We start from the raw sequence: 129631 nt of genomic DNA on the forward strand, positions 1-129631 counted from the left end.
GTATGATCTTGGAAAAACATATTTCACCTGTTGGAGCCTCATTTTCTTCTTCTGTTAGGAAAAAAGAGGCTCAAAAAAGGTCATCTCTAGGAGTTCCCACTGTGGCACGAGGGGATTCGTGGCAACTCTGCAACACCAGGACACAGATTCAATCCCTGGGCTGGCACAGTGGGTTAAATGATCTAATGTTGCTGCAGCCATGGTGTAGCTTGCACTGCAGCTCAGATCTGATCCCTGGCCTAGGAACTCCACATGCCATGGGGCAGCAAAAAATAAATAAATAAATAAATAAAATAAAAGGTTATCACTAAAGATCACTCCAGGTCAATAACTCTAAGATAAACATGCTGCATTTAAGGCTTTTAAAAAAATTATTTTATTGAAATAAAGCTGATTTTCAGTGTAGTGGTCATTTCTACTGTACATCAAAGTGATTCAGATTTACATAAATGTGTATATATATTCTTTTTTTACTTTTACTTTTAATTTAAGTATAATTGATAGTGTTGTGTCAATTTCTGCTGTACAGCAGAGTGACACAGTCATACATATGTGTGTGTGAACAGATACACATACATTCTTTTTCTCTTATTATCTTCTATCATCTTCCTTAAAGATTTCATTATATGCATCTAGACCGCGTTTCAGGTGGAAAGGAACCTGGGAGGTCTTCTAAGCTGACCCTGCTGGACAGTCTTGCTGGTGCTCTCCTTGTCCGTAGCATAAAAATTACTCAAATGCTTGCCGCTATTGATCCATCTTTCCTCAGATGCGTTAACCGTCTCGGATGTTATCTCTGGCACGTTTTTGCCGAGGCCTAATTACATAACTCCAAGCCAAGAAGCTCACACTTCTGGAGGCAGCTCATTTGTTTTTCAGGCTCCTGTAACTGCTACTGGCTTGCCCTTACACTGAGCCAATATCCATTCCTTGTCATTGTACACACCAGGAGACAACACTTTAGGCCACAGGAGAGGTGGTAGGCAAAAACCAGTGTGGGATTTCACAAGCCCTAGAGTGACAAGGGTGCTTAAAAGTCTTCTGTGAGCTTCTGTCAGATATGTAAAAATACGCTATGTGAGGAGGGAAGACAAAAATACTGACCTTGTGAACAAAAGGAAAGAGGGTGCCAGGGAAGCAGGCTTCCCTGTGAACAGGGAGAGTGTTCGTGCTTCTTTACAAATAAAGACGAAAGGGGCCAAGGTCCAAACCCTAAATGACCCAAGGGTTCTTTCAGTAATAAACCTCAAATGAATCACGGCCTCCATCCAGGCTCCAAGGCAGACATGACAGTGAAACATGGGCCCCAGGAGGAAGGGTCGTACCTCCACAGACAAGTGTGGAGTCATCCAAACACAGCGCCCCTGTGCTCTGATGAAAAGCCTTGCTGGTCACTCTCTACGGGGGGCAGCCCATTCACTGCCCAGGTGCCCTGGGAGAAGGCACCAAGGCCTCATCTGAAAAAAGAGGTTGTAAGGAGAGGGCCAGGTAGTGCGGCCGCCTGCCAGGGGTGGAGGGGTGGGCTCAACGGTTTTTATCTTTTTGGCCCCTTTTTGTCCTGTGAAGGCATGAGATATTTCTGGTTGTACATAAGGAAAGTCTCTGATTGGCTACAAGCTTGAGCACTTCTCTTCACCTCCACAGTTTAGTGGGCACAATGTCTCCCACCAAAAGTGGGCAGGGCGATGCCACACAGGTCCTCCGGGGGCTTATATCTACTCATTATTTTCTCTTTCATGGATGCTCTGCTCCTAAAAGTCTGAGAAGGCAATATGTAACCTTCCCTTCCCAAATCATGTCCCCGAGCACATGGTCTTGGGAAAGGCAACACTGCTGAGGAGTGGGAACCCCACGCTTTTGCAGCACCCCTCTAGGGTCTTTTATGGTTCTGAGCCAATACCTGGTCCAGACCTAGTGACAGAGCAAGAAGGTTCCAGAGATTATAAGTCACCCAGGAGACCCATTACCTATTTCCGATTACCCCAGGATTCTTGGGGCTTCTTAAACAGTCCACCTCCACGGCATATTTCTCTGTGTTTAAGGGTGAACTTTCCCAGAGTCTACACTGGACCTGACACGACCCCCTAAAAAGAGTTCCCAGGGGCCTCGGAACCAGAGAACAGGTCAGGGGAGCACGGCCTGTAAAAGTGGCCCCTTAGCTTGTTGGTGTCAGAGGATGGGAGGATACGTTATAGCTAACCCTCATAAATCTCCAGTCTCCCATGTTTACACCCCTTACATAGATTTTTGTCTTTATTTTTGAAATATATTTGGACTTGTTGATTTTTTTAAAAAGGCACGTCAATGTAAACATTTGTAGCAACACACTGATCTTTGCCTTTTGCTTTGTTTGGTTTGATTTGATTTGATTGTGGTAAAAACACTTAAGATCTGGCTCCTTAACACTTTTTTTTCCCTGAGCGCGTAGAAGTTCCCGGGCCAGTGATCCCACCCGCAGCACAGTTGTAACCAGAGCCACAGCAGCAACAACTCTGGATCCTTAACCTGCTGAGCCATAAGGGAACTCCTCCTTAACAAATTTTTAAGTGTACTGTACGGTATTGTTGACTACAGGTACAACGGTTTACTTCAGATCTCGAGAACTTACTCATTTTGTTTAACTGAAACCTTACTTCCATTGATTAGCAGCTCCCCACTTTCCCCTCCCCTTGGCCCCTGGAAACCACCATTTTATTTGCGTCTAACCTGCCTGTGCCACGGGTGTGGCCCTACAAAAGACAAAAAAAAAAGAATTTGACTACTTTGCAACCACATATAAGTGGATCATACAGTATTTGTCTTTGTGTGACTAACACAGTCCTCTTAGTATAATGTCCTCAAAGTTTGTCCATTTCATCACATATTACAGAATTTCCTTCTTCTTAAGGCTGAAGAGTATTTCATTGTGTACATGCCACATCTTCTGTATCCTTCCGTCAATAGACATTTAGGTTGTTTTCACATCTTGGCTCTTGTGAATCGTGCCACAATGAACAAGGGACTGCTAACATCTCTGCAAGATCTTGATTTCAACTTCTTTGGATAAATACCTAGACGTGGGATTGCTGGATCACAAGGTAGTTCTATTTTTTATTTTTTGAGGAACTTCTATACTGTTTTGCATTCCTACCTACAGTGAACAAGAATCCTAATTTCTCCTTATCTTCACCAACACTTGTCTTTTGGGTTTTGTTGTGTTTTTGGGTTTTTTTGTTTCTTTTTTTTATAATTGTCCAGAGAAGAGTGAGGTGACGTCTCATTGTGGTTTTGATTTCCCTGATGATTGGTGATGCTGAACACTTTTTCATATGCCTCTGGGCTACTTTTACGTCTTCTTTAGAGAAATGTCTGTTCAAGGGTTTAACCCATTTTTTAATTGAGTCATTTCAGATTTAATATTTTGGATATCTTTCTTAATTTGATTTGTGCCAACAAGAACCAAAAGTAATACTTGATTGAAACAAAACAACTAATTGGCTTGTGCCCAATATTCCTATCTTTTCCCCACCCTCCTTGATGGCAACACCCAGAAAGCCACAGAGACTGGCACTTGCACTGGTCCATATGGGTCAGGGCAGACCCTATCTGGACAGTCCATGCAATCCTGATGCCTTCTGGATCGATGACTTCAGGTAGAATTGATACACAAGTGTTCATCCGTCACTAAAAACTGGCGGAGGTGCTTAGTAATTGCAGTAAAGACTTTAGCTTTTATAGATCCATTTTGACTCTTGTCAAATCTTCCCAGCTATTTTAGGTCTTAGGATTTGCATTTAGAACCACAGGGAATGGACAAACTGTGCTCATAGGATAATGTCCAACTTTACATCCTATAATTTTGCGTATGTGACTGTGGTAAGTAACAATACCAGTCTTTCTACAATGCAGACAGCCTAGGGGGAAAAAAGCCACTCCTTTATTTCCTGTACATTTTTATTCACTTTAGTTAGTTTTGGAATACCGCAGAACCCAGAGTTTGGTCTCAGTACTAGTAGAAATATCACTGAAAACCCACAGATTACCCTAAGTGCATGCACATTAGTAAGTTGGTATTATTTCTGGTAAAGGAAGAAAACCATTTCTTCCTTGTGACTTTCATGAATTATACAATTTATGTACTGTATCATTTTTCTGACTTTCCAAATAAATTCAACCACGTGCTCTACCACCAAAGTTCATTAATAGTGTATGACGTTAACTCCATTAAAGGCATTGTAATTCATCATTCTCAGCCAGGTATTCCAAATGATTCCAAATATAAAAAGAGTAAGGGAGCTCCCGTTGTGGCTCAGGAGTAACAAACCAGACTAGATCCATGAAGATGCAGGTTCGACCCCTGGCCTCGCTCAGTGGATTAAGGATCTGGCATTGCTGTGAGCTGTGGTGTAGGCTGCATGTGGCTGGATCTGTCATTGCTGTGGCTGTGGCTGTGGCCAGCAGCTACAGCTCTGATGCGACCCCTAGCCTGGGAACTTCCATATACCACAGGTGTGGCCCTAAAAGGCAAAAATAAATAAGTAAATAGTTATTATTTTTCCAATTTAGTATATAAATTTCCCTCTAATCACACATCACCGATTTTTTCTATTTTTACACTCATTCTCTCTTCTCTGATCCATGTTCCATATGCTGCTTTTCTGTTTCTTTTCCAATAACCTTTTGTTTCTGACAGTTTCAACTCCCTTCCATTCATCCGCATTGCCTTATTCTTCCTGACTGAGCTCTGCTGCCCTGTTCTCCTTTGTGCTCCCTGGGTTCAGTGCATCACTTCCTCCACCTTCCTCCCCACCCCCCTCCCTCCCGTCCTCCCTTCCGCAGAGCTCCTTTGTCTTCTATGCCCTAGGGGCTTCAAGAAGGCGGTGAGGAGCTGCCTTCTGGTCACGGCCAATGATCCAACAGCTCTTCAAGCTGCAGGCGACTTGTAACACTCAAGCAAGAAAGAGAAGCCCAGAGAAAATGCCCCGCCACTCTCCTTCCTGCAGTGTCAGTGTTCTGGAAATGCGAGAGGGATTAATTGTACCTCGCGTTTGAATGGACTTGACGCATTCGCCAAATTTGTCCTCCGTCCCCCAGAGTGGATGTGGAAGGACTTTTCCCTTCTGATGGGGTTTGGGATTTATTAATGTTGTGTTGTTTTGTTTCTGTTTGTTTGTTTGCTTGCTTACCAAGAAAGCAGTGTCCTTTCTTTGTGCCTTGCTTGGCCCATCTGCCTTGCTGGGAGATTTTGTCATGTTTGTTTAATCTTCCATAGTGGAGCCAGGGTTCGTCCCTGCCTGGAGGCACCACCCTGGAGGGAGGGTGTCAGGAGACACGTGGGTCACAGTCACAGACACAGCCCTGCCAGTAGGCCTGACAGGGCATTTCCCAGGCACTGTATCTCACCAGTCAGCATGCACTTCTGAGCATTTAATAGCTCTCAGAGATGGGGGAGGGGGATTTTGAAGAGGATACAGGGATTTTTTTTTTTTTTTTTTAATCTTTTTAGGGCTTCACCTGCAGCATGCAGAGGTTCCCAGGCTAGGGGCTGAATCAGAGCTGCAGATGCCAGCCTACGCCACAGCCACAGGAATGCCAGATCTGAGCCATGTCTGCAACCCAGATCTGATTGAGGGTCAAACCTGTGTCCTCATGGATACCAGTCAGGGTCTTAACCTGCTGAGCCCTGATAGAAACTCCAATACAGGGATTTACTAGATGTTTTCACTGCCCTCCAGGAGGCAGCAGCATAGGTGAGGTAACAAGACTAAAGCAAACCAAAGATCTTAAGTAACTAAGCAAGACCAGGTGTGATTTAGTGAGGAGACATTGTAAGAGCAACTGGGATTGAGCTAAAGGCCAAAGCAGCATTGCCTGAGATAAACAGATCCTCTGGCCGGGAAGGGGGTAGCATTAGATAAGGAGCTCATAGGGTCTGGAGGATTCTAGGCCATGATTTCACAACCTGCTTGGGTGCCCTGGGTGTCTCTCCTCGGACTTTTTTTCTCCGCCATCTGCATTCTTCTCCATGGCTGTAATTTCTAGCCATTGAATATAGGTATCAATAGTATGCACAGCTTCTCAATGATTCCAGTGGGCCACAGACTTTGAGAACCACTGATTGAATGGTTTTAACCTCATGATCCTTCCCTGAACTTTGCCTCAATTTTTTCACTGGAGGTTAAAGATTGGTGACTCTAAATCTATAATCCCCTCCCCCTGTATTTAAAAAAAAAAGCAAAAAAGAGTTCCTGTCATATCTCAGTGGTAATGAACCAAATTAGTATCCATGAGATGCAGATTTGATCTCTGGCCTTGCTCAGCGGTGAAGGATCTAGCGTTGCCCTGAGCTGTGGTGTAGGTCATGGATGTGGCTTGGATCCCATGCTAATGTGGCAATAGGCCAGCGGCTGCAGCTCTGATTCGATCCCTACCCTGGGAACACAGAGAGAAATATTGATGTTAAATAGAGCCATTTGAGAATTCACACAAAGGCAAAGCGGGTGGAACCCATTGAGATCTGATGAACTGGCCAAGTTCCAAAAAGGCGAGGTTTAAACGGTCCCATGGAAAGCAGCACAAGTCTAGAATGAAGTTCGAAGTTATCTGATGCGAAGCACCTACTTAACTTCCGTGAAGTCTAGCATGGCCTGCCTTAATCAAGGAGTGCCACCACCTATGAAGGAGACAAATTCTGCACCGCGGTGGGAACTCCTTGGATATCTTTCTTTTTCAAGCACAGCTTTAATGAGATAGAATTTATGTACCATAAAATTCACCTTCTTAAAATGTACAACTCAGAGGGTTTTTTCAGTCTGTTGGAAAAATAGCCCAACCATCAACATTTATTCCATAACACTGACATCACCCAAAAGAAACCCCACACCCATTAACTGTCACTCCCTGCTCCTTGAACTGCACCCCCAGCCCCAGCCCCTGGCAACCACAAATCTACCTTCTGTCTCTATAGATTTGCCTCTTCTGGACACTTCACATAGATAAAAATCATACAATAAGTGGCCTTTTCTGACCAGATTCTTTCACTTAGCATAACATGTTCAAAGTGTGTCTATAGGGTAGCATATAGTAAAAAAGCATTATCTTCCTTATTTAAAACAAAACAAAATGTCTAGTAAGCTCCTGACAGAAAGATGTCCCCTGTCCCCTGCTCTCCTTTTCTTTCCTCCCTCCTTTCCCTCTCTCTTATGAAAAATAACCGTTTACCTGCTCTGGGTTCTTCTGGTCTTAGCTCATCTTAACTAACAGTTGGATATCTTTTGATGGACCATTTTTTTTTAACCTACTGCAGTCTCAGGAGAAGACAGGACATCTGGGGAGTCAGAGTGTGGTTATCCTCGTCTTCATTCTTTTTCTCTCCTCTCCTAAATCTTATTAATATTAGCTCTTCTTCTATACCCTATTGGAGATAGATCTCTCTCTCTCTCTGTTTCTCTCTCTCTCTATGTATATATATAAAATGCATACACACATGTACATACATATATGTATATATATTCCCAGGTTCCAAGGATTAGGGATATATATATATATATGTATGTATATGTGTGTATATTATATATGTGTGTATACACAGAGGTGATCTTTGTTCTCACTGATTCTTCCTGTCCACAAACTTCTGTCTCTCCTTGACTATATATACTATATTCTCTTTCTCACCTTTATGAGAGGTAAGACTTTTCCTTTCCTCCTGGGAAGTATTTTCTCCAGAGTTAATCTCAGAATTTGTCTTCTTCATAGCTGGCATCACTCCTTGATTAAGGCAGGCCATGCTAGACTTCACAGAAGTTAAGTAGGTGCTTCCCACCAGATAACGTCCCACTTCATTCTAGACCTGTGCTGTTTTCTGTGGGACAGGTTAACCTTGCCTTTCTGGAACTTGGCCGGTTCCTCAGATCTCAGTGGGTTCCACCCTCTTTTCCTCTACTTGAGTTCTCAAATGGCTCTATTTAACATCAATATTTCTCTCGGTGTTCATGGCAGGTGGTAATTCATCTGTAAACCTTCATTTGGCCTTGAACGTCTTTCACAGGACTCTAGCTGCTCTCTGAGGAAAGTGAAGAGCAGCACAGAGGCACCTACCAGCATGCCAAAACACAATTATATCCTTATGCTGGGCTTCCTTTCCAAGAAACCTCACACCAGGTTTTTAAAAAAATCCTTCATTTTCCAATTTCCCAAGGAAGTAAGGTGTGTCCTCACATTTTACAGGGAAATAAGATGGGACTTGAGATGCACTGTAGTAATCAAGGCACTAAATTACAGGAACTTTTTTTTCCCCTTATATTATTTATAATAGCTAAACCTCTTTCTGTCACGTCAATTGAATTTTTTTTTTTTTTGTCTTTTTAGGGCCATACCTGCGGCATATGGAGGTTTCCAGGCTTGGGGTCTAATTGGAGCTGCAGCTGCCGGCCTACACCACAGCCACAGCAACGCCAGATCCTTAACCCACTGAGCAAGGCCATGGATGGAGCCCATGTCCTCATGGATACTAGTTAGGTTCGTTAACCACTGAGCCACGATGGGGACTCCCTGAACCTTATTTTTATGAACTCACTATCAAGCCAATATCACTGCTGTGTGATTCTCTGCTGCTGACCTCAGTTATTTAGAAAACTTGAACAATGGGATATGTAGAAAATCCAATTCTCTGGCCAAACAAAAGAAAATCGCTTTTATTTCCAATACTTATTATTAAGTATCGCTCTAAAATATGAGTCCACTTTTCAGTCTAAGTATGTGTGGAATAGTGGTCATGATTTACTTTAATTCTGCATGACTAAGGACCTGACAATAGTGCGGGGTAAATATTCTGAAGAGTAATTAGAACTATAGCAAAGATTCTTAAAATGGGTTTCATAATTGAACATCACAGTTTATGAACTGTCAGAAATTCTATGCAAAACATTGCACAACTTTTCCATGAGAAAATTGGCCATGATTTTCATTAATTTTTAAAGGAGCTGTGATGAACATTGATCAGTTCTTTAGAATATGCAATATATGTGGAGCATGGTACTATTTATACAAAGTTTTTAAAACTGAAAAAAAAAAAACCACCCTTTAGTTCTTGTTCACAAGTCCACGTAAATGTAGTAAAAAGTATAAATCCTGCTCGGAGTTAATAAACCCCAATTTCAGAATAGTGTTTACCTCTGTGTCTTCATCTGCTCAGCCACTATAACAAAATACCATAAACTTGGTGCCTTAAACAACAGAAATTTCTTGCTTACACTTCTGGATGCCAGGAAGTCCAAGATCAAGGTTCCGGTTGGTGAGAAACTGGTTTATAGATAACATCTCCTCACTGTGTCCTCCTTAAAGGGCAGGGGGTGGGGTGTGGGGCAAGAGAGGGAGAGGGAGGAAGCTCTGTGTCTCTTCCTCTCTCTTTTTTTAAAATTTTAAAAATTTTTGTCTTTTGGGGACTGCACCCCTAGCATATGGAAGTTCCCAGGCTAGGGTCAAATCAGAGCTACAGCTGCCAGCCTACACCATAGCCACTGCAACTCCGGATCCTTAACGCACTAATCAAGGCCAGGGATCGAACCTGTGTCCTCATGGATACTCGTCGGGTTAGTTACTGCTGAGCCGCACCAGGAACTCCCCTTCCTCTTTCTTTAAGGAACCGGCAGTATGGAATCAGGGCCTCATCCTTATGACTTTAATCTTAATACCTCCTTATAGGTCCTTTCTTCAAATACAGTCACATTGGGAGTTAGGGCTTCAATATATGAATTCTGAGGAGACACAATCCAGTCGATAGCAGTCTGGGAAGGGGAGGCTACATGGAGAGTTTCAACTCTATGTGTAAGTTGTTCCCTAAGAAAATAAAACAAAAAAGCTAAGCAAATGCAGCAAAATGTTAACATCTGTCAGACTAGAGGATATATGAGTTTTTATTAATAATTATTTATGCTTAAAGATTTTCTTTGAAAAGAAGAAACAAGCAAACCAAACCTTATTTAGATTTCTCTAGAAGGTGAGCTCTGTGTGGGAAAGGATTTTGTTCACTTTGTCCTTTACTGCATCTCCATTACTTAGAAGAGCGTCTGGTCCAGAATTGGCGTTCAATATAAATCTGTTGAATCGAATGAAAGGAAATGGATAGGGAACCAACTCATATCTTTACTGAGCCTAAAACATTCAACAACCTTAAAAACTGTTAGTAATGTTGTGTGCATTTTCTAGAATTCCTTTGCTTAGATGAATGTAATAAACCACATTAACATAGAGTAAATAAGGTCATACGTGTCAAAGCAATCATAAGTATTAAACCTAAGTATGAGACACGATGTCTTACTGAGAGAATTGATTAGAGTCAAGAGAGATTTGAGGTTAAATCTGACTTTTTAATCTAATTCCTGCCAATTACATTCAGTTCTAAGGGATTATGACTTTCCTAAGTTTCTGCTAAGGGACAGCAGCCATTTTTCTAATACAGACCCTTATCACATACTGTCTCTGATTGTATAAGGATGGGAGTTGATCTTAGGGTAGACACTTCATCTATGGGCTGGCAGACAATCCATAAACTGGGTGAATTGTTTCAAAAAGATGACCTGAGCCAATCAGATCCCCCCCCCCACCCCTTTTTTTCTTTTTACGGCTGAACCTGCAGCACATGGGAGTTGCCAGACTAGGAGTCGAATCGGAGCTTCAGCTGAAGGCCTACACCACAGCCACAGCAATGCTGTATCCAAGCCACATCTGTGACCTACACTGCAGCTTGTGGCAATGACAGATCCTTAACCCACCAAGTGAGGCCAGTGATCAAACTCACATCCTCATGGACAGACACTATGCAGAGTTCCTGACCCGCTGAGCCACAAAGGGAATTCCCAATCTGATTCTTTTTGGATACAAAGAATTAAGTGGAAGCTAACAGATTTTAACAACTGGCCGGAGAGGCAGAAACTGAAAATTAAGAATGTGGAGACAGGTGAACTTCATGAAGGACCAGGTAAAAGTCGAAGTTCTAAGAAAATACGACTTCAGAGGGCACAGTAGAAGGTAAATGTTAGAGAGAGACTAGAACAAACCTACAGAAATGTTTAGAAAGAGAGAGGAACCCTGAGGGCATTTCTAGAGCCCAAAGCAGCCCAACTAAAAAGCCTCTAGTCAACTTCCGTATTTTACTTTAGAAGTGAGGAAACGTATTTTCACACACACACACACACACACACACACACACACACACAAAGTTTATAAAAATACTTACGGAGACTTTACTTAAAAGTAGCCAAATACTGGAAACAACTTCAAATGTCCATCTACAGAAGAATGGTAAACAAATTGTTGTGTCTTTAGGCAATAGACTATTAGTCAGAAATCAAAGGGCGCAACCACTGTTATAAGCAGCGACATGTGTGAATCTCACAGACATTATGTTGAGGGAAATAAACCAGATACAACAGAATCATACTGGGTGTTCCCACTTAAACGAAGCCCAAGTAACAGGTACAACTAATCAGTGGTGACAAATTCAGAAAGCAGTTCCCTCTGGGAAAGAGAGGAATTGAGTGAAAATGGGTGTGAGGGAATTTTCTGAGGTCACAGTTCCTCCTATCTTGTTTTGGGTGGTAAATGCAATTGTTAAAATTCAATGGACTGAACAATTTAAGATTTGTGTGTGTTAGTGTGTGTACATCATAAGCAATTTTTAAAATGTGACTTTCTAAAAACAAAAAAACAAACAGACAAACTAGGAAACTGGGATAAAAGTGGAAGGAAACTTCCTAGACTTGGCAGAGTTATCTTCCTGAAACTCCTGAATTTCCATTAAATTCAGAGATGAAACAAGCGTTCTTAATGCCACTGCTATACAACATTATCCTGGAAGTGCTTATCAAATAGTATTACCCAAAAAATAAATGAGGTATAAATACTGGAAAAGAAAAATTTCCCTTGTCTTTTTGTCTCATTTTGGATCTAAAATTGATCTAAACATCTTTTTAAATTCTAAAATCTGTATTAAATTCTATTTTAAATTCTTAAATTTTAAAATATATTTTAAATTCTAAAATTGATCTAAAAAAGTTAGAAAAGAGTCAACTGAAAACATATTAGTTCTAACAGGAATTTTAGGTAGATGATTGGACACTGGATCAATATACAAAACTGAATTTCATTTCTATTACCTTAAAATTTCAAAGCACAATGAAAAACTATTTCTTCCACAATAGAATCAAAACTGTAAAATAGCTGTGAGTAAATCTGTCAAGAGATTGAAAGAAAACAATGGGAGTTCCTGTTGTGGTGCAACACAGAAGAATCCGACTAGGAACCATGAGGTTGCAGGTTCGATCCCTGGCCTTGCTCAGTGGGTTAAGGATCGGAGGTAGCCGTGAACTGTGGTGTAGGTCGAAGACGCGGCTTGGATCTGACGTTGCTGTGGCTGGGGTGTAGGTCTGCAGCTACAGCTCCAATTCGACCCCTAGCCTGGGAACCTCCATATGCCACAGGGTGCGGCCCTAAAAAGCAAAAAAAAAGAAAAAGAAAAAGAAAAGAAAACAATGAAGAAAGCAATAATAAGAAATAAGAATTTTTTTAAAGACCAAATAAAATATAAAAACTGTTGTTTCTGGATGGAAAAATTCAAAATTGTAAAAATATCCATCTTAATCCATAAATTTAATGTAATACTAGATAAAGCTTCAATAAGAATATTATGTATCATTAGCTTATGCTGTTTCATATGGTAAAAAAAAAGTTAATAGCCAAATTTTTTGAAAGAATTATAAGAGGAAAGAGCTCTCCCAGATATTCTTCAAAATACTTTGAAGTTATGGTAATTACATTAATGTGATATGGATATAGAAATATATAGATAAATAAACAGAATATGATATCCAGAAATAGACTCATATAAATAGGACTTTAATATATTCCATAAATATGTCTTTATAATCAGTTAGGAAAGAATATACTCATTGAATAAATAGTATTAGAATAAATACCTATTTGGAAAAAAATAAAATTAAACCAATCTTTAGTTCAAGTTGCATAAGTACAAAAAATAATGGCAAAAGTAATAGAGAGCTAAAGGTGGAAAACTAATTTAAAAAGTAGAATTAAAAAACAAAAAAATCAGTTCTGAAATCTTGAAATTGAAAAGGCTTTCTTAAATTATAAAACTCCAGAATGCACAATGGAAAAAATTGATTTAATTAAATAAACCCAAAACCCTTTTTTTGTGGTCACACCCCCTGCATATGGAAGTTCCTGGGCCAGGGATTGAACCTAGGCACAGCTTTGACCCACACCGATGCATGTGCCTCCACAGAGACCTGAGCCATGGCAGTCAGATACTTAACCCACTGTGCCATAGTGAGAACGCCCCAAAAACTTTCTAATGATTAGATTTATCATAAATAAAGCTTAAAGGCAGTACTATAAAAAAAATAATAGAACATAAAACAGATAATTAATATTCAATCTATATATAAAAATTGAGTTGTAAAAAGGTAATTGGCAGAAGGAATATAAATGGCCAATAAAAACCTTTCAAAACTTGTCTAACCTCACTAGTAATCAAGGAGATACATGTTAACATAACATTATATCTCTTCCATCAGACTAATAAGATTTTAAAGGTTTATAGGAGTTTCCGTCATGGCTCAGTGGTTAACGAATCCAACTAGGAACCATGAGGTTGAGGGTTCGATCCCTGGTCTTGCTCGGTGAGTTAAGGATCTGGCGTTGCTGTGAGCTATGGTGTAAGTCGCAGGTGCAGCTCAGATTTGGCATTGCTGTAGCTCTGGCATAGACCAGCAGCTATAACTCCGATTAGAACCCTAACCTGGGAACCTCCATATGCTGCGGGTGCAGCCCTAGAAAAAGACAAAAAAAATAAAAAAAATAAATTAAAAAAATAAAAGATCTATAATAACTTGCATAAGCAAGGATATGGGAAAATAGGCACTGCTAGTGAATAAATTGGTAAACTCTCTTTGGACTGGAGTTTGGCACTACCTAATGAAATTTTAAATGCATTTACTTCTGGTCCAACTATTTCATTTCTAGGAATTTAATTTACAGAAATTTTGACCATGTGTACAAATAAATATGCATTAGGATCTACATTTAGTACTGTCCAGAACATGAAAAAAATATAGCTACATATTAAAAACAGAATTAATAAGCAAATAGATAAATAAACCATGAAACAATAGTATGGAATGTATGACTACTACTGGAATGAGGCAGATTAAATTTTCTTGCATTCGAAAATTTCATATGCATAGTGCCGTTTGTAAAACAATGCATACAGAGTGAGCCCACATACATATTTTAAATATATATGTCCATATTGTGTGAATGTTCAGAAAAAGATTGAAACAATACACTTCCCAAAGTGAATAGAGGTTACTTCTGGGAAGGGAAGTGTGATAAGTAAGGACAGACAGGTTTCAACATTTTCTTCTGTATAGTTTCTAGTGTTTGAATCTTTTATTAGGTCATACCTCTTTTATTAGACTGGGCTACTTGAAATTGCTGCCATTTCGCCCTTTTGACCTACAAAAAAATATATAAACTTTAAAGATTCAGTTTAATAGGATAGGAATTTTTTGTGCATCGCCTTTGTAATTTCAACAAATGGATAAGAGAAGAAAAGAGAAAATCAGAATGTGTACACACTCCCTCCAGACTGAGTTAAAGGAGCAGCATTAGCCAGGACGCTAAGGATTTATGAGAAACCACGAAAGAGGAAGACCGGCCCACCATCAGTCATTTTTCATTTAAAATGGCCACCCACTCCTCATGTCGTCCTTCCCGCTGTTTGTCCAGGAGTTTTATAACATTTTCAGCTTTGGAGAGACAGACGCTCTCACCTTCTCCCCCACCCTGGGACCCTGGCGATTGAGTGTGACTGTGATTGCAGAACAATGTGCCATTTTCGTGTGCTAGAAATACACATTCCACATTTTACAAGAAGCATTCAGAAATGTGATAGTCCCTATTTCTACACCCTTATTAGTAATTTTCTAAAATAATCCTGAGCTCAGTGGCAAATTACTGTAAAAACAATGACCTAGGAATCTTTTTTTTTCTTTTTTCTTTTTTTTTTTTTTTTGGCCATCACCGAAAACCCCATTAGCAATCTTACTTGAATAGACTGAGTCTTTTCCTGTAATCACTGCAAACAATTTCAGATCAATCCACCTTTCTTCTTAATTGAATATAGAGTTGTTAAAAGCTTCATTTATTTTTTCAACTACTTTTTTGTATGAACTTTGCACTGATTTACCGAGAATACATCATCTTAGTTAAAAAAAGAATCTCTCCCAGTCTATTAAAACATGACAGGTATAATAATCCACTTTTAAAAATTTTACCAAAGTAAATTTGAATAAAGTCTGTAGGTTAGGTAATAGTTAGATTGATGCTAATTTCCTGATTTCAATAATTTCTCTGTGGTTATATAAAGAGCATGTTCTTATCTTTAGGAAATCTACACTGAAGTATTTGGAAGTCAAGGAGTCAATACAGCTCAGCTTACTCTAAAATATATTAGAAAAAAAATGATACACATACATAGAGAGAGAACCATGAAAAAATAATTAAATACATGGTGTGATGTTAACACCTGGGTAAATATGGGTGAAAGGTAAAGAGGAATTTTTATACCATTTTGCAATTTTTTCAAGTCTGAAATTATTTTTTTACTCATTTCTTTATTTATGACATATACATCTGCAAATGATTTGGAGGAATTAGAATAAAAGTCCCATAAAAATGCTGAGTCTAATGAATTGCACTGTCCAGAAAATACTGCTTTCTTTTTTCAGCTTAACAGAGGAAATATGATCATTCATGGGTGTTTTCTTTCATCTATCGTCTTCTTTAAAAATTTTTTTTTCCTTTAAAGTATTTACAACGTTTTGTCCATTCCTGCTGTAGAGCACAATGACCCAGTCTTTTCCTCAATTATCTTCCATCACGATCTAGCCCAAGAGATTGGATAGAGCTCCCTGTGCTGTACAGTAGGACCTCATTGTCTATCCATTCTAAATGTAACAGTTTGCATCTACTTAACCCTAAGCTCCCCATCCATCCCACGCCCTCTCTCTTGACAACGGCAGAGCTGTTCTCTGTGTCTGAGTCTGTTTCTGTTATGCAGATTGGTTCACTTGTGCCATATTTTATATTCCATATATAAGTGATATCATATGGTATTTGTCTTTCTCTTTCTGTAAGTCTGAAAGCATTTTACAAAAAAAGAATTTTTTAATCTATGTTTTCTTCCAAAGTGATCCATGGATTCAATAATAATAACAGTTTCCATGGCGCCGTAACTGCTCACTGTCTCTGTCTGCCAGGCATCGCCCGAGGCATTCCTTTACAGTTCACTGGGAAGTGATATTGTCATCCCAGGCTCCTGAGCTTTTCGAGACCTCAGCCAAGAGTCCAGCAATGCCCTCCCTGATCTATGGCTTTAGGAGCTGTTCTAAGCCTTCACCGGTCTCTTCAAGCCCCCTTCCTCCCTTCCTCCCCTAACACCCTACAACCTTCAGCACATTATTTTTTGTTCATTACGCAATTATCATGTTCTGAATCTCTTCCTCTCAACTGACCAGCCCACCTCAGGCCCTAAATGCATGATGAAGTTACTACAGTCCTATTTCAAAAGTCCACTCCAGGGAGCTCTTTCGTGGCCTAGCAGTTAAGGATCCATTGTTGTCACTGCTGTGCCTCAGGTCTGATCCCCAGATCTAGAACTTCTGCATGCCATGGGTGTGGGCCCAAAGATAAAAATAAATAAAATAAGAGTCCACCCCTAATTCAATGTGCTTCTCTGGTTTCTGCCCTCTTATCTTCCTCTCTCAACCAGGTTTTGAAAAGAATAACCCATATCTCCAACCCTCACTTCATTCATAACAGTGAACAGATAATCTATATCCTATTCTGTGATTGATTGTTGCCAAGATTGTTGCCTCTAATAAACAGGGGAAAACTGAATTAAGAAAAAGATAGGGAAGATGCCTACAGGAAGGAAAAGACAGATTTCTCCCTGGCAGGCAACACACACACAGAAGGGAATAAATAGCTACTGGATAACTATGTACAAAGCGCTCTGTGAGATTTTAGCTATAAATGTTTAAAAGAAGATTCTTGTTCATAATCGACTTCCGGCTGTAAATATAAATCTCATCACCAGAAACAGAATAAATGCTAAAGACAAAAATTCTAAAGTAGTAGGATAATACCAAATAATCTTCCAGGTTTTTAGGGCAAATAAAATACTGGCAGCCACAGATCCAGAACCAGAACTTCTGTCAGGTGAATCTGAGCTGATTCTTTTCTCATCAAAGGAATGTTAAGTAACATCCCAACTTAAAGAAGGCTTAAAACCCATGGCAGGAGTTCTGGTCGTGGCTCAGAGGAAACAAATCTGACTAGTATCTATGAGAACGTAGGTTTGATCTCTGCCCTTGCTTAACGGGTTAAGGATCTGGCCTTGCTATGAGCTGTGGTATAGGTCACAGACATGGCTCCGATCCAGTGTTGCTGTGGCTATTGTGTAGGCCAGCAGCTGCAGCTCCAATTCTACCCCTAGCCTGGGAGCTTCCATATGCCATGGATGCAGTCCTAAAAAGACAAAAACAACAACAAAAACCATGATAGTTTGGAGCTTGGCTTGTTTCTTTGGGTCAAAATATCCAGTAGACCCCAATCTCGAAGCCCTTCACAGGAGGGAGTTGTAGTCAGTTTCCTCACATTCCCCAAGGTCAAGGCTCCATTCTCTGCATCACTAAGCAAAAACGTGGAGCTGCAGGAACAGGAGGCAACATTCAACATTGTTAACCGAAGGATGAATGAATGAATTGTATCTCAACTATCCAGCGCATAGATGAAATTTGAGGAATATTTCTTGAATGAATAAGTAAAACTAACCCAAGAGATAAAAGTCAGAGCAGAATTGCTAGCCTTGCTGTAACAATCTCAACCTTTCCCCACTGCCCTCCCCTGTCCCCAAGCTTACCCAATCACTTGGAAATATTTGAGGAATCAGCTAAAGCTGAAGGAAGACCCTCAATTCATCACGTTTCATCTAGAATCCCTTCTCAGCCAAATGCAAGTAAAAGCAAAGCTCCTGCTTTGCCAACTCAGAGGGGTGGGGTGGATAGATACTCAGTGCCAGGAGACAGTACTGCCAGTTTTTCTTAGTTTTTAGTTTCATTTATCCCTTCATTCAACAAGCAGTTATTGAAAACTTATTGTGAGCCAGAAAGTCTCCTTGTCACTGGGAGCAGAGCAATGGACAAGCCAACAAGGCCTTTCTCTTATGGAGCTGACCTCTTCATCCATTCAACTGACAGATACTAAGTGAGGGTCTGCAGTGTCAGGCCCCTTACAGAGCAATGGATTCCTGCCTCCATGAACTTTACATACCAATGGATGAAAATCAGAAAATAACAAAATAAATAAATCAGTTACATGGTATATTGGAAAGTCCTAAATCCTGGGTGGGGGTTAGGGGGCGGGTACTGAAACAGGAAAGGGGATGGGAAGAAGTAGGGATAGAGCATGCAATTTTAAACATGGTGGTCAAGGTAGAACCCACTGAGAAAATGATACAGGAGCAAAGCCCTGCAGGAGGTGAGGGAGCAGGAAGGGTCCAGGAAGAGCATTCTAGGGAGAAGAAAGCAAATGTAAAGGCCCTGAGCTGGGAACACTCTTGGTTTGTTCAAGAAACAGCGAGGAGCCTAATATGACTGAAGGGGAACAAGGAGGAGAAATGAGAGGGTGGGGGGAAGGGAACTATGTTGGCCTTGGTTGGCCATTTTAAAGCTCTTTCCCTTTCGTCTGACTGAGATAAGAAGCCGTCAGATGATTTCTAACAGAGGAATAACACGACGTGACTCAGGTTTTAGCAGGAACACTCTGGCCCCTGAGCTGAGAACAGGCTGTGGTATGGCAGGGAAATGCTGTGGTATCTGCGGGGTTTTGTCAGCTGATAATGGGTAAGCTATAGTGAAAGACAGAAAAATGATGATCCCAGGAAAAGAAGGGATAATTGCTACAGAAGGTCCTTGAGCAGCCAAGAGAGGAGGGGCTATGGGACCCAAGCAGAAGAGCTTGCAACACAGAGGTTTCTCCAATAGTCATGGCAGGAGGAGGAATTTACAGGCGTAGATGAACACACATATGTGGGCAAATGTGATGCTGGGAGCTTGCGTTACTGTCTCAGATTTTTCTCAATTTTTCAGTGAAGTAGGAAGCAAGACCATCAACTGAGAATGAAGTTGGAGCAGGAGGTAGTGCAAATTTGAGGAGAAAAGAGTCATCCTACATGAATACACTTTAAAATAATCCCTTAAAAAATGCTAAGACAATACACATAATACTAAAATGTTGGCACTAGATGTGGTTCCAAGAAAAAAAAAAAAAAGACCAGAAAATATTTTTATACACACAGCATATGTAAAGCCATCTGAGTACAACATGTACAAACGAAGTGACATGATTTGGCACATTTCCATGAAGCGATGAAAACTGTAAGTCAGTTCCCTAAATTCGACTGAGATTTGAACCAGGCAAACATCCCTTTATTACTGGAAGCCATTTAAATTTAGGTCATCACTTTAGGAGTGAAATACTGGCGTCTAAAACACATGCCTAGAATGGAGCAAGTGAGAAACACTGGTTAAGGAGCATGACGGTAAGATCTGCCTCACACCCCACACTGACTTCCAACCGCCAACTGCCTTTCAAACCCACATGTTGACCCTTGAGGTGGGGAGCTGGAACTCCCGGGATTTTTTTCACCCCTCTCCTCTCAGCCTTCAGTCTCACCACAGGAAAACATGCTCAGAATGCAGCCAGTGCCACTGTTGGGTTTTACCAACTGGATAAGACAACCTCGTGGCACACCATGCAAACAATTAAGGTGAAGTAAAAACCCAAATGCATCTGCCTATTACATATTTTTAAACCTGGAACATGTTAAAGCCTGAGGCACTTTCTTGGTCTCTTAGGAGACTGTTCCCCAGCTGAAGTTTTGACAGCATTGTCCAGCATCCGAGGCTGCTTGTTGGTACACCAAGCTGGGCTGTGTACAGCTATTGTCTAGGGTAGGCATACAGCTGTCCCTCGGCACAGAGAGCATTAAACCAAGAGGACACTTGGGCAGGTGGAAACCGGCAGTGCAAGAGGCAGGCAGAAGCCACAGACTCCCGCTCTGGTCCTTCAGCCATCTGGGGACTTACCTTAGAAGTAAGTGGCCTCATCTTGGAAGCTTTGGGGGTCTGTCACCATACAGAGATCTTAGTCCTAGAATTTTTTCTGTTTTACATTTTTACTTTCATTTTTAACTCGTTGGATTTTAACTTTTTAAGCCTCTCAATCTCTTGGCTTAAGTGCATTATTCTAACATATATGATTACATTTATTTTTTAAATATCTTCTTTGTATATGATGGTTTTCTGTTCCTTTAATCATATTTAGTTTGTCTTCCTTATGCTTTAATTTTTACCTTTTAATATTTTACAACATTAAGAAACCTGTCTTGTTTCTAGTTTTCTAGTCATTTTTAATTCTCTTGCTTTTATAATAGCTGTATTTGTGTTTGTCTTTTTAAATTAACTAGCAGCAGGAATGTTTCTGATTCTTAACGTCACCTGGGAGCTTCCTTATTTCTCCACTCTCCACCCACCCTCCACATGCCCAAACTCCCAGATAAAAATCTTTAACCCAGACAATTCAGGAGATCCAACAACCACGATTCCTTCCTTGGACAATAAATTTCCTGTTCTAGCTGCACATACTTGCATATTTGGAATATTTGCTTCTCCTACTGTGCTCTGTGATGGCATAATGTCCTTCTAGCATCCATGGTCTCTACTGTACAAATCAATGGGTGGGGGGCCAGACCTGAGGGGGAGGAAGGTGCCAGATTTCTTCCAGAAATGGACACAACATAACACCCCTGAACTTATTTTAACAAGGGGGAATCTTGATCCTTACAAAAACTCGCCTAAGAAGAAGTCGCATTAAAGATCAACAGAACCTTTCAAATAGAAACTCCCTCCTACACTGATAGCAGTGGGAAAGTAAGTTGGTGCAGCCACTGTGGAAAATAGTATGGAGGTTCCTCAAAAAATTAAAAATAGGAGTTCCCTTGGGTGTGGCAGGTTAAGGATCTGGCATTGTTGTTGCAGTGACTTGGTCTGCTGCTGTGGCATGGGTTAAATCCCTGGCCCAGGAACTTCTGCACGCGTGGGTATGGCCAAAAAATTAAAAATAGAATTACCATATGACCCAGCAAGCGCACTCCTGAGCATTTATCCAGACAAAACTATAATTCGAAAAGTACATGCACTCCTATGTTCATAGCAGCGCTATTCACAATAGCCAAGGCATGGAAGCAACCTAAATATCCATCAAAAAATAATGGATAAAGAAGATGTGGTACATGAATACAATGGAATATTACTCAGCTATAAAAACAAATGAAATAATGCTATTTGTAGCAAAATGGATAGCTCTAGAGATTACCATAATCAAGTCAGAAAGAGAAAGACAAATACCATATGATATCACTTATATGTGGAATCTAAAACATGACACTAAGAACTTATCTACGAAATAGAAACATGCTCACAGGCAAGAGAATAGACTTGTGGTTGCCAAGAGGGAGGGAAGGATTGAGAGTTTGGGGTTAGTAGATGCAGACATTGCACATGGAAGGGATAAACAACAAGGTTCTACTATATACTACAGGGAATTATATTCAATATCCTGAGATAAATCACAATGGAAAAGAATATTTTAAAAGAATATGTATATTGGAGTTCCCATTGTGGGTCAGCAGGTTAAGAACCTGACACAATCTCTCTGAGGATGCAGGTTCAATCCCTGGCCTCGCTCAGTGGGTTAAAGATCTAGCATTGCCACAAGCTGTGGTGTAGGTCTCAAATGCGGCTCAGATCCCACGTTGCTGTGGCTGTGGCATAGGCTGGCAGCTGCAGCTCTGATTTGACCCCTATTCTGGGAACTTCCATATGCTGCAGGTACAATCGTAATATATATATATGTATGTGTGTATATATATATATGTATATATATACCTGAATCATTTTATGTAGCAGAAATTAAAACATTGTAAATCAACTATACTTCAATTTAAAAAAACATTATTACTATTAACGCACACACAAATATAAACTCCCTCAGCTTGCTATAAGTAATATAATTGACCTAGACAGGATGGGATGATAAATGCCCATGATAAAAAAAGAATATATAATATGATGCTGTTCATATATATATATACATATATATTTATATTTTTATATACATTCCTAAAAAATATATATGAAAACAATGATCACCAAAAGTTAATGATGATCATGTCAGGGCAGTGGAGTTTTAGATGAACTGATTTCCTTTGTTTGTATATGCTGCATCTTCCTACTAATTTGACAACCGCATCGCCCTTGCTACCCTTGTTTGTTGAGGACCATGAGACAGAAAGCATGAACCTGTCTTGGTTAGGAAGGTAAAGGGGCAAGCGATGTGCTGAACTGGCTTGAAAGCACCGTGGTCAGTGATCAACCATCCCAGTCACTGGCCGCAAGTCCTCTCATTGAGGAAGTTAAACACCCAGGATGGGGGGAGGTTGGGGGAAAAGGAGTTAACAAACAAGTGAGCCAAACACGACAGCAGAGTTGGGCTGGCTCCTTAAATAATCTCAGAGTCACTGGAACATGAATTTTTTTTTTTTTTTTTTTTTTTGCAATCCGGAAAGAGTCAAGGTAACTCAGGATCACTTAACAAATTATATTTACAGTTTTTGAAAATATTTCATAAAATAAATGTAAAATATCAAGATAGGAGGCCTTATGTTTGGTATAGTTATAAAGATATATTTATTGACAGTTTTCCACTGTACGTCTTTCAGTAAAAGATGTTTAAAGCATAGATAAAAATTAACATCTGAAAGGTCTGGGTCACTTTGCTGTACAGCAGAAATTGGCACAACATTGTGAATCATCTATGTTTTAATCAAAATATTAAAAATACAAACTAATATCTCTCTATCTTCTATCTACCTATACATATATGTCTCTCTGAAAGGGTAATTTCTTCCAGTTTTAAATTCTAAAGTGATTTTGTATGTCTAGGTCTCCTCCAGTTACATATACTTTAAGCTGCTCTCAAAACCTGGTCACTGGTTTTGCAGTTCATCTGAATATACCACTTAAATTGAAGTTTAGGGTGACTATGTTTTGTCACAGAACCATGTAGTTCCTACTCCACCACTATGTAGCCCTCTCATCTCATAGAGAAACCGGAAAAGAAAAATTTAAGGCTGTGGAGTGAATGCCTGCTTGAGAGTAAGTTTGCACTTTTCCTTCTGTTCTTCCTGAAGACATGCTTTAAGAAGGGGTGGGTACAGATTTAGTGCAGTCACTCTTGGGCCAGCGTCGGAGGGTAGGGATTAAAGCTACGAAGCCTGGAAAGGATAATGTTGGGATGTAGGGTAGCAAGCTTTCCAAGGGGTACTTGCATAGTTAGGGAGCCACCTTTAGAAGGAGGGCAGAGCTCCATTATTTGGGAGAGGGTGAAAGGGACGAGTGCGGAGGTTAGAGGGGACTAGGAGGAGAACAGGACAAACAAGCTGTGCCATAGAGAAGAGCAGGCACCTCCATCACTACTGGCTACAACTTTCAGTGCCCTGCCATTGCCCTTTCCTCGGGAGGCAGGAAGTGCCTCAGGACCACCCCACATGAGCTCAATATAGGCTCTGTTTATCTATGTTCACACAAAGCCAGGGTAGGCACAAGAGGTCTCCTGACAAGTTAGATGATAACCTCCAGTGGTATGTGTTCTGGCCCCACTTCTTTTTAATTTATACATTCATAGCTTGAAATGACTTCAGATGATCTGGAGGATGTCCCCTCCCATAGATCATAAGAAGACAAATATCCTCCTCCATGCTATTAATAAGGTTTTATTATGAACAGGGGATGGAGTTATAAACTCCTAGAGTCTATTGCCAGAAAGAGAGGCTTGGTATTAGTTGCACAAAAGCTAAAAGCATTGTCTTTGATCGTCCCCAAAATTAAATTCTGAAGTTTAACATAAAATAACCACTTACCATACATTAGGTTCATTGTCTAGAGATACATTTTGCTGTTAATTCATCTTAGAAGATATCTCAGGAAAGCAACTGAAAAACTCTAAAATCCATCTCTTCCTCTTTATCAGCTCTACCACTCTCTTGTTCTTCAGTGTTTCTTGACTGAAGGACCTCAACCAAGTTCTAACACGTGCCCTTGCTTCTGGTTAGCCTCATCCGGGTTATTTTCTTTTTTTAACTGAAGTGTAGTTGATTTACAATGTTGTGTTAGTTTCAAGTGTACAGCAAAGTGAGTCAGTTATGTATACATGTGTGTATATATTATACACACAACACACACACATATTCTTTTTCAGATTCTCTTCCCTTATAAGCTATTCCAAAATATTGAGTATAATTCCCAGTGCTATACAGCAGGTCCTTGCCTGTTATCTATTTGACATATAGTAGTGTGTATATGTTAATCTCAAGCTCCTAATTTATCCCTTCCCCCCAACGCCACCTTTCCCTGTTGGTAACCCTAAGTTTGTTTTCTACGTCTGTGGGTCTATATTGCAGAAGTTCCCGGGCCAGGGATCAAACCTGAGCCACAACACCAAATCCTTAACTGCTAAGCCACCAGGGAACTCCCATATTTCTGTTTTGTATACAAGTTCATTTCCATCGTTTATTGGGTTGGTTTTTTTTTAAGATTCCACCTATAAGTGATATCATATGATATTTGTCTTCCTCTGTCTGGCTCACTTCACATAGTATCCTGGCTATTTTCAACAAACCTATTCTACCCACACAGATGTATGAAAATATGTATCTGGGCTACACAAATGCATGAAATTATACAAGTCCCACCACCTAACAGTCCCAGTGCAAATACTGGCTTCCATCCTTAGAATTTACTCAGGCCACCTCCTGCTCCATGGATTCCAATCTGGTAGTAGTGTGTATATGCTAATCCCAAGCTCCTAATTTATCCCTTCCCCCCAATGCCATCTTTCCCCTTTCCTGATGTTCACCGCCTACCATTCACCACCTAGCAGGGTAAGAAATACTTCCAACCCTCCCCACACAGTCTTCTAGCACAGTCTTCAAGGGAAATTGGAAGGTTTCTAGTCTTAATCTCTTTATAACATATCCTCTAAACCAAAGCCGGATTCATCTCTCTAATATTAAACATTATAATGTTTCTTCCCTGCTTGAGATTCTTCAAAGGCTCCCTATGAAGAAAGTTGAAATTCCCCAGAGCAAACATGGGGAACAAAGTCCTTTGGGATGTTGCTCCAGCCACCCTTTCCAGCCTCCTCACTACAGCTCCTCCATACCCACTTCTTATCTTTTTTTTTTTTTTTTTAAGGGCCCGCACCCACGGCATATGGAAGTTCCCAGGCCAGGGGTAGACTCTAAGCGACAGTTGCTGGTCTACGCCACAGCCACAGCAATGCAGGATCCGAGCTATGTCTCCAACCTACAGCACAGCTCACGGTAACACCGGATCCTTAACCCACTGAGTGAGGCCAAGGATCAAAACCGCATCCTCGTGGTTCCTAGTTGGGTTCATTTCCACTGAGCCACAACGGAAACTCCTACCCACTTCTCATCTTAACCATTGTGAGAGATTTGCATTTCTTCCAATGTACCATGATTTCCTACCTCTGATAACCCTTCTTTCTAGAATTCTCCTTCCTGCATTATTTACCAAGTTAATTCTAATTCAGTTTTTAAATATATACTCAGCAAGCATTCCTTAGCTTCTCTGAGCAGAGCTTATCATATCACTATTGGAGGTCCTACAATGCTTATTACTAACCGTATTATATATCATTGTAACCATTTTTGTATTTGTAAAATTTGTCTTCTCACCAGTTATCTTTGAATCCTTGGTTCCTTGCATAATATCTGACTCCTAATTATTGTTGAGTGAAGGAACTAATAAATGAATTAATGAATGTTAGAGTAGATCTAAAGCACATTCTTAGAAAAAATTTAGCATTACTTTTAGATGTATGGCTCTACAAGAGTTGGGTAACATCACTGACTTTTTTATGATGAAAGAGAAGAAAAAAAAGCATATGTTCTAATGTTTGAACCCAATATTCTGAGAGTTTCTCTGGGCCCCTGGTGATTCCTGCTCATTCTCCAGGAATTCTGTGATGGGAAAGAAGAGGAAGAAAAATGAAAGAAATCCGAAAAGAGAGCAGCTGATGGTTTTTCAAGATTAAAAAAAAAATGTTTTTAACTTTTTCCTTGATAACATTTTCAAATATACGCGTTGCCAGGGGGAAAACCTTAACCAACCATTATTGTATAAGTTAGGGGAGAAGGAAAATTTGCATTCAGTGATGTAAGTCTGTAAGCGATGCTGAGAAAAGATCAGCTAGGAAAAGATGACACCGTATTATTATTATTATTATTATTATTATTATTATTAGTTGAGTTATAAGGTGTTCATAACTTTGTTGTTATTGTTTTCTGTCTTAATGAAGGGGAAAAAAAGATATTTTTTAAAATCTTTTGCCACTACACCTGAGGCATATGGAAGTTCCCAGGCCAAGGGTCGAATTGGAGCTTCAGCTGCCAGCCTACACCACAGCCACACTTATGCCAGATCCAAGCCACATTTGCGACCTACACCACAGCTCACAGCAGCACTGGATCCTTAACACACTGAGTGAGGCCAGGGATCGAACCACATCCTCATGGACACTATGTCAAGTTCTTAATCTGCTGAGCCACAACGGGAACTCCAAAAAAAGGATATTACTGTGTGGCATCAGAGAATAAAGACAACACTGAGATCTGTTTTACAACGTACGTAGCAGATTACATGTGCTTTGGACGGTTCTATTGAATTTTTATTTTTATTTTTTGATTCTGAAAGTTTGGGTGGGGAGAAAGAAGTTTCCTCCCCCACCCGCCACGTCTCCGATGCTTCGGATTCTCTGATCCATTTCCTTGTAAAGGTAGAAAGGATCATCCAAGAAGGTCCTGAAAGAGCTCATATATTAATAATAGGATGACAGCATGACCTCCGTGGTTTTTATTTTCAAAGCACATATCGATCTCAACCAGCCACAGAAACTCCAGAAACATCAAGCCCTGGAGAGAGAGACAACCTCACCATTATCTACCTCCTACTCAGCTCCTATCAAGAGCCTCTCTGAGAGCCGTATTATTTAGAAATTATCTTGTATGCTAGGCAATCCCCCTGTTCTTCTAGGTACGATATTACTGCATTGAATCAAATCAAACTGTCAGATGAGATGTTTATCAAAAAACCTGCAAGACATAATCATATTAAGCCTGCGATTTGATTTCCTATTTTTGATCATCATCAAGGTAATTAATGACCATCCCTAACAGAAAGTTTCAAGTGTAACATTTCTTAAAAGAAAAAGAAAAAAGTAACAAGACTAGGGAAGTCTGAGCTATTCTGAGAGAAAATGCGTGTGATTCCTCCTTTCTAGTAGAGGAAGACAAAGTTTCAGCCCCAAAATTGACCTCTTCAGAGCCTCTGAACCCAGTTCACAGGAGAATCTCTGTGGCGCTGTGATCAGGTAACACAGCCACTCAAGCCCTTGCTTGCTCCCTCCTGAGTTTACAAGCCACCTTCTCCAATTATTCGTGTTTTCTTCTATTTTCTTTAAGCTTAAGCCTTTTGTAGTGGTAAATTATCAGTCTGTTCTTTCACTCATTCATTCAGCTAAATCTACTGAGATGGATTGAGAGCCCTCTATGTGCCAAGTCTTGGAGATTGTGATGAAGACAGAAACAGTCATGGAGTTTACAATCTAAGCTAGGAATCAACTCATGCTGTTACCTTTGGCTCTATTACAAACCCATGATTTCTCTGGCAAAAATGCCAGGCTCTGCCATTCTCCCAGCCCCCATATTGGTCTCTCTGAACCAGAGGACTCTCCAGACACTACTAGACACATGCCCATCAAGGACTGAGCAGCAGGTAATGCTACCCATGAGCATCCCAAGGTCATAATGGCCTTTGAGGTAGATGCAGTGTAACACAGGTGCTGATTCTGCCAGATGCTATTAACTTTTGCTGATATTCTAATTCCATGATAGATCCCTGTCTAACTTTTTCATCTTTTCTGTCCCTAGCACACTAAGTCTATTCAACACCAAACAACCCCAGTTCCCTGAACACACTAAGTCCTTCAATTCTGCTTATCTTTGCAAATGTTCCCCCTCCCCCTTCCTTTGCCAACTTGTCCAGCTGACATACTCCTAATCTATCATTCAATTCATTGTTTAAGAACACATCCTCCTTTTCTTTTCTTCTCCTTTCCCAAAGTATCCTCTCCCTCCTCTGTGCTGGAGAGGTTCCGTGCAATGCACTGGTTTATAGCTTGATCTCTGAAGTTCAGATTAATCTGAGTTCATCTCCTGGCTCTACCACGTAGCAACTATGTGATCTTCGACAATTTATTTAACCTTACTAGGTCTCGATTTGATCTGCAAAAAGGAACAATCATACTATCAATCTCTAGGGTATTTAAACAACATAAAGAATCAAAAGTACTTAGGTTCTAGTACGAGCTTTTACCATTGGTCATATCACACTGGGTTATAGGTGTTTATTTCAGTTCCACTCTACCCCATTTGACTGGCGGCTTCTTACGAGCAAGAATCATGCCTTATTCATCATAGGGCCCAGCATACAATAAATGCACACAATAAGTGTGTTTTTAACTTAACCTAAAAGTGGCATGAAATATGTATGTCATAATTCATTGCAATTTAATGCAACTCAATGAAGGATTTTGGAATACCTCAGACTGATCTAACTGCAATTAGAGAACATCTTTCTCCCATGCCCTCCTTAAAATTTCCTGTTCCTTTACGGCTTAACATCAGTCATTCAGTAGTTACCTGTCTAGTGCCTACCTTGTGCCAAGCAATGTGCTAGGCAGTGGAGCTTTCTCGGTGAACACGAGGCAGTCCTAAGCCTCTAGAAAAGAGACAGACAAGTAAACCAGCTTACACAATAAAGTCCTGTGGGCATCACAGTGAGATACCATACAAAATGTCAAGGAAAACTTAAAGAGAGGCAGCTAGGCAAATTTTGGAGTCAGGGAAATAAACCAATGAATGCAGAGTATTTGGAAGATGTATTCTTTACCCACTCAGTTAATAGTTGACTAACCAGCTGAGCAGAGGCACCCCTGGTCCAGAGGCACCCTTCTCTTACTATTAATGGCAGGTTCTAGAATATTCTGGAGGGGAGTACCTTGGAGTTTTGGGCAACCCTAGCATCCTTGCAACATTACTCCTTAAAAGGCATTCAGCCCTGAGATGATGATACAGTTAAATGCAAATATGTCCTGAAAAACATAAGACACCTGGGCCAATACCATGTGGAGCCTCCTAGGCCTCCTAGAATTCACTGCAATAAGTTTTCTTGTTTAAAGAACCACAGGTCTCTTCTTGGAAGGAGACAAGTTTTTTCAAAACACCCGTTAAAATTATATTTGCATAAATTATTTGACTATGGGCAAATAATTTGCACATACGTGTTCTCTACATACAAAACATTCTGAGACATCTCTAAGTTCTTGCACTAAATAAAACTCTTATTGGGGTAATATCATTATTGTCATTACACCATGGGTTAGTCTGTCTTGACTTTTTAATTCTTTCTTCTTGTCTCAATGATCACACACTCAGTTTCCCCACACCTGTGGGTTTATTTACATAGTGAAGTAATTTGGGTGAAGTGTAAATACACTGAAGAACAGGAAAGCCAACAGAATCCCTCGTTGGGAATTCAAGTGGATTCTGGCCATAGCTTGAGGAACTCCATTCTGGGACCTCCGATCTGTTTAGCAAGGGTCCCTTCCTTTGTCTCAGCAACACATGAGGGCAGTTTTCTCTAATTTGGCTTTTCCTTTCCACGTGAAGTACAGCACTTTCTCCCTCCTATTACCATCAGAATATAATTCTAGATGTTGAATTTGAGTCCTGGTCAAGATTAAGAGTTTGGATGTCAGACAGAACTGGATTTGAATTCTGGCTCCACGTCATTAACTAGCTGTGTGACTTTGGATAAGTTACTTGATATCTCTGGATCTGGTTTTCTCATCTGAATAGAGTCATGGTAAAGATGAAATAACACATATAAAAAGTTTAACTACACATTGTTCTAAGCACTTTATATGTATTAACTCATTTACCCCTTCCAACATGCCCCATTCTATAGGGGACCTAGGGATAAATATCATGTCGCAGAGTTCCTGTCGTGGCTCAGTGGTTAACGAACCTGATTAGGATCCATGAGGATGCGGGTTCCATCTCTGGCCTCACTCATTGGGTTAAGGATCTGGCGTTGCGGTGAGCTGTGGTGTAGGATACAGATGCAGCTTGGATGCAGTGTTGCTGCGGCTGTGGTGTAAACTATCGGCTACGGCTCTGATTTGACCCCTAGCCTGGAAACCTCCGTATGCTAGGGGTGTGGCCCTAAAAATGAAAAAAAAAAAATTATGTCGCCACTTTACAGCACGTTCTACCAGCCCACATCTCCCCTACAGGCCATATTCTGTACCTCCCAGTCACAAAATAAAGGCAGTTCTCTTGCCATGGCCAGCCTTGACATGTTACTAACCCTAGGCATCCAGCCCCTAACCTCTTCTGAACAGGGCTCTCAACGTGCTCAACGTGTCGACTTGGCTCAAACAGGCAGCCTGCAGCATTTTGCACTGGCTGCTAATGCATCTCTGCATGTGAATCCAGCAGAGCTGGGTTTGCTGACATCAAGGACGTGATGCAAAGCACAGCTCTTTAGTTTCCAAATGAATGAAAAGGGCACAGTGAAAGAGGCTGGCCACTGCCTCTAGCTAAAAAACAGTAATGACTCACAGGAAAGACAAAGACTGAGTAAGCACCCACCACAGGCCACTCATCCCTTCAATGCCACTTGGGGAAATGTGGTCTCACTATGGAACAACCAAAACATATGGACAAAAATCTCCCAGGCTTCTGAGGATAGTCTAGTTCCCATCTGACCTACACATTTCATAACTTCTAAATTAGCTCTACTAGGAGTTGGGGGAAGATGCACAGGGACCGTGGACATTAGACATGTTTACATGCGGCATGCACCTGTGTCATGACTGGCATTGCTAGTCAATTGTGAAATGACTATTAGATAGCCCTGATAAGACGTCTGGAAGTTGGACCACAAAAGTATACTGGCGACGATTAAAAGAGATTAAAGCTTCTTTCTGTGTATACACACTGTCAGAGGTCCAGGCAGAAATCTAAAACAAACAAATGAACTAAGAATATATAAAATATTTCCTGTGTTTCTCCTTCCCTAATGATGATGACATTGATAATTATACCCATAATGCTGCCTAATCATGGTATATCTTTTTTTTTTTTAATTTTATGGCCATACTTCAGCATATGGAGTTCCCTGGCCAGGGACTGAATCCAAGCCATAGCTGCAACATATGCCAGATCCTTTAACCCACTGAGCCAGGCCAGGAATGGAATCCACACCTTGGCAGAGACCCGAGCCACTGCAATCAGATTCTTAACCCATTGTACCAGAGTGGGAACTCAATCATGGCATACCTTAAGTAGGAAAGTATTTTACTAATACATAAGATTTCCTGTTAACGTATTCATTATTTTTATGGATAATTGTTTATTCAATAGATAAACGATTATCTCTGTGTAATTAAAAAAAAAACTACATCTTGATTTTAATGTTAATAAATGTTCAAAATTTTGATCCAAACAAATATTTGCAGAATATCCCACAGGGGAAAAAAATTACTTTGCTAAAAGTGTCTAATGAATCAGTATCGCCTTCATTTTTGTTCGGATTTTTCAGGAATTGCCAATAAAAACTGCTAGCCAAAAGGAAACATCTAGAAGATTGGCAGTGATATGCTACAATATCTTGTATTAACTAAATCAAGGGTTTGTTCACCAAAAACAAGCATTCTTAGAGTATACACTTCTCATGTTTTTGGCTCCCTAGCATCTAAACCTCTTTACTATGCATGAGAAGACTTATGAGACAGAACCCACCTCCCACTATAGAAGCTCAACACTCCAGGCATTGGCTTGCCCAGCATCCCTGGCAACTAGAGTGTTGGTGCAAAGTCTAGACTCTTCTGACTAGATGCACCCACCTCTAATTTTGAACCAGAAGGAGGAAGCTCATAGAGTCTATTCTGACGAGAGTAATAATAGCAAGGACAGAAGTTACATTCATTTCCCAAAGCACAGTGATTCTAGGCCACCTCCAGAGCCAGCATCAGGCTGGAGGTAAGATCAGCTGTGGCGTCTGAACCTGTCAACAGGGACATGGGTATCTTCCTGGGATATTTCTGAGGTGTGATGTTAGACATGGTATCTGGTTCTCTCACTTGCAAATCTGGTTTTCAAGCCCTTCTAGAGATTATATCAAATACCAAACACTTTAAAGTAAATTCTATTGTGTAAGACCAGAGTCCTGAATATTTCATTGTATTGATTTTTTAAATGTTTTTAAATATTGAAAACATTACTCCAGCTATATATTGTAGCTTGAGAAGGGGGGCAGTTTTCTCCTAAGTTTGGAAAGAAAAAAAGAAAACATAAAAACATAAGTATCACAAGGCCGCTGGCAGCCATTGCAAAAACACGTGCTGTTAGTTTGGGGCATTCTCACTTTCAGTTCCAGAATGAACTTTCCAGGTGGCAATGATAGTGTATTGACATATGATGGGAATCAGCTTTTTTTTTTTTTCTTTTTGGGGCTGCACCTGCAACATATGGAAATTCCCAGGTTAGGGGTAGAATTGGAGCTGCAGCTGCCAGCCTACAACACAGCCACTGCAATGCCAGATCCAAGCTCCATCTGCAACCTATACTGCAGCTCCAGGCAACTCCAGATCCTTAACCCACTGAGTGAGGCCAGGGATTGAACCTCACAGACACAATATGGGGTTCTCAATCTGCTAAGCCACATTGGGAACTCCAGGAATCAGCATTTAACTCTTCTTTCTATATGTCCTAGAGTCCTCACACCACACTATGGCTCCCGCACTGCTCTCTCTGCACCCTGAGGGCCCACTCCGGGTGCTTGCCTGGGCGTAATTCACACTCACCAAGAATATCTTTGAAATCCTAGAATACCCTTTCAGCTGGACTTTCCCTCATTTTATTCATTCTCTTTCCATTTTCTTGTCAGAGTTCCTTAGTATGTTTTGCTTCTTTGAAGAGGAGCCTTGACTAGTTCTTCTACCTTATTTCATCCTACTTCTTAGGCGATAAATACGCAGCAGTAAGTTGAGCACGTATTGACTGCCCTTGCTGGCATTTGCTATATTAGCTCTCGTTAACAGTAAGGAATATCTTCTCCCTATTCCTCTGAAAGGCGAGAAAATCTTTTCTGAGAATTATATCTTTGTCCTATTCCCAAAGAAGAATGCCCCTTTAAATAGTCTCTTAACAGAATTTTCAGCAAAGAACTTAACCATTCAGGTAAACCCATCTCTCCTTCTAAGCAAAAAGGTTATTTGGATCATGGATAACTCAAAGTGCCTACAGTTCCACTTTCCAAAGAAAAAAACATATGAAAGTATGAGCATATCCACTTGATGAAGGAAAACGTAGGCATTAGAGAAATGTACTAACTTGATCAAAGTACAGAGTTGGTTTAAGGTGGAATTGAATGTCTGGGACTCAAAAACCAGGCTTCAAGCCTCCTACTTATCTTCTATACCACTGTACCTCTCATCTATAAGTGTCACTCATGGTTCAGGCCACACCAGAACCCAGAGCCACTTCTAGGGGAAACTGCTCCATCTTGAGTCCCTGCTGACAGGGGACCCCTGGCCAGCCGTGGTGGTTTGGTCACACCCCTCTCTGGCCTCCATTGATTAAACAGGGATGGGCAGCTGATCCCAAAGGAAGCCAAGTCACTGACCAGTCAGCAGGGTATGAGGTGGAACAGAGTCAACCAGATTCTAGATGAGTTTTACTCTTTCTAAGCAAAAGACTTAGAAACCTTTCTGTAAATAAATAATTGCTGTATACATTATTCTGAGTGGAATAATCTTGTTCAACTTTCTCTTTTTTTTTTTTGGCTGTATCCATGGAATGTGGAAGTTCCCAGGCCAGGGATCAAACCCATGCTATAGCAGTAACCCGAGCCACAGCAGTGACAATGCCAGATGCTCAACCCACTGCACTGCCAGGAAACTCAAACACTATTAGTATTTACATTTGACAGATGAAGGAAGTGAGGCACTGAGAAATGGTGGTGTTTTAGAGCAGGGTGGTTGCAGAGGAAAAAGAGGGCAGATTAAGAGATATATTTTTAAAGTAGAACCGACAAGGCCTGGCTACTGGATTAGCTGTGGACGTGAACAGAGGGGAGAATCAAGGATGATAATTAAGCAACAGGGTAAATTATGCAGCCATTTGTTCAGCCTCTTTGTTATCTTTAACTGCATGTTCCTGACGCCCTTCTAGAAGCCAAGGTCAACGTGCCTAAAACAATTTTATCAATAATTGTTCTATAAGATCTGCTCCTCCTTTTAATATTTGTTAATATTTTTTTTTCAAAGAGTTAAGTGTCAAGTACTTTACAAAAAGAGATGCAAATGAGAAGAAGAGAAATGAGAGAAGCAAAGATCCTTCTATTGTTCAAATTGTTTTCTCCAACTTAATTAATATATTTGTTAGACTTTTAGCTCCTTTATTTGATGATAAACTTCTCAAGGGCAGATATTATGTCTGTAATCAGAGCTAACATTTGCTGAGCATTTTCCCAAGGTCAGATCGGTGTTAAGCACTTTGCTTGCATCAGCCTGGACAACTGTTCCAGCAGCCTTGGGTGGCAGAGACTAGAATGCAGTGGTTAAGAGCAGGGCCTAGACTGCCTGGTTCAAATCCCGTCACATGATTTGAGGGAAGGCACTCGATTTTTCCATGCCTTGATTATCACATGGGACTCTGGGGGAACAGAGGAGGGACACCTAACCCATGAGATCGAAGAAGGCTCTAGAATGAAATGAATTGCTGAGCTGAATCCTTGCTCACAATGGGCAGGGTGTTGCCAGCAGTGAGAACAGCCTATGTGGAGCCCCAGCAGTAAAGAAAAGCGTGGAACTTTGCTTTTAAACTGTGATTGCAAGTGCCCAAGAGCAAGGTAGGGCCACAAACTCAAATACCTACAAGAACCAGGCAAGTAAAGTAAGTAGGAGAGGCTGGCCAGGGTTAAGATAATGGTAAGATGTGAGATGGGACAAACGGGAGAGTACAGGTCTCATGTATAGGGGCCAACCTCTGCTCCCACAATATCCTTAGCCCTCACCAAGCTCCATTATACTGCCCACCATCCTCTTCCTTGAACCATGAGCTTATACTGCTTTGAGGCCTCTTCACTTTCCATTTCCTCTGTCTGAATGTCCTTGGAGTGGCTGGATCCTTTGCATCATTTCAGTTCAAATGTGATTTAAAAGAGGCATTCCCTTGGAGTTCCTGTCATGGCGCAGCGGAATCCAACTAGGAACCATGAGGTTGCGGGTTCGATCCCTGGCCTCGCTCAGTGGGTTGAGGATCCGGCCCTGCCATGAGCTGTGGTGTAGGTCAAAGACGGGCTCGGATCCTGCCTTGCTGTGGCTCTGGCGTAGGCTGGCAGCTATAGCTCAGATTGGACCCCTAGCCTGGGAACCTCCATATGCTGTGGGTGTAGCCCTTAAAAAAAAAAAAAAAAAAAAAAAGAGGCATGCCCTTGCAACCTAAATGTCCATCAACAGAGGAATGGATAAAGAAGATGTGCTATGTCTATGTGAAGGAATATTACTCAGCCATAAAAAAAGAATAAAACAATGCCATTTGCAACAATATGGATGGACCTAGAGATTATCATACTAAGTGAAGTAAGGCAGACAGAGAAAGACGAATATGAAATGAGATCACTAACATGTGGAATCTAAGGTTTTTAAATTATTTTTTACTGATTTTTATTTTTTCCATTATAGTTGGTTTACAGTGGAAATCTAATTTTTTAAATGATACAAAAGAACTTGTTCACAAAACAGAAGCAAATACAAAGATTCCAAAACCAAACTTATGGTTACCAAAGTAGAAGCATTGGGGGGGTTGTAAATTAGAAGTTTGGGATTAACATATATACACTGCTATACATAAAATAGATAAGTAACAAGGACCTACTATATAACACAGAGAATTCTACTTAATATCCTATAATAACCTATATGGGAAGAGAATTTCAAAAAGAATGGATATATATATATAACTGATGAACTTTGCTGAAACTAACACAACATTGTAAATCAACTACACTCCAATAAACTTTTTTAAATTAAAAATTAAAAAATTAAAGAGGCCTTCCCTAATCACCACCCACAAGCCAAGCCCAGACCTTCTAGTAATTCACTTTAATTTATTTCTTCAGAATATTGCTGTTGCTGTGACTCTGCCGCGCGAATTGTTTTCATCAGGCGGTGGGTTTATGCTGCAGGAGCCCAAGTCGGCGAGACGACTGTGCACACTGCAAGTGCTCAGATGAGAACACGGAGGACGCTTCTCAGTGCAAGAAGTTAAGAAGCTCATTTGAATCAAGTTGTCTCCAGCAGCGGATAAAATATTTGATAAAAGAAGGGACTACTTAAAATTCAAAGAAAAATTTGAAGCAGGAGAGTTCCAGCCTTCAAGAACAACTGAAAAGTCTTAAGCTATTCCTGAACATTTCAGAAAGGTTGAATTAATTTTTTTGGACATTCAGAAATGCTCTATGGGACAACAGTAATTTGAATGATGGTAAACACCAGTGCTTGTTCCATCTATACAGCTCTTAATTAAAGTGATCAAGTAACAAGATTCCATTATTCAAAGTATGAAGAATTGAAATAAAATGATATAAAATATGCTAAGTATAGTAAAACATAAAAATTTTAAGAGAAAAAAAAGAATACTTGCTGTTATGTGAAATTATTGTATTCCTTTGCTTATTTGTAGGTTTCATGCATTTGTTTCATTATACAGTGGGTAAGTAATATAAGCTCTCCTGGAAAAGGAAAACTTTCCAGCACCTACAATAATAGCTAATACACTGTAAGAACTTTATTTTAAAAGGCCATTTATTCACTTTGAATAAATAAAAAGTGATTTTATTGTGCACCTACTAAATGCCAGGTACTATAAGCTACAGAGATTGAACAAATATCAGAATATAGGCAGTACTTAATGCCAGAGGAATGGGTGAGAAAACCAAGGAGGCAGGTCAGACAGGAGTCCTTGCAGGAGTAGACAGAAGAAGAAATATCTGGAAGATATGATCAGGGTAGGTAAAGGGGAATTGGGAGAGAAATTGTACTACAGAAGCTGAAGGACAACAATCCATGATATAAATCACAACTTGATTAGATTATTTACTTCTGGCTAATTATAATGAGTAACAGATATCTGGATAGCTAAGAGTCCTCTAATTATTTGTCTCATTATTGTGCCCATTTGAGGACTTCTGAAGCCTCACCTACCTAGCTACTGTCTGTCTAGGTTCCCTGTGCAGTATCTCAATAGTGATACCTGTCTGTTCTCCTTTTATCTTATATTAAAAAAAAAAACAAAACAAAACCTTTCCTACATTCTTGTCTTCAGATAAATAAAGTTCCATTTATATATGCATCCTGTCCGGAGATGCATAAATGTGTGTGTGTGTGTGTGTGTGTGTGTGTGTGTGTGTGTGTGTGTGTGTGTGATATACTATGAGCAATTTAAAAATTGGCCAGGTCAGGGTATGGATAGTGACCAGACTCTCCATGACGGGAGGAAGCATATGATATTCTAGATAGAGTGTTAAGGAATGGCTTCTCTAATAAGATGACCTTTGAGGAGAAATCTGAAGGACATCAAAGAGTGAGCCTGTGGCTATTTGAAGAGTGTTCCAGAGAGAGAGAAGAGCAGAAGAAGCAAGAAAGCCAGTGTGGCTGGTGGAGAGTGTGCAGGAACTAGAAGACAAGGGATTGGCAGGGAACAGGACAGACCTAAGGCAGCAGCAACTGCCTTCAGCTTAGAGACTCTCCAAGTCTGCCTTGGGAAGTAGGTACATCCCCACAGTGCCCAGCCCAGCACACAGTAAGCGCCCGATAAACATCTGTTGAATGAATGAATCTCTAAGGGGGACAAAGAATTATTGTGAGATCTGCATCCTGGTGATCACAGCCGACTAAATGAGCCCCTGACTCAGGCAAATTTGGCACTTTATATTTAATTTAGTGTTTTCTCTAGATTTTCTTTCAAATATATGTCTTACCTTTCTGAGAAAATATTTGTTTTTGTTTTTTTTTTAAGTTAGGCACTGTATCTTTCATGATTCTACTTCAGTGCTGGAATTTAAAAACAATTCAGGAAAGGTAGCAGAATATAAATATATAATGGAAGAAAAAGAAAAATCATAAAGAATGGTTGGTTATCTCCGGGTGATGGGATGAGAGATGATTTATATCTTTGAAACCTCATGTTTTTATGTGTCTTAAAAACTTTCTACCATAAGCATGTATTTTTGTTATAATTTAAAACAATACATTAAAATGCTACAAGGTACTAAATATTAAAGCCAGTGAAATCCACCTCCATTAATCCTTGTTCAAGATCCATACAGCTAAAGTATTTGAGTCTCAATTTCACTATTGGTCAGGGACACATATTTAAAAAAAAAAAAAAATGCCAGATCCTACTTTTGTACATGAAGAATTGACCGCAAAGACAATATAAGCAATTGCCTAGACCCAATCCTGTCAACACTAAGTGTTCTTGCAAACTCATATTTTAGTAAAGTAAACACAGAAAGTAGCAATAATACGTTTCATCAGGATAGTGTCTTCTAGTAAACAAGTTGTCCTTGCCAAAGCTTACCGAACGTTTAGCTTCCTCTTGTAGTTATCCGTAATAAAGTGCCAATTAACTGATTTCTCTAGCAAGATCTCCAATAAAAAGCAGGCACTGCCAAAGATAAGTAACGCTCACATTTTAAAATAAATGCTTGGGGAGTTCCCACTGTGGCTCAGTGGTAACAAACCTGACTAGTATCCATGAGGACACGGGTTTGATCCCTGGATTTGCTCAGTGGGTTACGGACCCGGCGTTGCCATGAGCTGTGGTGCAGGTTGCAGATGCAGCTCAGATCCTGCATTGCTGTGGCTGTGGTATAGTACGGTGGCTACAACTCTGATTTGACCTCTAGCCTGAGAATTTCCTTATGCCACTGGTGTAGCCCTAAAAAGACTAAATAAATAAATAGATAGATAGATAAATAAATTGCTTGTAAAAACGACCCAGAAGACCTAGCATAAAACAAATAAAAACCAGAGGAAGTCACATGATAACTAAGAGCTAGAGAAACACTTCAGGGGAATACTGATGTTATTTTAGATTTGGTAAATATTTTGACCAAAATGAAGGATTATGAGACACAGAAACAGATAAAAGTCTGTTCTATATCCATAAGTGTTAAAAGCCATCACATAGCTCCAGTCTATTCATCTCTTCAGCCTAGATCATCTTCTGCCTTGGACTCCTCATTTCTGATTCCCGAAATATCCTGAAATACTTTTGGCTGAATATCCCCTGGAATGTCCATGTTCAAACAAAAATAGCCGACAGTGTAAATGTGCCATTGATTTCTATCTAAGGTTGGAAGTGAGTACCCGGAAGCACCTAGGTCATCAATTTCCCCTGTAGCCCTTAGATCTCAGCATCTAGGCTCACTCACCGGTCCCCAATCCTAGACTCTGAAGCCAGTGCAGATTCTAAATCAAGGTGACTTTCCCACTCCAGCCACCCAAGTCTTTAGCAGTACAGGGATTCTGCAGCAAACCTGCTGTTTATAGCCCTGCTCTTCCTGTGAACTGCAGCCCTAATCATGAAGCTGTCTCTTCTATTTTATGCTTGTGCTGTCTGAGGAAATTGCTTTGTTTTAATTTATTTGCTGATTGGATAAGTTTCTTTTTTTTCCTTTCTTTTTAATTTTTTTATTTTTATTTTATTTTATTTTTCTTTTTATAGCAGCACCCGCAGCATATGGAGGTTCCCATGCTAGGGGTCAAATTGGAGCTACAGCCACCGGCCTACACAACAGGCATAGCAATGCCAGATTCAAGCCCTGCGTCTGCAACCTACACCACAGCTCAGGCAATGCCGGATCCTTAACCCACTGAGCAAAGCCAGGGATTGAGCCCTAGTCAGATTTGTTTCCACTGAGCCACGATGGGAACTCCATCTTTCTTTCTTTCTTCTTCTTTTTTTTTTTTTGTCTTTTGTTGTTGTTGTTATTGTTGTTGCTATTTCTTGGGCCGCTCCCACGGCATATGGAGTTTCCCAGGCTAGGGGTTGAATTGGAGCTGTAGCCACCGGCCTACACCAGAGCCACAACAACGCGGGATCCGAGCCGCGTCTGCAACCTACACCACAGCTCACGGCAACGCCGGATCGTTAACCCACTGAGCAAGGGCAGGGACCGAACCCGCAACCTCATGGTTCCTAGTCGGATTCGTTAACCACTGCACTACGATGGGAACTCCCATCTTTCTTTATTTTTTTAAGCCAAGTTCCTACTTTGTTCTGCTACTTCAATAGTTGTCTCCTTAGATTTTTCTTCCATGCTTAACTATTTTCCTAATTCCCCAGCTGCTTTAAGACTTGAAATGCGTTTCGCCCACTCTTTCAGACCCTGAAGCCCTAAAACTTGGTTCCCCTGGCCATGTCTTTACTACCTTCTGACAAAAGTAGCCACAAGCTGAAGAGTCACTGGGTGTTATGGTCCCCAGTTCCAGTAGTCTGAAACCAACCCAAGTGCCCTCCATACGCCAGGCCCAGGAGAACTGAGGATGCTACAGAGAACAAGATAGACAGAGTTCCTGCTTTTGTGAAGCTTACGTTCTGATGTGGGGATACAGTAAAATAAATAAGCAAATACAATTCTAGATGATGAGTATCATGAATGAAGGCATGCTCCATCTTCCCCAGGCCTCCTGCTGACTTGTGATGCCTTCAGTTTCTATGAATTTCTTCTGCATTTGCTGATGAGAATGTCCCTGAATGTTTCCCTTAGTTAAAGCAGTTCCCATCAAACATCTTTATAGAATCTGAGCTTGGGCCTTTTGAAAATTACATTGTTTAAAAAAGAAAAAAAAGATAGTGGACGGTCCTACCAATGCTGGCTGGGAGTCCTTTAGCAATTATGGGATCTCCCCTTCCACATGATCACAGGAATCTTCCCCTTGCCTGGGAAGCCCCAGACTCCACACATACAACTCATAGGACACCCTCAACTTCCTCTTCTCTTTCTCTTCCTTGTCAACTATTTGGAAAAAAAAAATCTCTGCTTATATATAGACTCAGATAGAAAAGCATGGACAAGTGTACAGGTCACCAATAAATACAGACTTTAAAAATGTTTTTGAAGAGGTAATGCAAGTACCTGATTTAAAATTCAAAAGCCATTATTGGCTATAGAGTAAAAAGTGAATCTCTTTCCACATTTTCTTCCAAATCATCCAGTTTCCCTGCCCAAGACAACACTGTTCCCAGTTTCTTGTGTGTAACCCAGAGAGGTTATTTGTCTATATAAGCAAACACAGAGACATTCTTTGTTTTTCACACAATGGTAGAATACTATATACACTGGTTTCCATCTTACTTTTTCAATAAACAATGGGTCTTGAAATTTATTCCATACATATAAAGCCACTTCGCTCTATTAGGTGAATGGCATTCTAACATAGGGCAATACTAAAACTGATGTGCATAGTCTCCTACTAATGGATTCTGATTTTTTGAATCCATTCAAATGGATTTGAATCCATTTAAGTTGATTCTAATTTTTTGAATAGTCTTATGACAGAGCCTTTTAACATAAGGTGCCTCTAAGCTGAAAATTTCATAATTCTCTTTCCATCTACCTCATTTTGTACATGTGTAATTCTATTTACCAATTTCCTTTTAAAACAAGAGATGCTTGCAGAGGTGATGAGGATGTTTGGGGTATACTTGAAATTCCATGATGAAACAAAAATTTTGAAACTTCTGGGTGGGGTGAATGGCAATGACAGGTGTGCTCCTTGTCAAGAGGGAAAAATGCCACCTTGGGAGCATTTTTTATTTGACACATAGTGTGTGTTGTTCTCAGAATTCCCATGTTGATCAAATATGGTGAAATTAGGACAGCCACACTGTCTGGTTCAAGTAGAACCAGCACATGACTGTATGACACAAGCATATTGAAAACCTTGCTGTCTGGCTTCCCACAGGGTTGAAAACAAGAGTCACGCTGCTGGTATGGAATCGGTGGTAACTCATCAAAAGAAAGAAGCCCTAGGATTGGCCAATAGCATGTACCTCGTGCCTTCTAGTTTCCTTTCCCTAAAAACTCACAATTAAAAAGCAACTCTAACCAATCACTGAACTACATGGGCAACAGTGTGTTTTAGTATCCGCGTGCTTAGGAAGTGGTCACTTAGGGTAATACTCTTAAGGAAACTTTACATTTCATGGTTTTTTGGAATTAACCAGAGCTTCTCTGAAGACATAAAAGAAACTGAGTGAAAAATCGCAGTAGTCCTGGCTACGTGTGTGAAGCTCTTCAACTAGAGGGAAATCTGGTGCTGGACAAAGAGCTGGAGATGAAGGTACATCCAAGGGACTATTGATCATTTCAACTAAGGTAAGTGTTTTGGCATAAATGGTAAAGGCGAGAGATACAGAACAAGAGAAATAATAACCAGTGGGTCTACACATTTTTCAATCAGAAAACTCCTAAGGACACCACTAGTAAAGCTCCAGACAGAACTAGAAGCAGCTTCTAGGGGTGTGTGCCAGCTGTGAACTTGATGTGACCTATGGGCCATCACTTTTAAAGCTCCTAGAAGTCTGAGATAAGGTGGCTGGGCAATAGGAAGATCTAGGCTGAGGCAGCCAAGTAGGATGTGGTAGGCATCTGAAACACTTTCTTTTAAGGTTCAAAGGTGAATCTAGGTGTGAGGTAGTCTGGTTGGAAGCCACAATTTACAAAGAAAGGCTGGCCTGGCAACCATTTTCTGTCCTCCACACCCCCCCACCCCCTCCACCCCCCCCCCCCGCCGCCACCCCCTTCCCCTAACCTGTTCTTTCCAGAGCATTTGCTTTTAACTAGTGAGCCTGTCCCAAGGCTTTGCCTATTATGGAATCACAGTCCCTCAAATTCTTTATGTGTAATTCAAAGTCACAAGTCAGACCTGACTTCATAACTATAGTACAAATGGGCTATCCAGAACTGATCACAGCCAACGGGCCATATTTGCCTAATGCCTGTTTTGAAGCTTTGATAGCAGACACTCAGAATTTGATGCTCAGTTTCACCATTTGCAAACTGAAAAATGGGGTCAGATTCAGTATCACCAAGTTTTCTTTCATCAATCTGACATTCTCTGAACCCATGATATTTCTTTCCTCTATGTTCTCTTTTCCTTTTAAGTATACTTGGAGTAAAGAAAAGAGGAATTCCCTAATGGTCATCTATCTCAGAGCCATAGAAACTTATTTTTGTTAGAAATTTTGTCAACTCTGGTTGTATTTTAGAAGAAAACCATGCTTGGTTATTGTTATCACATGTGACCATTTTAAACGTTCATACCTTCTTTCTCAACAGCAGATAAAAACCTCATTTACCCACCTCTTTGCCTTTTCTAGATAATACTATGAAATATATCCACAGGCATATCTCCACTGTTACCACAAATACATGCCTAAAACCAAACCATTCTAAACGTTTGCTCAAAAAAAGTAGTTCCTCTACCCCGAGACTTCCCTTTTTTTCCAGTCAGTGATATTACAGGTTTCGCATTCATGCCCCCTAAGTCATCTGGAACTTCTCCTTTTTCTTAAGTTCTTCTCCATCCAGTACATCCAGTACATCCAATCATTGACAAAGCCTCAGAGATTTTTAAGTCACAATGTCTCACTAACTGGTCCCTTCTTTTCCTTCCTCACGATTTCTTCCTTATGCCACGTCCATTCACCCATATTGGCCTACACACTGTTTCTCTACTTCAGTCCTTTCCCTTCCCAAACCAGCCAATAACCAATACAATAGCGATGTTGGTAAATCAGGAGTGTTCTCCGTGTTACCTTCTCGTCAAAACCCTTCACGCGTTCCCCACTGTAGACAGGCTACAGCGAACTCAAACCCTCTCTGTCTAGGTCTGTCTGTCTGTCTCTGTTTCTGGCTCTCTTTCTCCCGCTCTCATTTGCAAATCTCCGTGCAATTTGACCCCCCTTTTCCTCTCCCGCTGTTTTTATCTCTACTTCCAAATGTCCCTGGCATTCTATTTTTCTAGGCTTCTTGTTCTACTCACATGCCCTTCTTTATCCTCTCTGCTGGTCAGAATACGATCCATCTTCATTATCCAGCTTAAATCTACCCCTATGGAGCCCAGAATCATCTGTATGAATTCTTTCCGACTCCAACCTAAAGTGATTCCTCATCCTCCGAGCCCTTCATTGAATGTATTACCCAGAACACATATCTGACACAAAAATTCTCTTGTCTTTTTAGTCATCTTTCAACTTTCATATGTCTTTATCTCCCAACTACATAATAAGATAATTAGGGCAGTTGCTGAATCATTCACATAATGAATCCTGATTCTACAGTTAGACTGTACGTTTTAATCCTCGCACTGTTATTTACCGACCTTAGACTTGGTCTCAGTTTTCTCATCTGTGAAATGGAAACAGTGATAGTTATTCCCTCACAGGGTTTGTGGGTGTTATATGAGAGCATTTAGGCAAAGCGGTCTAGAATAGTGCCTGGAACATGGTAAGCATTTACTAAGCCTTAGCAATTATACTTACTCATGTCTCTTAACCTCCAAGTACATAGTATAGTGCCTTGGTCCATAACCATGCTTAATCGATATTGAATGGAATTTAGTTGAGTCAATGGAGGGAAATAAGATAGACTGTGTGGGTGGCATATCGTGGAGTAGGGGAACTTCCTGGCATCAGTAAAATCATGCCACAGATGCCGTCACTTATTGTTGTCAGCCAGCCAGCCTCTTTCTAAGTTCCTGCCACTCCCCAATACTGCTCAAGAGACTTCTGAGGGTTTGGCTCAGTGAACAGGGAGTGCTTTCCCAAGCATCCCTCCCTTCCTGCCAAGTCAAACCAACCTGGCTGCAGGGAACAAGGTGCCAAGTTCCTAAGGTGATACTAAAAATATAGACCAGAGAGTTCTCATATGCCCCCAAAGAAGCCTACCCACCTGCTATTTCATTTGCTGGGCCGGAAGACTGGCTGCTGAAGTGGAAAAGCAGGCTCAGGCATTGTTCTCCTATCATCTCGCAGTGTCCGAGGGCCAAGGGTACCAGCCAGAAGGATGCTCTCTGCTGGTACCACATCATCCATAGCTAAAAAGCAACAGATGCTGGTCAAAGAAATGGGGACATCTGTACTGCTCAATCGAGCCATTAAATCAGGGTTTGGTTGTTTGTTTTTTAATAGAGAAACTATAAAGTTTGAGCCTCAGTAAGCATCATAAAGTATCACTACCATTATGCAGCCCAATCAGATTCAACAGATCCAGTCTTACACCAAGTATGCCCCATTGAAAACCATTTAGAGAAGTAAGAAATAATTTTATTAAAGGTGGAAAGTGTGATCAAAGGTGTGAACTTTGGTCCAGTGAAACAAATATGTGCTTTGGATGCAGGCAGACCTAGATCCTTCATATTCAAGGTGTGTACTTTTGAGAAAATTTTCTAATCTCAATTTTCTATAGGATAGAGAGAATTATAACACCTAGCTCACTGGCCCTGGTGACACTTACATGAGATAATGCACTTCTAGCAGCTGGTCTGTGGCACATGGTAGGGGCACAATCCAGGGATGTTCCTTTCTTTCTCACTCCAAAAGCACATGCATCCTGCCCGAAGCTAGAAGTAAGGCGCCTGCTGACAATTCCACAGGCTGGTGAATGAGATGATTTGAATCTTTCTGAAACGTTGACCTAGATTGTGCTGGGTGTTGGACAATTCACAGAAGTAGAAAGGTCCGCTGCTCCCAGTGCTGTTCGAACATGCAACTATGGAGCCCACTTCTGTGCAGAGAGCTGTCTCCTCCCAACCACCCAAATGGGATCTGGATTCATTCTGGCTTTCACCTCGATTTTGACATGTTGCCATTTCCAACAAGGCTAATTTCCTTGCTGAAAGAAGGCCTTCCCCTGGGTGAATTCGCAACAGCTTCATTTGTTTAAAATCCCTTATTGGTCTTGCCAATGCCGGGTGTGGTTTTTCCTCATTACGGAATATTGATAATAAGCAAACAACCACGGGAAAGGAAGGCAGCCGCTCGATTCCCTTGGCTGCACGGGGATGATCCGTGTTATAGCTGGGTGGAGAAGGCGTAGACGAGCCGAGAGCGCCCGCGCGGCCTGGGCTGGGGGAACGGGGCGGGGAGGTCGGGACCCCCTGGCTGGGCGCAAGGGGAACCTCGCGCGGCTCCAGCGGCCTCTTGGAGCCCGACAGGTTCCAGCAGCTCCCCTCACCCCTCTCCACGCCTCCCGGGTTTTCCCCTGGGCTCGGGGTTTCCTGTTTCAGTTCTCGGTGATCTCCAGCAGCAGGTGCTGGTTTGCCAACCGCGGCTCCGGACGGAGGAGGAGAAGGAAAAGAGGGAAGGGGAGGAGGAAGCAGCGCAGCGGCTGCGGCTGCGGCTGCGGCTGCCGGCGGGCGGGCGGGCGGGAGGGCGAGGGGCGAGGCGGCAGCTGGAGAGCCGGGCTCGCTGTCCCCGCGGAGCAGCGGCGCGGGCGGCGGGCCGGGCCGGGGCCCCGGCGTGTGGCCGGCGGCCGGGCGGGCGGCATGGGGGAGCCTCCCGCTCGCCCCGCGCCCTAGCGGCGGCCGCGGCGGCCGGGGGCTGAGGGCGAGAGCCGAAGGGTCCCCGGGCGGCCCCGCTTCCAGGGCATGTGGTGATGGCTGCTGAGAAGAGACTGCAAGTAGGTTGAGCAACAGACCGGTGTGCGCGCTCGTGGGGGGTGCGAGTGGTGCCAGCCGGGGAGGGGGCGCAGGGCTGCGGCCGGCGGGGGGGCGCCGGGAGGGGAGGGCCGAGGTGGCCACTGTAGCTGCGGGCCCCGCCGCCGGCTCGCCGCTCGCTCGCTGGGTCGGCCATGCTGGGTAGCGGCCCCCAGGTTTGTCCCTCGGGAAGTGGGTGGAGGGACGGACCGCGGCCGCAGTGGCCCTGAGGGAACCGGGCGGGGGAAGGGCCGCGGGCAGGGAGGCCGTGCCAGAGCGCCTGGCGGAGGGGCCGGGGCCCGGGCGGCCGCGCCGGGTGATCTCCAGGCCCAGGCGGGTCGGGCCCCCGGAGGTCGAGTCGCTGAGTCCCCGAGGCTCCGGCGGGGCCGAGCGGAAAGCCCAGCGCATCCTCCCCGGAGGCAGAGCCGGCCGCACCGGGGTCTCGGGCGAAGTGAGGCCGGTCCCCCCGACCCCGCGGCCTAGGCTCCGGTCCAGTCCCCGCCGCCCCGGGGCGGAACATGGAGGCGGCCCGGGCGCCCCGGATGGAAACGGACCCACAGCCCGGCTCCTGCGGCTCAGACCTCGCGCGCTTGTGGGTGAGGCAGCATCCGACATCTCGGATCCAGCCCCAGCCATTAGCTCTGATGATCCCTCCCTCTAGCCCAAACCGTCGCGGCCCCTGGCCGGCGCGGTCGGAAAACCCTCTGCCCTCCGCGCCCCTCCTGCACCCACTCCGTTTCCAGCCGAATTCCCATTTACACCCTGCGTTCTTCTTAGCGTCACTGGTTCCCATGTTTAACTCCCCACAAAGAGATATTACAGATATAACTTGGAGAAATGAATTCCGCTTTTCTTCCCTAAACTGTCTAATCCTTCGCCCGTTCAAGTCCTTAAAAACCCGCTTAAGCTTCCAAGTACTGACTACCCTAACCAGGTTTCTTGCCGTTTGGGTAACCGTTAACTATCACGGTTTGTGCTCTGTGTTTTGTGATAAAGAGGTGAAATACTAATCCAGGTTTAGGGAAAGTTTTCCTATTGGTTGCAAGACTGTGTTGGAATAGCCCCAGGTCTGTGAGGTGCTTATTGATTTTTTTTTTTTTTAACCATCTTAGAATAGTTGCAGAGATACCTGGGGCTCAGTATATTTAGAAATTTGGGGAAGTTCATCATTTCTTAGCTTATTTCCTCATTTAGTTTTTTAAATGCATATTATAAACGGAGAGCGGTGGCTATGCCTCTTAAGTTTTAGGACTTTACGAGACCACAAGAAGTTAGGAATAAAGTGTGTTATATGTTTAAATGTCTTAATATATTTAGGGTATGCGGGTATGACTTCCATTGATTTAATCACTTACATATACAATTAACTTTAGTAGCAATTTCTCAATTTTGGCATTATCTGGTGTTTGAATATAAGGATAGTCTCACCAAAATTTGCAGAATCGGCTTCTGTAATAACCTCAGGGAGATGCCTGTTTCAGACTAGCCTCTCTTATTCACAGGTGAATGTCCTATTTGACATTTTGATTTTAAGTTACCTTAGCCTGTCTGCTTGAAGGTACTTTAAAAATCATAGTGGTCTAATAATTGTGTATATATATTTTTTTTTTTTTAATTTTTAGGGCCCCACTTGACATATGGAATTTCCCAGGCTAAGGGTCCAATTGGAGCTACAGCTGCCAGCCTAAGCCACAGCCACAGTAACACCAGATCCTAGCTGGGTCTGGAACCTACACCATAGCTCACAGCAGCAGAGGGGTCCTTAACACACTGAGGCAAGCCAGAAAGTCAAACCTGCATCCTCATGGATCCTAGTCTGCTTGTTACGGCTGAGCCAGACAGGTATTCCTGACTGTGTATCTGTAATTTGAAATGTTTGAGTATTTGTACTTGGTTTAAGAATGGGTTTTGCTTTCAAAGTAAGTTACAGTTCTACCTCTAGCATCTGGTCATCACACAAGCACTTAAACACTGTAAGAAAAGTAAACCGAACAAGCAAAACAACAAGAAAAAAAGAGGCCACTGATTTTTTTAACCTGCATTTAATAATGAAAGTCTAATGAAATTAGTTTATTATATTGGAAAATATTAAAGGATAGGAAAAAGAAACTTAGAATGTTTGCATGCTCATGGAAGTTTTTATTAGTCACTTCCTTTTTACATTTTTATTCTAATTACTAGACTAATAAAAATATCCTATTTTATATTACTAGCTTCTCTAGAGCTATATTTTCATGGATTACGTCTGTCAAGTTGGACCCCACACATTCAATGGAAATAACGGGTTTTTTTTTAATATTTTTCTCACTATGCAACTGAGTTAATTTGTCTTCATTCTAGCAGACCAAAATGGTTTCCACATCAATTACTATAACACATGTAAAAGTGTTGCCATCATAGCTTTTTAATATCATTTTATACCCTTTTAGTGCTTTCCATTGTTTTTGTACATACATTCAAAAAAAATCTAGTCTCATTCTTATTTGATAGCCATTTCAAAGAAGCAAACATAAGATATTAAGTAGGAGGGTTTTTTTTTAAAAAAAAAAAAAAATCCTTTCAGTGTTAGAATTAGAATTAGGGTCGTAAATCATTCTGAAGTTATTACTCACATGAGACTGGTAAGTTTCTATTCCCCCAGCAGATAATTAATTAATATCAGTCTAGGTGCAGTGTAAGGAACCTGACCTCTACAAGAAGAGAGATTATGAACAGAGAAAACACACAAAGCTAGATTCAATGTAATGAGTGCCATAAGTAAGGAAGTAGGAAATTCAGGTGTTCCCATTGTGGCTCAGCCGAAAGGAATCTGACTAGTATCCATGAGTCCAAGGGTTCGATCCCTGGCCTTGCTCAGTAGGTGAAGGATCCGACTTTGCTGTGAGCTGTGGTGTAGGTCACAGATGCGGCTCAGATCCAGCATTGCTGTGGCTGTGGCATAGGCCAGCGGTGACAGCTCCGATTAGATCCCTAGCCTGGGAACCTCCATATGCCTCAGGTGAAGCCCTAAAAAGACAAAAAAAAAAAAAAAAGTAGGAAATTCAGGCACTGGGGGATGTGGCATACCAGGCCTTAAGGGCGAGGGTCATGGTTCACCGTGTCTGGAACATTCCTGTATGATGGGAATGATGAAGGTGGCAAAGATTTCAGGGTCCAGTGTTTATTGGAAAGAGAAATATTAAGTAAGATGGTCAGTGAGTAACGAAAACAAATGAAATCAAGATTTCAATAAGATTCTGAGGTTCAAATACACCACATGTTCTAAAAACTCTTGTATTTTAAGTGCTAGATGTCTCATGCACCTACAAGAGTCACCAAAAAAAACGCAATCATTGCTGCTGTTTCACTATTCATAGTTCAGGGAAATGATGAACAAGTGAGAGTGTGCTTTAAAAAAAAAAAAAATTCATCCCAGAATGTATTTCCAATGCCTTGGAAAAAATAACTTTATAGAATTTTTAAGCTGATTAAATGAGATAGCATATGAAAAGTGCACACTGGCAGGCACACTGCATTTTGGATCTGATGGCATAAAGATAACTTTCAGGTCTGTGATGTGGAAATATCAACTCTTTGCTTTGGTTTGTATAGCTGATATTAAATAATAGCCATTGTGTATTGTGCACTGATGTGCCAGCATCATGCTAATGTTTTGCCTTTATTCTCTTCATTCTGTAGATGAGGAAACTGAGACGAAGAAACTTAAAATAGCTTGGCCAAAGTCACACATTTAATAAGTTGCGGGAGGGCATTTGAACCCTTGAGTTTGATTTTAAAACTCATGCCCTGGGAGTTCTGCCTCCCTGTGATACTATTTTTAGTTTGTTCTCTAAAAAGTGTTTCGTTGTGTGTGTATTCCTATGTTGATACACACAGTTTGAAAATAAAGAGATGCAGAAATATGGGTATGGAAGACAAGAGAAGTATATTAGCCTTTTCTCTAAAGTGATGGGGCGCTGGAGTACTGACCAGCCAGCCAGATTGAAGGCAAGGACCATGTCTTTTCAGCAGGTCGCTTAGGTCCATAAGAAAACAAATCCAAAGACAGTTTCAGTCTGACATGGCAGTTGTTTAAACAGCAGCAAAGTGCCCCCAAAGGATCATTTTTTGGCAGAAATCTCAAAGGTTTTTATGAGTAGGTTGGTTGGTTTGTTTGTTTTTGCAGCTCTTTAACTATAGAAATGTAATGTACTGTACTGATTGTGGAAAACTTAGAAAATACAGAGAAAGATAAAGAATTTTCAAAGCAGTTACAACCCAGAGATAGCTAACTTAACATTATGGTGGATTTCTCTCTTTCATTTTTTCCATACAGTGACAGAGAATTGTTTTACTTTTTAAAAATGAAAGTAGAAAATAGTCACACTTAAAGTGTAGTATACATGGTTTTATATCACAACACTGACAGGAATTCTTATGCCCAGTGAACTCGCCTAAAGTAAAGCCCATAAGCAGATATGTGAACCTTCAAAGCATTCTGCCTTTAAGGTCAATTTTCAGATCTCTAAAAGGAATAAGTAGAAAATCCCAAGATCTTCCTGCTTGCCTGGAACATTTTTCCCCTGTCCTCCTCACCTTTTGCCTGGCTCAGACCTCATTGTTCAGGCCTCAGCTTAGATCTCACTTGGTTTACTCCATTGTAGTTGAAGACTGAATATGTAACACTTACCATGGCAAGCACTGTTCTAAATGCTCTACATATATTAAGGCATCTAATATTTACTGCACTCCCATGAAGAAGTATTTCAATACTTCTTTTTTTTGAGGAAGAAACCAAACTACAGTATGGTTAAATAACTTGCTGGAGGTCTCACAGTTAACAATGGGAGAGTAAGTGTCCCAGCGTAGGCTAGGTGCCAAATATTAAGGTCTCTGTAGCCTCATACATGTTAAGAAATAGATCTGTTATTGTCAGTTTGAAACAATATAATGGAATCATCTTTCTTGGGAGTTTGGTTCTAAAAGGGTACATCTTTTTCTTGTATAACTGGAATTACACTGTTTATGGAGCTTGGTACCCCACCTTCTTACCCCCATGTAACATACACTAAGGATTTTTCTCATAACATTAAAAATATTTCAAATGTTTTCTTTCTTCCTAAGAACATATCATTTTACTTAATCATTCTCCTATTTCAGTTAGAAATTTCCCCTCATGTTTTAATATTAATCATGTTTTAGGTAAACATCCAGTAAAAAATTTTTCCTCTATCTGTGTTCTTAGGATGGATTCCTAGAACTAAGGATCAAAGAGAATAAGCTTTAAGATCTTTGATGACCAAAAAGCTTTCCCAAAAAACTGTCTTGATATGTACACTCATCAGCAAAGAGTGAAAAAGCTGATTCCGTTCCATGTTTGAATGCACTATTAAAATTTTTTGAGTTTGTTAGATGAGCATTAATATCTGATTTTAATTCTGACTCTTTTCTACTTATATTTTAAGATATTAAAGTAGTGCAAGTTGATTAAGAAAAAACAAAGAGGCACAGCGGAAACGAATCCGACTAGGAACCATAAGGTTTCAGGTTCGATCCCTGGCCTCACTCAGTGGGTTAAGGATCTGGCGTTGCCGTGAACTGTGGTGCAGGTCACAGAGGTGGCTCGGATCTGGCATTGCTGTGCCTGTGGCATAGGCCCGCAGCTCTAACTCCGATTACACCCCTAGCCCAGGAACCTCCTTTTGCCTTGGGTGCAGCCCTAAAAAGCAAAAAGTGAAAAAAGGAAAAGCAAAGAGAAAAATAAAGCCACCGGGATCTCCTTACCACATAAATAACTCCTTTAAATATTTTGATAAATACACTGCTAGTTTTTATTCCTATAGTTATACTTTACAGAATTTTTACTTGGGTTCCAAATTAAAAAAACAACCATTTTCTAATCCCCCATCTTTGGACACAATTATTTGTTTATTCTTCAGTGCTTTCAAAATACTGTATCTCCCTCTTGCATATTCGGCAGGAGTTAACTCTTTCTTCTTTATTTCTTTTTTGCTTTCTGTGTCTCTGCTCTTTATAAAACAGAAAAAAAAATGCTAGTGAGAGCATAGAATGTCTTAAGGATTAATTGATAATACAAAATATTTGTAAGAGTACCCTACACTGTGCCTAGGATCTTTTTTATCTTGTTTTTAGTCTCCAGGCTCCCTGAGGGCAAAGACTGGCCTACATTGTTTTATCCCAAGTCTTTTTTTTTTCTTTTTTTGTCTTTTGTCTTTTGTCTTTTTAGGGCCGCATCCACAGGATATGGAGGTTCCCAGGCTAGGGGTCGAATTGGAGCTGTAGCTGCAGACCTACACCACAGCCACAGCAACACCAGATCCGAGCCGCATCTGTGACCTATACCACAGCTCACGGCAACACCGGGTCCTTAACCCACTGAACAAGGCCAGGGATCGAACCCACAACCTCATGGCTCCTAGTCGGATTCATTTCCTCTGCGCCAAGACAGGAATTCCTATCCCAAGTCTTTGACAGTGTTTGGCATTTAGTAGATACTACTTCATGAATGTGTTTTTATTGTTAAAGGCCATATTGTATGTTCTTTAAAGGCATCTGCTGATGTAGTAGGATGAATAAAAGCCAGTAGTTGGTTAAGAGATGATCGTAAGAGTTCCCTGGTGGCCTGGTGGTTAGGGATTTGGTGTTGTCACTGCTGTGGCAAGGGTTCAATCCCTGGCCCAGGAACTTCTGCATGCCAATAAGTAAAGTACACAATATGAATTTTGTTTTTGTTTTTGTCTTTTTAAAAAAGAGGGAGTTCCTGCTGTGGTGCAGTGGGTTAAGAATCTGACTACAGTGGCTCAGGTTGCTGCAGAGGCATGGGTTCGATCCCTGGCCTGGGAATTTACGTAAGCTGCTATTGTGACCACTTAAAAAAGAGAGACGGTCACAGTAATCAATACAGAGCAGGTAACACAACTGGTGTACCCAAACAGCTAAAACTAACTGAGAATGTATGATTTGATTGCTTGAGGAGCCATATACATTTGCTCTGTAAGACTGTAATTTACCTTATCTATCCCACTTGGCTGGGAATGGATATTATAAAAGTGAATTTCTAAAAGACAGTCTTAAAGTCTTTCAAGAGAAAAACATTTTAATTGTTATAAATGGAAGAATTGGTATACATGCTTTATATTTTTCTACCTTCAAGTAATATGTAGCCTATAATTTCACTTATTGTGAGACATAATAATAGCTAACTAAAACAAACAAACAAACAAACAACAAAACAAGCGTTGCTATTTAGTTTAGGATAAGTCAGAAATCTTGATAAGCTAGCTCTGTCCCATCACCGTCACCGGGAAGACAGGGAAAACAACAGTCCAAACTGTATACAACTGTTGTAAAGCTAAATTAGATAATGTAAGTGCTTAATACTATCTATACCTGGCATAAAGTTAGTGCCTGGTAAGTGTTAGCTATTATTATGACTTATCCTAAACTAAATAGCAACGCTTGTTTTGTTGTTTGTTTGTTTGTTTGTTTAGACAGTGAGGGCAGGAGAACTCAGTGATTTATATTGACTTATGTCAATGATGTTTGGTCTTTTTTCCTTGCTGTTAGCTCTTCTTGGCTGATGTTGTTACTTCCTCCTCCTAACTTGAAGTAGGTAACTGCTGTAGACTCTAAATGACAACAGCTAATATGTCTAAAACAGAAGTATTTGTTTTAGGCCTATAGAATGCTCAGATGGTCTAGGTTGAAGAACTGAAAGTCTGCACTTTGACAGAGAGCAGTTGTGGCCTCTGACATCAGCGAGACCTGGGTTTGAATCCCAGTTCTGTCCTTTACTGGCTGTGACCCTAGACTAGACTCCATTTCTCTTTGATATCTTGTACTTTGCAAGGTGTTTTTACTGATTCAAGCTAATGAGCATAAAAGTGCCTGGCACGGAGTTCCTGTTGTGGCTCAGTAGGTTAAAAACCCAATGGTATCCATGAGAACTCGAGTTTGATTCCTGGCCTCACTCAGTGGGATAAGGATCTGGCATTGCCAACAAGCAGCAGCATAGGCTGTGGCTCTGGCTCTGGCTCTGGCTCAGATTCCTGTTACTGTGGCTGTGGCATAAGCCTCAACTGCAGCTCCCATTTGACTCCTAGCGTGGGAACTTCCATATGCTGCAGGTGTGGCCCTAAAAAAACAAAAACAAAAGCAAAAATGTACCTGGCACATGGAAGGCACTTAATGTTGTTATAAAATGATTTAGCACTATTCATTGAATTCATTAGACAGATTTTGTTTGTGTTTTGTTTTTCTGTCTACTTATTACTGCCTCTTAATTGTATTCTGAGTAGTTTGGGTTACCAGATAAAAAATGTCTATAAAATCAAGTTTGCTGTTACTGCTTTCAATATGTCAGTTTATTCTTTATATTTTCAAAGGGCTTTCAAATCTATTACTTCATGTCTTTTAGGGTGAAGCTAAAATTAGTTTCTGTTCTTTGTTCTTAGTCATCTGTACTCATTTCCTATTCAAAATTATGTGGGCTTAATTTTATCCTTATTTTGTGACTTAGTCTGTTTCAATCTTGGCTTTTACTTTGTAATTTATTTTTATTATTTTGTACACTTACAGGAAATAGATTTCCCATATAATTGAAGCTGCCCCCTCATTGTTGATTGGGATGTTTTTTAAGTCATCATTTTCTTTGAATCACCCCACTGAGTTGGTGATTTCATGTATTAGACACTTCTTGGAATTTTGCTATAATTTTAAATGATTAGTTAAGATCTAAAAGGCTGAAAATATGCAGTAACTTATCTATTTTGATAAAATAGATGTTCTGTTTTTGCTCAGATAGAAAAGTACCTTAAGTAACATAAAAAGTGTGGCCATAAAGTATGTTAAAATTAGCAATATCATGTATAGGAAAAAATAGTTTTAAGTAGGAGAGATGTTTTCCAAATTACATTTCTGTTATTTTGACCACTTCATTTTATCTTTTAAAATTAAACTTTGAGTTAAATATTTAACGTATTTATTTTACCACATTTTTTAAATAGAGTAAAAGTAAAAATGATAGTGAAAAACCATCTGTAATTCTCCACTAGAGATAACTTAAAATTTTGGTAATATTTTCATTTTTTTTGATCTCTTCATCAGTATAAACACATCTCTTAAAAATTTTTTTTTTTTTTTTTGGTCTTTTTGCCATTTCTTGGGCCACTCCCGAGGCATATGGAGGTTCCCAGGCTAGGGGTCGAATCGGAGCTGTAGCTGCCAGCTTACGCCAGAGCCACAGCAACGCAGGATCCAAGCCTCGTCTGCAACCTACACCACAGCTCACGGCAATGCCAGATCGTTAACCCACTGAGCAAGGGCAGGGACCAAACCTGCAACCTCATGAACCTCATGGTTCCTAGTCGGATTCGTTAACCACTGCGCCACGACGGGAACTCCTTAAAAATTTTTTGTACTTACATAGTTTTGTTTCTTACTGTTCATTCAGTATATCGTGTTTTCCTGTATCATTAAATATCCTTTTTTAAAATAAATTTTATTGGAGAGTGATTTATAATGTTGTGTTAGTTTCAAATGCACAGCAAAGTGAATCAGCCATACATATACATATTTATCCATTTTTTTAGATTCTTTCCCCTATGGGCTAACACAGTCTTGAATAGATTTCCCTGAGCTCCATAGCAAGTCCTTGTTATATATAGTAGTGTGTATATGGCAATCCGAACCTGCCAATCCACCGTCCCCCCACATTTCCCCTTTGGTAGCCATAAGTTTGATTTTGAAATTGTCTGTTTTGTGAATAAGTTCTTTTGTATCATTTTTATTGGATTCTACATATTAGTCATCTCATGTGTTTGTCTTTCTCTGTCTTACTTCACTTAGTATGATAATTTCTAGGTCCATCCATGTTGCTGCAAATGGGGTTTCATTCTTTTTTTTGGTGACTGAGTAATAGTCCATTGTATATATGTACCACATCATCTTTATCCAGTCCTCTATTGATGGACATCTAGGTTGCTTCCATGTCTTGGCTATTGTAAATAGTGCTGCAGTGAACATTGGGGTGCATGTTTCTTTTTGAATTAGTTTTTTCTCTGGGTGGATGCCCAGAAGTGGAACTGCTGGGTCGTATGGTAGTTCTATATTTAGTTTTTTAAGGTAGCACCACACTGCTCTCCATAGTGGTTGCATCAACTAACCAACATTCCCACCAGCAGTATAGGAGGGTTCCCTTTTCTCCACACCCTCTCCAGCATTGATTGTTTATAGACTTTTTTGATGATAGCCATTCTGACTGATATGAGGTGATATCTCATTGCAGTTCTGATTAGCATTTCTCAAATAATTAGTAATGCTGAGAATCTTTTCATGTGTTTTCTGGCCATCTGTTTGTCTTCAGATCTTCTGACCATTTTTATTTGGTTATTTATTTATTTATTTATTTTGGTGGGTATAAAGCTGTATGATGGGTTAGTATATTTTGTTTTTTTTGTTTTGTTGTTGTTGTTGTTGTTTTGTCTTTTGTCTTTTTTGTTGTTGTTGTTGTTGCTATTTCTTGGGCCGCTCCCGCGGCATATGGAGGTTCCCAGGCTAGGGATTGAATCAGAGCTGTAGCCACCGGCCTACGCCGGAGCCACAGCAACGCGGGATCCGAGCCGCGTCTGCAACCTACACCACAGCTCACGGCAACGCCGGATCGTTAACCCACTGAGCAAGGACAGGGACCGAACCCGCAACCTCATGGTTCCTAGTCGGATTCGTTAACCACTGCGCCACGACGGGAACTCTGGGTTAGTATATTTTGGACATTAATCCCTTGTCAGTCACTTTGTTTGCAAAGATTTTATCCCATCTTTGGGTTGCTTTTTCCATTTTATCGATGGTTTCCTTTGCTGTGCAAAAGCTTTTAAATTTACATCCTAATTGTTTATTTTTGTTTTTATTTTCATTATTCAGGGCAGTGGATTAAAAAAGATATCACTGCAAAGGGTATTCTGTCCATATTTTCCTCTAAGAGTTGTATAGTATCCAGCCTTACACTTAGGTCTTTAATCCACTTGGAGTTTATTTTTGTACATGGTGTGAGAGAATGTTTGAATTTCTTCCCAGCACCACTTATTAAAAAGGCTGTCTTTTTCATCATTGTATATTCTTGCCTCCTTGATCAGAGATTAATTAACCATATGTGTATGGGTTTATTTCTGGGCTTTCTGTCCTGTTCACTGATGCGTATTTTTTTTTTTTTTGCCAGTACCATACTGTTTTAACGACTGTAACTTAGTAGTAAAGTCTGAAATCAGGAGGCCTGATTCCTTCAGCTTCATTTTTCTTTTTCAAGATTTCTTTGGCTCTTTGGGATCTTTTTTGAGTCTATATAAATTTAAAAATACTTTTGTTTTAGTTCTGTGAAAAATGCATTGGTAGTTTGATAGGGATTGCATTGAATCTGTGGATTGCATTGAATGTGTAGATTGCCTTGGGTAGTAAAGTCATTTTGGCAATGTTAATTTTTCCAATTCAAGAGTATGGTATATCTTTACATTGGTCTGTGTCGTCTTCAGTTTCCTTCATCAGTGTCTTACAGTTTTCAGAGTACAGGTCTTTTGCCTCTAGGTAGGTTTGTTCCTAGGTATTTTATTCTCTTTGATGTGATGGTAAATGGGATTGTTTCCTTAAATTCTCTTTTTGATCATTTGTTGCTAGTGTATAGGAATGAGAAGATTCTGTGTATTAATTTTGTATCCTGCAATTCATTGATGAGCTCTAGTAGTTTTCTGCTACTATCTTTAGGATTTTCTATGATATAGTATTAGGTCTGCAAACAATGAAAGTTTTGCTTTTCTTTTCCATTTTGGGTAAATATCCTTTTTGTTGGCTGAATGGCTTTCACGTATTCAAGTACCGCCATTTAATCAAGCCATATTGTTGATTATTTAGTGTATGGCCAGTTTTTTTTTATTGTTATAATGAACAGTGTGGTAAATGGCCATGTAAATGAATCTTTGTACACATTGATGACTGTATTTTAAACAAATTCATAGGTGTGATCATGCAAAATGCCCTTTAGAAAAGGTACACCAATTTATATTCTTACTAGAAATACATGAGTGTCTCTCTCTGCACCTATCACTGTTTCCCTGCACTGTCTTTGTTAATGTGATAGACACAAATTACCTAATAGTGCCAAGGAGCTCTTTCTGTAGAATCAGAGTGACTGAGTTTGGGTTCCTTTTCTGACATTTGTGTGATCTTGGGCAAATTTCCTATATTTTCCTAAGCCTCAGTTTCTTTGTGAAATTGTGATGATAGTACTTATTATCATGGTAATATCATATAGTATCATGGTTGTGGAGATTAACCAAGGTGTATATCAAAATATAAATCCTTGAAAAATGTTAGCTATAATTATTTATTATGAATGAGATTTCCCCTCATTATATTTTATACTGTATATGCTTATATTTTATACCTTGTGGTGGGAGTTATAAAGTTATTTAATTTTAATTAACCATCTAGTGACCCTCCTGAACTCTTTTATGTCCTGTTAATTATGTGGCAGAACTTAGTTCCAACATGTTTTAGTTGAGTCTCTTGATTTTTCAGGATATATTTTGGTGACCCCCCCTCCAAAGTAATAACAATTTTTTAAAATTTCAACCTTTTTTCTTGTCTTGTTGCATGGGTTAAAATCATAAAACAGTGTTGACCAATAATAGGTATCTGGGCTTATTTCTGATTTTAATGGATCTTTCTCTCTGGCATTACACTTTTTAAATGCCAGTGGCTGTTGGTCCTGGCATAGGCGTCCCCTGCTTACATATACATGTTCCTGCAAATATCTGTAAAAGTTAAATGTGAGAAACTTGAAAAAAGATTTAAATATTAAATTCCTAAGTATCTTTTAGGCACATCTTCAAAAATATATTTTCAGCATTTGACTCATGTTCTCTTCTTTTTAAATTAAACATACAGTCAGTTTAAGTAAGGTTTAAATCTCAGTAGGGCTGAAATTTTACTGCTTTCAACACACTTAATGATTCCATCCTTGTCTCAGTGATACAGACTATGAGACCCACTCTACTTTTCACCATCGTCCACAATTATGTCATATTTATAATGAAACAAATTTGCCCCATGGAATAAACCCTTTATTCAAATAAAGTCTTAGAGTCAAGGTCCCATTGCCCTCCTTCCCTCTGAAGCATCTTTCAGAACACTGTTTAGAAAATAACTGCTGCCCCCCAAAATTCACATAATTTACAAATCGCAAAAATGACAGTGCTACTAAAAATGAAGTTTTCAGAGGCTAGCAGGAAAACCACCTTGTGATATCATAAGGTTTTTATTAAATAGCTTCTGTACCAAAATCCTTAGTATATTTCAAATGATTCAGTATAGCGATATATAGTACATGAAAATATGGTATTCACAAATCTAGGTAATATCTTTCTATTGTTAGATTACTGAAATTTGAATCCTTTCTAGTTTTCCATCCACCCAATACTATATTTTCATCTACATACAAATTTTATCTCCAGTCCTGACCTCTCTCTTTTACCCAGCTGTCTTATAACAGCTCTACTTGGATATCTATGAGTATCTGAAACAAAATGATCTAAAACAGAATTTTTGTCCTTCCAAATCTGTCCCTCTTCAAGTCTTCCCCACTTCAGTAAGTGTTACTTCCATCTTCTAAGCAGCTCAAACCAAAAATCTAGAAGTTCTTGAATCTTCATGTCTCTCTTACTTCCCACATCCATCCAATGCCAGAGCCTTTAATCAGCACTTATGATTAAATGAATTGAATTAAACAGTTGTTCAATATTAGAAAAATCTATTATACAATAAAATCTACTGGTTAATATGTATTGTTATAATTTGAATATACTATATACCTTATATTTAGAATTTTTATATATGGTGTAAGGTTATACATATATTTGATTAATTTTGGTGCCATCTTTGTTATGTTTTGTCAACATAATTATGCTAGCCTCATAAATCAGTTGGGGTGTTTTCCGTGTTCTTAGATGCCCTAGAATCATCTCAGTAACATAGAAGTTTGCTGGAACACACCCATAGAACCTATAGGTATAGCATCCTTTGTCAGGAATAAAATAGAGGGTATAGATAAATCTTCAACGAAGTTCCTATTTCTTCCATGATTATTCATAGTTACAACCTTTTCATAAGTCAGTTTCAATTATGGATTCTTACTTATTGGCATGAAGATTTATGCAAACAATCTCTTCCATTTCATTGAACATTACATTTGTAATGTTACATATTTGTGGAGTTCCCCAGCCTCTTGGTCACAAGAGAGAATTATTCATTCATTCATTCATTCATATTTAGAAACAGCTTTCCAATTGTATTAACCATTTCTACATTTTTTTTTGCTTCGTAATTGACTTATTTATGCTTTTAATTTTATTCCTTTCTCCACCTTTATGTTGGTTTGTTTGCTCATTCTAACCTTTCTAATTTGAATGTTTTATTTCTTTTTTTCTATTAAATACAGTTACACCATTAATTTTTTCATTGAGCATCAGTTTGGCCACATCGCATAGGTTATCTTACTATCATCCATTTTTAATGTCTAAAATTTTACTTTTTCTATTTCTTTAACTGCAGAGTTATTTAGAAAAGAGTTTTCATGTATAGATATTGGTTTTTTTAGGGTTTAAAATTTTTTTTGCCCATCTGATGCCGACTTCTCGTTTTTGTGTATCATAGCGTATACGTCCATTCTCTGTGTTTGAGTTTTCCCTAAATGCCTTGAAAAAAGTTGATCTAGCATAAATCTGTATCTTATCATTGAAGTCAAGAAGGCCGTAGCAAATTATGATGTGAGTACTTGAGATAAGGGTCATTTTTATTGTTGTTGTTTCAATACCTGTCTACCCTGGAGTTTAATACCGTCATCATCATTTAAGGCCTGTGGATAAGAGAAGTGAATCTAATGCTTTGGATTGTTAGGGCTTTTTGTCATATTTGTGTAAGGACAGGATGGTGTGACTTTCAAAATAAGCCAATTTCCTGGTTTGTTTTTAAAGTATTTGAGTTCCTTAAATGGGGCTTCTCTGCTTGCAAATCACTACACCCTTTGCCCCCACCCCCATATTCCCTTCTATGTGTTCTCAGATTTCCTGGGCTTGGAAGTTAAACCAGCAGCTGTGTTTTTCCAAGTGTTCCCCCCCCCCATGCTCTTTACCACTTTATATTATCTCAGGGAGCATCTTCCAAATATTGCACACTCTCACCTCCAAATTGTAAAGCTTTGGAGATAAAAACTAGCTCTTCCTTCCTGACCTGTTTATGTATGGGCAGGATGAATTGGCCTAGAGAAGAGCGAAACAAGGTTCAGAGAATAGGTGGTATAAGTTTAAAATATGATTTTTGAAAAACAAATCAGAAGTTGGCCTATAAGAAAAAATTTGACAAAATTAATTTTTCAAGTTTAGTTGGTATAGATAATTTTACTGCCGACCTGGGTGGCTGGAGGCACATTCCAGATTGGCAGCTTCAGCTTAGCTTCTAAACTGTTCATGCTGGGACAGCACCTGAGCGAAGATGTGGCAGGCTGAGAAAGTACTTTGGAATTCCAGAGTGACAGCCAGAAGCCAGAATGCCAATTTGGCAAGAGCACAACCAGGCGCTGAGTCTTGGGCCGGAGCATTCCTCAAAGGAACAGGTAGATCATAAATGTTTATTTCCCACTTTGATCATAAATGAGTACTTAAGACTTATGTGCATTTTAATAGATTGAGTATTTGTCTGATAATAAACACCTCATATAAGCAAGACAGTTCAACATTTACATTTGATCAAAATCCTGAGATCATTTTCTTGTCAGTGTGTGCCAGCCTCTTCTGCAACTCTTTGTATTACCTCTTAAAAAGATAATCAGAATTAGAAGATAAAATAAAACCATCAGTTACTTATTTTAGAAATACTGGGTCTAAAGACTGATTTAAATTGTTTAATTGCTAAAGCTTTGCGTCTCAATAAAGTAGGCTTTTGCTTCCCAAACCCGGTGGGTTAAGCATCTCTTCCAAGAGTGAGAAATGGGGTGAGCTGGCTCTATCCTCCCTGCACCCCTTCTCTCCATGTGTGTGTATGCACAGGCACACACGCACACATAACACAAGTGCAGAGGGGGAAAGGTACATAGATGAGGAAGGAAGTCCAGAGCCCAGGAGTATGCTAAGGTTCTCATATTTAACCCTCTCATCAGTCATTTGATGTATTGATCTTATATGTAACTTTCTCATCAATCATTTGATCTGTTTAGATCAAATGATTAGCCACTTGGTCTAACAAGCTTAGAGTTAGAGTTATCTATTTAACTTATGCCCCTTCCTCAAAAATCTTTCTCACTTAGAAGTTTAACAGTTACTTTAATCATATGAGCATCACTGTACCTTCACTGATCTTTTCTTGGAGTTTTGATTTTTGGTGGGAGGGAGACTGGACCAGAGCAACTAGGATGGGAGTACTTAGACTGCCAAAGGGCAGCATTACGCTCGAGGCATCTTGAGAGCTGCAAAAGGTGCCTTTGGAAAAGGAGTCAGAAAAGCAACGAGAAGGGTCCTCTGCTCCTGACTGGGGTGCTGGTCCTCGTCTCTCCCTCCTCGCTCCTAGTCGTCCTCTGGGAAGGACTGAGCTGGGAAGGGACTGCAGGGTTGAGGGTGGTAGGCTGGTTAGTCTTGACAGAGAATTGCAAAATAAGGGAGAGGCAGCATTTACCTCATTGAACCAACTCTGTTTTCCCAGTTCACTGCCATTCCTTATTTTTTTTTTCCTTTTAAGTTATTGTCCTTTTACTTATTCCCACTCTTTCATTCACACATGGATGTGCATACATTTTTTTCTCTCCTGCCCCATTGAATCCATTCTCCTGGTTTAAAGTTGTTAAAAGAAAGAAAGAAAAAAAAAAAACCACATATCCCTTCCTAAGCCCCCAAAATAGCTTTCTATATCTTATCCCTTTCCTGCCAGACTTAGTAAAAGAATACATATGCTATCATCCCTTCTTCAGCGTACACTTACTGCTTAACTGGGAGTTTTTAGCCTGTGTTCTATGGTTACCCATGAAGCCTCCATGGATAGAATTTGGGCATTCTGTGATGTTGTAAAAAATTATGTCTTTACCTTCATATCCTATAATTGAAATTTAGCGTTTGTCTCAAGTATGAATGTAAGTCCAGTTTTAATAACAGCACATGTGACTTTGTCATCCATAGAAGTCATAAATGTTTCCCTGTTAATAGTTGAAGTAAATATTCTGAAATATTGTTTTTACTTTTAACTCCTTCAAAATCATGGTGGTTATTAGATCTGCTGCTACAGCTCGTTATTTTAATATGGTAATAGAAGGCATATATTTCATTGTATCACATTTTTACATATTTTGATGACTGTTTAATGTAACTAGTTTCTTTGTAATGCAATCTACATATTAATTTTAGCCATTTAAAAGCATTACTTTGAAAAGAGGTCTCTAGCTTTCATTAGAAAAGATCCGTGGCAGAAAATCCTGGGTAGGAGCCTGCCTGTTCACCCTGCCTGTCTTCCCATCTCTGGAATAGCTCCCTTGGTGGCCCCTAATAACCTTGATCCAACGTCCACTTTTCAGTCATTCTCCAGTGTCTTTGTATCATTTGATGCCATCAGTTATTTTTTTGTTACTCTTTCCTCTTTTGTCTTTAGTATCAAATCCTCACTGGACCCACTGGCTCATTTAGAAAATATCTCATATTTGTTTCTTTATTTTCTGCATAACTTTAGACACCAGTCACTTTTTGCTTAGACTGTTCCTTCCTTCCTCACTTCTCTTTGAATTTCTTGCCCCCTTAAAACTAACACAGCTGAAATTACCATCCTGAACTGTAGATGGAAACACGTCATTGGTAGTCTCAGAAACTTTCAGTGGTTCTGCATCACCTTTCTAAAACGTGGGTAGAAATACACCATTCCCCTTTTCAAAAACTTTTAGTAGTTTCCCAGTTACAAAGTTGAAACTCTAGTGTGGCAGTTCAAGATTTTTCCATGAGCTAGCCACATCCTGACTTTCTAGCCTGTCCTACAGCAATATTAATTATGTAGTTTCTGTATTATATTGAGAGATGGGAAGCAATGGTTGATCTTTGTCTATAGCCATTTATTTTAAAATTATTTTTCACAATCCATCATCTGTATTGCTAAACTGAAAGAAATGTTTTCTCACTTTTGGAGTTCCAGTCATGGTTCAATGGTAAAGAACTCTGTTAGCATCCCTGAGGACGTGGGTTCAATCCCTGGCCTCACTGAGTGGGTTAAAGGATCCTGCGTTGCTGTGGTGTGGGTTGCAGACATGGCTCAGATCTGGCATTGCCGTGGTTGTGGCGTAGGGTGGTGGCTACAGCTCTGATTTGACCCCTAGCCTGGTAACTTCCATATGCCATGAGCGTGGCCCTAAAAAGACAAGAAAAGAAAAGAAAAAAGAAAAGCAAAGAAAAAGAAATGTTTTCTCACTTTCCATAAGAAAACCTTTGTTTACTTTCAGGTGCCTGATATAATTTCTCCTAATTTTACTTCCATTTTCTTCTACATCTCTTCACTCCTGCCTACCATCAAATCAGTATATTTTTTCTAAATTACTGGTTCCTAACCATTTTTACACTCATGATCCTTATTAAGCTTTCTACCATTATCTTCTTTTTTTGAGTATTTTTTCTTCCAGTTTTATTGGGATGTAATTGACATACACGTTTAAGGTATACAGCATAGAAGATTTGACTTAACATACATCATGAAATGATTATCACAATAAGTTTAGTGAACATCTGTCATCTCATAGAGATACACAATTAAAGAAAGAGAAAAAAACATAGTTGGAGGCTTTGCCTACATAATGTTCCTTCTTGTCTATTAATAAAGACAGAACTTTAAAATTATATTCATAAGAGCATAAAATAATGAAAATCATGTTTTCTATTTTTTGTACTGCAATTTCACTTTTAGTTTAAAATTTTAAGATACTACTTAATATTTACTGTATACCAAGCACAGTTCTAAGTTATTATACATATTAACCTATTTAATCTTTGTAACAGCCCTATGTTATTGGTGTTATTATTCCCATTTTATGGCAGAAGAAACTGAGACACAGGGAAGTCTCAGTGAAGTCGTGTGATTTGTCCAGGATATTTGGATACTTTTTGGTGTTAGTTCTTATGTTCATAAATTATAAGAACTCTGTCTTGCTCATCCTCTTTTCTTTGGACCCCATGCTGGAGTAAACTCTCCCCCAGGACTTATAGTAAAGGGGTCAGTACATTTCAGAACATGAATAAAGCAGGTATCTAGATATAACAGTGCCTGCATGGGAACTCATGGCCCAATCTAGTCTCCCTTCCTTTGGTACATGGGGAAATTGGTTTGTCTTTGAGAAGAAGTTTGGATGGGATACCATATCCCTTTTCTAACATCAGCAAAATAGTGGTACCCAAATGTGGCAAAGCAACTGAGTTAAAGACAATGACAAGCCAGCCTTATAATTATTGATATAAAAATTCGGAGGGTGATATTTGCATATATAATCCTCTGAAATGTTATCATGTTTTTATATTAGGAAATCTGTTAATATAATTCACAATATTAGTAACTCAAAGAAAAAAATGGTATGATCATCCATTTTAATGAAATCCACATTTTTAATTTTTAAAATTTTTTCCCTAAATCTTTTTTTTTTTTGTCTTTTTAGGGCCACACCCGTGGCATATGGAGGTTCCCAGGCAAGGGGTTGAATCAGAGCTATAGCTGCTGGCCTGCACCACAGCCACAGCAGCATAGGATCCGAGCCATGTCTGTGACCTACACCACAGCTCACGGCAAAGCTGGAACCTTAACCCAGTGAGCAAGGCCAGGGAGCAAACCTACATCTTCACAGATGCTAGTCAGATTCGTTTCTGCTGAGCCACGTCGGGGAATGACCCTAAATCTTTTATTCAGGAGGAAAATATATTTCTATAAATGACTTTTTAAAGGCTATATGTATATAACGCGGAGTGTAAATCTCTAGCTGTATATAAACATATAATTACACATAGCTTAACCTTATTAAGTGCTTACTGTGTTCCTCGCACTGTTCCAACTGTCACATGCTTTATATTTATTCATTAAATTTCAAATACAAACAGTTTATATTTTTTTTCTTTTTTTTTAACAGCTGAGGCATGGGGAGGTCAATTTGCCCAGTGTAATAATATGTGTATGTTTTATATGTATGTGTGTGTGTGTACAACCTAACCAGCAATCAGTACAATGCTTAGTAGTAAAACACTAGAGACATTCCCATTAGTGTAAGGAACAACACACAATAATTGCTATTATTGTGTTATCAATAATACAATGTAATTGGAGTTATCAATAATACAGTGTATTGTTGTTATCAATAATACAATGTAATTGAAGTTCCTTCCGTGGCTTAGCAGAAACAAATCTGACTGGTACCCATGAGCATGCAGGTTGGATCCCTGGCCTCGCTCAGTGAGTTAAGGATCCAGCATTGCCATTAGCTGTGGTGTTTGCCGTGGCTGTGGGTATAGCCTGGAAACTACAGCTCTGATTTGACCCCTAGCCTGGGAACCTCCATATGCCATAGGTGTAGCCCTAAAAAGACCAAAAAAACCCCCCACAAAATAGTGTAATTAGACAAAAGTATGGAGAAAGATATAAAAATTAGTTAAGGAAGATGCAATCTGATGACTTTACATTATTATATATACCTGGAAAAACCAAGAGCCTCAGTGAAACACAATAGAAAATTAGGAGTTCAATGAGATACCTAGTTCATTAAAGTTTTATGTATAAGAACAAAAATAAGAATAATTTTTGACACTAAGAATAACTAGTTATGAAATATAATAAGAGAAGGGGAAAAAAACCTCCATTCATAGTAGCAAGAACAAAAGCAAAATATTTTAAGATAAGTTTAAAAAGAAATCTAAAAGCCTCTTGCCAAAAATCTAGGGAACTGTATTGAAAGAGGAAAATTCAATGAATTACTCTTGATTAAACAGTATAATAAATCAGCAGTGCTTTTTAAGCAAGTATTACTACAACACAATCTCCATTGAACTTCCAACGGCTTTTTGGTTAAAACTTATCAAAGCAATGCTTAAGTATCTGAAAGCATATACATGCAAAAATAGCCAGGATAAAAATATGGAAATGAGGAGAAAAAATATATAATGATAGAAGACTCACTCATGCAGGGTAACCAATGTATTATCAATCTACAATTCTTTATATATATATATGTATATGTATATATATGTATTATTACTCAATGAATTTATTACATTTATAGTTGTACAGTGATCATCACAATCCAATTTTATAGGATTTCCATCCCACACCCCCAGCACATCCCCCCATCCCCCAAACTGTCTCCTCTGGAAACCGTAAGTTTTTCAAAGTCTGTGAGTCAGTATCTGTTCTGCAAAGAAGTTCATCTTGTCCTTTTTTCAGATTCCACATGTCAGTGATAGCATTTGATGTTGGTGTCTCATTGTCTGACTGACTTCACTGAACATGATAATTTCTACATCCATCCAAGTTGCTAAAAACAACAATCTTAACGTAGAAACAGGCACAGAAATAGAAAAAGATTGATAGAACACAACTGGAAGTGTGGAAGTAAGTTTATAAAACATTAATATTAAAATAGGGTCATATAACTCACTCTGATCAAAATCCTCCAAAGGTTTCCCATCTCAGAATAAAAGCCATGTCCATCCTCTGACCTACTACCTTGCTACTCAAAGTAGGTTCCATGGATCAAGAACAGTAGCATCAGCTGTGCACTTGTTAGAATGCAGATTCTCAGACCCCACCCAGGTTTCTTGAATCAGAATCTTCAAGATTCTCCTGTGATTGAATTGCTGTGTAAAGTTTCGAGAAACACTGCCCTTCGAAGCTCCATATGACATGCCTTCTCCTGACCTTACCTTTCTGACATCACCTGCTGTCTCCTCCCCTGTGCGCATGCCACCAGGCATACTGGCGACCTTGCTGTCCCTAGAACACCTCATCTCAGGGCTTTGTACTTAACCTTCCCTGTTCTTGTTATACATTCTTTCCACTTCATTAAATACGAGCTTATCAGAGAAGCCTTCCTTGATAGAAAGTTTCTTTATAGCATTTACCATCACCTGACATGCACTTGCTGTTTATATTCTCTCCCTCTGTGATCTTGGCGAGAGGAGGGATTGGCTTTGTTCTTGCCGTACCCCCACCTAGCACCTAGCACCTAGGAGGTGTCCATTTGATGAATGAAACTGGCATTAAAGATTACAGGTAAAATCTCTAAGAGTTCTGAAGAGAGGGCGAAATTACAGTCAGTCTTCTTTTTTCTTGAACGGTTTACTCTTGAACCTCACAGGCATTCGGGAACTGACGCTCCATGCCATCAGAAAATCCTAGTAAAACTTCACAGTTGGCCCTCTATAGCCAGTGTTTTGTACCCCTGGATTCAAGCAACCAAGAATCATGTAGTCCTGTATGCATCTATTGAAAAAAGAATCCACACATAAGTGGACCCATACAGTTCAAACCCAGTGTTGTTCAAGGGTCAACTGTGGTTGCTGCAAATACTGCTCCTAGAGGGTTCCTATGAGCCTCCGGTCAGAACATTTTCTCAGACTAATCAATACATAGCCTTGTTATACGCGTTTTAGCTGTTTAGAGACACCTTATTAAATATACACTGTTGATTTATTATCATTGAGCTCACAGCCAACTCTTGCTTATCAACACATATTTTCTCCAGCAGGCACATCACAACCTTCTTGTGCTTCGATACCTTTTCAGCACTAGACTTGGGGCCATTTAAATAGCAAATTTGGGAGTTCCCACTGAGGCACAGCAGGTTAAGGATCTGCTGTTGTCTCTGTGGTGGTGCACGTTCGATTCCTGGCACAGCACAGTGGGTTGAGGATCCAGCATTGCTGCAGCTGTGGCATAGGTTGCAGCTGCAGCTTGGGTCTGATCCCTGGCCTGGGAACTTCAACATGCCACAGGTGCGGCCAAAAAAAACAAAAACAAGAACAAAACAAAACCCCAGCAAAATTCTCCAACAAAAAGCACAAAAATGCAGAAAATAAGCACTAACTAGTCCTTTTCAGGACATGTTTCAGTTGAGGGCTGGCATGTGTGCCTTTGGCAACTCACATTTTTCACCTCTCTGCACATGCACGTGTCTGTGGAACGACTGTAAAGCACTGTGAGGATTAATTCAGAGTTACAAATAAATTTTAGTAAGTAGGCAGATTTGCAAGTACAGAATCCACAAATAATAAGGACCCACTATGCACCATTCTTCCAGTTAATTTATTGTGTTTCTAATATGTGCCATGCTCCCAGAATTCTTTACCCCTTAGACATTTATCAAGTCCTAGCCATATCCTGTGCAAAACTCACATAATCCAAAGATAAGTTCAGTAGTGTTCCAGAAAATGTTGCGTGGCAGATTTTGGGTTTTAGCTGAATCTTCAAAAGAGATAGGCAAGGTTTTAACAGGTGAAGCTGTGGAGAAAGGTATTTCCCCTTCAAAGAACCTTTAAGCAGTGTTCTTAAGCTTGGCTACACACTAGAATCACATGGCCTATCTCCAGGCTTCATGTAGATGAAGAAAAATTAACATCTCTAGGAGTGGGACTCTGACACCAGTATATTTTAAATCTCCCCAGAAAATTTCAATGTGCAACCAAGTTGAGAGAACCGCTGCTTTAAATCCTTGTATTTGGCTGGAGAGTAGGTTATGTGAAGGGAAGTGAAGAACAAGTAAATGTGGAAAAGAGACTTTGGCCCAGATATTGAAATACTATCATTTATTTAGCACATATTTATTAATTGCCTGCTAGATTCTGCTAGGTGCTGAAGACACAGCAGAAAAAAAAAAAAAAAACACAAGAATCCCTGGCCTGTTAGAATTTACAGTTGAATTGTGTTGGCAGCTGTTTAGGATGATTCATAGTCTAGATTTAACTTATAGTATATGGTGATTTGCATTTGGTAGGCATCTTTTCCTAAATGCTCAGAATTCTAAATTTAATGTCTAAATTACTATATCACCCTCTGATATGAATAGAACACTATAAAGAAAAGCTGTGTTATAAACTTATTTGCTGATTTCACTGAGCATTTTCTAACACAACCATTCATTCTGTTAGCCTCTCAGAATTTTTCAATTTCTTGCACACCAGGGTAATTGTCTAATATCAGTAGTATAAGGACCATTGGAAGTCCTAACTCAAGCATTTCATTTTCCCATCTTATAGGAGTTGGTATATAAGGAACTATTACCTATTTTGATTATCAGTAAGAATTTTTATGTATGTGTGAATTTTTATGTGTGTGTGTGTGTGTGTGTGTGTGTGTGTGTATTTAGGGCCGCACCCACAGCATATGGAAGTTCCCAGGCTAGAGGTCAAATCAGAGTTGCAGTTGCCAGCCTTTGCCACAGCCACAGCAATGCCAGATCCCACCCACATCTGTGACTTTCCCCATAGCTCATGGCAACATTGGATCCTTAACCTATTGAGTGAGGCCAGGGATTGAATCTGCATCCTCATGGCTACTAGTTGGATTCTTAACCTGCTGGGCTGCAAGGGGAACTGCAAGAATTGTTTCTTTTTAACTTTATCCCCGCATATGTATCTTTAAAGTGGTCTGTTGAGAATTAACTTATGTCTTTTTATCACCTTTTTCTCCCTTAATAGTTCTTTATAACAAAACTTTTTATCATTCAAAATTGTTTGAGGGGTTCTTTTTCTTATCGCAGTTCTGAAACAGTTGAAAAATAGAGGAACCAGGCAGATGGATATCAAAATAACAGCTCTTTCTTTCATGGAGCTGCTGAGAACATGTCTTAGGAGCACAACATAAAGGGCTTAGCAACATTCCCCAACTTAAGAAATGTTTACCCACCCAATTTCAGGCAGGGCTGGAGATCAAAGCAACTATGTGCTCTGTGCACCTGGAGGATCCCAGGAGAAATATGCCGAGGAAGGGGCTGCACTTGGCATACACAACTCCTCTCCCCAGACTTACCCATCAGATACGGCATCCGAAAGTGCATAGGAAGAGGCCAGAGTCGCACTTCCAAGGGCTGCCCCTCCAGCTGGGAAGTTGAAGCCAGAGGAGCCGCTCATCCCTGCCAGGCTCGAGCTTACCCAATTCCACAGCCTAATGTTGAAAGCAGCCCCCGTGGCAGAACCGGGGCTCTTTGATAAGCTCGCCCTGTCTGTCACAAAGAGAAATAAAAACTAGCAGGGAGCATTTTGTTCACAGGAATGCCTGCGTTGAAACTTGCAGGAGCCTGTTTTTCTCACTGGTCCTATTTTTCACTCAGATGTCTTCTAGATGTCAGAGCACTGCGGTGTGCCGTGTAGGGGGTTTTGTTGGTGTGGATTATGGAAAATTAAATGGTTGTCCTCAACAAGCTTACAGCTAAATAAGTGCTGTGTTATGCAGGACATACTATTCATGTTATAGAAACTCAAAGGAATTGGAAACCAGTCCTTTCCAAGATGGACCAGTCCAAGAAGATTTTATGGGGAAAATAACCCTTGCGCTGGGCTTAATACCACAGAGGTGATCTGGGTAGGCAGGGCTGGCATGCAAGAGAACATTTAAAAGGTGAAGGGACAGTTGTTTGAGCATCTGTGACTTCACTTTTGCTATTCCTTCACCTTAAGTGAAGTGGGAAGTCGGAGGACAGGCTAGAGGAGCCCCAGTGGTAGAAAGTCTTGAAAGCAAAGCATAGACGTGATCTACTGCTGAGATTTTTTTTTTTTTTAAGCCTAAGAGTGGTGTCATTGAAAATTACTTTGTAGGGATATACTTAGGGGATATTCAAGGAAGGAGATAAGTTAAGAAACAAAAGTAATCTAAGCCCAAGGAAATGAAATAGAGAAAAGCTCTCATGCCCGTCTGATCTACTAAATATAGTAGCACTCAGAGGTTAGTGATAGATTTTGACCCATTTATTTACACCGTGTGTATAAATTCAGTTTTTTGAGGTTGGTGTTTCCCCTCTGCGCCTCAAAAATAAAAGGGTTTTTGGTTAAAATTTTAATCTTCTGGGACAATTGGGAAATTCTGACTTAATACTCTTCTGCAGTGTTATTGTTAGGATGGAAAGAGACTGTAGATTGAAGGCGAACAAATCCATATTAGGAGAAAGGTACCAGGAAGGCAGCTTGCTTCACTGCTGACACAGAGAATTGATAGCAGCATCCAAACCCACATGTGTCACATTAATACCTCAGCAGATAGTTGAACTTTCAAATGGTAGAAAGGCCCTTGGCATTGACTGATTTGGGTATTACTTCTAAAGCCACACCGTCTCGTTTTCTTCTGTCATAACTGTGCCCTGTGCTCCATCACTAATGGCAGGGACCCAGACAGCCCTGTACAACTGCATTTTCTCTGCAGTGGGAAGTGGACCAGAGCCATGTGACTAAGAACGGCAGGCAAGGGCCTCTTTTCACCTACAGATGTTTTAATGTGCTTAACGTTATCCAATACTAGCAACCAAGATAGTCTAAATACCACAGCGGGATCTGATTAGCTTTTTCAGATCACTGCCTTTATTTGCTGTTTGCCAAAAAGCTTAATCCAGTGCTAGGGATCAGGCTTCCCACTGAGCTCTTGGGTAGTTTTCTCTCCTTCTTTGTGTTCACAGTGGCAGGAATTAGTGAGAAGATTCCTCCTCCTCCTGAATTAAAGCCATAAAGTAGTAACTATAGTAGCAAAGGGGTAAAGAGAAGAAAGCAAGCCTGAGAGAGAGACTGTCTATTCATCCTAAAGAGTGTCCTTTTGATATACAAAAGGGAAAAAGGTTTAATGTAAATTCATAAATATTGACCTCAGTATCTTTAGTCAGCACATAGCTTAATCTTTAATAGGTTTTAGCTGTAACTGTTCTGCATGAATATATGTTTTTCATTTTAATCTCATTTCATCAAACTCAGTTTTCCTAGAAGTACATGTACTAACCATATTAGTGGTCTTGACTTACCGTCCTTATTTTTTTCAGAGTTGATACCTTTTTTACTCAAGAAGTATTTTTTTCAAAAAAGTACTGCCACACCACCAAAAAAGAAAAAAAAATAAATTCTAACTTTCTTGATTTTTATGATATCCATATAGTTACCCAAGACATAAAATCTGAGCTCTGTGTATATTGGAAATGCTTTATCTTGATCTTTAATAGGCTTGTGAAATTAGAGACCTTGGGCTTAACTGTTGCAAAAACATTACTGTAACCCTTGGCAGAAAAATAGTTCTTGCTTTAGAAATTAGTTTGGCCCATTCAGAACCTAATAATTGCATTTAACTTAAAAAATATTTTCCAATTTAAAATTTTTCTAATATTTTAATGATACAGATTTTCCTCTCATTTTGTGGAGATCTTATTTACATTTACATTTGAGTGGGCACAATAAGGACATGGCCAAGAGTCCCAACCAATATTAACTATTTTCCAAGTACTCACAGATGGTCCTGACTGAGTAGCCTCTGTATTTGTGTGTGAGAAGAGGGACTGATTTAGATTGTTTGGGGTACTCTAGCCAAATATTATACCTTTAGAGTTCATGATGGTATAATGGGAAACCCTAGGCTTTGCACAAATCAGCTTCTATCAGGAAATTGTATTTTAAGAGCTCCTTTTTTGCCTTTACTCTTTTAATTTGCACTGGAATGAAGAGGGGTTATGTGTGTGTGCTCTACATTATGCAAGTAGGTAGTATAACAGCTCTAGATTTCCTTTTTTTAGATTTCCTCTTTCTTTAGTAGAGAAATATTTTCACACCACCTAATGGTGTTTAAATTTTGATTTTTTTTTTTTTTTTTTGGTTTTTAGGGCCACACCTACAGCATATGGAGGTTCCCAGACCAGAGGTCCAATCGGAGCTGCAGCTGCTGGCCTACACCACAGCTACAGCAACGCCAGATCCAAGCCATGTCTGCCACCTACACCACAGCTCATGGCAAACCAGATCCTTAACCCACTGAGCAAGGCCAAGGATCGAACCTGCGTCCTCATGGACATTAGTCAGATTCATTTCGACTGAGCCACTGCGGGAACACCCATGTTTAAATTTTGATTGAATTTTTTCATAATCAGAGGCCACTCAATATAATTTATGTAGCTCTTGAAAGCATATAGCATTATAAATACTGCAGTCTGGAACTTTGAAATAAGTCGAGGATAGCAACCTTTCACACTGAGGGGCTAATTTTTTATGTAATTTATATCCTTGAAAAATACTGCATTGTTTCTTCTTTGTAAAGTTATCTTGTTCCTGAACTGAAATTTGAGTATTATATCTTACAAATTTTATGAAATTCAAATACTTTAAACAGGTAAATCACCATGTTGTATATTAAAACATAATGAAAGATTTTGCTTTTATTTAATTACATGGTTAACTAGCGTTCATAATAAAATAATTTTACACTGCCCTCTGATGTACATATGGTGGGTTGTTCAATGATTTTTAGGTTTAGGTTAAATCGTTTTGTCAAATAGTTTAGATGACTCCATTGGCACAAAGTTGGACTAGTTTTATCTTACTACACTGTACTTTTAATGAACTTTTAACAATCATTTGTTTATAAACTCTTCACTCTTTTTCTTTTGCATTCCTATTTTCATCTTTTTTTTCATTTTATTGTCTTGCAACAAATCAACCAGTACTTACAAATATTTTAGATTTCCCAGTGTTTCCAGGGAAGTTGGTTTTACTGTAACCTCTGTCTCATTTCACCAGAAACTCATTTAGAAAAAAAAAGGGATTGCTGCTGTCGTTAATTGCTGCTTTGACACACCTCATTTTCATTATTTCTCAGGAACAGAAAGCTTAATAGACTAGAGTATAGCCTCAACTTTTTGGAAACATGCAACTTTTACTACTTTTAAATATAATTGGTTTCTTTGTTTCATGCATTAAAAACAAGAGGAAAAGCTGGTCTGCCCAAGCCAGGTGTTTCTTGTTGGCAGCCCGCTCCCTAATGACTCTGCTCTCAAAGAGCAGCTGCCTACTAGTCCGCTTTGTATGGCCTATTGTTGCTGCACACCCCTCCCTCATACACATGCCGCCCGGGGCCGACCGACCGGAGAATGACATCAACTTGCTTATCTTAGAAACCTGCGAACCTGACGCAGGGTGCTGAGGTTGGCTTGCATCTGCCTGGCCAACTAATTGTGAGCTTTCTGGCCTATGATTGGCTGTTGCTCCACTCAGTAATAGGTTAAGCAAAGACATTGCCATTCCATCTGTTCCCCCATTCATTGTTCTTCTTGCCTGCCTGGAAGTCTGCAGCTAAAATTGTGTTAAGGAGTTACTGCTGAAGCTGCTACAGAAACCAATGTCTTTGTATTTTCCTGAGAACGTGAGTATATGTGCTACTTAATGCCTCGGAAGTTAAACTTTGCTAAATATTCAGAATATTAATTTGAACTCTGTGAAGGATAGAGTGCACCTCAGATGAAAGCCTACAAATTGTTATGTAGTGCCAAAATACCAGAAAATTAAATTCTTTCTGTAAAGTATGTCTGTGAAGCAGATTTTTTACATTTTTATATTCTGGAGTTATGCAAATAATTACTGACAGCTTCATGAACATTTGCAAGGCATTAGCCATGACATTTAATCATTTGTACTTACAGACAAGTTATCACATGTTCTGATATTTTGATAAACAGTGGATTGAGATTTTATCTTCTTGCCAACATTCTTAGGTTTCTTAAGGTGTCACTGTCAGACCTAGATGCTGTAAGTAAGGTGCTGATAGTAAGATTTGATAGATTTTTTTCCATTGTCTTAAAAATCTAGTTTGGGGAGATGGGTTGGTATAGGTAGATGTTTCAAACAGCTTGTTTTAGTTATGATGATGAAGCATCCAGTTGCTTTGTCAGCAGTTTTGAGTACTCATTATAGTTTCCAAATTTCTTCTCTCCCACCCCCTTTTTTTCCCCCTTGCATTAGTTTCAGCTATTAGATTGAAGACGTCACTTGGAGAACTATTGCTTTCAAGAGCTCTGTAATGGGGAAGGGAGGAGGAGACAAAGACTTTCATCTATCAGTTGGGAGGGAAAGAAAGAGCATAAAGGGTTAAAAAGAGGTTTTCATTTCTACCACATGCCCTATTGTGTGAACATATGCATACGTCTATTGAAAGTTTTCAGAAGATGGGCAGGCCACCAGTTGCTGGTCTCCTGCAGTTCCAGTAGACATCTGTTGCCCCAGAGCATTAACCAATCTGTTCAAAGGGACATCCTTCCTTTGTTAGCTAGAGGGATGCAGACAACAGCACTCCCTGAAATACAATGGTAATTAAATACACAGAGACTACAGCAGTAGGCATTCATTACATATTCATTATTTTATTTTCATTGTTCTCATACTATTACCCTTTGGATAATAACCAGAACCCACTCTATGGCTGTGTAACTTGACATTACAAACAAACACATTGATTAAGCAAGTTTATGGTCTAAAACCCTTGATAAATATGACGTTCTTTAGAAGATTAAAAAAAATTACTTGATTTGAGATTTAGGATTCTGTAAGTTATCTAATGAAAACTTTCAGGAAAATCTCAGGGAATGGGGGAATGTTTATGTATGTAACAAATTTCCAGCAAATAGCCATTATATCATAAATTTTCTTTCAGCTCGTATAAAGCTTCTTTTTGGCATTTAAAATCATTACCATCACTTTACCATCTACAAAATTTAGCATGTAAATTTAGTTCTTCAGCATTTACTATTATTTGATTTTTAAGTCATTAGGCTTTCAGCAAGAAAAATTGTTTTAGTTTCCAATACAAAATCTGAGGGAAATCTTTAGGTTTATAAGTGTAGAAATTTGTTTTCTAAGTAAATAAATAAGTTTGCCTAGTACCTTTTGTGTTCATGAATATAGTATGTAAAGGCTAATTATAATGGATCCCTGATATAGAGCCTAAAAATTAGGCCATATGTCTTGGAGGTTTTTTTTGATAACTACGGGAGTAGAAACACTGACCTATTTTGTGTATGAAACTTTATGTTGCTTCTTTATGAAGTGAAGAAAATTACCCTTAATAATTAATAGCGGATGAATTTAAAGATGACATATATTTGCATTTGAGTAAATGGCAAGACTTAAAAGTCTAATAAATGGTTTAAAAGTTCAGGAGAAAAGTTTTTTCTCACTTACATGTAGGGAATTTTGCAATGTGATTGGAGTCTTTGCTATTTTTCTCAAAATTACATTGATGACTTTTAAGGCACTGAACAAAAATAAAGTTCATATATCATTCTTTGTTCTAAGATTTCTTATAATAATTCTTTCTAAGTTTTACACATTACATTAAGTAGTACTGCAGCCTATGAAAATATTTTTGTCAGTTTTTGAATCTTAAGACTAGCATTTACTTTTCTATTGAATGATTTCAAAATATTGCCAAATTCTATTTTTTTTTTAGTGGCAAATTAATTCAGGGGAATCTTTTACTGATTACAAGTGGATAAAGAAACATTTTAGAGATTCAAGTTTTAAAAACCAAATCTTTACCAGTTGGGTAATAAAAATAAGTTATTTCAAATTTTTATTATGTAATGGAGAAAATATATGTAGCTTACATGCCTGGTAATTGAATTAATTTGTCCTTATATGTATATTTCATATTTAGTCTGTTGGTTTATAGGAACTAAAAATTATTTAACTGCTTGTTTAGTACAAGATGACATTGGGTAACTTACCTTGAAGTAACCAATGAAATCTGAAAATGAAGAGAGGCCTTTCAATGTGGAAAAAAAAGTTCAACCAGAATATTTTGAAAGTGACTTTGCCTAACAAAATTAGGTGTAAAATTTTTTAAGGTAGTGTAGATGAAACTTACCCTTATAAATGTTAATATTAAAAATCATGTTAGCTTACTTGAAAACATTTTAAGTAATACATATAAATTATATGAATTATCACAAGTTAAAGGTGTGTGGTATTCATTAAAACCATTTGAATACAAATGAGTTTTATCTTGTTTAATATTATAAAAAGCAAACAACTGATAATCCCATTTTCTCCCTATTTAATCATTATAGCCATATAATAAAATTATATATCAGAACAGGTTTACATGGTGTCACCAACACTTTTTTTTATATTAGACTAAAAATGATAAAGAAATAAGTTTTTAGGTTGGATAATTTTCAGTTTATAAACTTTATAGTATTCAGTTTTGCTTCTTTGAAAAAAATGTGAAAATTAAGAATAATTCAGCTAAGTTTTAAACATAACATTTCATGCTAATGTTCACCAGTGGCTGTATTTTTCATGAAGTATTCATCTTAGTTAAAACAGCCCAAAAGAAAAACACTACAGCTCAATATTAAAATAATATTTCCTAGTTCAATTCAGGGATTTGGTCAGTGAGTCATTATCTATAAGAATTATCTCACAACAGCACTTATGCAAAACCCAAACTTTTCAGGGGAGATCAAAAATGTTGCCCATTAAATACACTTCCTGCAGTCAGAGCAGATTGTGGGGTTTACAGAACAATGATGTCGGAGCTTCCAGATTGGTTTGGCAGCTGCATTGTTCTTGGAGGGTAAACCAGACGCACTTAAGTCCCAGTCTCTTTTATAGGCTTTTGTTCATACCAAATTATTCTTTCACTGTGCTAGCATTCATGATGGCACGTTAAAAGAGTGCCGCTTAGCAACCAGCTCTGGTTGCCAGGCAGCCCAGCTTCCAATAGGTTTTCCTTGTTTAAGATACTTTTGGTGGGAGCTCTACGAAGGCCACAGTGCAGATTTTTCTTTATAACTGTATCCCTTTATTAGGATGCTGTTGTGATTTGTTACTTGCATTATGGTGTCAGTATATTACAGTAGTTAATAAATCACTGAGTGTAAAGATTTGCTTTCAAAATCCCTTCCTTTAATTCTAAATAATTGGGCTCAGGCATATCCATATTAATAGAAAAAACTGAAATGGATACAGCTTTATAGTAAAGCAGATGGATATAGAGGTCCTCTAAGGAATATTGCTATTTATTACTGGTGCGATCAGGAGCCAGAAAAGTGTGACGTTTCTTTAAAACTAACGAATGCCGTATTGGCAGAACAATGATATTAACGTTATCTGTCTTCTCAAGGGATAAAACCTGAAGAAACTCCTGTAGAAGTGTGTAGGAGTTCTACACTGAAGGAATTTTAAGTGTATTGTTATCAAGCTAGAGATTCTGTGTTCTCTTCTCTAGTATTTACCATCGTTAATGTAATTTATCTCATTATGTAGAAATGCTTCGCTCTCTAATAAGTTCGCCAGATGCATTCAAATGTTTGACTTCTTAGAAAATCACTTCGCATTTTCTCTTAACATTTATATAATGGCTCCTTTCTAGTGTAAATAAGATGTTGAAGAGCTGTAGAATAAAATGTTTTTCCAATTTTCTTTTTTTAGGTTATTTAAATAGGTGTTTTATGACAGTCTCATATTCAGCCACCACCAGCTTACTAATATTATCCATGGATAGAACACTGGAATTGCCTTAATAAGTAAAGTACTGATGTGTATCTAGCCCTTACAATGTAGCAAAAAGAGAAAATAATTTTATTTTTGCTAACCTGTTCTTGGTAGAGAAGTAACAGCTATCCCCAGTAGACTATAAGGAAAATAATAAGACAGCAAAAGCATTTTAAAGAGTAAAAGCATTCCTGGTAGGGAAAGTAGAGAAGACGACTTTTTAACCGGATGCCAGATGCCAGTTAGCACATTATCTAATAGAATGCAGAAATATTTTCTGCCATAGAATTCAAGAAATTAAGATAACATTTATTCAGTGTACTTACTTGTTTGCTGCTAATTTTGTGTGGAATATTTCATTTCTATACTTTCTATAAATGTGTACAGAGTAAAAGCTTTTCCCCTGAGGTGAGGTAGACTGCAGTGTCCCTGGCACTTAATAAGGGCAGCACAGAATGGAGAGTGGCGCTCTGTTCCTCTTTCAACAGTCACAAAATAGAGGTGACCAGGGCAAAACTATTCATTTCTAAAGTGGAATATAATTCACTTTGTGATTGGCTAGTTCCTTGTTGGCTATTGTAGAATATGTCCTCTTTCTTCATGGCACCTAAATTATTTTTGCAAGTCTTTAGATTGTTTCAAGTGTGGCCCAGATTAATAGTAACCATTAAGTTATAATAGGTTAATGTTTTTCTTTCCACCTGGCTTCCTCTTTAAAAGAATTTTGTATATTTTTATGAGTTCTTTTAGAGAAAATGTACATAACCTGTCATAGCATATCTCAAATGTGCTTTTTAAAATAATATTCTGCGTGTCACTCTAGAAACATAGGCCTTTCTAACTGTGGGAAAATTTTCTTCAAGACGTCAAGATTGAGGAGCATCATGATAAAGCATATTGGGGAAAGCATGGGTTTGGAGTCAGACAAAACTGAGTAAAAAAATCCATTTCTCTTCTCATTTACTGTGTTGTGTTGGAGAGAATAATTGGCCTAATTCCTCACTTTGTCAAGTGAAAAACAGAGCCTGATACTATCTTGGACTTGTGTTATGAGGACTGAGAGGGTGTCGACAAAATACAGAGGTGGTGTTCAATCATTGGGTAAATCTCTCCCAGCGTCTTTATTGAAACAGACATGAACCAGTAAAAATGAAATTCTAAATATCCTACATTTTTCTCTAGGAATACGGGGTGCTTTGCATTCAAGAGTACAGAAAACACAGCAAAGTGGAGTCACGTACACGCAAGAGCTTCATGGGCTTGAAGGATCATCTGGGGCATGACCTAGGCCACCTTTATGTGGAGAGCACTGACCCACACTTAAGTACATCTGTACCTTGGTCAATGGTAGAAAAACCAACAATGGATAAAGTTAATTCTGAGAAGGAAGAAAAAGAGGTGTCTGAGGAGAATGCGAGCTCCGGTGACTCTGAAGAAAGCACAAATTCTGATAATGAGTCAGAACAATTGAGCAGCATTTCAGTAGAGCCATGTTTATTAACCAAGACTCACAGACAACTGCGCAGGTCTCCCTGTTTAGAGCCTCACTTACTCAAACACAGTGATATTTTGCAAGACTTTAAACCTGAGGAGTCCCAGACGACCACCAAGGAAATGAAGAAACCCCCCAATGTGGTGCGAGAATACCAAACGAAACTGGAGTTTGCACTTAAGTTAGGTTATTCTGAAGAACAGGTTCAGCTTGTGCTAAACAAACTTGGTACCGATGCTTTAATCAATGATATTTTGGGAGAACTTGTCAAACTTGGAAATAAAAGTGACGCGGAACAAACTGTCAGTACAATGAACAGTATAATTCGGGAAGCGTCTTCCCTGGAATCCCAGCGGTCAGAATCTCCAATGCAGGAGATTGTAACAGATGACGGGGAAAATCTGAGACCCATAGTTATTGATGGCAGCAATGTGGCAATGAGGTAGGTGGGGAAATCTTCACTAGATTTATTTCTAATTTAATTTTGTGCCTGTTTCTCTTCTAACAGTCAATAGTGAAGGCTGTTCTGTGTCCCGGCATTAGCTTTCCTATTTCTGATCCTTGGTTAGAAATCTCTTTTCTAATCTCTTGGTTCTCTCTCTACTTCTGGGGCAGTCAGCCATACTCATCTCATTTGTCCCTAAATAAAGAGCTCCTTTTCCCCAGATATGTCTCTTTTTTATCTCACCTGGGTAAAATTACTTTGGTATAAAGATTAGCATATGTTTCCAGTCCAAAGTTAAACAGTTTTTGTTTGTTTTGTTTTTTAGGCTGTACCTGAGGCATATGGAAGTTCCCAGGCTAGGGGTCCAATCAGAGCTGCAGCTGCCAGTCTACACCAACCCACAGCAGTGCGGGATCTGAGCCGAGTCTATGACCTACATCACGGCAACACCGGATCCTTAACCCACTGACCCGCAACCTCCCAGGTACTAGTCAAGTTCGTTTCTACTGTGCCACAACGGGTACTTCTTAAACATTAGTTTTAATTAAAAAACTTGAGTATGATCATATGCAATAATTTTGAAATCTAGTGAGATTAATGACCTATTTCTACACGAAGCAAAATAACCACAGGGAAAAATCCCAATTCTTTTACAAAATTGTTTTTATTGATTTGGGAATAAATCAAAGCCATAATTTCAGGTGTCTTCTGTTCCATTTAAGAAAAGTAATTAAAATATTTTTTTAGGAACTGGGGGAAAGAAACAAAAGCAAAACTTCCATTGATGGTTTAAAACATAAAGTGCATTATAATTCAATTAGCATATAGTTAATTGCCCACAATCTTCAGAATACTGTGGGAATACAAAGAAGCAAAGGCATCAGTTCTTCTCTCTGAAAGCCTAAAATTTCATATATTGATTCTCAAGGTGATCTAAGGATAACTGCCAAAGAATTATCTGGGAAACTTGTTCTAACAAGTGTACATTCTAGAGCAGGGCTGTCCAATGGCAATATAATGTGAGGCACATGTATCATTTAAAATTTTCTGGTACCTACATTAAAAAATTAAAAAAAAAAAAACAAAAAACAAGTGAGGAGCTCCTGCTGTGGCTCAATGAGATCGACAGTGTCTTGGGAGCACTGGGAGGCAGGGTCTATGCCCAGCCTGGCACAGTGGGTTAAGGATCCAGAGTATCTTAATATGTGTTCAATAAAAGAAATTGTTAGTGAAATATTTTTGCAGTATTTCTTTCATACTAAGTTTTAAAATTGGGTGTGTTACCCTTATAGTACATCTCAGTTCAAACCAGTCATACTGCAAGTACAACATGCTGGACAGTGTGGTTCTAGAGACCTACCAGGTCCACACACAGACATACCACATGCACACAGAGAGCTCCCAAGTCCAAACACAGATCTGCCAAGTTGAAATGTAGCACAGGCATCTCCTTTTGTAACAAATACCCCCACCAATGATGCATACTGAAGTTCGAGAACCACCGTTTTTGGTAGGTGATAGCAAATATTTCTTCATAGAATATGAAAAGGGCCAACTGGGGAGTTCCCGTCATGCAGAAACAAATCTGACTAGTATCCATAAAGACACAGGTTCGATCCCAGGCCTTGTTCGGTGGGTTAAGGATCTGGCGTTGCTGTGGCTGTGGTGTAGGCCAGTGGCTGTAGCTCCGATTCAACCCCTAGCCTGGGAACCTCCATATGCTGCAAGTGCTGCCCTAAAAAGACCACAAAAGAAAAGAAAAGAAAAAGGACCAATTTGTAATCCTCAAAATAATGCTGCCTCCACCTGAAAGGTTTATCTTTTTTTTAAAGCAAGTGAGATGGTATTTAAGTTACTTGCCCAAGGTAAAACATAATTCAAACCCAAATATGTCTGACTTCAGAGTCTAAAGACTTCATCATATAATGAAAGGTAAGAAACAAGTTGAAAAGATTCAAGCCAGCTCTTCCAAGGCCTTGAATGCTAAACTGGAGAATTTAAACTTGGTTCTAATGCAAAGGTAACTGAAGATTTTCGAGGAGGGACATGTCAGGAGTAGAGTTGTGCCTTGAATGAGAATCCGGCTGTGATGTTATAGGAGGTAGGAGATCAATTTGAATGCAAACAAATCCTTCAGTAAAATAACCTCTCTGTGGTCCAGTCTTTCCCAAACTTGGCCTTGAAATGATTTTTTTTTCTTCTAAGAATCCAGAACTAGTGAACAATTACCTTTAGCAGAGTGATAACATGCAAAGCCAAAACACTGTGGAATCACCAGGTGAGAGAATAACGAAGGAAGGAAATACGTCCTGGAGAAACAGCTTCAACCATAGCCACATACCAAAAGCATCCGAGGGGTTCTTTAAAATACATCTTAACAGGGCTCATTTCTCAGAGAATCTGATACGTGGGTTATGGTTGAGCCCAAATAGCTGTATGGTATTTTTTAAGTGCCAGGGTATTTCTGATGTATAATCCTAGTTGATAATCTTTCAATGTAAAAAGTATGGACATCTATAGATTGGAAGGTTAGAAGAAACTAATGATCCAGGGAAAGAGTAGTGTGAAAAACACCAGTCTTTGAAAAAAGCTTATTGCTAGAAAAGCCAGTAGACACACAAATGCTGTCAACTCAAGGAAGAGGAGGCTTTAAGGGGAGAATATTCTGTGGGTAGGACCGAAAAAAGATCAGAGGGCACAGAAGTCCTTGTCCTCTAGAGTGCCATGTGGCATTCAAGAAAGAAACCCAGTTATAAGATGTCAAGAAACAAAGTAGAGCTAGACCCTTATCCTGGAAAGTTGACAGAGGAAGGGAAGGCAGTGGAGAAGAAGAGGTAGGAAAGGATTTTTAGTTTTGTGTTCAAGAATGGAGCTGTAAAAGCTGAGAGGCTGGAACCAGAGTCTCCACAGCAGAAATAATATGAGAGTTTAATTTTGGAGGCAATGTTCTGAAGGAAGAGACAAGAAAGATACCAGTGGAGAATTTGGCACTGGAGGTAAATACATTTGGGGTAGGCAGAAGTAGACCTTGGAGGGAAAAACAGCAGGAGATTTATAAAACTTAGAGCTCATAGAAATGAATTTTTAAATGGACATCAGTGGACCAACTTACACGATAGAAACTGAGTTCCCAGTGTCAATGAAAAGTGCTTGGATAATTGAGAATTTGCATAACACTCTGAACTTTTACTTATCCCACATGATGAGATACAAAAATAAATGACATAATTAAGGCATTTCAAACAATCTCTTACGTTAAATTATTGAAAACAAACTTCTACCCCCCACACTATTTTGGTCCCACCCATTTCTCGCTACAAAGTAGGGACAGTGCAGATTTGATTTTTCCCTGCATCATCTATTTTAATCTGACACATAAACTGAGATGCCTCAGACGTTTCAGGAGAGGACAGGTGGGCAGAAAATTTTTATTATAGCAGCACTTTACTGTCAGTCATAATGAAATGTTGTACCATGTCCATAACTTTGAAAGTGTCAGAACTCATGAAAATTTTACATTCTGCTATTCATGAAATCTACAAAGTACAAAAGTCATTTAGAAATACTTTTCTAGGGAGTTCCTGTTGTGGCTCAGTGGATTCCAAACCCAACTAGTATCCCTGAGAATGCAGGTTTGATCCCTGTCCATGCCCAGTGGGTTAAGGATCTAGCGTTGCCATGAGCTATAGTGCAGGTCACAGACGGGGCTCAGATCCCAAGTTGCTGTGGCTGTGGCATGGGCTGGCAGCTATAGCTCTGATTCGACCCCCTAGCCTGGGAACTTCCACATGCTCTTAAAAAAAAAAAGAAAGAAAAAAGCATATCTACTTTAGATTCAAAATTTTAATTTAACAGAAATGCAGAGATTTTACCCATTTCCTGTTCCATGGAAAACAACAATTATGTTTTTATATTTAAAATTAATGTCCTATTCTTGGTACTTTAGCAAATCTATTACATAATTTGTACACATCATCATAAATTATAATAAGTTGAGGGTGAGTTAAAAATTTAGTACTGTTTTATTTCCTGATTTCTTAGGCAGATATATTCCATATATAAGATGAATATATTTTAGTTTCTTTTAAATGCTAGCCATGGAACTAACTGAAATGATTCTTTAGATGTAAATTAAAAGTAGGAAGGAAAGCCATATTTATTAAAATTATGAAAATAGACTTAAAAAAATTAATTCTCTACATACTACCTTTGTGATTCTAAGTTGTTTAAATACTCCACTTGCAATTTTCAGAAATGCAAAAAGGGATACTCCAATCTTGCAAACTTGTTATTAGAATTAAAGATAATTAACACCAAGTACCTGGCATATAATAGGTGCTCAGTAAATTAGTTATTACATTAAAGAGCTAGATTCTATATTTTAATCTAGAATATAACAACTAATGTAATGAAAACTTAGTTGTTTCATTTTTTTTTATTCAACAAGTAATAACAATTTAGCAGTCCATCTTATTCTTATGACCTATAGATATATTTTAATTCTTCAAGTCTATATCATCAGTTGTTTTCAATGATTTCTACAGTTTTGTAAAGAAGACTTGGACTGTCAGATCTGAGTGAGTCCACAATTGCCCAGGGACAAGTCTTACAACTGTAATATACAGCATAGGTCCCCAGTCTGCAGGGATCCTGTGTTGCGTTGCAGGGAGCATGCTTCTGCTTACAGCTTATTAATATCTTCTTTTTTTTTTGTCTTTTTTGTTGTTGTTGTTGTTGTTGCTATTTCTTGGGCCGCTCCCGCGGCATATGGATGTTCCCAGGCTAGGGGTTGAATCGGAGCTGTAGCCACCGGCCTACACCAGAGCCACAGCAACGCGGGATCCGTGCCGCGTCTGCAACCTACACCACAGCTCACGGCAACGCCGGATTGTTAACCCACTGAGCAAGGGCAGGGACCGAACCCGCAACCTCATGGTTCCTAGTCAGATTCGTTAACCACTGTGCCACGACGGGAACTCCCAATATCTTCTTAAAAATTGTGCCACAGTGATAGAAGTTCTGGGCATATTTGTTGAATAAACAGTTAACCCCAAATTGACACATACCTAAATCATAGTCTAGCATAATTTGTGATCACAATTTCATTGCGAGATACAGGAACACAGAAGACAGAAATATTCAAAAATAGAAAAGAGAGTAAACTTAGTTTAGAGAAAGCCTTCAACTTCTGCATAAAGGTTCTTGGTTTCTGAAATATGAAACAGAATGTAATGTATATTTACTGGAACTGGACTAACAAATACTGGCAAAAAGCTGCAGTTAATTTTAATTCTTAAAAAAGCAAAAACCTCTCAGTAATGTAGCTAATTGGTCATTCAGCAAATTCGCCTCTTTTCTTAATAGGTCAGATACTTGATAATATAGATATAACATGAAATGTATACTCTAGAAATAAAGCATAAGTAATATTTATCATGTTTCTGAAATGAAATTCTCATAATATTGTGATTCTTTTTTATTTCCTCCAAGTAACTTAACAATTCTTCAAAACATTAGACCCCATTGTGGGAGTTCCTGTCGTGGCACAGTGGGAAAAAATCAGACTAGTAACTATGAGGTTGTAGGTTCAATCCCTGGCCTAGCTCAGTGGGTAAAGGATCCCGGCATTGCTGTGAGCTGTGGTGTGGGTTATAGACTCAGCTTGTATCCTGCATTGCTGTGATGTAGGCCGGCAGCTGTAGCTCCGATTCATCCCCTAGCCTCAGGGATGCAGCAAGTTCGGCCCTAAAAAGCCAAAAAAATAAACAGAAAACCCATTAGACCCCATTAAACCTGAGGTAGCTCAGTATGGAATATAGAATTAGTCTCTATCCACAGGTATCCAATAGTTTAAATTCATTTTTCCTTAAGCAAGTCCAGTGTTTTAATTTACCTGTGATTTTAGGTCTGGATGACTTGATTTCTTCAGTATGTTTCCATGACATAGTCACCTGACTTCATTAAAATTTTATCTCCATATTCTACTTCAGCTTCTGAAAATATATGAAGTAAGAGTGGTGAACGCTGAAGTCATTTTCTTAAAGTCTCAACAGAAATCAGAGCCAGAATATGAACAGAAAAATGCCCAAGATGTGATAACTTTAATTTATACCAAGAATAGTGGGAGTTCCTTGGTGGCCCATCAGTTAAGAAATCGGCATTGTCATAGCAGTGACTTAGGTTTGATCCCTGGCCCAGGAACGTCCACCTGCCCGTGGGCATGGCCAAAAACAAGAATAGTAAGCAAGGCCTCAATGATTATAAAATACAAGTAGAATTTAGCAGCTTGTGTAAGAGGGATTTATTTATATAGATTAATCATTTTAAAGACACAAGGCTATATGGACTTGAGAACTCCAGTCAGTGTGAAATTGAATGCTGAAAGCCATCTTGCCTGGGCTCTGAAACTTGCCTTCTGTCGTTTTGTGGGTTTGCTGTCCTGCTGCCTATTTACTATTTTAGTACAGACTTGGACACCGACTCCTCAAGTGTTTTGAGTAGACTACCGGTGTGAGACTACAGCTTGCCAGAGTTCACTCAAATTTAGTTTTGGCTCTCAACAAAAATGTGTCAAAATTAGGTGTGGTGGACCTGCATGGTCCAGTACAGTGACCACTGGCCACTGTGGCTGTTGAGCTCTTGAAATCTGTCTCCAAATTGCGGTTTTCTGTATATATAAAATAAGTTTCAGATTTTTAAAACTTCATGGAAAAATACGTGTATTATATCAGCAACTTTTTATGCTGATTATGTGTTAGAATGATAGTTTTTGGGTTAAATAGTTCACTAAAATTAACTTCACTTGCATTTTACATTTTCAAATGTGCTATCCTAGGTCATTTAAAATTATGTATGTGGTTTATATTATACTTCTATTGGATATCTGTTCAGCGAAATGTTTTTTAAGTCCCAGCTGTAGTAGAGGCTTAACATTAATTGAAGGACAGCTTAATTTCCCTCTAGATGAGTCCTGTAGGTACTAACAGGTTAATTGGTTGGGTCCCAGTTCTCTTACTCTCTTAAAGAAAATCCTTAGAGGGAGTTCCCATCATGGCTCAGCAGGTTAAGAACCCAACTAGTCTCCATGAGGATGCAGGTTCAATCCCTGGCTTCACTCAGTGGGTTAAGGATCTGGCATTGCCACGAGCTATGGTGTAGGTCTAAGATGGGGCTCGTATCTGGTGTTGCTGTCATTGTGGTATAGGCCTCAGCTGCAGCTCTGATTCATCCCTGGCCTGGGAACTTCCCTATGCTGCAGGTGCAGCTGTAAAAAGAAAAAAAAAAAAAAAGAAAGAAAGAAAGAGAGGAAGAGAAAATCCTTAGATACTATGAAAAGAATCAGATAATCAGAACTAGTTTTTTTTCGGTACCTAAATTATATCAGTGTGGAGTCTGGCCAAGACAGATACTAGCTATACTCTACAGCATCTCTCCATAACCCTAAGTATATACTTCTACTTGTCATCAATCATGAAGTTTATCTTTTTTGGCCCCACCCATGGCATATGTAAGTTCCCAGGCCCGGGATGGAACCCATGCCTAGCAGCGACCCCAGCCAGTGCAATGACAATGCTGGATCCTAAACCTGCTGTACGACAAAGGAAGTCCAATCATGAATTTTAACAGATGAATGGTCAGTAAGCTTCCCTGTTATTTCAAATGTTCTTATTTAAACCTTAACCTAGGATGGGACATTCCCATCATGGCTAGTGGTTAACAAACCCAGTGAGGTTGTGGGTTCATTTGCTGGCCTTGCTCAGTGGGTTAAGCATTCAGTGTTGCTGTCAGCTGTGGTGTAGGTCGCAGATGAGGCTCGGATCTGGTGTTGCTGTGGCTCTGGTGTAGGCCGGCAGCTGTAGCTCGGATTAGACCCCTAGCCCGGGAACCTCCATATGCCGCAGGTGCAGCCCCCTAAAAAAAGCGGGGAAAAAAATAAATAACCTTTTCCTAGGAAATAGCAACATTAGTATTCCTATTACACATGAATAAAGTTCATAATGAATTTAACTAGTTTTACCAATTATAAGAAATAGGAAATGTTACCCAATTATAAGAAATAGGAGGAGACAGGATTAAGACGGCAGAATAGAAGGACTGGAGCTCAACTTCTCTCCTAAAAACAAAATTACAACCAAATGCTGAGCAATCTTCGACCAAATGGACCGGAAACTTTTAAAAAGATATCCTACTCCAGAAGAAATAGGAAAAAGTGATTCAGGTCCATGTTTTCCACTTCTGTTAATATTGAAGACATATTTACATCTACTTAACATCTCCTTAGATATGTTCTCTTCATTGTGTTTAGACTAATGACCCACTTGGATCTAGATTAGCTCAGTGTGTTTCCTGTTATTAATTTTGGCTTCAAATTATGGACCTTATAAGGTTAGGAAATCTTTCTCCTTTCCTTTTTCCTTACCCTTTTCCACTCTGTAAACTCTCTTGGCCACACTGCCACTGTGTCCGTACCAGGAGGGTAATAGCTATTTCATGTTAAGATAGCCACTGTAATTTTGATGCTGAAATTTTCCTTGTCCCAAATCAAGATTTTTCAGACTTTTAATTTCTTTCAAATCGATACAACAATCCTTCTAATCTTGCAAGGAAGCCTGGTATTTAAAACAAACAAAAGCACAGAATTTGAATTGGAGGATTTAGGTGGGGGCTGTGTTCCCCAATTAAAAATCCCCTTTCTTGCTCCCTAGAAGGGCCTCTGAGCCACTCGGTGGGATTTATTTGAAACACAACTTGATAAACATTGCTTAAGTTATCTGTAACAAGGGAACATAAATTTAGTTTTCTGTCCACAAGGTTTAGGATCGAAGTGGTCTTGGTGCAGTAGGGAAGACATCAGAGATTAAAAGCTGAGTAGCTATAAAAGTGCCAGAATAGGCATAAAGCAATCATTATGAGCCTTCAATAGAAAAGAAAAAGTTCTAGATGCCCATGAGTCAGCACACAGGATTCATTATAGGTTCTCAAATACAATATGAAATTTAGTTAGGCTACAATGATGGGAAGTAAAATATCCCCTTCTATTTTGAAGAGGATATCCAGGAGTTCCCTTGTGGCTCAGTAAGTTAAGGATCTGGCTTTGTCACTGCAGTATCTCAGGTTGGTGCTATGGTGCAGGTTTGATCCCTGGTCCAGGAACTTCCACATGCCACAAGTGCAGCCAAAAAAAAAAAAAAAGATGCTCTCCAGCTGCACTCCCTCCCTGCCTAAGGAACACAGAATAGGCGTAACCATCATCAAACATCAGAAAGGCATTTGTGTTTAAAAGTGTCCTTTAAACTTAAAGTCTGTTTTCATCTATCCAACATGGTTATGTACAGTCAGGCCTAAGAATTGAAAAAATAAAATCATCCACTACTTGAAGAGCACCTAGGTTTATTAATAATTTAGTGTTTAATAAATATTTTTTATTATTATATTTATATAATTAACTGTATCTAAATTTGAAGAACTTTGGCACTGGAGATTCAAATATGGTTTTCCAGTTTAAAAGGATACTTTTAACTCATATTTTTCATTGTAGGCACTTCACTAACAAACTTGTATCCTTATCACTATATATGTAGCTTGATATACTGACCCATTAAAGTCACAAGTTTTGTAATCATACTTGAATCTTCCAGTGAAGGGTATAGCAACCTTGTGGGTCAAGTTTTGGGCTTCAATAAAAGATGATATAGAGAAGGTTATTTTAAAAAAAGCAGTGAGTTGGTATTTTGAGTCCCCTAATTACCTTGATCTCTTTTTGGTTTCTTTTAAAAATTAAAACTGTTTAGTGCTCTCCACACATCAAACACATTGATCTAAAAAGCACATTTTACTATCAGTGGTGAGATTAAAACTATTAAAGATTTAATGGTTTCATTTTCATTCCAAAGTAGGCTTTTTTCCATTTTCTAAAAATTAGAACCAAAGGGCCATAAGAAAGTGAAGGAACTCACACTTGTTGAAGCCTTCTGTGCGCCATGTGCTTGGCTGGGTGCTCTGTGGGTGGTACCTTGTTCAGTTCTCATAACCCTGTAACCTTGGTGGGATTATCTCCATTTTAAATAGGAGAAACTTGCCAAGGTCACACAGAGAGGTACCAAAGAAAATACTTAAATTCATGGCTGATTCTAGACACTGTTTTATTTTTATTGTTTTGGCATATTCATGAATAGCCACCTCTATTTAGCAGTAGTATTAGTAGTATTATTACTATTATATGATTAGTAGCGCTAATTTAATATTAGTAGTCCTAAAAATGCCACTCGAGGTGTGATTTTTACAGTTAGTTTTTAGATGACTTATGGGAAAACTTTTAAGAATGACTTTCCTGGGGAGTTCCTTCGTGGCGCAGCAGAAATGAATCCAACTAGGAGCCATGAGGTTGTGGGTTCGATCCCTGGCCTTGCTCAGTGGGTTAAGGATCTGGGCGTTGCCGTGAGCTGTGGTGTAGGTCAAAGGTGCGGCTTGGATCTGGTTTGGCTGTGGTGTAGGCTGGCAGCTATAGCTCCGATTCAACCCCTAGCCTGGGAATCTCCACGTGCCACAGGGTGCGGCCCTAAAAAGCAAAAAAAAAGAATGGCTTTCCTTTGATCTTATAAAGGATATACTTACTACATTCATTTTAGAAAATAAGAAAATAAAAATTACTTATGATTTCCAAGGTTCTTTGCAAGAATCAGAAGTAATATATTAATTCAAAGCAATTGCTCCAACTAGAGCAAAATCAAATTTGAGGAAATAAAAGAAAATTGGTGAAAGACTCCTTATTTCTTCCTGTTTTTTTCAATGCCATGAAAAGAATTGAAAAGAATTAAAAAGAAGTGGTCCTCTTTGATAGATGCCTTCATTCCCTTTTTAGGTTTCTCCAGTTTTTTCAGTTGCTCCCTGTGTCTACCATGGGAAGATAACAGTTATGGTTCTAAAATGACCCTTCCGGTCCCGTGGTTAACCTAGTTAATGATACATATATTTATATATAACTATGTATGTGTTATATATAAATATGTATATTATTTGTATATAAAATATATAATTTATATATAATATATGTAATGTACATACATAGCTATGATATGTATATATTTATATATAATACATGAAATTATATTTCCTAGATAAGGTACATGGAATGATTCACCCATTTTCCTGCTCGTCTCGGTCCTGTATTGAGGCAAACTACACTAAACTATATGGCCCCCTGAATTTTTCTCTGCATTACAAAATTGCCTTTATAATTTATTACCCATCACAGGTGTCTAATTTAATGGCACATAATAAGCAAGTGTGTTTCAGAGCTCTCTAGTGGAGAGAGTATATGGTGTAGCGAACATCATCTTAGTTTGAGTGCTTATGGAATTGCCCTTCTGTCAAAGACAGAAAAGTAGAATTGAGGGGCTTTTCAAATATGTCGTCGTATATATGAATAAATGAAAGTGAGATCAAGTAAATTTATGGAATAATGAAAAGTTATGATAGCACAAGTCTTATGAAGAAAATGTTTGTCAAGATAATTTGTATTCATTTTAGCTTCCCTTGGTTTCCAGTTTGTAGTTCACTAGAAGTTGCCTATGTCTGAAAACTCTGTGTGTGGGAGCCCCTGGATAGAAGTAATGGGACATGGGTTACCCCAGTCCAGACCTGTGTAGCCCTTTTCACAGCTTGGTCTGCAAATTAATTTCATCTTATTGTCTAGGATAAGCTCTACAATGAACTACAGAAATCTGTCAGGGAAGTCGCAGTGACTGATAAACCAGCAGTTAGTTTCCTGTGTGGCAGGTTAATCGCCATTGATACTAGAAAACCTCCCATTCAAAATCTGGCCCATAGCACACAGACCTCTGCACATATTCACTCACTCAGGTGCCTCCTCTCCCAAGAGTTTTAAAAGTCCTCTACTTGAAGTATGGAATATGGTAGCCGTTGGTTTATACAGGAGGTCTCGTCCCATCAGTCTGTCCTATCTTATTTGCTCTTCGCCCCAGAAAAGTGTCTGCTCCCTTTTGTGATGGTCCATACGCCAGTTAGAAAAGAATTTCCAGACTGAGTGGGGCAAAGAGAAAGACGAGTTTGTTGAGACAAGAAGCGCTGCCAGCACAGCGGGTTGACTTCCTGATGATCAGGAAAAGCTGACCCCCAGTGCACCTTTGTCTATTTTTGTAGCCCAGGAACAAAGAAGAGAGGAGAGGTCTTAGGGTACATTTGCTGATTGGTTGGGAACGAATATTTTCCCATGGGGCAGGGAGAGGAACAGGCCAACCCCTTTCCTTCTTTGGGGCGGGAGCGGAGCCGGCCAGGCTGCCCAGGAGGAACTCAAGAGCTTTGTAACAATTGCAGTGGAGCCATGAGGGTCTGGTAATTTTTATCTCGGCAACATTAACATCCTGAGACTCTATGAGTTTATCTCATTGGAGAGGCCTTGGAGTCCCACACCTTTGTGAATAACTCAAACTAGGCACATGGCCCTGAAATCTCAAATTTCTTTTTGTCTTCACTTTTCTCCATTTCCCCCCCAAACTAGATTACTGTGGCCAGTACCTGGGAAGCGATCCTTTGTGGTACAGACACCTTTTCTCTTTCTTGTGCTTGAATTCCAGCAACAAGGCTACCACAAGAGCAGAGGGGATTAAGGGTATATTCTGATCCACCCCTGAATCATCCCCATTAATTTGGAAAATGCCCCGGTGAACCACCGATGGCTATCACTAGGGCACTCAGGCAGCGGCAGTGCTGCAGCTTCTCCCAGGCTGTCTTCTGCACAAAGACTTCGGAGTGCACCCTCGGCAGCGCATCACAGTGGGTGTCCAAGGCCTGAGGGGTAGCCTGGGTTGTTGGAGAAGGTGCCTGAGGCCACCACACTCCCCTCGCCCCCATCCTGCCTGTCCCGTCAGCCAGGCAGGCTCATCCAAGACAACCCTCCAGCAGCCACCGGTATCCATCCTCACGCACAGGGCTGTAAACTGAAAACACGCAGGAGAAAACTTTGGCACATTTTCACATCTTTCCAAGGCACCGGAAGATAACTCTTAGGATGGATATCAGCTAGGGGAAGGGGCGTGGTACTCTTACTACATCTGATCCACCCAGTAGTACCGGATAATTTCTAGGAAGCATGAGTCCCTGGAGCTCCACACTAGGTTGATTGGTTTGTGTGGGCTGTAGTTTCAGGCTCATTTTGCTGTTCGGCAGCCTGACTCCTTTTGTTTGCCCTTCCTTCCAAGTTAGTGCTTATAGGTTATCTTGCCTTAATTCTAGACAGTCTCTTACTCAAATTCTCCGAGTCCTTTTTCCTTCCTCTGAGTCATGTCTGCTTCCCTGGCTGTGTTTTGCATATTGAGTGTAGGGGAATCTTGGAGGTGGCATGCACGCCAGAACATACAAGTCAGGCGGGCAGCTCTCCTCCTTCCAAAGGAAAGTTATGCCCAGATCCTGAAGCCCTTGGGAACCATCAGTCCAAGAGGTCATCCTCTCCTCCTTCTCAGCCCCAGATTGAAGCAGAGAAGGGCTGAGAAAGGTGCTTTCAGTTTGTTGATCTCTTCCTTCACTTTTTTTTTTTATTCATTCTTTTTGGGCTGTCCAGTTCACTCTTTCATTTATTTCCTGAGAGCCAGAGATACAATGATCTTTTTATTTTAAGTAGGGTTTTCCTAAAAATCTGTATAAATATACCAATCTGTCTACTTCAAATGAGCTTTCCTTTGGCCATTTGCAAAGCAGGACTTTTTTTTATAAGCATGCCCATTCCAAACAGGACAGAGTAAAATAAGCCTTTTAAGAAAGAGACCTGCTGGCAGGCTCCTTGGATTTTTTCTACATTAAAGCCAGGGTTGAATCACATGCAACCTTCAAGTATTATCCATTTTGCTCAATAGTAACTCAGAATTGGCAGTGAGAGTTTGGCATTTTCCCCGGGAACCCAATCCCACTGAGCCAAAGTAGTCAAAGGGACTACTTTTTTAGCAAACACTCAGGGTCTCCTACCTTCTCTTGAATCAAAGGTGGCCACAAATCTAACAATTTCACTGGACTCACTTGAGATACACCATCCTTATTGCCAAATTGTTGAAATAAGAAGGAAATTGAGGCCCAAAGGAGCATGCCAATTCACAAATAGAGAGTTAGCTATTTTTACTACTGAGAAGAAAAAAAAAAAAAAAAACTCCATGCCTGCAGATATAGCCCATAAGTGGCTACAGAAGTATAATGAATTTCCTTCTTTATTTATTTGGAATTAAAGCCACAGTTTGTAAACATCATCCTCCTTTTTTTTTTTTTTTTTTTGGCTGTGCCCACAGCAAACAAATTCCCGGGCAAGGGATCAAACCCACACCACAGCTGTAATCAGAGCCACAGCACTGGATCCTTAACCCACTGGGCCACCAGGGACCTCTTCATCCTACTTTTTTAGTAAACACTCAACAGTTAATTTGCACCCATAGCTACATTGAGCTACTCTGACATCCTTTTTTTTCTTTTGTTCCTGATTTTTTTCATCAGGCCTGCTCTGTTGTTATAATTCTTTATCAGAGCTTCCTATAGTTACCTCTTATATCATAACCAGCACATGTGATTACTCACATCCTTCAACACGCCTCAGCCAGGTTAGGTCAAATTCAGTCTCCCCAGCCTCTCCCAGTCTGTGGAAGTCCCACCTGCAGTTTGGAGCCTCCTGGTAGTTGTCTGCTCAGGCTTTCACTGTTACCAGGGGTGATTCTGGGTCTTGGCACAGGCAGGGGTTTCCTAGTTAGCATTCATTTCTTTGGCCTAATGAGGAGAAGATTGGCTGGGAAAGTCTTGGAGATGTGGGAACCTACCCCACAGAGGAGAAGACGTTAGCCACCCCCAGGGTGATCTAAACCTGCGCCAACTGCTAATGCTTCAAATCTGTTTTCAGCTTACCGTGGGGTTTTACCATACCTGGATGTGACATTACTATGTTTGAGAGAAAACATGCCTTCTACTCCATGAAGTATTGCCAAATTGCTCTCCTGAATAGTCACACCGGTTTACACTCCCACCTGTGATGTATGAGTTCCTGCTTTCACACATCCTTGGCAACATCTGGTGTTTGCAGACTACTTTTTCCGACATGATGGGTGTGAAGTGATGCCTCACTTTGGCTTTAATTTGTACTTCTTCACCGTTGAGCATTTGTTCATATGTTTCTTGGTCATTTGAGTTTCCTCTTTTTTGAATTCACTGTTCATATCTATTGCATTAAAAAGGTGATTACGGAGTTCCCGTCATGGCTCAGTGGAAATGAATCCTACTAGGAGCCATGAGGCTGCGGGTTCGATCCCTGGTCTCACTCAGTGGGTTAAGGATCTGGCGTTGCTGTGAGCTGCGGTGTAGGTCACAGGCACAGCTCGGATCCCACATTGCTGTGGCTCTGGTGTAGACCGGTAGCTACAGCTCTGATTCAGCCCCTGACCTGGGAACCTCCATATGCCTCAGGTGCGGCCCTAAAAAGCAGAACAACAACAACAAAAAAGACTGGTTACCCCTCTCGATGTATAGGAATACTTTATGAGTGCTAGTCTTTTCATTAGTCCTGTATACTGCTAATACTTTCTCCCTGTCTGTGGCATTTTTATTTTGTTTATGGAGTCTTTTTCATAAAGAAGTTTTATATGTTCAAATGTATCATTCTTTTCCCTGATAGTATGTGGTTGTGTCTTCTTTAAGAAGTATTTCCCATTTGAGTTTCCCCTTTTGTGAATTCACTGTTCATATCTATTGCATTAAAAAAAAGACTGGTTATGGAGTTCCCATCGTGGCTCAGTAGTAACCAACCTGACTAGGCTCCCTGAGGATACAGGTTCAACCCCTGACCTCGATCAGAGGGTCAGGGATCCAGTGTTGCCGTGAGCTGTGGTGTAGGTTGCAAGACATAGCTCTGGATCCCATGTTGCTGTGGCTGTGGCCTAGGCCAGCAGCTGTAGCTCTGATTCGACCCCCTAGCCTGGGAACTTCCGTATGCCATAGATGCAGGCATAAAAAGCAAAAAAAAAATTTATCTATCCTGGCATGAATGTCTTTTATATTTCTTCTAAAAGTTTTATAATATTTTCATGTATAAATCCTCGATCTATATATAGTTTATGTATGGTATGAGGTAAAAATACAATTTTATTTTGTCACGTAAATAATCAATTGCCCTAGTACCATTTGTTAAATGACCCTTCTTTTCTTCATAGATCTTGTATTATTTACACACACATTTATACACACATGTGTGTGTGAGAGAGTGAGAGATCTTAGGCTCACTTCTATGTTACGTATTTTCTGTTTTTTAATCTCTGCCTGTACCAGTATAAGGTTGATTGGGCTTCTATAGTTTTCTGTAAAAGTATTGAGAGCTAGCGGGGAAGTTCCTCCTCTTTTGTTCTTCAGAATTCCTTGACTCTCTTTGGCCTTTTGTTTCTCCGTATTAAGTTAGGATCTCCAGCTCCATAAAAGCCCTTTGAGGGCTTTTCTTGGGATTTCAATGCACTTACAGTTTAATTTGGGTCTTATTATCCATGAAAATGGTATATTGTTCCTTTCGTTTAGGTCTTCTCTTATGCCCTCAAATGCAGGTTTTCGATTTTCATTTTCTCTATAAAGCTCTTATAATATCTTTTCTTCTTTAGATTTGTTTAGTTTTTGTTACTATTATAAGACCAGTGCTCTAATCCCTGAGCTATAGAGCTCAGAGTTTTTGTTACTATTACAAGTGAGATCATTGTTAAATTGGTTTCTGGTGTATAGTAACACTAATCATTAGTAACTTATTGTCAGAGAACATTGTATGATACAGATTCTTGATATATATTGAGGTATATTCTGTGGCCCAGTGCACAGCCAATTTTGTAACTTTTCCTTGGTTCTTAATCTCTTTAATTTTGTGCATGGTTTTGTATGTGTCTCATTAGATGAGGCTTGTGATTGATTGCTCAGTTGTCTATATATATATATATATATATATATATATATATTTTTGTCTTTTTGCCATTTCTTGGGCCGCTCCTGCGGCATATGGAGGTTCCCTGGCTAGGGGTCCAATCGGAGCTATAGCCACCGGCCTACGCCAGAGCCACAACAACGCGGGATCCGTGCCGCGTCTGCAACCTACACCACAGCTCACGGCAACGCCGGATCGCTAACCCACTGAGCAAGGGCAGGGACCGAACCCGCAACCTCATGGTTCCTAGTTGGATTCGTTAACCACTGCGCCACGACGGGAACTCCCTATATGCTTATTAAATGTTTTCTGCATCATTTGTCAATTAGTATGATTGTGGATTTGTTCATTTCTTCTAATAATCCTCTGATCTTTTTGCATTACTCCTATGGAGACTGGGGTCACAATTGTTATAGCTTCCTTGTGAATCGTTCCCTTTTCACCATTATGTAATAACATTTTATCCCTAGTACGGTTTTTGCCTTAAGATACATTTTTGTCTGATATTAGTAGAGCTTTGCCAGTTTTCTGTTGGTTTCCCTAATGGCTAAGGTAGCAGTTAAGGATGTCTTTAGCTGAAAATAACAGAGAATTTGACTACAGTTTCTTAAAAAAATGTCGGGGATGGGGGATAGTTTTTTCTCAACAAGATCAGAGATAGATGTGGGTCCATTGATGGTGGATATGTTTCCATTTGCCATTCCCAGGGTGTGCCCACACCCGCCAGCTTGTGTTCTCCCTGGGAGGTGTTGTGGGATGGGGGTCAGTCCTGTGGGCAGAGGGCAAGGAGTGGATAATGAGAACAAGCTTTCCTAGTAGAGTAATTATTAATATTAGTGTAATAATATAGTATGTAACATTATGTAATACCTGTGTTAGCATCTATAGAATCTTTGTTCCATGTTTGTAAGTGGTTTGCTGTTTTCACACATTTTACAAAGGTTCTTTAGTTAGAGGATGGAATATTCTATTTTCTACAGTGAAACGTGATGGTCACCTTTACCAAATGAAGTCACCTGGAAGGAAAAGCTTATGCATTCCACTCTTCAGAGCCAGAAACAGTTCAGCACTCAAATCTCAAATGCTATAGTGACTAGCAGAGCATAGTACATTTCAATCTCAAAGCATTAATGCAAAATAAAACTATAGTTAGGCCTTAGCAAGTTGAGTTTTGTATTGAGGAATAATTAGGCTATGTTTTCTCACAAGAGATGGTGCCATCATTTTCTAGTTTTCCAGAAGGCTGATTAAATTCCAGTATTTTCCATGAAACCTAACATCGCTCTGTATCATTTGTTTGGGGCATTTTCAAGGCTGTGGGGTAGCCCAGATCCCAAGGTAATGTCCCTCAAGCTTCTCCCCTCCCCTACCCCTTTCTCTGCAACTTCAGTGCGTCAGATTCCACCTCTCATCTTGCCCCAGCCCCTGAGGTTGGGTCTGTGGAACATAAACAGTTCCTGTTTTTTGCATCTGCAGCCTTCACCATCTACAGAGCAGATTGGTCTGTTTCTGTTTTGTCCTTCAGATATGATTTAGCCATATTTCTTCTTGGTGATGAGCCATGTTTAGATGGTCCTAGAGCCTCCCAGGGGACCACTAAAACAATGTATCAATATACCTAGTGTTTGATTTGTGCTAAAAGTTCACAGTATTTACTTACTTTATTCCATTCAGCCCTCCTTAGCCCCAAGAAATAAAAAATATCTGTCTCCTCTATTAAATAAAAATGGATCCTTCCGAGCTCAAACTGTAAAAGAATGTCATTATTGCATTCAAAGCAGGAGACTCTTTCTTTAAAAACCTTAGAATAAGTGTTATTTTGAATTTACCGGGTTAAAGAGCACAAAAAGAGCCTGGCGCTAGATAAATATTTATGGAACGACTGCACTTTTAGTTGGGCATTTTCTTTTAGGCACTAAAACCGCTAATCCAGTTTTGAATGCCCCTTTGTCATCCTTAATCCTTGCCCGACACAATGTTGTTAAACAGAAACCAGGTGTCTTTTCAATGAAGGACATGGAAAGGGTTTCCTGCCGGAGATTAAGCATTTGGGTTTTTCCTCTGAGCGCGCGCGTGTGCGTGTGTGTGTGTGTGTGTGTGTGTGTGTTGTTTTACATTGGTCACCAGATAAATGTTGTGCATTACTTAATTGTTGGCTTGACATATACACATCAGATCTCTTGAGAAGGAAAAGTTTTTAGATACATAAGTATTCCATTTTACCATTTCTACAAATTTTTTTCTATGAGGTTCTCTTTTACCTTTGCCTGAAACCACTCTTGCTGTGGCTGAGGCCCCTTTTCCCCTCTTATCAAAAAGAGCTTGTATCTTTCTAACTCGTGACCCTTTGCAACTTCACATTTGAAAACTCACTTTGCTTTATTCTTCGTGGAATTATCATCCCAGTTTTCTTTTTTTTTTTTTTTCCTCAAAGATTTTCTACTGCTCAGTTGCCTTAATGCTTCAATGAGCCATAAAACGCCTTCTAAAATTAAGTTTCTTTTTACTGTTTTCCTCATGTTATTATTTCTATTCACCCATCTCAATTAACTGAGTTGAATTTCAGTTTGGTTGTGTTGTAAAAGTGTTCTAAACATATCTTTCAGCCATGGAAACAAAGAAGTATTTTCCTGCCGAGGAATAAAATTGGCAGTGGACTGGTTTTTGGAAAGAGGCCACAAGGATGTCACAGTCTTTGTACCAGCTTGGAGAAAAGAGCAGTCCCGACCCGACGCTCTCATCACAGGTGAGCGCTTTTTCCTTCGCACGGACCACGCTGGTGTCTTGCTGAATAATCTGACGGCTTCTGTTGACTCAGTCTGTGTGACTGTCACATTCTCAAGGGAGGGACGGTAAAGTTATTTTCAAGTTTAAAAACTCTCTGGTTATGTTACCTAACAGTAATTCTTGCCACACAAGCCAGTTGTTTTTGGGGTTTGGGTTTTTTTGTTTGTTTGTTTGTTTGTTTTCACCTGGAAAGTTTTTACTTCAAGTTTCATAAAATTCTGACCTTTAGAGACCTGCTGGGAGGCAAGAGGCCCAGGCTGTGCCAGGTACTGGCCGTCGCACTTGGGCAACCCATGACCCGCTTTCTCATCTGCAGTATGAAATTAGGTGACAGTCACATTCTAGTGGTTGCATATCAAAAAAGAGCCGTGAGACCCTGGGGGCATGCTGTCCAGTGTCAAAATACTGATCCCAATAAGTATCTGTATTTTGCTTTATCTTGTAATTTTCAAATGCCTGAGTTTCAAGCAGAGATGTCCCCTAGAAATGTGAATTTTTGTTGTTCGATGTTTTGTTCAAGTGATTCTCAACCAACATCCACCCCTTTCCACTGCTTCTCTGTCCAACATTAACAAAACTGAGGAGCCTGTGTGAAGAAAACTACACCTGTCAAATCAAAAACAAATGGAGAGACCACCCACCATGTACCCAAAAGGAAGACTATTTTAAGATTTTATTTTTATCTATAAGTATTAAATTATTATTAAATTAGCCTAAGGATCCATAAACAAGTTATGGTGGAGGTAGAGTCAGACCCTAGTCTATATAAACTGTAAAGTGAGAGAGGTGGGCATGATTCAATCAGAATACCGAGACATTGACTGGGTAACTCTTTGGAAAAAATATACATATTTAGATCCTTATCTTATACCATATAACAATAAATTGCAGATGGCTGAATAATTAAATGTTAGAAATTTCCATTAGAGATTATAAATAGTCTTTGAAGACTATTTATAATCTCTGGGGAAGACCTTTCTAAATTTAAATTTTTTAGAAGAAATTACAAGGAGAAAGATAGATTTAATTGTATCAAACTTCCATATTTTGGGAGATGTTCTTTAAAATAAGAACATTTTTTTATTTGCCTAAGAAAAAGTACAACAAATAAAGAATACCCGTCCTTAATATATAAAGAACTCCTATGCACTGATAAAATACTATACACATGATAACATGGTGAGAATAGACAGCTCACAGAAGAATGCAAGTGCAATTAAGAGGGAAAAAACCTTCAAGCCCGTGAGTAAAGAAACGCAGATTTAAATAACTGTTCATTGTTACCCATCAAAGTTAGCAGAGATTAAAAAACTGATAAACCTCAGTGCCTGGAGGGAGTTAATTCCACACTGCTTCGGAAACAAACTATTGCGACATTTTGGAAAATAATTTGGTCTTAAAATGTTAATATTCGGATCTACTAGCTCCCCTTCTAGGAATAATTCCCCAGAAGGTAAATAGAAACAAGTATTTTTGAGTACAAAGACACTGAGGGCAGTATTACTTATAGAAAAAGAAGTTGGAGTTCCTGTGGTGGCTCAGCGGTAACAAACCCGACTAGTATCCATGAGGATGCGGGTTTGATCCCTGGCCTTGCTCAGTGGGTTAAGGATCCGGCGTTGCTGTAAGCTGTGGTGTAGGTCGCAGATGGGGCCAGAATCTGGCGTATGCCGGTGGCTGTAACTCCGATTCGACGCCTAGCCAGGAACTTCCATATGCCACAGGTGCAGCGCTAAAAGAACAAAAGTGGAAACAAACTATACTTTCATTAGAAGAATGGCTCAATAAATTAATATATATCTATATAATAGAATATGTAGTACTAGAACATTTAGGCAGAATTTTTAATCATCTCAGGAAGTGTGCTTTTACATAAACGGCAGGTTTCATTATCGTGTGTTTGCACTCACGTGCACGCACATACATACACATATCAACAACAGAAGAAAAAAACACAGAAAATTATTTGAAGGAAATATGCCAAAATATGAACAGTAATTGCCTCTGGCTCTGGCTTTATGAAGTCTTATTTTCTCCCTACTTTTTGGGTGTATGTGTGTGGCTACACCTAGAAGTTCTCAGGTTAGGGAGGGAACCCACACCACAGCATACAATGCCAGGTCCTTAATCCACTGAACCACCAGGAAACTCCTCTCCCTACTTCTTAGTACTTTTTCTTACTTTCCCAATTTTTACAGGGAACTTAATATATTAATGATTAGGGAGGAGAAAAACTGAAAAAGGAAAAAAAATTGAAACATGTAAATGATGGGAAAGCTTTTTGAATATGAAAGGAATATGAGATCAAGAAGGGAAATGGTAACACTCAGTGCAAGGTGTGGCCGAGTGTAGTTTTTACAATACCGGCACGCCGGGGCCTGGAACACATCGGTATGCAGGCTACTTTTTAAAATATACACAGCTATTTTCAGAAGTTCTTCCTCCCCCAGTTAATCATTCTCTTGACTAAAAGCCTCAATCAAATAATACCTGGTAAATTGAATAGTCCAGTGTTTTTTCACAATACCAAAAAAGAAACCTGATAAGAAATATTTTCAAGTTCTCAGGTATAGATTCAGATTCGTGCTTTAGCCAGCTCTCTATTGATTGAACAAATATTTAACAAGCAAGCACAAGGCTATGATCAGGTACCATGCTGGGAACTAGAGGTTCAGTTAACTTATCAGCTTGACTGAACCCAGATTTACCTAAGTTAGAACTATTTGTCATAATTAACCATCACTAATTATTTCCCAATTAATGTCCTTTTAACCTCCTTAGCTGTTAAAGAATGCAAATTAAGCAAGAGGGTGACAGCTGGTAGGCCACCCCGTCACCCTTGGTCACTTCCAGGACCCAGGCATGTCCCCTGCAACTAAACACTCCCACAAATAAAGGGCTACGGAGGATACGTGAACTTGGGCAGTGAATAAACAAAGGCCTCCTAATACACATCTTTAAGTAGCATGTGCATTCCTTTCACAGACATTTATTGAGTATCTACTACTGTGCTAAGGTGCTTCCTGGGCTGCATGGGAGAGGGACACATAAATGTGAAGCCTGCCTTCAAAGTGTTTGTCAGGGGACACGCACAGTAACCATCTCATGACTAGGCTTTTGATTTTATATTGGTTTTCTTTGATTTTCAAAAGAAATCAACAATTACATGCATCTAGTAAACAAAATCAAGTTGAAGGACAGTGTTTATTGAGAGCTTGCCAGGCACCGTGCACACATGATCACTCACGACCCCTCACAGCTGCCAAATTGCATTTGAAGACATGGAGAAAGAGCCTCAATAAGACTTCGATTGGCAGGCAGAGAAATGGCAGAACCTGGGATTCCTCCATGAGTTGCTGATTCGAGCACTCATGTTTCTTCTACTCCTTTTTTTATATACACTTTGTATTGAAGTATAGTTGATTTACAACCAGGTGTACAGCAAAGCGATTCAGTTACACATACACATATGTGTCTATTCTTTTTTAGATTTCTTTTCCCATATAGGTGGTTACAGAATATTGAGTCTAGTTTCCTGTTCTATCCAGCAGGTCTTTGTTGTTTATCTGTTTTATACGCAGTTCCCAAACTCCTGGTTTATCTCTACCCCTCTTTCCCCTTTGGTAACCATAAGTGTGTTTTCCATACTCTGCTCCTTTTCTCAACCAAAGTTCCTGTCTTAATGAATCTATTTGTTGGGAACATCGTGAAATTTGTCTGCCAAAGCTGACCCATAACACTTTCCACTCCCCCTTCCCTCGTACCCTGCTCATACTCCTGTTGTGGCAGTTACAGCCTCTGCTCACCTGGTTTACCTGCTGGTCCAGTCCAGTATCTGAGGAGAGAGCATTCTTGGGGGACACTGATACTTAGCACTGTACCTACCGTAGAGTAGGCATGTAGTAATTATCTGCTGAAAAGAGACATTTTTTAAAAATTAGTAACACCAGTTAATAAGCATTGAGAAGAAGTGAGCCTTTAAAAAAAAAAAAAAACATGACATCTGTCAGCTTACACCCAGCATTCTGTGCCAGAATTTGCAGTGTTGAGAAGTCAGGGAGTAGAGGAGGAAGAAGAAGGCATGGTGAGGAGAGCATTTTATCATTATTCAAAATAAGAACTCTGGCACCTTTAAAAAACAAAAAAACAAAAAAAACAAAACCCACCAAGCAAGTCAATAGACTTGATGCTGAAAGAGTGTGCCATCCAAGGAGAAAACGGGCATTCTGTGTTTAATCACTGGCTGTGTTCCTCACTTCTAATTTCTTACTTAGTTCAGCCCCACAGGACTGGCCTTTATCAGCACCTGTTCCACAGGAAAGGACACAGCGTAGAGTGGCTGTGCCCAGAACAACAGCTGACATCACTGCCTCCTTTCTCTTTGAAACGTCTGCATTTTGAGACTCTTCCCTTTGCTGCCTCAGCGTCTTCTACTGTTCACACTCTCCCACCCATCACATCCACTAGTTAGGGAGCTGCAAAATAAACAAACACATTTGGAGGAAAGACTCTTGCTCAAACCTGATCCCAGCACAGCTGCTTCGTTAGAACGGGGTTATGCTGGGAACGTGAGAGAAGCTGGTTCACGTGTAGTGCTGGCGGCTCTAGCTGTCAGGCAAAAACTTTATGTAATGAAAATCGGAATTTGCTCAATCGTGTTTAAGTTTTATGCTCTTCAAATTTTTAAAGCTTTTTAAAATTTCAAACTTTTTAAGCCTTTTCTATTGAAAATCTTGAAGGCAAACTATTACTGGGAGTTACAAATGTGCTCCATCTGCAAACTGTAAATCATGATCCCTAATTAAATGGTTACATGTATCCAGTTCATACTCAAAACACTCACTTCCTGAGAAAGTTGCTAGATGTGCTTTGTGTATGTTTATTACTGAAATCCTACCCTGATCATCCTTGCAGATCAAGAAATTCTCCGTAAATTAGAGAAGGAGAAAATCCTGGTATTTACGCCATCGAGGCGAGTACAGGGGCGGCGAGTGGTGTGCTACGACGACAGGTTCATTGTGAAGCTGGCCTTTGAGTCGGATGGCATAATCGTATCCAATGACAACTACAGGGATTTGGCCAATGAGAAACCAGAATGGAAGAAGTTCATAGATGAACGATTACTAATGTATTCATTTGTCAATGACAAGTAAGTAAAACCACTCACTTAGTAATGCGGCTTCTCTGACCCTGTAACTGTCCCTGGCAGTTGCTATAGAAGCCTTCTCTCTTTGCCACTGACCTGACCGGCTTTCCTCCCACCAATCCTCAGGGGGAGGCAGAAAACTGCAGCGTCCTCCACAGGAGGCCCTGTGTTGAGTCACTAGCCGAGCCTGCACTGTTGAAATAACCTGGAGTCACTGACAGCAGGAGACTGGCCACGTTCTGGTTCTGAGGAGGCAGACACCATACTGACCGCCACTTAGAGCACGAGTACATACTTATATAGATGACTTTTTAAATATGTAATTTGTAAAAAGTATTCTAGCAATGTGAGACTAGTCATGATGAAGTTGATAAGTGGACAAGTGACATGAACAAGAATGTCTCCTGAGAAATAAGTATCCAAGAATCTGTGCACCTGCACAGTTCAAACCTGTGTTGTCCAGGGGTCAGTTGGATTTACAGATATGTGGGAAAAGCTCACCTGTGGATAATCAAAAATGTAGACGAAATCTACAGAGTATATTTTTTTCACCCATTTAATTCACAAAATTAAAAAACATGTTTTTTTCTTATGCTGTATAGTGAAACTGATAAAGTTTGGCATGGTTTAGCAGAGGTCTTAAAAATACCCTCTAATGGAGTTCCCATCGTGGCGCAGTGGTTAACGAATCCAACTAGGAACCATGAGGTTGCGGGTTCGGTCCCTGCCCTTGCTCAGTGGGTTAACAATCCGGCGTTGCCGTGAGCTGTGGTGTAGGTTGCAGACTCGGCTCGGATCCCGCGTTGTTGTGGCTCTGGTGTAGGCCGGTGGCTACAGCTCCGATTCAACCCCTAGCCTGCGAACCTCCATATGCCGCGGGAGCGGCCCTAGAAAAGGCAAAAAAAAAGGCAAAAAAAAAAGATGAACCAATTTAAAAAAAAAAAATACCCTCTATTTAGCAACTCATTCAGAACTGCATGACCAAAAGTTTTTAAAAGTGAAATTTGCAGATTTCAGGCTATAAAGAATAATTACGGGAGTTCCCATGGTAGCTCAGTAGGTTAAGAACCCAACTAGTATTCATGAGAATGCGGGTTTGATCCCTGGCCTTGCTCAGTGGGTTAAAGGATCTGGTGTTGCCATGAGCAGTGGTGTAGGTCACAGACATGGCTCGAATCCAGCATTGCTGTGGCTGTAGTGTGGGCCTACAGCTGCAGCTCCCGTTCAACCCAAGCCAATAATCTCACTTCCTGGAATATGTATCGAGGAAAAACAAAGACCAAATATATTTTATTTATGAATATTTATAACTGCAAGAATTCAAAGGCAACTAAAGGTACAATATTAGAGAAATCAATTAAATCATGATACATCTCCTGGTGGAATATTATCCACCGATTCAGAATTGTGATTATGAAAGCTATTAAGAAACTTGCAGGGAGTTCCTTTCCTGGATCAGTGGTTAATGAACCCGACTAGGATCCATGAGGATGTGGATTTGATCCCTGGCCTCACTCAGTGAGTTAAGGATCTGGCATTGCCGTGAGCTGTGGTGTAGGTCACAGATGAGGCTCGGATCTGGCGTTGCTGTGGCTCTGGCGTAGGCTGGCAGCTGTAGCTTGGATTAGACCCCTAGCCTGGGAACCTCCATACGCCTCAGGTGAGGGCCTAAAAGACAAAAAAAAAAATAAAAAAAAAATCCCCCCAAAATAGCTTAGGGTGAATAATCTTACACTTTGTTTTTAGAATTAAACTGTCAACCTCCTACTTAGGTATAATTTTGTGTTATGTCCATGACAGGTTCATGCCTCCTGATGACCCTCTTGGCAGACACGGCCCAAGCCTGGATAACTTTCTGAGGAAGAAACCTATTGTTCCTGAACACAAAAAGCAGCCTTGTCCATATGGTAACTTTCTTTTATGAGTATTTAATGTATGCCTTTAGAACACAATATGTTGTTAAATTTGATTATTAAAAATAAACATTTAATGGAGTTCCCGTCGGGCGCAGTGGTTAACGAATCCAACTAGGAACCATGAGGTTGCAGGTTCGATCCCTGGCCTTGCTCAGTGGGTTAAGGATCCGGCGTTGCTGTGAGCTGTGGTGTAGGTCGCAGATGTGTCTTGGATCCCGCTTTGCTGTGGCTCTGGCATAGGCCGGTGGCTACAGCTCTGATTAGACCCCTAAAAGCCAAAAAGACAAAAAAAAAGACATTTAAAATTTTCAATGGATAGCACAGGGAAATCTAGTCCATATTCTGTAATAACCTATATGAAAAGAAGAATGTATGTAAGTATATGTACACTGAATCATTTTGCTGTACACCTGAAACAATTACAACATTATAAGTCAGCTATACTCTAATAAATTTTTTAAATCCTTACAACCGTTAAAACAAAATTCTCAACAATAAAAAAATAAAAATCAATAAAGTAGCATCAAAAAAATTGGGAATTCCTGTTGTGACACAGTGGATTAAGAATCCAACTGCAGTACTCAGGTCACTGTGGAGACATGGGTTTGATCCCCAGCCCAGCACAGTAGGTTATTTTTATTTATTTTATTTTATTTTATTTTTAGAGCCGTACCTGTAGCATATGGAAGTTCTCAGGCTAGGGGTCGAATCAAAGCCTCAGCTGCTGGCCTACACCACAGCTACAGCAACTCAGGGTCCAAGCTGCATCTCTAGTCTGCACCACAACTCACGGCAATACCGCTGGATCATTAACCCACTGAGCAAGGCCAGGGTTCGAATCAACGACCTCATGGATACCAGTCGGGTTCATAACCCTCTGATCCACAATAGGAACTCCCTGCGGTGGGCTAAAGGATCTGGCATTGCCTCAGCTGCAGCTCGGATTTAAACCCTGGTCCAAGAACTTCCATAAGCCACAGGTGCAGCCATTAAAAAAAATTTGGATGGCGGAGTATGTGGTTCTTCTGAATGTAATAATATTTAAGAAAATATCTTAGCCATGAAAAAAATAGTTTTACCTAGGTGGGTTGAATGCATGTGCATTTCCCTGAATTAAAACATGGCTCCAAAAACTCAGTTACTTCTCCATGAAGTTAGTTTTCAGGTAGATAAAAATTTGGAGTTCTTAGATCTAGATACACATCACAATAGCATGATTTTATCTCATCAGGCCAGTACATTTTGCTCTTCAAAACAGAACGTCCGACCTAATTGCAGAGTCATAGTGGAAGAGAAGAGGCAGGTAGGAGGTGAGGACATTTGCTATTAACCAAAACTCTGCAGGTGATTGTTACTCATTCAGCCGACGTTCTTATTGCTCTTGAGAGAGTAGTCACGTGGGCAGACTGAAAGGTGGCAGTTCTCAGAAGCAAGGAGCAGAGCAGCACTGCGCACAGCTCCTGTTTCTGCCTTTGTTTGTTGCCCAAGTTGAAAGAGGAGCACCGCCCTGAGAGGTCCGGCTGTGATGGTATGCTCCTTTGTCTAATTGATTTCCCTCCTCACAGGAAAGAAGTGTACCTATGGACACAAGTGCAAATATTACCACCCCGAGAGGGGCAGTCAGCCTCAGCGGTCAGTGGCCGATGAACTTCGAGCCATGTCTAGAAACACAGCAGCCAAAACTGCAAACGAAGGAGGGCTGGTGAAAAGCAACAGCGTCCCCTGCAGCACAAAGGCCGACGGCACTTCCGACGTCAAGCGAGGTGCTCCAAAGAGGCAATCGGATCCAAGCATAAGGACTCAGGTCTACCAAGACCTCGAGGAAAAGCTTCCCACCAAAAACAAACTAGAAACCAGGTCTGTACCGTCCTTAGTTAGTATACCGGCTACTTCTACCGCAAAACCCCAAAGCACGCCATCTTTAAGCAATGGCCTTCCATCTGGAGTTCATTTCCCACCTCAGGATCAAAGACCACAGGGACAGTACCCTCCAATGATGATGGCAACCAAAAACCATGGAACGCCAATGCCTTATGAGCAGTATCCAAAATGCGACTCACCTGTCGACGTCGGGTATTACTCCATGTTGAACGCGTATTCAAATCTGAGCATCTCAGGCCCGAGGAGTCCTGAAAGGCGTTTCTCTTTAGACACAGATTACAGGATAAGCTCTGTCGCCTCTGACTGCAGCAGCGAAGGCAGCATGAGCTGTGGGAGCAGTGACTCGTACGTGGGGTACAACGACCGCTCCTACGTCAGCTCCCCCGACCCGCAGCTGGAAGAGAATCTCAAGTGTCAGCACATGCACCCCCACAGCCGCCTTAATTCCCAACCCTTCCTGCAGAACTTCCACGACCCCTTAGCCAGAGTGCAGAGTTACAGTCACGAAGAACCAAAGTACCATCACAAGCCACCTCTCCCCCACCTGGCCGTGCACCTGCAGCACCCCGCCGTGGGGGCCCGGTCCAGCTGTCCCGGCGACTACCCCTCTCCTCCGAGTTCAGCGCACTCCAAGGCACCACACCTGGGGCGGTCCTTAGTGGCCACGAGAATAGACAGCATCTCTGACTCTCGGCTGTACGACAGTTCTCCTTCCAGGCGAAGAAAGCCTTACTCCCGCCAGGAAGGGCTGGGGAGCTGGGACAGGCAGAGCTACGGGATAGACGCCTATGGCTACCGGCAGACCTACTCCTTGCCTGATAACTCCACGCAGCCCTGCTACGAGCAGTTCACCTTCCAGAGCCTCCCGGAACAGCCGGAGCCCACCTGGCGAATCCCGTACTGCGGAGCAGCGCCACAGGACCCCCCGAGGTACCAAGACAGCCGCGAAAAGATTTACATCAACCTGTGCAACATCTTCCCGCCCGACCTTGTGAGAATTGTGATGAAAAGGAACCCTCACATGACAGATGCCCAGCAGCTGGCTGCAGCCATTCTGGTGGAGAAATCACAGCTGGGTTATTGAAAGATGATGCATCTTTGTGGTGTTTAGTAGTTTTTTGTTCAGCTCAAATGCTGAGGGAGGTTTGCTACAATAGCACATGTGATCTCCTTCTCAGCAAGGAGGTTATATAGTATCCATTTATGTGAAATACTGTATCATGGAATCTGTATGTATAGCCCCACATAGTGGAAATATCACGGGATTACTTTACATTCAAACTTTTTTTTTTAACATTTCCTTTTTAAAGCTCTATCCTTGGCTGGAAATTTTTCCAGTTTGATTTATTAGATGTATCTGTGATCTTTGATATTAATCTTTGGTGCACCAGGGGTTTATATGCAGCACTTTTTATCCTTGTTTCATGTTTTATTAACTTGGTGTTTGTCTATCGATTGCAAGCAATTACAATACTTTCAGAATGTTGAACATTTGACTAAACCTAGCAAACTATTTTTTCAAGCCAAGCTTAATTGGAATCTTTTACAGCTTTTTAAGTTATTTTTATTTGGGGAAAGTGGGCTTCTTTGTGCTATAATCATTATTTATAGAAACAAAGATATACTACAGCACTGACTTTATATTTTAAACAAAATGTAAGTTACCAGTTTATGTTGAAATGGGTAACGGTATATATTAGAATAATTTACAATATGGCACTTTTCATTTTCTTTTTGTTTGGATTTTTGTGTTAAGTAATTAGTTAATTTAATATGGTTGATTTAAAGGAAAGCAGATGCAATCAATGGAAAAAAAGTTTCCACTTTTTTTTATTAAAAAAAAGGCAAAAGCCGTAACTGTTACAGTTTAGAGCTCTGTTATCCAGCTATATGATGTGCTTCTAGACAGTAGAAATGGAATTGAATTCCTAGACTTCCATTAACCTGTATTTTTAATGTGTTTGTCTTTTTGTTTGGGGGCACAACAATACTGGATAAAATAACCCTTTCGCAGTACTTGCCTGTTTTTAATGAATCTAATTATTCGCAATGCAACTTTTATATTTAATATACTCTTTAGCTTTCCTGCTGTTTATCAAGGCTGGCCTGAGGTGGTTTTATGTGTTGAGGATATGCAACCTTTATTGATACTGCACTATAGAAATGGTGATGGAGGACTTGTAAATGGTAACTTAAGATTTTTGTAAGATACTGTATATTTTCCATTTTCCTGACGGTAGTTTTTTGGAAGGCCTGTTATATTATTAAGGCCAGATTCTTGCCACTAATAGTGTAGTTTTAGATACAGACTCGAGTCTGTGCTAGTATTAGTAAGGGATTTTTCTGGTTTCAAAGTCATGGGTTTTGCTGGATGTGGGTTCCTTTCTGTCATTAGAAGATAGGTGAGATGCAATCAGCGGCAGGCAGAGGTGTGACGGACACAACTTCACCATTGCCTCCAGTTTTTGAGTTTTACTTTGTGTAACAGACTCATTGCGATCTGTTTCTGTCGTCTGCCTAGATGCCCTGGTTATCCTGGTTATTCTCCTTGCTACAGTTTGAAGTAAAGCCCTGAAAAGCCAGAAAGTACCTATTACTGTTGATACAAATTGTATCTTTTTAACTATAAGAACTATTTTGATTTGTAGATCTAGTTAAAAACACCAACGTGTAACTATGGTTAGACTTTTGGGCAACATTTTATCCCTTATTTAAATACAAATTTTTAAAGTACAATTGAGGTCTAGAATAGGGTAGAAAATAAAAGTTAACCACTTAGGTAAATAAAAGTGTCTGTCTTAGTTTTCTATATTAAAATATATTAAAGGAATTTATTGGCATTTTCTTTCTCCTAAAACGTTATCTAGCGTGAACTTAAAATAAAGGTAAAATGCTGCCTGAAAATAAAGTCCAAGCATCTTTGACGAGGACAACATTTTCACTACTCATGTGACACTGTGTGTCACCTGAAGTAGGATTTGGGTTACAGTAAATGCTTCTAAAAGGCATTGTGCATATTGACATATCCAATAATCTGAACCGTGTTCAGCAAACCTAATTCAGGAAGGTGGGGTTCACAGTTGCTGCTGCCGTCTGCGAGGTGAGGTGGCCCTCGCTGTGCCCGCAGAGGACACGGGCGCTGCCACACGGACCAGCTGGTGTCCTCCGAGCGGGCTGCTCTCTTGTGAAACCCTTCTCCTGATTTTGTCGGTCACTCTCTGTAACAAGTCTAATGCAGAGGCTAACCCAGTGCCAAAAAATAGGGTTACAAACGTGGAGGACCTTTCATTTCAGTCTTATTCTAAGCTTGCTTGCTTGCTTTTTTCCTCTTTTTTCTTTCTTTCTTTTTTTTAAGTAGGATATCATTTTTAAATTGTACACATAGGTTTTGCTTCCATTTTTGGAGTTTTTGCATTTTCATTATTTGCAGAGTCTGCCAAACTTTATTAAATTTCTTTCAGTGAGATCTTAGGTAAAATGTGTGCTGCACCCTTTTAATTTGACCTCCTCATGTCTGTAGTTAACTCTTGGTCGTTACTTCCTGGATTTTAGACTGTGGGAAAACAGTGGGGTTTGCTGCGGCCTGTCCTAAAATGAATAGCTCTGAAGAGCCACACTGAGATGCTGCAGCGCAATTGATTGGGAGTTAAGAAATAGCAGTCTTCTTAGGTCGAGAGGCAATTTGTGCGCCCACCCCCACCCCCCCCCCCCGCCTTTTATTTATTTATTTTTTGAAGCACCAGTTTTGCTTTCAGACTTAAGAATGAGGTGTTTGGCTGACTTTAGATACAGCAGTTTTTAATAAAGCAATAAGTAAAATGCTCCATCGTTCCATTAAAGCCAGAGCTGATCCCAAACCTTCATTTCCGCCAAAACTTTCGCCTTCATCCTATCTGTTTCCAGATTTGCTAACAAATAACAGGAGAGAGGTGCGTTAGTAAGTAGTGAAACTGCCAGACGTGATCAACTGATAGAAAAGGAGGGACTCAGGTTGGAATATTCTGCCCCCGAATAACTGACAGTTACTGTACTTTACACAGTAATGAGCCAATTTGTTGTCTCTGTGTCTTAGTACAGAGGGAGTAGTACCCAACTGGCCAAATTCTGGCCCTTAGTATTTCCTCCTTTCTTGCATGTGATACATAAAGTTTTCAGTCTCCATTGAATGATCTCTGTGTCCTGATAGAGTTTGTCATTGACCTAAATAAACATTTGAGAGAAATGCACACCAGTATAAAGTATTTGATACTGGTAGAAACTTGAACATTGTGTTTTTATGAAAATGCATTTATGAGAATATGTAATATAGCTGAAAAAGAGTGTTATATATATATATATATATATACACATACATGCATACATATTTGTTATGAAGTACTAAAAATGGGAGAGTGTTCGGCTTGATGGCTAACTTTTCCTTAATTGAACTATGTTTGCGTTATGGACGACCAAGTCTGGAGTGTAGATGAAATGACCAATGATAAGATGTAGACCCACTTGAATGAAAAGCAACTCTTCACTGGTTTTTTTTTTTTTCCTAGTATTTTTAAATAATTATTTTGATAATTTTAAAAGAATGTGTAATTTTAAAACACACAAAAAAACCTGAAAGTAGTATTGATTATACAGATAATTATTTAACATGCCTTTTATGGATGTATCTATATGTACATAGACAGTAATATATTTATAAAATAAATCTACTTTATGTTGTAGTTGTTGGTTTGTGGTAGGTGGGAGGAGGGCTCTGCTCTGGAAATGTCTGTGTGTGTTTTGAAAACTCTTGAGCTGTTTTTCTCCTGACTCAATGGCATTTACCCTCGGGGGTATTTGGTTTTTGTCATTCTCCTTGCTCTTCACCTTCCTTATTAAAGACAAAAGAAGATGTAGTTTCCCAGCCGTTCTGTTAGGTATGGTTCATCCATTCTGTTATCATCCAACTCCTGGAGATTTCCTGAGTGACCTCAAATCAGACAGGTCACAGCCGGACAGATGGGTCATGTTGCAAATATATTAAACATGGGAACTCAGCTGGGATGCTGAGCTTCCTGAGTGTACCGACAAATAAAATGATGTACACGATGTGTGAACGACACACACGCATGCGCAAAGGGAGAGCAGAGCAGGAACAACAGTAGAGAAACATGCATTTGCTTCGATTGATTCGTGACACCCCCAAGGGCAGGGGCTGACAAACTTTTGCGATTCATAGGGTCTCTATAAACCACTCATCCTCTGCCCTTAGAGTGTAAAAGCAGCTACAGAAAACACATAAATGACTGGGTGTGGCTGTGTGCCAATGAAACTTTATTTTAAGGGGCAGCAGGACCAATTTGGCCTGTGGGCCATAGTTTGCCGATTCCTGCCCTAGAGGGAAAGAAACTGACATATCACGCAGTAAATCCTGATAGATGTAAAGGTAAGAAATAATTTTTCATTTGGCATTCAAGAAAACCTATTATTGATGGCCTTCAAAAGAAGACTGTGACAGTCATATGAAAGCATCTTAATTCGCTTGTGTTTTTAGCCTGGTCACACCATTATGAGAGACATTTCTTGTATGTAACCACTCAAGAAAGAAAGCATTCTGTAAAAAGATGTTTTAATAAGTATTGAAATTTTTTCAGGAACTTTCTATTTCTATTGATAAATGGGAATCTGTTACCTTCCTTTTGTTTCTTAAGGGCCTCATGGACCAAATATTCTGTTGTATTTTGAAAATTAGCACATAATTAGCCATAAAATATTTTAAAGACTGCGTTTATCAGTTACATTTTTTCTGCTGGTTTTTGACTTCTCAAAAAAAAAAAAAAAAGACAAATGTGCCCTTCTTTAAAAATGATTTTAAAGAAGATCAATATATTGTATGTTCACATACTGTAACTTTATTCTGTAAAATTAAAAATTGTGACTCGTGTAATTACAGCTGTAATGTGAGTGCACTTGCTGTTTTGTGACTCTCTTTATAAGGAACAAAATGTACCCCTGCTTTCTCTGTCCAAACCTTCAGTATAGATTTTTTAAGACAGTTTGGGACTGTCCTTGGTGAATTATCATGACCATGTGTGATTTTAAATTCATCCAAGTACACCCGGAGCATGTTCATTCACTGTGCTCCTAAGTTGTGTTAACATTGTAACATCATTTCCATAGTAACAGTAAGTAGTCTTGAGCATTGCCACCCACTCAAGCAGTCACCCTTTCTTTTAAGATTGGAATAGAACCCTAGCTTTTAATGGGTGTTTACTGTCTTAAATGGTTACTTAATTTTTTTTTTTTTAACGCCCTCTGTTAACCTGCTTTTTGCTTCTGTTACAATAATACTTTCCTGTGTTTGGAGTGGTTTTTTTCCCTAAGGTCCTTAGTCTTTCAGATTTAAAAATACTTCAAGGTTTTGACCACTGGGCAATTTGGCATTAAAAAAAAAAATGCATGTTTCAATTTGGTTTTATAAAAGGTGTAGAAGTTTCACTTTTTAAACCATGTACCATACCCGATTTTTTAGCTTCCTGTTCATATAGTTCAGATAAATAACAAATTGTTGTTCATGAAAGTTTTTGACCCCTTTCTTAAAGCAGATTGTTCCTCATGGGCAAAAGACATTGAAGAGCAGTGGTGTTTTTATAAAAATATGTTTTAGATTTCCTTTGGTTTTTGGAAATCCTAACTGTCCCAGCTAGTACAGAATATCCATCAACATGCACTCTCCTGCAGAGACCTGACACAGCATTGCCAGGGAGGCTGCTTTCGGACTTCATCCTTTCCTTCTAGGTTTTCTTCTGCCAAACTGTAGTTGTCTGCTGAGAGTGGAAGTTCCATTTTGATCCTTCAGACTTTTCTTATAGGAAAATAAGGCAAAGCATATGTTTGAACAACCATCCAATCAACCGATGTGATTCTGTTTATCCTGAGTGTTCTGTGTGTTTGTGTAATGGAATTTTTACAACTCTAAAAAGCAGTATTTTAGACCTACTGGAAATCCGTCTCATAACAGCTATGTGATTCTACCACTGAGAAGAAAAAAAAATTAAAAATTTCATTTTTCTTATGGTGGTTTGTTTTTGTTTCATGAGGAAATTAACAAGCAGCAGTACAGATGCCACATGAGTAAAAGCATCCTTTCCTCCTCCCACAGCCTGGCTCTGCTTGTGGCCAGGAACAGGTGCGTCCTCGGTAGGATGACCGTTCAGTATCAGCGTGTGAGTTACAGCCATGATTAACTCATATGACAACCAGAATTAAATGCCAAAGACTAGTCCTACCTTATGGTTCTAATAATTTTCTATCAGTGGTTAACTTAAGCTGTTTCTGCCTTTGTTTGAGGCTTCCATGTCACCTCTTATTAGTCTTTGTTGCATTGATCTTTGCCTCTACCCTCCCCCGCCCCTCAAAAATAAGTTCACTTCCCTTCTTTTATGTCCTCCTAGGAATTGAAAATACTCTGTTTCAGCTATTGGCATAATTCTGAAATCATCTCATAATCTTCATGCTTTTACTTACATCCTGTGTGAATGTATATTTCAGATAGCAGATTTTTCCCCCTTCATTGCTTTTCAAACCTCTGCTTTTTCTTGTTATTTTTTCCTAAAGTTGCTATTTGCCACTGTCAGGTATTCTCTTTCTTCCCACTTAAACTATTTAACAGGGGTCTTATGCACCTAGGTACCTTATTTCAGCTTTGTCAGCAGATTTCATTACTGATGTTCAGCTGGGGGCGTCTGAGCTGAGAATCTAGGTGACTTAGGTTAGGCTGCAGTGTTGACAGAGCTTGTAGTTTATTTCTCCCCCACCTAGCACCTTTGTCTAAAGAGAAAGGATTCACACACATTGATGAATCAAGCAATGTTTAGGAAGCAGAGATTTTTTAAAGCAAGCAAGAATTCATTCAAAATAAAACAAATACCTATAGTTGGGCCTCTCCTTAGTTAAGGTGTATACTTACTAGCATTTATGCCTCAGCCTCAGATGCTGTTTTTAAGTTAAGGGTATTTATTTGGGTTTTTTAAAAGGCTTTTATAAAGTTTTTTTTTTCCAGTTTTTCAATGTTTTAAAGTTTTTCTTTTAAGATTTTTCTTTCTTTTCTTTTTTTTTTTTTTTTTTTGTCTTTTTTCCTTTTCTAGGGCCACTCCTGCGGCATATGGAGATTTCCAGGCTAGGGGTCTAATCAGAGCTGTAGCCGCCGACCTATGCCACAGCCACAGCAATGCCAGATCCAACCGTGTCTGCGACCTACACCACGGCTCACGGCAACGCTGCATCCTTAACCCACTGAGCAAGGCCAGGGATCGAACCTGCAACCTCATGGTTCCTAGTCGGATTCGTTAACCACTGAGTCACGAAGGGAACTCCTTTTTTAAGATTTTTAAAGTAGGAGTTCCCGCTGTGGGGCAAGGGTATCGGCAGCATCTTGGGAACACTGGGATGCAGGTTCCATCCCCGGCCCAGCACAGTGGGAGTTAAGGTTCTGGTGTAGCTACAGCTGCAGCTTAGGTCATGCTGGCCTGGGAACTCCATGTGCCACAGGGCAGCCAAAAAAAGTTTTTTAAAGTAACATTTTTAAAAATGTATTTCTCTCTACGTGCAACCATCAGCCCAGGTGTTAAGAGCACAACTACTGGAAGCCTAATCCCTCTGCGTATGTCCTCCAGGGGGAAATGGGCAAGTAATAACGGCCCAAACCCTAGGCTTATTAAGACTGAATGAGTTAAACCCTAGGAACAGGTAGATCCGTAGTGACAGACTTGGTTAGGCAAATGCAACGCGCTTTATGTATATATATTCCTCAGATGTTTTTATTCGAACCTTCCTTTCTGTAGGGTTAATCAGTGTCATGTATATTCTGTGCAAGGGGGGGTCCCAGGAGGGACCCTCTAACCTTAAAGAGATTGTGGCCCCCATTTCCCTGCTACCCTCGTCGTTGGGCCCATCTTGGCTCAAGGGTTTTCTATCTATCGTAATAAGAAAATAAGAGGAATTAAAAAATAACAGTGATTAAAAAACAAACCTTCCAGGAGTTCCCATTGTGGCTCAGTGGTTAACGAATCCGACTAGGAACCATGAGGTTGCAGGTTCGATCCCTGGCCTTGCTCAATGGGTTAAGGATCCTGCGTTGCCCTGAGCTGTGGTGTGGGTCGCAGATGCAGCTTGGATCCCGTGTTGCTGTGGCTATGGCTGTGGCTGGCAGCTACAGCTCCAATTGGACCCCTAGCCTGGGAACCTCCATATGCCCCGGGAGCAGCCCTAGAAAAGGCAAAAAGACCAAAAAAAAAAAAAAAAAAACCTTTCAGAAGCTCAGTAGGTTGAGGGCTGCATGAGCTCCAGTTTAACTCTGGAAGACGACACTGAGCAGCCCTGGTCTGCACCCCACCCTGAGTGGAAGGGAATGTTTGTGCCTCAGAACCTAAGAAGCCAGTCTGGACAGAGAAGCAGGCGCTGTTACGGTCTCAGGTGGAAGATCACATTTCTGGGAAGATGTCTGGTGAAATTGGGTGATTGGGTTTTTTGGGGGGGTTTGTTGTTTTTAGAGCCACACTTGTGGCATATGGAGGTTCCCAGGCTTGGGGTCAAATCAGAGCTACAGCTGCTGGCCTACACGACAGCCACAGCAACGCAGGATTCAAGCCACTTCTGTGACCTACACCACAGCTCATGGTAACGCCAGATGCTTAACCTGCTGAGCAAGGCCAGGAATCGAACCCACAACCTCATGATTCCTAGTCAGATTTGTTTCCGCTGTGCCACAACGGGAGATCCTGGGTGATTGTTTTTAACTGAGCATCTCCTCCTGGTTTATAACGAGCTGCTGTACGTAGAGTTGGAGAGAAGGGGCTGGGTGGGGAAACCAGGCCCATCTGAAGGTCTGATACTACAGACATGTTAAACTAAAATCCTGGATAAGCGGCATTAGCTCCATTTTAGAAATGAGAAGACAAAGACTTTAAAGCACTTGCTCAAAGGCAAATGCCTCCTCTCCATGCTTCCAAAGTCCTTTTATCTTTTTACTCTCCTGCAAGACAGCAATGGGGATGGGCCCATGAGTATCACTAGCATGTGCTCTTTATGAAAATTTGGGTCTGAGGACTGACCGCCAGTGACAAGGCAGCCGTACACTTTCCTTTTTTTTTTTTTTTTTTTTGGCTTTTTAGGGCCACACCTATGGCACATGGAGATTCCCAGGCTGGGGTCTAATCGGAGCTGTAGACACCGGCCTACGCCACAGCTACAGCAATGCCAGATCCAAGCTGCGTCTGCGACCTATACCCCAGCTCATGACAACGCCGGATCTTTAACCCCCTGAGCAAGGCCAGGGATAGAACCCACAACCTCATGGTTCCTAGTCTGATGCATTACCACTGAGCCATGGCAGGAATTCCTAGTTGCATATTCTTAAACATGCTGACTTCCCCAGAGGCCCGGCGAGACCAGGAAACCCCTGAGCTAGAACTGTTTCTCTTCTTCACTAGACCCCCACACGTCCATACTGGTCCATGCAGAGTCATGCAAAGTCATTTGTGGGAGGGAGGACTCCCCAGAGATCTGCCTGTCCCAGGGCTTGTGGACCCAAGCCAGCAGATCCGCCTTAGTGCACAGGCCCACAGCCACTCCAGGGAGCGAGGCTGCTGGGTTCTGCCGAGGAAGGAGGTTATTTTCGGGCTGTACTCTGTCTGCTCTCCTTGGCACCCCTTGTAGTCCTGGCGAGTAAAAGGCCTTGTATTCCTTTCTGATGTTTCCCATACACAGAGTCCTTTGGGGTGTCTTGAGAGGCCCCATTTAGCTTTCAGTGCCTTGACGATGCCCTCTGCAAACATGCACCTTTTATGTGAGGCAGCTGCCATTTGCATTTCCCATGCTTTCTATTTGCACAAATTCATCATGAGATTAGAAACAGAAAAATCTAATTAGGCGGTGGAACAAATTCCCTTCCCGGTTCCCCAGGAGAGCTGGGCCGGTGAGGGACACTTCCCGCCCGCCAGTGCCCTGGTCCAGAGGCCTGCGCGGCCAGGTTCAGCGGCCAGATGGCCTTCAGCCCTCAAGCCCTGCCGGCACGGGTTACTCGAGTCCAGGGCACAGGCTTTGTCGCCACCTCCGCCTTCAAAGCTCTTCTCTCCCCCTCCATTTTCCAAAGATGTAATTATCATCCATTTGAATAATTGTTTCCAATATGCATGTGAAAAGATTAAGAGAAATGGCAAATACAATTTTGTAACTACAGGAAAAGCTCTTCAATAAACTGGAGATTTATCGGTTTGCTTTTTCTGTTACCAAATTAACAAGACCAGGACAAAGCGCACTGCACCGTTGTGAAGGCAGCCGTTAAAAAAAATGTTGCAAATCATAAAGCAGGGAGTGCAACACAATGCACCTTCCAGTCCCGGCTCAACCTCAGAGTCTGTGTGGAGCTCTGAAGCGGAGAGCGGCGCGAGGGCTGCCAGGGAGCCTGGAGGAGGCCACCAGCGGGGGCGGAGCCAGGGGACAGCACAGGGGAGGGGCCCCACCCCTTACCGGGGCAGTGCCTGCAGGAGGCTGCCCTGCTCCTGCCTTCACACACCCCATGATCTCTTCCCGGTTCTGAGTCACCCAGAAAGGTGAGCATCCTCGGCTCTGCCCCACCCCTCTTCAGCCAGAGCTTGCCTGGGGACTGAGGCCATGGCAGTGAGGGAAGAAGAAAGAAGGAGATGGCAACTGGCTTTGAAAGACCCCCTCTAACCCTCCAACAATTTACTATACAGACTTCTGATGCCATTTCCCAGCTCGGGGGGGAGTGGGACATGCTAGGTGCTTAAAGGGGGATGCGGAATATTTGAATCCGGCCACAAGCCCTGGTTCTGGCGTTAAAATACAGGTGCATTCAAGGATCAAGCAGCTCGGCTCAGTTAGCAGAAGGCAGAGGACTGTCGCCAGAGCCCCCTTGCTCAGCTCGAGTTGGGGGGGGGACGTTTGGGGGGGGCGGTGTTCCTAACTTGTGGCCCATCTGGCAGGTCTGTTTGTTCATCTACACAAGGCCCAGTGTCAGTCACCAGAGGGCCTTTCTGAGCCTTCTTCGCTGAAGGGGAGGCACAAGAACAATCTCCCCTGTTCTGTCTCGGGTCAAAGGTCACGCCCCGCCCAGCAGTCTGCCCTCACAGCCCCTCTACCTCGGAGAGTCCCAACATGAGAGGCCTAACTGTTTCCTCCCAGAGGAAAAGAAATGGTTTGGGGAGACAGACGATAAAGCCAAAACCTGGTTGCCAGGAACACTGGGCCTCGGGCCTGGGGCCAAACAGAGATGCTGAGAGCAAGGAGGGCTGGGAGGAAGGAACAGAGCTTGAGGAAGACAGCCAGTGGGATGAGACCCACGGCAGCTGGCCTGCTGCTTGAGCAGCTCTCCTGGAGGACAGAGCTCCATCCCCGCCATGAATTATCAGGTACCGTCGGGCCTCCTTCCAGCCACTCATTCTGAGCCCGGTGCCTGGAGTCTGGCGGATGGTCCGAAACAGTTGTCAGACAAATGACTGAAAGAATGGCCTTCTCTCCAATAACCTCGTTCCTCGCTGCCACATGCAGACGCTCCTCAGCCCCTGCCTCTGCATCCCTTCTGGCACGAATCCCTCAGGGCCAAGGGAAGAGCCTCCCCAGAGCAACAGGACACTGACTAGCCCTGCTGCATTCGATTAAGCCCAAGGGAGCCAAACAGGGGTTCTGAGCACCTACAGACTTTATCTAGTTGGGGACCAAAAATATGTGTCATAGACATCAATTCATTCTTTTACAAGGTAAAAATTAAAGCCCAGAGAGGTTACGCATGTTTGCCCAAGGTCACACAGCAGACGGAATTAGACCGAGTCTCACTTCAGGCCGCAGAGGCCAGTCCACTGTGAGGAGGAAGAGTGATGACTCAGACTTGCTAACCTGGGTTCCAGCTGGTGCCCTGGTTCAACCAGCACAGGGGGCAAAAGCAGTGCCAGAGATGGAGGTCCGTGTGCTCACAGCCCAGGGCCCCGGCTCCTGGCTGGGGCCCCTGAGGTCAGTGTCGGCCTGTGTGCAGTGAGGGGACCTGCTGTCCCAGAGAAGGAGGTGGTTTATCTGGTCCCTTTCTTTTTCCATCGCCACTTTGTACCCTGGTCTCCCTGCACCTCACTCCTTCTGTCCCCTGAGGGGACAGACCACAGGCCACAGTCTGGCTGTTTTCGTGCCCTATTGGTATGTGGTGGGAGTGACCAGGTCCATGCAGGAGGAACACAGCACCGTGGGCAGCGGGGCTGTGAGTAGTGACCCTGGGCTGTGGAAGGCTGGGGATTCACTGAGGGATGGTCCTGCACACTGTAGGGTATTTACCAGTATCCCTGCTCCCTCCCCACTGGGTGCCAGGACCTCACACCCCCAGCTCCTAACAACAAAAAATGTCTTCAAGAATTCACTGATGGCACAGCAGGTGAAGGATCCAGCATTGTTACTGCAGCAGCTCAGGTCAATGCTGTGGTACCAGTTGGATGCCTGGCCCGGGAACTTCTTCATGCTTTGCCCCCCCCCCCCAAAAAAGTCTCATCAAATGTCCCCTGTGAGGCAAAATTGCCCTGGCTGAGAACTGGGGGTGCATAGCATACAAATACTGTAGGAGAATGCAGAAGAGGGCACGTGGCAGGTGCCCAAGGGTGAGGGGGGGACATAACCCAGCCTGGAGGAGTCTGCCCTTGGCGTGGCAGAGACGGTGATGCTCACCAGACATTCTGGGTGCCCCCACCTCTCCCAGTCCCCCTGGAGCTAAGAAGGGCCATGTGACCAGTTTTGAGCAATGAAATATGAGCAGAGGAAACATGTGTCACGTGGGGGTGGGAGGCGTTGGGATCCTGTGTTGGGTCCCCATCTCTAGCCCCCCCGCGACAGTGCCTAAGAGACCACGTGTCCTATGCAGTTCAGGGATGACCAGTCCCTGAAGAGCCAGGAGGACATCGTGCCCCAAACGCACACAGCAGGGGTGAGCCTCAGAGCGGTGGGCCCCGTGGAGGACCAGCTGGAGCCTCGCCCATTCTGACTAATAGAAATGGGGATGGGGAGCCTGTGGAATGACCTGGAGGTGGGAAGCCCAGCTGTGACAGGTGAGGGAGGACCGGCTCTGCCAGAACAGGTGGGGACTTGGGGCAGTGAGCAGCAGCCGGAGAGGCCAGAGTAAAGTGCCCTGAGGTAGGCGACAAGGCAGACTGGATGCATGTGATTTGTGTGTGTGTGTGTGTGTCCATTCTAGGGCCGCACCCGTGGCATATGGAATTTCCCAGGCTAGGGGTCAAATTGGAGCTGCAGCTGCCGGCTATAGGCTGTGAGCACCACAGCCTCAACAATGCAGGATCCAAGCCACAGCCTTGACCTACGCCCCAGAAGCTTTCAGCAACACCAGCCCCTTAACTCACTGAGAAAGACCAGGGATCGAACCTTGATACTTGTCAGGTTCTTAACCCGCTGAGCCACAATGAGAACTCCTAGATGCGTGTGATTTTTAAGAATCCATGAACCTGGAGTTCCCGTTGTGGCTCGGTGGTTAACAAATCCGACTGGGAACCATGAGGTTGAGGGTTCAATCCCTGGCCTTGCTCAGGGATGAGGATTTGGCGTTGCTGTGTGGTGTATGTCACAGACACGGCTGGGATCCCACATTGCTGTGGCTGTGGTGTAGGCCAGTGGCTACAGCTCTGATTCAACCCCTAGCCTAGGAACTTCCACATGCTGGGGGTGCCCTAGAAAATACTAAAAAAAAAAAAAAAAAGAATCCATGAATCTGTGAGGTAAAAAAAAAATTCACTGACAAGTACAAGCTGAGTAAAACTTAGTAAAACCTAGGTCTCCCTGTGAGAATTCAAGACAGCACTAGCCCTCTGCAAGGACCTAGGGACTGAGAAAAGCACAGGGGACTTGGCGGGGGAAGAAATGGTCACTTTCTGGTCTCCTGCTGTGCCGGTTCCACTAGTGCATCCAGTTTGTGAAGATTTTTCGCGCTGTCCACCAATCGGCAAATATTTGTACTTTGCATTTCAACGGAAAGTGTTTTAAATGCACTCACTTCAGCATTATCCAAAAGCCCAGTTCCATGCTGATGTGTGCACAGCGCTCTGCAAGTTTTTATCAAAGGAGCACCGCCCACGTGTGGTGGATTCTGTTTTTAAACTGGCATTTCAGGGCTGATTTATGGCTGACATTGATTTATCTCATGTTCTACTTAGAACAGATATGAGTCTAAGCCACCAGCATTTGTCCCTGCGCAAGGACATTGATTTGGGAGAATTACTCAGACGAACCAAAGAATGTTTGGCGCCCTGGTTGAGCGAAGGGCTCCCAGCTGACTCAGCCAGCCTTGAGAACATTCAGTTCTGGAGCTGGAGGGGCCAAAAAACAGAACTCCTTCTCTCCGTCCAGCGCCCCTGGGTCTGTGTGTGGACCCCAGCCCGGCAGCCTCCTGTGTACCTGGTAGAGACCCATCTTCCTGGGCCCCTCCCACAACCCAAGAATCAGACACCCTGGGGGCGGGGCCACAGCTGCGATTCACCAGCTCGCGGGGTGATGCTGATGCTCCTTAAAGTGAGACCCACTGGGCTAAATTGATTCAAGCAAAAGTATAAGCAGGTAAAGCCCACAAGGCCCCCCTCATCACTGATGAAGCTCATGCTGGAGAATCTGGGCTCAGGTCTGGGGCAGCTGGGTTCCCTGACATTGAGCCCCAAGTCAGACAGACACCCCTCTGGTGTGGCAGCCAGGCTGTGTCAGCAGAACCAGGGGCCGACCTTAAGGCCATGGAGAGCAGGACTGGGTACAGAGCCCTTCTCCACAGTCACGCGGTCCAGCAACCCTGCCACCTGCCTGGAAGGGAAGGAGGGGCCAGGGGGGCAGGAGGGGTGTGTCTGTGAGGAGGGGGATCCTAAGTCTGCTTGTGGATTACTCCTGGTTGGAAGTGATCAGCTTGCTCCTTTTGGGTGACTGCAGTTTCCAAGAGCCTGGGCCACTCTTCCTGGCACTGCCCCATCTGGCGGGTGTGGGCAGTTCCTAAAGAAAATCAGCTTCTTGTTTTGAGGCTATTCCCTACCTGTCTGTCCCAGCACCGAGTGTAGACAGGAGGTGTTCTGCCCTGCGCGTGAAGGAATCCAGCCAGTTTCCCCTCTGGTGGGAAGCGAGAGCTGAACACGCTGTTTCCTCGGAAGGGGTTTGACCAGGTGGTGCTTGAACTGATCGTTATCTTCATGTATTTCTTGTTTCCTGAAAAGAAGCCATGTTCACAACTCCCTTCTGCCTCTTGATTGCCCACTTTTGCCGTCCATCCTGTGACCTTTGTCTTTAGCATTAAAACTGGCTAGTTCCCCCCTTTCTTTTTTTTTTGTTTGTTTGTTTTTAGGGCCACACCCACAGCCACAACAACTCAGGATCCAAGCTGAGTCTGCGACCTTCACCACAGCTCAATGCAATGCTGGATCCTTAATTCACGGAGTGAGGCCAGGGATCGAACACATATCCTCACGGATACTCATTTCCACTGAGCCACAACAGGAACTGCCCCCCTCCCTTTCCAAAGGAGGAGACTCAAAGAACAGAATAGGTCTTAGAAATCACTTAGTCCGAACACCTCCTTTTCCAGAAAACGCATCCTGACCTGTCCAGAGCTCCCCCCTGTCCCATGCACTCATGGCACAGCCATGCCCTGTGCCCAGGCTTGCCACCCACAGGCTGAAAATCCTCAACCCACACCCCCCAACTTGCACAAACAACTTATACGCAGCATCGCCACCTAGAATTGTGCTTACCTCTTATTACACTATAACCTCTTTTTAAATAACTCCCCCTGTATCACTATCCTGGCCAGACATCTCTGTGTGGAAAAGGCCTGTCAGGAGGGAGCACGTGGGACTTTACTATGGTGACAGCAGCCCAGGCTGTGCCTTCTTTACCTGTTGACCTTGAGCCTCAGATCCTCTGATGCTTCTATTAAAAGGTGAAAGTAAGAACAGGCCTGGCATGATTGTTCAGATAGTTACCCAATCAATGTCGAACCACCGAGGCCCAAGTAGATGATTTCAAGTGCTTCCTGTCTCTGGCTCTATGTTTTAATACATAACAAGTAGTTTTTCACATACAGCCTGGGAACTCCTGCCGCACGGCCCCAGCCTCTGGTTCCACTGCACCCCCCAGGTCTTAGGGCTCAATGAGTCTACACCCCCTTCTGCTTATATCCGAGGAGAGGCCTGAGAAACAGCAATTTGATAAGAGACCACACAAAGTATGTGGTTTTCTTTCAAGTTATAAAAATGCCTGAGAGGCAGAGATGGCAAATAAATTATGAGACTAGTTTCGGAACAAATGCTCCTTGATAGTAGACAAACAGCATTCTTTCTGCCAAATAAAAAAGGTTGTTTCCTTATGTGTACCCTTTAGAAGGGCACTGTTTCTAAAACAACCAGACTGACTTAGTGCCCTCGAGAAACATCAAGGACAGGTAGAAAAATTCAATGTCGTGTTGGCATATTTTGTATGGGTCTTTCTAAAAATCTTTAAGGGGTAACTCTGTGCCTGGCGGGGACTGTCTGCCCTATAAGTTGAAGCCCAAAACATTGTTTAAGGACGTAAGAGTGACTATGAAAATAGCTCCCTCCTGTTGCCAAACTGTCACCCAATCCTCTAGGCTTCAGTCCTTGGACATTCAAGCCACCCTGGAGTGCCAAGAAGGGTGCCACCTGGTGAATTAATCATGTGGCTTCATGTCACGGCTCCCGCCACCATACTGCTCAAGCTTCTTTCTCCAAACATTGGCCGATGCCAAGTTAACACTTTGTGAAATCGGAGATGAGGCAGACAAGCCCGTGGTCAGTAGGGCAATTTCTCAAGGTGCTCTCCCTGCCGACACTATCCCTGAGTGTGCAGCGCCAAGTGGGCAGTCAGGCCCCAGGCCCACGTGAGAATATATTTATTGCTACATATATATACAATTATACAAACAGCCCGGACAGGAAAGGGGGTGTTGCAACCATTTCTGCAGACGCCACAGATGTGCCCAAGTCAACAGAACTCTGTACCACTGAGTTGGCGCTCAGTGTGAAGCTGAAAGTAAATCACATACATTTTTCTTTTTTTACAGTGGAAGGTTCTTGAAATTCTTCCCCTCTTTCCCTCCTTACAAGCTAGTCATGCAGAAAAAGTGGGTTCTCGAAGCTTATGCCTTCAGGCATCTTTTGGGGGCAATGCCTGGAAGACAGGATGCAGAGGATGCTGGCCAAGGGCTGCTGGATGCAGCGCAGGGTTCCCAAGGCCTGGCCCATCCCTCTGAGATCTGCCACGGGGAAAGGCCATCGAGAGCAGGGAGCGACAGAACAGCAGGAAAGGGGAAATCAACAGGAAACTGAGATGTGGAAAGAACCATTAACAAGCGCCCT

General features: G+C 40.7%; 1 protein-coding gene across 2 annotated transcripts; it reads left to right on the forward strand.

Moving 5' to 3' along the window:
• Positions 1-42565: 42565 nt before the first annotated feature.
• ZC3H12C (zinc finger CCCH-type containing 12C) lies at positions 42566-118298 on the forward strand. Of its 2 annotated transcripts, none has more exons than XM_047752457.1 (6): positions 42566-42779; positions 81822-82573; positions 102125-102264; positions 107220-107454; positions 109252-109358; positions 110933-118298. In XM_047752457.1, exons 2-6 carry the CDS (start codon positions 81894-81896, stop codon positions 112330-112332), a joined length of 2562 nt encoding a protein of 853 aa, XP_047608413.1. In that variant the 5' UTR covers positions 42566-42779; positions 81822-81893; the 3' UTR covers positions 112333-118298. The 2 variants fall into 2 exon arrangements, with proteins under 2 accessions (XP_047608413.1, XP_047608411.1); XM_047752455.1 differs by lacking the exon at positions 42566-42779 and adding an exon at positions 46885-47084.
• Positions 118299-129631: the final 11333 nt, after the last annotated feature.

This window comes from Phacochoerus africanus, chromosome 11 (assembly GCF_016906955.1).
Source record: "Phacochoerus africanus isolate WHEZ1 chromosome 11, ROS_Pafr_v1, whole genome shotgun sequence".
Classification (NCBI taxonomy): Eukaryota; Metazoa; Chordata; class Mammalia; order Artiodactyla; family Suidae; genus Phacochoerus; species Phacochoerus africanus.

Bases quoted from the DNA above. Each gene is read 5' to 3' on its own strand.
- ZC3H12C (XM_047752455.1), top strand. From the start codon at position 47,061: ATGGCTGCTGAGAAGAGACTGCAA. The intron at 82,574-102,124 runs GTAGGTGGGGAA...CATATCTTTCAG, and splicing joins GGCAGCAATGTGGCAATGAG to CCATGGAAACAAAGAAGTAT. The intron at 102,265-107,219 runs GTGAGCGCTTTT...TCATCCTTGCAG, and splicing joins ACCCGACGCTCTCATCACAG to ATCAAGAAATTCTCCGTAAA.